Source organism: Anoplolepis gracilipes, chromosome 15 (assembly GCF_047496725.1).
Source record: "Anoplolepis gracilipes chromosome 15, ASM4749672v1, whole genome shotgun sequence".
Classification (NCBI taxonomy): Eukaryota; Metazoa; Arthropoda; class Insecta; order Hymenoptera; family Formicidae; genus Anoplolepis; species Anoplolepis gracilipes.
In genome coordinates, this window is record NC_132984.1 from 5303728 (window position 1) to 5430860 (window position 127133).

Genomic DNA, 127133 nt, shown 5'->3' on the forward strand with positions numbered 1-127133 from the left:
GGTATGCATTGCAAGTAAGTTACATGTATCGACAGTTAGTCGGAACAATGCATATTCTCGAAGAAATTCTCGACATTTGATGCTAAATGATAGATATCTTATTAAATTCTGAAATCGTTCGTATGAAATTGAATGATTTTTAGAAAAGAGACATTTCGTGATTCAATCAAATGACTAACAATAAGTAATTGCAATTAAATATTTTATTTAATTTTAATATTTAAATTAATATTTATTAGATTATATTAACTTAAATTAAATATTTAATTAATTTCAAATAAATAAAAATAAAACATAAATAAATAATTGAAATAAATAATAAATTAAAATAGTTAAATCAATAAAGAAAAAAAAATGACAGGATGTTTAGGAGAAAAAGAAATACGTCACGGAGCTTATAAGATTCTAAAATTAAAATCTGTGTAGAGTGAAATCTCAATTATCAAAACACGTTTCATTTGTTTTTTTTTTTTTTTTGGATCTGTGCGTGGGTATCCTTTAGTATCCTGAGGCTTTCAAGAGTGTCCTCTCGCGAGTCCTTTAATCGCACGCGAACAGGAGTAAAAAAACTTCGCCCGAGGGCGCGATAAATCGTCCTTTATCACAATTCTCGGAATGCTATAGTGCTCTTGTACGAGTGGTTTCTAGCAGGATAATTTATTCGTGCTTAATTTATCGCGAAGTTCCTGATTAGTATCCTCATGACACCAACATGTGAATTATTACGAATCGATACTCAATTTAAAGATCAGATTCTCTTTCCCGATGATAAAAATGATCCAAGATAATCATCTATCTAATTTTTTGTGTTTACTTTTGTTCTGGAAATATCAAACGGATATTATTTTTTTTTTTACACGAAAAAATAATAATACAGAGATATAATCGTAATTTTAATTTAATCTGCAAAAGGTCGTATTAATTTCAGATATATATTCTGTCAGGAATATAACCGATTTATATGTGAAAATAATAAGCAAGCTCGGAGGATTTAAACCGACAAAATTCATGAATTGAAAATCGGAGAATAATATCGGGGACATAACGTCAATGTAAATTCGATACTTGAACAGAGCCATATTAATTTCAGGAACACGGATATCAGTATGCAAAACGAGTCGTCCGAGATACGAGAGTGTGAATAGGATCTTTTTTTTTTTTTTATACAATTGTCTCTTTAATATTCAACCTTCTTTGCATCTTTAAATCCCCCGACTATGCTCATACGAAATGAGGCAATAAAAGTAGCATTTGTTCGCAGGTATGTACATACACGTGGAAAAAATGTACATACATTAGAATTATTACAATTATATATGTAATTTGATACTTCTATCTGTGTGACAAAGCATATATTTCAATAAGCGCTATTTAATTTTCGCGATTAAAAGAGATTTATTTCATTATATAAATGTAATTAAATCCAATTTAATACATTTAATAATCTTTATAAAAGCAATTTTACTTTTAATTAGCTTTATTATATATATACTATTAGGTTTCTTAAACACTTATTATATATTTCAATTTAATAAAAAAATGTGTATATATATATATATATATATATATATATATATATATACAGTTGAAAGCAATAGTTCCTAACTAAATATAAAGATAATTATCTTATTATTTTGTAAATTTCATTATTAAAAACTATTTTTATCTCTAAATAAAATTAGTTAAATTTAATCAAGAAGTGACAGCAATTTAAAGAGTTTTTACTTATTCATAAAAACCAAAATAATATATATTTTATACAAGGTTCCCATAACTCTTGATTAATATTTTAGATGGTGAGAGAAGCTGGAATTTTGAACAAAAAGTTCCTTTACCGATTTTGGCTCAGACTATATTTACGGAGTTATTAACAATTAAATCGTACATTTCCGGTTATAATTCTATATTTTATTTTAAATATATATATTTAACTTTTAAATAAAACTAGTTAAATTTAATCAGAAAGTTCACGAGGCAACGATTTCAAAAATCGACAAATATAAATTTATTTATAAAAATAAGAATATAATCTATATGATACAGACGTTTCTTGTATATTTTTCTCGTTGAAATAAATAATTGTTTGACTTTTAAATAACATTAGATAAATTTAACCAAAACCTGCACGAAACAACAATTGAAAAAGTCGACAGATTTAAATCATTTATTAAAATAAAAATATAACCTATATGTTACAAACGTTTCTTGTATTTTTTTCGTTGAAATAAATAATTGTTTGACTTTTAAATAACATTAGATAAATTTAATCAAAAACTGCATGAGGTAACAATTGAAAAAAGTCGACAGATTTAAATTATTCATAGAAATAAGAATATAACCTATATGTTACAGAGACGTTTCTTGTATTTTTCTCGTTGAAATAAATAATTGTCTGATTTTTAAATAACATTAGATAAATCTAATCGAAAAGTTCACGAAGTAACAATTTAAAACAATGGATAGATTTTTTATTTATAGAAATAAGAATAAAACTTATATCCTACGTTTCTTTGTATTTTTGTATATTTCTCATTTAAATAAATAACTGTTTTTTAAATAAAATTAGCTAAATTTCATCAAAAAGTTCACGAGGCAACGATTTTAAAAATTGACAGATCCAAATTTATTTACCGAAATAAGAATATAATCTATGTCAGGTTTCTCTATATTTCTCCTTTAAATAAATAACTGTTTGACCTTTAAATAACATTATCTAAATTTAATCGAAAAATTTGAGAGAAGGATTTAAAAAATTGACAGATTTTTAAAGTTATTCACAAAAAAATAACCTTTATCTCATATCACGTTTCCTTTTATTGTCATTTAAATACATAATTGTTTAACGTCTAAATAAGTTATTTTAATAATTGTTTAATAACTTTCTTTTTAACAAACGTGCCCTACACAATGCCATTTTCCAGCAAATCTCCTCTTTTCATGGCAAAAACACGTCTTAATGAAAGCTGTCACCTGTGTCCGCGTCGCTAGAATTTACTAGGTTCTCGCAAGTTCTCGCGTCGAGAAAATGTCCATTTGGATGTGCGGGAAATATACTTTTAACGACGCGTATCACGCTCAGCGCGACGAATGAGCGCGAGAAGAACGTCTCAGCATTTCAGTAACACAATATCTCTAATGGTTTTCCAGAAATTGGTTTCCTTGGGAAAGGAAGGGAACTGGAGCGCGAGAGGAATATATACTCGCTAAAAATCACCGTCGCCGTCGAAAGGGCAAGTGTTTGCCGTCCTTTTTATTTATTGATAAGACGTTGCATTTCGCGCATGAGTGCAAACGGGCATCCCTAATAATACAAGTCCAGGGGGGGGGGGGTTGACAAGCGAAGGACGAACAGGTGTCTCCCGATGTGGGCAGGCCGTACGGGGTGGGCGACGCATGCTCGTGGCGTCCCCGTCGTTCTCGTCCGGGGGTGGGGGAACGGGGATGAGAAGGCAACCCCCGTGGTTAGGGGTGGTTGGTGTGAGCAGCAAGATATAAAAGCCAGTGGGCCAGTAGTCCGCGGCAAAGCAACCCTCGTGGATCGCGTCGCTCGCTTTTCCGGTGGTGACGGATTCCCGCGAATTGTCATTCCCATTCCTCCCCTCCCCGTAACCCCGTCCCCCCTTCCTCTTTCGGTCATCTGGTGCGGACTTGAAAAAAGGAAAAAAAGAAATCACCGCGTGGAAAAAAAATCATCCTTCCCGGAAAGTGTCTCCTTCCCTTCGAGGCGATGGGGAGGAAGAGTTCGCCGAGAAATGTGCGTGTCAAATCACCACCACCGCGGTGGTTCAACCAAGTATTTTCGATAAATTATCCGCACCTCAAGTTTTCCACATCAGCTTCCATTGCTTTGCTCGATTTGAATTCCCGAAACAGCGGAGAGACGGCCACGAAACCTCCCGCTCCGTCTCCTTCGGAGACTCCGAATTCTCCAGCTTCCTCTCTTCGTCGATTTATTAAATTATGTCCTTGGAGTTTTTCAGATGAAGGATTCTCCCCGAAAAGTTTTGACTTTCTCATTAAACTCACGAATCGGATTCTTAAAATTTTAGGATTTCCCACTGTGTTCTCGAAAATTATTTTGCAGTTTTTTATTAATATATTTTAATATATTTTTCGTAATATTTTTTATAGATTTCTTCGAAATTTATTTCTTTTGTTATTTCCAATGAAATCGGGATTCTCGATTTCTTAAAATTTATTTATTTTTTTTGTTGATTCATTGAATTTATTGAATTAATGTAATTCATACTCTTGAATGTTTGAAAAAATTATCTAAAAAGTTTAGTTCTCGAGAATATTTTTTAAAATTAATTTAAATAATTCTTAAAATTTTTCTTCAGTCCTATTAAAATAGGATAGAACAGGATAGAATAAAATAAATTTCATTTTCTACATATTTTAATCTACTTTAGATTATTTTTTTATTCATTGAGTTTAAAAGAAATGGATATTATAAAAGGACCGTCGAATTTCTTTTAATTCCCTAAAGAACACTCGTTAAAATTAAGAACTCCAATTCTCGAGACCATGTTGTAACTTGACGACTCTTTGCACAATTTTTACATCCTTAGACTATTTTAAAACTTTTCTCCTTTCAGAATTTTACCCTACCTGGAGCACCTTACAAGCTCTTTAAAGAGGTTCCGCCGCAAATCAATTCAAGACACGTAAAATATCTTCACAAATCCGAGATTTTCCGAGATTTTATCCAACCAATTGAATTTGCGACAGATTAATTGCCACAAAAGTAACGTATCTACCGCGATGATATTCGCGATCATCGATGTAACCTGTTGAGCGTGTAATCCTTAACCATCGATACATCACCCGATATATCGGATCAGTCGCATCGATGCAATTGAATCGCTATCAATATCCACGCAAGATGAGAATGGCCTCTTCCGTCTTCAGGAGAAGAGAAACCTTCTTCCAGAAAATACCTTTGCAATTTCATAAAGGGATGATCGACGCAAATATTCGAGATTAAACAACTAATTTATTTATTTTAAATTAATGTAAATTTGTATAAATTATATATATATATTATTTATATATATATATATATATATATATATATATATATATATTAATTAATTTAATTATTATATAATTATTTTATTTATTTATTTTAAAAGCCTTGGAAATTTTCTTGGCCCGTCAAATTATTATTCTGGAATTTCTTCGGAGATCTCTCTTTGACTCTCTTTCAGTCTCTCTTATGTTCGCATTTTTAGATCCTCTCGTAGCTTTTTGTCTTTATTAAATCCTCTGCTTCCAAATTCTTAGGGTCCTCGAAATTTTAATTTATTAGATTCTTGACTTCGTAAACTCCTGGCTCTCGAATTCTTGTTGCGACAACGAATTCTTAAATTCCGAAATTCCATGGCGTTTTAGAATTTTCCGGCTATTCCTCTCTCTCTCTCTCTCTCTCTCTCTGTCTCTCAATATTCTCTTTCGTTCCTGAAATTTCTCGTTTCCCCTGAAATATTTCATTTTGAAATACACATATCGCGTTGGTCAGCTTTGATCCTCTTTCGGCTCTCTTTCTCTCTCTCTCTCCCCCGGTTGCATGACGTCTCTTAATTAGGTTACTTAATTACATCTCTCGTGTATCCCTTGTGAATCCTCGAGCCTTCCGTCTCATAAATCTTCAAAACCCTCCGATATATTTCCAACGCAATTAATCTCCCGAAATATATATATACATATATATATATATATATATATATATATATATATGTGTGTATGAAACGCTGTTATATATCATTTCCCATTGATTTCCGATTACCATGGATCTCGACGACCCCTTCGACGATTCTGAATAGTGCGCTTTCAGATGCAACGTCCCCGGGTGCCGTGAAAGAAGTGCGCGTTTTTGTGAAGGGTGAAGTTTTGACTGAGCGATGACGGGGTCAACGACCACCGTCTTGGCGGATACCTACGACCCGCTGGTCCTGTGGGATGCCGATGTTTCCACCGCGAACGACAGCGAGCTCCTCGACCTGGAGACGACGAGCGCGAGTCCCGCCGGAAGCAACGAGGACGGACTTAATAATTGGTGGGCGATGCTGGCCCTGGTCCTTGTGCTGGGGACGGCGGCGGGAAATATCCTGGTGTGCCTGGCCATCGTCTGGGAACGTCGGCTACAAAACGTCACTAATTACTTCCTGATGAGCCTGGCCATCACGGATCTCATGGTCGCCATCCTGGTGATGCCGCTGGGTATCCTTACCCTCGTCCGGGGTGAGTTTTTGAATTAATATAAAATCCGCGAAAAAGACGATCTGAAATCAAGATTGTAATTTCCCACGCTTTTGGGAACGAGAATATTTAATTGTATTTGATGTATTTCACATACATATATTTAATCTGGCGATATTTATTCTTGATATATAAATATGAATATCGCCAGATTAAATACATATATCTGAAATTATTAAATATATATATATGATATTAATTAATATTTTATATTTTATAGTATAGTAGAAATTAATATAATAATATTAATTTCTACTATAATTAATATTAATTAAATTCATATAATTTAATCTTGATACATTTTATATATTACGAATAAATATCACCAGATTAAATATATATGTGAAATTATTAAATATATATGAATTTAATTAATATTTAATATTTAATAATACAGTAAAATTAATAATACTAATATAAATAAATAAATAAATATCATAATAGAATATTATATATAAATAAATATGTTGCGAATACAATATATCCACACGTCACAAAATTGAATAAAAGAGTCTTTAGAAATATATACCTAGCGTTTCGAATAAAGTGTCGCCTGCTTGTTTCCAGCAATTTAATGGACGACAAGGGGCGCGTAAGGGGTGCTATTTATCACTAGTATCGCACAATATTTGGCGAATCTGGTGTACGGGAGAGGATCCGTGCAATTTCCCGACATCTCGAATAAAATGCGCGGTTTACAAAGAGAGAGAGAGAGAGAGAGAGGGAGAGAAAAAATCGTGGGAAATGAAAAACCCTGTCGAGGGTGATAGGGACACTATTTACCGACCCGTTGCTATTTCGAACAATTTGTGAGAGGAGAGGCATGGAATTCGCGAATAAGAGCGCTATTTACCGGGTACGCGTATTTAGAGTAAAATCGGAATGGAAAGAGTTAAATGTGTTTCCGAAATAAAGCGTCGGCTCTCTCATTTCGAGGGAGAGGACAAAGGGGTTAAATATTTCTCGCGTGCCAAACGCGAATTACTTGTCCGGAAAAGTGTCAACGATAAAAAATTTTTTAAAAATATATGTAAAAAACAGCTGGAAAGAAGAATCGCTACTCGTTATTTTGAGAGGGACAATAAAATATATATATATATATATATATATATGTATATCGCGCGCGAGCTTGCATAAGGGCTCGCTATTTAACGCCGACACTATTTAATGCCGTGCCCATATTTACCGAACTGTGCAATAAAAAAAAAAGAAAAAAGAGGAAAGGTTAAAACGCGCCTGCAAACAAAAACGCCGCTCGCTTATTTCCAACGGATTCCTGAGAAACTCCCCTTCCCCTCCCCCTCTTGACAACAATATTACAATCAAAAAAATCTCTCTCTACAAAATGCTGATTACATTCTTCATCGTAGAAAATAATATGTCGAAAAGTAACTGCAGGCACGAGTGTTTCAAGTTTTTTTTTTACAGACACACTGTCCGAATTTTGCAAACAGAATTTCCAGACATTCTTCTGAACTTTTAGAAAAATAACGAATGATTAAAACAGATCTGATGAAATTACTTTTAGCTATTCAGAGCTGACAGATTGTCTGGTGAAATTACTTTCAAACACTCAGATCTAAAAATTCAAACAAAAATGTGTTTGAACTCTTGAACAATTTTTTACAGTGACAATTAAAAATTTCTGACAGAAAAATAAGATTTAGAATAAAATTAGTGCAAAAATATAGAATATTAATATTAATATTATATTATATCGTTATGATTAATATTAATATTAACATTATATTAATATAATATAAAAATATTAATATTAATATTAAAAATGCCACGAGCTTTCCTCGATATTTTTTAAATCTAAAATGCTTATTATGTTTATAAAAAAAATGTCTAAAAAATATTCTTGCACGTGCGATTATTCTTAATATCAATATAATACTTACACAATCAAAGGATTTTCGATCTATCTTCCTTAAAATGCTAATTATGTTCTTTATCAGTTAAAAGTTTCTGACAGAAAAGTAAAATTCGGAATAAAGTTATTTTTAAAAAATATATAATATTAATATTGTAATAACAGTATGTTATTATATTAATAATAATATATTAATCTTATTAATAATAATATACTAATATTAAAAATACTGCGAGTTTTTCTCGATACTTTTTTAATGCAACTTAAAATGCCCCTATTACATTTAGAAGAAATAAATGTCGAAGAATATTTTTACGGAGACCAAACAAATTATTAAAGTTAAGTGTTCCACGAAGAAATAGAAAGATAAAGCGGTCGAGAAAAGGAAATGTCATTAGGACACACCGTGTTTTCTCTCTCTCTCTCGGGATGTCATTACCCGAGATATTTGCCTGTCTACGTCGAATAAATCAACGGGAACGAGAAGAGATCCTGGAAGAAGAGGATCCATTCGAGGAAGCCGCATCGAGTAAAGGGCCAATGGTTATCGTCCGCAACAAAGGGGTTAAAAAGTTCGCTCCCCGCCGAGTGAAACATTAGCTGTCCGGGGGGGGGGAGGGGAGAGGGGAAGGAAGGAAGACTCGAGGAGGAAGGAACGCCAACGACTATTGTGGCTATTCGTAGACCCATCGTACAGGCTTATTTGGGGAAGATGAGGAGGGGCAGCAGGGAGGGGCGGAATTGGCGTATAAGGGCGCATAAATCGCCCTATTTATCGCCGGGGCGCATTAGCCGGACTCTGCACATCGGTCTTCTCGCGTGATAGGTGGCTCGTACACTTTTACGAGTCAGCTCCGGAGGAGCTCAAGGCTCCTTGTCGGCCGAAACGAGCGCGCTTATGCATAATGGATCACCCACGGTGATGCTTACTCGACGCTCGCGAATGCAAACGCGAACCGGCGCATCCGTGCAAGTGACATGTCGCTTCCACCGCCCGGTGTACATATATGTGTGTATACATATATAAAATACAAACATACAAACGACAAAAACTAATTGCCGGCGAATGGTAAACGACGGAGATAGAATCGAAAAAAGGAATTAATAACAATTCAAGATGATCTCTTGAGATAGGGGACTTATATATATATATATATGCAGGCGATCTCTTTCTTTATTTTTTCCAAATATCGAATAAAATATTAAATATTTTGGTGGAAAGATTGGTTTTGGAGTTTTAAATTATTTGCATAATTTATTGATAATTTTTTAGTAGAAATTTATTTAATAATTCATTTAATAATTTAGATGGAGATAGTCATAGTTCTTTCTTTCCTTTTTTTTTTTTTTTTTTTTTTCAAACACCGAATGAGATATTAAATATTTTAGTTAAAAAATTGTGTTCTAGAGTTTTGAATAATTTATTTATAACTTTATTGATAATTTATTTAGTGGCAATTTAGTTGATAATTTTTTAAATATTAATTTTGCGAATAATTTATATATATTTTATTATATATTTATCTAACAGAGGGGAATGTTAACATATTTTAAAAGATAATTAATAACCTTCTTGGTAATTAATAATAATCTCTCATACATATATATATGTATATAAATATGTAATTTATTATTTTGTAGATAATAATAATTATTTCCATTGTATTATATTATTCATCGCTTTCATTAATTTGTTATTAAAAGCACTATTTATTCCTGTTACTGTCACCAATAACGATGTTAAATAATGAGTTTGCAAAAACGAATCAAACGTCTTTAAGAATGTGTAAAATAAATAGAGTATCTACTCAAATCTTGTAAAAAAATTGCTGAAAATTCGTTAAAAATTTCTTAAAAATATCCTAAAAATTCGCTGAATGTCTCAAGTATTTCTATTTAAAGCTCTAGATAAAGAAAATATTTTAAAGATTTTTTTATGCAATCTTCTAAAATAAGTCTCTTATTATACATTTTTTATTATACACATTTTCTTATGCTTTTCATTCATGCAAAGAAAAAATACAAAATCACATTTTAAATGCTTTTATAAATATGCTAAAGAAAACTAAATAGCTTTTATTAAGATAAAAATTTTTAACTTTAACATTTTCATTTTTCACTAAAAATTAAAATAAAGAAAATGCATTGCATATTCAACATTTTATCAAACCACTGAATATATAATAAACAGAGATAGATACGTATTTATAATCTGTATAATTTATATATAAAAGCAAAATGATCAAAGAGAGAATTTTTTTAAAAAGTCCAAATATACATATAAAATTTTCTGATTTCACCAAATAAAAAAAAAATCACTTCCATGTTTTTCCAGAAAGTATATATATACACCCTAGTAAAACACGGAAAGTTTTCATAAGAGAATTTTATCGAACGTTCGACCTTTATCGAAATAAACTATCTTTAATATCGTGAACGACAATTCTCCTCCCACCCTCCCTCCCCCCCCCTCGCGGTAGGATTTCGCATAGTTGCGTTAAACGACGACTTAATTTAGCCAAGACAGGGTCAAATATAGATCCACGAAAGAAAGACCCGAGCACGGAGGAAATAAACAAAGATCGATTGCGCAGAAATAACCTACACTCGCCCCCGGGAGTTGCCGCTTTAATTTCTCCCCGAGGAGGAGAAAAGGATTCGTGTCCTGGGCTGGTCAATCACGACTGCTATTTCTGCCAAGGATATAACCGATGTCCCCGAGAAGTGTGTATTTGTGTCGGGTTGTTGCGTAAGAAATGCGTTTTTTTTTTTTTTTTTTAATTTACGTCCTCAGGCAATTTCCGAAAAAATAAAAATTTTTTATTCCTTATTTTAAGATTTTTTGAAAAAAAAATTCGAAAATCTAAGAAATTGCAAAGAATTCAAAAGGATCTCGAAAAAAAATAAATATATATATATATGCGAAGCGGATATAAATTCGAAGGGAGGTGAAAAGTATTGCGAGACAAGTCGAGGAGTCGTTAAGCAAGAAAATAGATTTCGGGACGGCGGCTCCAAATGAACAGAACTAAAGAGACGAGGGATCAAATGAAATATTCATCAGGCATAATTATTCAGGCAAAGCCGGGAAACTTTTGGGAAAGATCGGCCAATTAAGCGGGGATAATTTCGAAAGACGGTGTATCATTCGATCCCGAGGGACGCAGGTCGGAATAAGGGAAGGAGGTCCTATGTGAGATCAAAACATCACGAAAGTTGAATATTCGCAAGATTTATAAATATACGAGTATTAAATAAATATATAATAAATAACATTGGTATTTTTTTCAGAGAGATTCGAGAATTATAAATATCCCAAAATAAATGAAATATTAAAATAAAAAAGAAAAATAAATAAATTAAACCCGTAAAAAAGATCGAAATCGAAAAATTCTCTAGGCTTTTCATTAATTATCTCATTTCTGAGATTACGTATAATTGCGTGGTACGTGATATGAATCCAAATAAAACGAGATAAATAATTCGAGAAGCATAAACTCAATTTTAATTAATTGTTTGATTATTTTAACTTAATGAAGAGAATCCCTTCTCTCGAAATTAACGTCCTCTTCAACCAACGTAACAAATCAAAATTTAATCGCCAAAAATTAATAAACGAGGGCAGCATTAATTAACTCTTTAAAATCTATCGAGAAAGGAGGATACTCGGGGAGGGGCAGGGGCCAGGGGGGGGGAGGTAGATGAAGGACAAGATTCGATGGCAGGACTTGACACGTGTGTGTGCTCTAGTTAAACTGGGCCTGGAGGATGGGACACGTCGAGGGAATGCGCTTAATTGTAAGTGTCCTGTCCTGCAGGACACTTCCGTCACTCTCTCTCGTCGGAGGTTCAATCGACGAGAGCTGAACTAACGGACGGGACAGGAGGCAAACGTGTCCTTAACTTTATTATGCACGCGAGAGGGAGAGGCCCTTTTAATGAAGCCACGCAGGCACACGTCACACGACGCGATGTCACCGATATATATCGACGGCGGCGAAAGGGGACCCGCTTTCTCTCCCTCGGAGAAAGAGACGGGACGCGCTTTAATTAACTACTTATGTCGGCGAGTTAATCGAGAATAAACAGACTATCGATTTTCGAGTATCTTGACTTTTTACCAATAAACTTGCGTTAAAGGCCGATATTACGCGATAATTCCCATAATTAATTACACATAATGCCTATAATTAATGTAATAACACGTATCGATCGATCGCGATTAATTGAAAGCCCTCCCTCTCCCTCTCCCTCTCCCTCTCCCTCTCCCTCTCTCTCTCTCTCTCTCTCTCTCTCTATTATTAAAGTCGCAGTTGCATTCTTCTTTCGGCAAAAATGTATTACACGCACGTTACATAATTATAATTTATAACGTTACAGCGGAAATAAATAAAGACGACTACCACAACATTGACGTTCTCGTGAATTTTTGTTTAATTTATGCAACGATCAGGAAAGATTTATTTTTACACAGTAAAGGGTAAACTTTTTATAATATTTTACGAGAGGTAATTAATCCGAATAAAATGATATAAAGAACAAAAAATGGTACTCGATGAATGTCCGGCCATTACACGCCACTTTACTACTTCACCTACATGCCTGATCAAGTAGGATCTTTACTACTCGAAGATTTTTATACGAGCTCGGAACATAAGAGCCGCAGCTCTTAACTACTGCAACGATTATTATAATTTTTTTACTACTCTCCTCTCTTTACTTCTTTACTGCTACTTTAAAATTGTACAGGGTACCCCGGAGCAATTGCTGAAACTAATCAGCTGTCATTTTTTTTCATTTAACAAAAACGACAATCTTAATAATATATATTTGAATTAATAATATACGTTATTAATAATTATATATTTTAATAAAGAATGTCAAAAATATTGGTAATCTTACAATTAATGATATATATCCCAAAATAATAAGAAAATTGCTGTGAGAAAAGCGATGAATGGTATTTCAAAAGAAATGTTACATAAAATTTTTTTATACTTTTCGAAAGAAACTTATTGATTTCTGTTTCAATTTTAATCGCACTTCAAATATATAATTATTAATATATGTATAAATTAAAATATATATTATTAATAATTATATATTTTAATATATTATTCTTTTAAAATGTCACTCATCGCTTTTCTTGAGCTGTTGACAAATATATATCATTAAGATTGCCAATATTTTTAACATCTTTTATAAACGTTTATTAAATAATAATAATATCTCCTAATTTCTTTAATCTATATATTAATAAAACTGAATAAAACTAAATATCCTGTATTAAAGATATTTTATTTTATCCCACTTCCTATGTAGATTGAAAAAATGACAGCTGATTAGTTTCAGCAACTCTCTGTAGGACACCCTGTATATATATAAGATGTTCACAATTTGCGTGCAAACGGTAGCGAAAGTTGATGAACGCGTCGCGTCAGCGAGATATTATTAATCCACATCGATAACGGGCCGTTTAATTAGGGAGCGGTTCTTGCGGACAGCCTATGGTGACAATCCCGCATTCCATCGTCGTGTTGAGATACACGACTGTCAACATGTGGTCCTGATTGTCCACCAAGTGTTCGCAAATAGTGATTTAAGAACATTGTCATTAATCAATGTTTCTGCGGGCGCGATTACTCTTAATAACAAAACACACAATCGAAGAATTTTCCTCTCTGCATAAAACGCTAATTATATTCTCTGTCAATTAAAAATGTCTGAGAAAAAAAAATAAAATTCAGAATAAAAATTATTCAAAATATACGATGACAATATTAACATTAAAATTATTTTTCTCGATATATTTAAATGCAATCTAAAATGTTTAGATATTATGTTTATAAGAAAAGGTCTGGATTATTTCAAAATTGAAGGCAAAATAATATTTAGAATAAAAATATACAACATTAGTGTTAATATAAATTATTGCGAGTTGTTCTCGATATTTTTTAAATACAATAAAATGACGTTTGAAGGAAAACTAAAACAATAAAATAAAAATAAAACAAATTATCAAAGCTAAATGTTAAACGAAGATAGGGAAATAAAGGTCGAATTACGGCGAAACTTTCTATATTTGGCAAATATGTCAAAACCAAACGAGCGATGTGAAAAAAAATGGAGAACATTTTCCCGCAACACAATAAACAGAGAAAACCTTTTTAATAACCACGTGGCAGGTATCACATCGAAATTTCGCTGACCGGAAATTACAATGCATAAAAAATCCGACTACACTAAAAGAAACATAACTGTAAATAACCTCGCCATCAAATACATAAATATGACGCAATAAAACATATATGAACATCGCGCTAAACTCAAATAAATTGTTCAAGCTTCAAGATAACGTGCGCAAAAAATGCCGAAAGGAATTATCGTTACAACTTGAAGATTTATGAAAAACAAAGAGGGAAATTTGGAAGGAGTGTCAAAGTTAAAAAATTTAATTTAATTTCTCAATGTTCAAAATTTTTACTTATTATTTTTACTTTATCATTTTTATCTTTCATTTCGTTTCTTATATACATCCCGGTCTGTGTCTTCACACATTTCTTCGTATCTTCAAAATAAAGTCGCTAATAAACAGAAGAGAAATAAATAGTTTCGCGCCTCGGTAACATAATTTCGCGCTTTTTCCGTGTCGCGATCGCATTGAAAACGGAACAATGCGGCGATCGATCTCTCGAATGAATACGAGACGAAATGTTCGCGCGGACTCTTGAGAAGAGATCTCCGATAGAGGGGCAGAGAGAGCGAGAGAGAGAGAGAGATAGCGAGTTTGAAACGCGCAGGACCTATCGACTATCGTGTTTTGTCACGACAGCTTTTGTCGACGCGAGGCGTGAACGTGATAGGTCAGATCATTGCGAATCACCCGGTGTGTGTACAGACTGCCACTCGAGATATCTTGGCTTATCCACTTGTACTTTGGCGCGCTATGACAGATCGATAGTGCCAATTTACTCTTCCCCCCCCCCCCCGTTCCCGCCCCTCCCACTCTCCTCTTCGCTTCTCTGCCGCTCGCTTCTTGTTTTGCATATCCGAATGCGAAATTTTCGGAGCCGGATTTAACTCTTTGAGGGCCACGAACAATACCTCCGAAGATAAATCGGAAGTGATTTCGGCTGGAATCGAGTACTCGGATCGAATTCAATTTGGCTCTCCCGAAGCTTCTTCTTTTTTTGTGGTCATTAGTTGCGTTTTATGTTAAGGATGTTTAGTACCTATTTTTAAAAATATAGGAATTTAATTAAATCTGCACAGATTGTTCTGATACATGTTCAGAGACTTATAAAAAAACCTAGAGTTGATTCATTGAAGCAATCAAAAGTTATAAGGATTTTAATTTGCAATGAATTTACCCGTCGATATTATTATAAATATAATTATTTTGTGAATCTAATTATAAGTAAAAGTATTAATATAATTGTAAATATAATTATTTATATAAATAAGTATAAATATATTTATTTCTGTCCTTTTTAGCCCTTAAATTGATACGATTACAGATTTTCTATCTTATAAAAAAACCTGTGATTGCGTATTGATTTAAGAGCTGAAATAGATAGAAATAATAATAGGAATTTATTCAAAATTTGCAAAAGTATAGTTTAAATATAGAGGAAATATTTGATCACATAATTTTGGTCAAGTACTGACTAGTTCGAAAGATATTGAATATAATTTTCTCAATTTCGTCCTATTATCCGAGATGATATATTATTTATTGTGAAAACGTGGCAACATAGCATTCAGCTGAGCTTTCTTTTTTGACATTTTAAATAACTTATCTTTTCACCTGAAGAAGCCTCTATATACAAACGTGTAAGGGAGAAGCGACTCGGCCTCATAGGTCAATTTGCAATTTGACCAACTTATAAAAAATTATCATGTTGCCACATTTCTTTCTTCTCGGAAAAATGACAAATTAAGAAATTTATCAAAGAAATAGTTAAAAATCTTCTATATTTTGTCGTTATTCACTATTATAATTTTTATTCTGATATTTTAAATTACTCTGTACGAGTAAATTCTTTTATTTTTATAATTCAAATTTTGTGCTGTAATGTTGAAATCGAGGTACCGTCAATGATAAAAGTTTCTCATTATAATTTAAGAAACACGAAAATTCTCCGAAAAAAGCAACAAAAGTTTGAAAATACATTTCTACACTCTAGCTATGAATAAATAATAAGATTTTATGCAATCTCTATACTAATCATATATTAAGATATGACAAAAGTATATATTCGTCAATTTCGACTACTGTTTGCTCCGATTGTAGGTGCTAAATATCCTTAAAAGCGTGTCTGCGAATTTCTCGAGGTATAATCAAAGAAAATTCTACGAGAAACAAGAGGAAAAATATATATCTTCCTATTTTATGGAGGACAATAAATGTAATTTTTTCTTCCGCATTGCGTTATAATCGTCGGTTGTTTTCTGCAAATACGAGAAACGCTAATGAGGAAGGAGTGAAACAAGGAGGAAGTTTAAACAAAGTAAATAAGTAATCGAGATATTTTTTGCGCAAACTTTACAAACGCAGGAAAACAAACATGCGAAAGAGAGAGAGAGATGTCAAGTGAAGCGTTCTTTACAAAAAATAGCTCTTGTCAAAATTGTAATTTTTTGAGAATTCGAATTATAAGACGAGGCGTATCACATTTTTCAAAATAAGTTATATCAAAAAATGAGAAACCTATTCGCCTTTTGAGGCTGACATATGAAACTTTAGATTATTCGGAGTTTTGTAATAAAAAAGAAGTTTGATTGACAAGGATCGTTTTTGCGAGAAAAAGAGCGCGATGTAAAAAAAATTTATTGGGTAAAAAATATTTATTATATAAAAAACTTAACTGACAGCTGTATACAGTTATTAGAAACTCTATATTTAAGGGGATTAACTATTCTCACATTCACTGTTGTTATCTTCAGAAGTCAATATCCTATATTATTGACATGATGTACTATTTTTGACGGAAACACTCTTGAATGGGCTATTTTTGCAAACTCAATCAATCTTACTTCACTTTATAAAGACCGTTTTTGCAGGATATTTTGCATCCAAATATGCGACCAATGACACCACCTTTCTTGATAAAATTTCCAAATTTTTCACAAGGGCTGTTTTTGTAAAAACACTTATCTCGATTCTGGAACCCATCCACTCTCGCATCACGGATTTTAATTAACTGTTTCAGAGCCTCGCGTTTCTCGGTAAACTTTGACTTCCAGCATCCTGGTAAAAAAAAAAAAAAAAAAAGGATTCAAGGATGCTCTTTTGCTCTCTGGTGCAACGCATAGTTAGTTCGGGAAGCTTATCGCCTCGAATACCAAACGCCTGCAATCTCCTCCTCATCCTCATCCTCGAATCCCGGATTCCGCAGCCGATGACGAAAACTCGCTTCTCGACGAATCCTTGATAAGCTATCGCGGACTCATTATCTCGGCTGCTAAAACGCGTCCCTCTCTCTCTCTCTCTCTCGCGCGCGCGCGCGCGTTTTGATTCCGCGTGAACGCGATTGATTCGTAATCGAGCCAATGTAAACCCGCGACTGTTCGACCGTGTTACATCAATACTCGAGTTTAATCCAGCGTGTATTTATCGAAAAATCCCGTGTTTAATCCCGGTAAACTAAATTCCCGATAAATAACGGAAAACCGAATCTTTGCAGTTATATAGGACTTTTTTTCAAGATGTCAATGCAATAAATCTGTTCCTTGGTTTTTTTTTTTTTTTTTGTGTATAAATTTTAATCAATTTAATATCTACATTTGTTTTTTATAACGAAACTTTCGAAAAAATTTTGAATTTCATAAAATTATGTAACACAAACATAAAATATTAATTACATAATTGTCACGTAAATATGACATAATTATTGTTAATTTTAGTCTACATAATTAATTACATAGAACAAATAAATATATTAATAAATAAAATTATATTATATCGAAATGTGCCACTTTTGATAAAAAATGAACACAAAGAGGTTTTTGCCCTATTTATTAAATTCTCTTTATTAAATATCTCTTTACTAAATTATTCAATATCACTCATAAAATATTTAATAAAGAGAAAGTGAAAAATCATTTTTCACAATATCACTAATTAATTCTTCGAAACAGCAATGACATGAAAAATAAATGCATTTCTGCAAAATTTGCTCTAAAGAAAAAAATGCTTATTGTAACAAGAAATGTACAGTAATAGCAGTTTATATTCTATCTACATATATTTCTCATATCGCAAATAATAGCGTGCAATGCAAGTTTGATATTTTGGCTTTTGAATAAAATTTAATCCAAAATTAATTTAAAACCGTACGATTAAAACGTTCAATTAAATATTTACTTTGCTCTTTCTTTCCCCTATTTTTCTTTGAGTTTTTTGTGGTTCTTTTTTCTTATCTTGATCCATCACTCGCACTTATCTTGATTATCATAATTAATTGCAGGCAAGAAGTATGATGATGATGCGAGTTATTTTTATTTCCATTTGCGTAATTCAGCGAGAGAGTTTTCAAAGAAGGATGTTAAATGTTCCTGTACATATTTGTTAATTCAATTATTTTTATATATATAAAAATTTGAATTTTTTGCCCTATTTTTTCTGTCTTTATCAGCCCTTTTTACTCGTATTTTAATTACACATCAGAGCGAGTCTTACTTTCATAATTTTATTTATAGAGGCCTTCTACATGTTATGTATATAAACCGAGGAGACAGAGAGAGGGATTTTCATCGAACAACTCTTTTTAAAAATTAAAAGTATACATTTTACGGTCGCGCTCTTTCACGATTATTCATCAAACATACTGCAATTTCGTTTCCCGTCGAGCGACGGAAATGTCGAGATGGAACTTTTGCATTAACCGCCCCCGGATTTTACGGAGCAAACGTCACGTGGCAGTCTCCAGGGCACATAGTTTTTATCATAAGTCGCACTTAGCGGAAGCAGACGTTTCGATGATTGAATCGAGCGAAAAACTGGGTAAGATCCCGGTGGCCGATGAAAATCGCATTCTCCTCAGGAGAGAAAGAGGGTAAATATATATATCGTTCGATATACAGGGTGTTTCACTTCAATTGCCATAAGATGGTGCCATTTGACCTTGAATAACCGTTTGCGGAGGGTCACCTTCAATTTTTTTAATCGAATTATCTATATATTATTGCACATTCTTACAGCTCACCCCTCTCGAGCTCTCCAAAACACTATAATAAAATATATTTAAAAAATTTTTTGACATATAAATTTTCAAAGTTACTGTGGCGCGCCGGCACTTTGTCTAAATTGTTTTCTAAAATTAAAAATAAAAAAGTTTTCCGCGGTGGTTAATTAAAACGGGATACCCTGTATACATGTGTATAATCACATGCACACAGAGGAAGAGAGAGAGAGAGAGGGAGAGCCTCTGAATTCCGCGGTCTCCGCGGCATTCGAAGACCGAGATTATATACGAGCCCTCGCTTCAATCCCTCTCCGGTAAGTATTTATCGACGAGAGGGTGGGTGGGGGAGGGGGAGGGAGAAACTCTCGCGTGAATAATGCCACGGCGACGGCACCACCCCCGTCGACAAATGACATGCAACCCCCATTTACTGCTTCGCTACTTCTGGCCGACTTATAGCATGCCGCCAATTGCGAGCTATACGTCATGCAGACAATTATGCATATATGTATTTGTGTGTGTGTGTGTGTGTTTGTGTGTATATATATATATATACATATACAATTCGCGCAGCCGATCGTTAATCCCTGCCCGTTTCTCCTTTATCGTCGCACATAATGTACCCCCGTCGTACGGGGTATGTATTTCCGCGTACGCGGAATTACGTCGCATTAACCACCCCGCGTGCTTGTTTCGCCCGCGGTTGTACACAATACGGGATATATAACTACCGGGGACACCCCCCCTCCCCGGAGGGGAAGGGACGGGCGAGGGGCGGGGCGGGGAGGGTGAATTTCCACGATAAACGCGGCCAGTTCCTGCGACGACACAATCGCGAGCCCGTTTCGGACGAATGTGTGCATTCGCGTGCCGGAAGTTATCCGGCTAAATACGGAACGTTTCCCAAAATAAACACACCCCCGGGATAATCTCACAATCAAACGTCACACACATATATATATATATATATATATATATATATATCGTTAAAAAGAGACGTGACTCTGTTTTCTCGAGAGTGAAAAAGTTAGAAAATTCAGTGCAAAATTCAGATCACGTCATTTGGAAATTTAATTGAAATATATATTATATATATATATATATATATATATATATATATATATATATATATATATTCATTAAGTCACATTAACAATTATATTAATTATAGTATTAAATTATACATATGTATATAATTATTAAATTTGACAGATCCAATTATCGAGTAAAAATAAAATATATATCGCATAAATCCCGACAAGTTTATATTAGTATGTGTTAGTTTATATTAGTATTAGATTATATTATTTTATATTAGTTTTAAATTGTATATATATATATATATAAATTTTAATAAAATTATATCGAATAAAAATAAAATATGTATTTTACGTTGATCGCGTATAAATCTGACAAGTTTGTATTAGTTTGTATTAGTTCGTATTAGTAAACATTAAATTATTTACTCTGGTTGACGTCTTTCTCTCTCTCTCTCTCTCTCTCTCTCTCTCTCTCTCTCTCTCTCTCTCTCTCTCTCTCTCTCTCTCTTATTTATTGTATTTCTGCCGATGATGTTTGTTTATTATAATTTAATGAAAACGCATTACATTATATATAATGATAAAAATGCATTTTAATTCCCGTAAATTTTCCGGTTGCCCAATATATCATTCGTTCTCACTATCAAGTTAAAGTACGCAATTAAAGTCTCAAAATGTTTAGGAAAATCCGTTTTATAAAGCGAATGTGAAATTTTGGCATTATAACGATAGAAAATTGAATTGAATTTTGAAATTGAATTAAATTGAGATTAATCTCTTCCGGAGAGATTCGTGCGAAAAAAATCGTCAATTTTGTTGCCGGGAATTGCGAGAGAAATTGAGAGAGAGAGAGAGAGAGAGAGAGAAAGAAAAAGAGAGAGAGAGAGCGAGATCTATAAATTATGTCACGCCGGCGCGCGAAAAAGTTCATTATGGGCTCGTTCTTTTGTGCGAGTGAGATTGTCGAAGGATACCATTAAAGGAAAGGGATTATTAATGACTGGATATCTCGACGGCGTCGTGTCACTGACCGTCGGCGTCGTGAGAGAGCGTCGCTTTTCTTCACATCAGTGATTAATCTGACCGAGTGACTTGCAGGCTCTCCTCGAAAATCTTTCGAGGGTAGTAATTTACTTCGAAAGAATATCCTTCCAATGATTCGACGCCTTTTTCCCCAAAATATGTTCATTTTTATATTTTATTTTTCTAGACAAAATTCTCAAAATATATGTTTATATGATTTTATTTCAATATCTTCGAATTTTATGTATATCTCAAAAATCAGTTTAGTATTCGGTTTCCCGATTTTTTCTTCCTTCGAAAATTCCAAATTTAAGTTTAAATTTTTCAAAATTTTTTATCCTCACACTTCAGAAAAAGAATACAAAATATGAGAATCCTTAGATTTGATCCTTTTAGATTTTTAAATCATTTTTCGACTACTTTTTTTTTAAACTCATATTTTTGAAAAACATAAATAAAAATCTTAAAATTATAAATCTTTGAAATGCTATCTTTTATTTCTCTTGTTTCTTAATTAAAAAAAAAAAAAAACAAAATTATAAATATAAAATATATTAATTAAATTATAAAATATTAATATAAATTATAAAACATATTAATTTTTATCGCTGAATATATATATATATATATATATATTTTCACAAATTTAAAAAATATTCTTTTCTTAAATTTATATTATCAATTTATTTATTTTTTTAAATTCTTTGTGCTCCGATAAGCTTTTATCGAAAAATATCAATATAATCAAAAGGTAAATAAAATTTAGCGCCATGTGAGAAATCCGAGGATTCACTTTCCGCAAGTCTGCGGTAGATTAATCATTGCAAACGCGAAATCCCATTGCCAATATCGCAATATAAGCCGTCCCGCGTGAATGGTAAATCGTTTGTTATTATGCATCAGTGAGTCCATCCGTTAATCAAAATTTGCAGCGACGCAAAGGCCGCATCGGCATGCTTAATGACGCGATGGTGGCCATATTAAGCACTCAAAAGTGATGGAACGCGAGGCAAAAGCACCGCGAGATCGCTTCAGAAGCTTTAGCGCTCGCTCTACGCGAGTCTGTAAAATCCAATTTTTGCCTACAAATTTTCAAACGTTCGTTGTACTTGCGCCTGGATAAAGAAAAATATTCTCCTCTCGAATATCGTACGATTTTTATCCCCCCATTCAATCTTTTTGCAAACCAATTTTTTCGCCATAATTCCTAGAGAACGTTTAGTCTCCCGTTTCTTTAACAAAATCTACTCCGTAGATTAAAATTTATTTATTAAAGAGGGATCGTTTAAATAAAAAAAAAGAAAAGGTTTAATTAAAAGCAAACTTCTAATATAGTCGGAATTTTAGCTTGCAAACTCAAAAAGTTTCGCCCCGATTCTGCTGGGATCGTTCAAATGTACGATGCTGACGAAATTTTTCTTCTGCGAATATTTGACCGATGGCTCTTTTATCTCTTCTGAAATATTTAGGCCTGTAAGAGTCTCGATTCTGCAAATTCTTTTAAGAGAAGATTTACAGAGACGCGGCGATCGCGAGTTTGTTGAATTTTTTTACGAGCGACGCTCTTGACTCCTCGCGAAGGTTTATCGTTCCTTCGTATTTCTTAAGTTCAGGTTTTTCTCCGCAACCGGAGAGGAGAATGGAAAAGATGGGAAATAAAGGAGATACCGAATATAGGTATTTTCGTGCTCGCGGCGAGCCATTTCCATTTTGCGAGACCTACCCTGCTCCACGGAATCCATCCAGGCGGAAGAGAAAAAGGAAGAGAGAACCGACGACGACGGTCTCCAGGATGTGTCAATACGTCGCGCCCGAATTCGAGCCTGCACACACAATTCTCGGCACAATTCCGCGAGATTTCAATATGCCGAATGAAATTCCCATCCTTCGAGAAATGTCGATCTCTCTCTTTGCATTTTGACAAATTTGAAAGATCATATATGTTTCTCGAGAAGCTGACAATTTGTTCGGCGTGTTTATTCGGTGTTTTATTGATTTCAAGTCAATTTTCGTTAACGAAAATTGATAGAAGTGACAGTTTATCAGGGTGTCTACTCAAACCTGGTAAAAAAAAAAATCTCTGATATTTTTGGACACTTGATATATGTACAATAAACATAAATAGATGTATATTTATAATAAATTTTAAACGCACAATTTGCTTGGTTTGCTGATTGTTTACAATATAAGAACAAACTTATTCATAAACAGGGTGTATACTCAAATTCTGTAAAAAAATTCCCTCAGAATTCCAGGATCTTCTAGGTATTTTTGTTCAAAATTCCAGGTAAAATTAAAATATTTTTAGATGCAATTTTAAAATAAGCTTACTTATTTTAGCGTATCATTTTTCGACATAAACAAAAAACATATATTTTAAACAATTTTATACATATAGACACAAACAAAAAATATATATTTTAAGAAGTTTTAAACTTAAAATATTTTAAATTTTTATTAAAAAATTTTAAAATAAATACTTTTTTGACATTTTTTAAATTCCCTAAATCCTAACAAAATTCCATGAGAATTCCATGATTTTTCAACATATAATAAAATTCCCTGAGAATATCAGGTTTTCCAGGTTTTTCCCGAAACTATACACCTTAATAAAAGAGAGAATTTTTTTTTAATTCTCTGAATTTCCTGAATTCCATGAGAATTCTAACTAATTTTTACAGATGTAAAAAAATCTCAGGTTTTTCAGGGAATTAAAATCCAAAAATAAGATTAAATATCAACAAAACTTCCAAGTACTTTTGTTCAAAGTTTCAGGTAGAGAAAATATTTTAAAGATTTTTTTCAATACAACTTCCTCTAAAATAATTTTTTCTATTGCATGTGTTTTTTTTAAATATTTTTTTATATAAAGGAAAAAGACAGAGTCTCTCAAGTTTCAAGTACTAGATTTGTAAATGTCCTGAAAAAAACTGAATATTTAAAAGTATTTTCCACTTGCATCAAATTTTTATTTTTTTTTTTTTACTATTAAAAATTACAAAGAATATGTACTGCACATATGTAATATTTTGCTAAGGTATTTAATATACAATAAACAAAATAGATATATATTTACAATAAATTTTAGACGCATAATTTGCTAATAATTTGTTTACAATACAAGAGCAAAATTATCCATAAAAGAGAGAGAATTTTTTGAATTCCCTGAATTCCTGATGCAAAAAAATCTCAGGTTTTCCAAAAAATTAAAATCCAAAAATGAGATTAAATATCAACAATATTTATAATACTTTTAAACATGGACTCTTGATATTGAAAAGGGGTTGATTTAAAGTTGAAGACTTTAAAGTGACGATTACGCATACAATTTTTTCTTATTATAGCTAAAAAAAAATTCAAATCGATAAAATGCCGACAAAGTTTGCCGACTTCTTTTAGAATCACCATATGTACAGGTGTCGCATATTTCATAAGATTTACGTACGAAATCCAGGCACCCTCGACGTGGAAATTTATCTGCTTATTGATCTTTGTCTCGTTTTTTTTATTCATACGCGTAAAAAAAGCTCAGGATATCGCGACCGATCGGAATTTTATCCTCTCTAAGCGATTCAAAAGCGAGAAAAATTAATCTCATGAAACAGAATTCCAACCTGAAAAGCATTCTTCTCGAAAAGTTTATGTGTAATAAGCTTTACAATTATTTCGCAATTAATATCAAATCATTAGTTTAGAATAGCGATTAAGTGTTAATCGTTCTCCTATTTCAAAAGTTTTAATTTTAATTTTATGCAGAACACTTTGCCGAAGTAAACTGGTCTTTTCACACAATCAGACTTTACGCGTGCGTTACGTTATAAAGTGACAAGATTTTTTTTACAAAAGCGTACCTCGGTCCTTGCGAGAAATGTTGGCGAGAGATTTTTCAAGTTAATACTAGTGAAACGTTGGAAGAGGTACAAAACTGGAAACTTGATCGTTGTTACGTTTCACCTGACACAACACGGGACCCCTCTTCTTTTCCATATGGTAATCCGTCGAAATTTAAGGTCGTTGAAGGTCACCTTCGGACATTTAAATGAAAATAGGCAATACCTGAACGAAATGCATAATCTAATATTTCATATCAAACTAAGTAACTTTTTAAACGTTAAATCTTTTTTTTTTTTTTGTTTAAATGATGCAAAAAAAACGGTGTATCATAATCGGTTAAAATGAAAGACAATTGCATCACAAAATAACGAAAAACAAAATAACAATGTTATTGTTAGGAATTGCAGAGAGAACATGTGCGTTTGTAAACACCACACTTGTCCGGAAAAGTTCTGTTTTTATGTGAAAATGTTTAAAAAAAAAATTTTTTTTTATTTACTTCATAAATAATAGTAACACGAGGTATAGCATTAAATATTTTGTAAATTTATACTCAATTAAAAAATATATATAATAATATCTATAAACAGATATATGTAATTCCACAAAATTTTTAAAGTAAACAAACACTTATATAAAATTATACAGACATATTAAATAATGTAATTTTCTCCAATCAAGTTGTTCATATTTTAAATATATTAAAGCCTGCATTTTTTAAATAGAAAAATTGCTTGACATAAAGAATTTTAGAAGTACCTAAAATAAACAGTCATAAAATTCGCAAAAATAAATGAAAATTAAAATCTCGAATTCCCCTGAGATTTTCTCCCTTAAAAAACAAAAAACTTAAAGGGATTAAAAGCGGCAGCAAGATTCGCAGGTTCAAGAATTTCGAAAATTCATAAAGTCACCCAATCTGAAAAGCTAAGTTCGAGGATTTATTTCATAGAGCTTGGGAATTCGAGATCAAAAGCTTTTTTTTGAGAAAGAAAAGGATCTTTTCTTTTCCCGGCCTATCCTTCCGCCCTTTTTCTCACCCCAAGGGATCATTCTAACGTTTCTCATGAAAGTGATGATTGATTTAGGGAGACCGAGAATTTTTGCGCGTTTATATTCCCACAAAAGGGAAGCCTGCGTTTAACCCGAGAGTCGAAACACACGCTTCAATCGCTCGTCACTCTAAAGTTTGATCGCTCCGGGCACTCGCGAACATGCTCGAATGCTCTGAGAGCCTCGTCCCGACGATCAATGCGAGCGCGATTTTGCAAAGCCGCCATTTTCTTTCGCCGAATACCTCTATTTTTTCGTCCAATTATCCAATTTATCCGAGTCGTGAAAAAAAGCAACAACAGATTCTCTCGCCTGTGGATTCTCAAAACTAGCAATCTCTCTTTATTTCTACGAATTAAAAAAATGTATATTTATATATTATACTATTTTCATTATATGCAATTTTATATTATTACATAATTTTTATTTTTCAACGGTATGTACAGTAATTACATTGCCGCCCATGATAATCAATGTAATTAATATTCCTCTCTGTATGAAAGCAAACTCGTTAGAAATTTCAAACTTGTAACAAGACGCGCGAGAAAGGATCTCGCGAACAATCTTAATAATGAAGGCACGAAGAAAGGGTTAATTGCGGTCGCGAGAATGAGGGAAGGGGGTGAAAAAAAGGAGGGAATATCTCGCCCCACGTGGCCGTGCCACCTGGCACGATATTCTCGCGCTCCAACGGAACAAAGTGGTCGGTGATTTATGACGCTGGCAGAACCCACTCGGACCGAGAATAACGCGTCCCGAACCGGTCCCGGACAAATATCCCGCGGGTCAGCAGTCGCGAGTGCGGCTGCCGAATGTAGATATTCGACAGAATGTGAAACCGGGCGCAAAACGCTCTCGCCCATACACGCGTAAAGACATCCAGAAAGAGAGAGAAAGGGCACACAGACACGCATAACCGCACAAAGTTTACCTGTAAAAAAAAAAAAAAAAAAAAAAGAAAAAAAAATAAAGTGCGCCCGGCAATCGATAGCGGACTGTGAGCGACTGTATTTTTTTCCATTTACATTTTATATAGAAAGTGTTGCGAGAAAAAGTTTTCGAATTCGTTTTCAAATCGTCGAATTAGTACCCCTCGACCCCACGTCCTCGAAATCCAACACCTCTCTCGAAGAGAGAGAGAGAAAGGTACCTTCAAATTAATCCCTGCTTTTATTCTACTTCGAGCTTTTAAATCGATTTCTATCACCTGTCGTGTGGATTGGAATGCGGCCTGGAATGTGTACTGGGTGTTCCGTGTTTCTCGCATCTTCAACCAAGCCTTTTTTTTTAGAGAGAGGGTACCTAACTCGCAAAACTTCGGGAAATTTCGTTCCTTATTTTAAAAATTTTATTTTCAAAAAAAACAAAAAAAAAAGAAAAAGAAAATAAAGGAGAAACTATATATCAAGATATGAAGGAAAGAGATTTTTTTTAAATTAAAAGAGAATAGTACTATGTAAAAATAATAATTAAATACTAATTTTAATATATAAAATTAAATATAAATCTTGTTTGAATATAAATATTAATTTTAATACAAATTATTAAACAACAAGTTAAAAAGTAAAAATAAATTTTTATATAAAATTCTGAAGAATCATTTTGGAAAATTTAATTGCAATAAGCAAAATGAAAAATCCAAATCAAGTTTGGCATACCCTGTATATATGTAAGCGAGTATAGATTGGATTTTTCCTTTCAGTTCGAGATCCTATTACTCCTCTGGCTGTTCTTTTATCTCTCTTATCGTAATCCTAGCATTGTTGAATCTGCGGGATCCTCCAAAACTTCATACGTAAAGGATACGATATAAGGCGGGAAAAAATTCTCAAAACGACACACATTAATCTGATGGATGGAAGGAGAGATGAAGTAAATTGGAAGCTTGAAAAGTGTCAAATTGACGCGACAGCCAAAGCGACATTAAGCGGAGATACGACGGCAGAAGAGTGATATCGATTTTCGATCGTCGCTTGTGCAATTATTGGATTTCATCGAAATTTAATTCTCAAATTGGCCTTCCATTAGAAAAACGTCAATATTGCGATTGAGATTATATCTACGAAATATTTAACGTCCATAATATTGCATAATTAATTCGAAAGAATTAAAGTCTGGGATATCGGTATTATAAATCATGTATCATCTTGTTACAAAATTCAAAAAAACATATCAATATTTGAAACAAATCTTTCTCCCAAATTCGAAAAATGATTTTAATTAACCGAACATTTTGAGCGCAGAAAAGACATTAATTTATTTCATCACGATTATTTTTTGGTCAAAAGAAAATGAAATAGAAAGCAATTAATCTCGTTACCTCTTTAAATTTCTTTTCTATTATAATTAAGAAGCCAATCGGAATTAAATTAAAAAATAATCGTAAAAAGAATTTCAACACTTTGTACATTAATTAAGGTCATTATTCTAAAAATCTAGACTTAAAAAAACATCTATACTCCCGATATAACCATAATAATAATAATATAAGTAAATTCCTTCGCTCTTTTCCTACGAAATTGACATATAATTTTTTTTCGAAAAAAAATGGCATAAAAAGATCAAGTGGTTTGATGACACGGCGCGTGAAAAGTTTATCAGATTCTAAAGAGATCGACGGTTAAAGAGAGAAAGTTCCCAGATGAAAGGACAAACAAGGCGCGGAAGCGACGAGTAAATTACGACACGAAAAGCGCGTCGGACTTTCTCGTAATTAGCTTATCGGCGCTGATAACACAGACGGAACTTTCTACGGGGTCGGTTCCGTCTTAATAATACAAAGCTCTAAGCAAGACTAAAACAGAGAGGGGAGGAGGGCGGAGGGGGAGGGGGGAGGAGGGGAAAGGAGGGAGCGCGACATTTCCTCGCCCCCGCCTCTGTTCGCTGTCAAACTCGAACGGCGTGCTTCGCATAACTTTATGAAAGCTCGCTCGAGGTACAGGACGGATTCAAGGCGAACGGATTTTCGCGAAAAGTCATCCGCGGTTCGAATTTCCCTCTCGCGAGATTGCTTTATATTATATAAGAATATATAATACAACGCGATCAAAGATAAATGATTGGTGAAAAGGAAGGAACTATAATAATACTAAAATAATAATTATAAAATGTATATATATATTTAATATAATATTAAATAAATTATTTATTCAATAATATTATATTAAATATATAAATTTACATTCATTTTATATATAGAATTATTTAAATAAACTTTATTGTATTTGTGAAATGTGTTATTAAAAATTTATTATATAAAGTTATATAAAATATTATATAAAATATATAAATTATATTAAATATAAATCAACTTAAATTAACTAAAGTACCTAATAAAAATAGATTCGATTAAATTGACAAATCAAAATTTATATAGAGATCATTGACATTGCATTTAAATTAAACGCCGAAAACCGTGAATTCTCGATGATAAAACACACAATTTTGAATTTAAAGTGATTTGAGCATTCGCTCTAAAAAAAATTTTCACGAATGCTGGAAAAATGTTGTGAAATCGACTATTAAAAAAATAACGTGAAAAAGCAAATTATATATGCGAACATAAATTTTGATTGATTAAAGGTTCGGTTTCATTTTCAATTTCAAACACAAAGCCCAAAACGAAAATCTCTGGTGATATCGGGATCTAATTGTTCCAAATTAATCGATATGACTTTTCTCGCGTTTCGCGATTGACAGTTTTGATTTTACGTAATTGAAAATGAAGAGCTTCTCCCGCGATTTAACCACCTGACGAGTGATAAAAAAAAATTCGCTGATGGATGTGTCATCCACTGAAATGTCGTTAATAAAAGTGGGCGTTTATTTTCGTTTAAACTTTGCCGAGAGAGAAAAAAAAAAAAGAGAGATCCTAATTACAGATACATCTCCTTAGCCATACTGCGGCGAAAATGAGGTGCGCCGTTTAATTTGTTCTGCAATTTTATGCTGCGGAAGCTGTTAGCTTTAACCCTACTTATGCTTAAAAATTTTAAGTTCTCTCTTGGATTTTCTTCGGTAATTTAGATACTTTATAATTCTTTATAATCTTTTATAACTTTCTTTAAAATTTCCTTTCCTTTTTTTTTTTAAAATAGATCTCCTTTCCTTTCAGTTAGCAGATAATGTTAATTACTAATGTGCAATTATGTTAATATATAATAAATAAGACATATATGTATATTATATTGCAGTTTTTCTAATTTTTATCACATTATAAATATTTAATTATTGATTATTATTCGATCATAATTCAACTATTTAAATAAACTTTACAATTTTGTTATAATCTTTTATAACTTCTTTTATATACATTTTTTACGCAATTTTGCAAACAGTCCCCTTCCTTTCAGTTTAATAAATCCTTGAAATTAATAATACGCAACTATGAAATATATAGAACATATATTGGATTATTTCTAATTTTTATCGCGTTATAAATATTTAATTATATTTTCAATTATTATTCAATTATTCAATCATTTAATTAAGTTGTTGGAGTTGTTGCAGTTATTATTCAATTATTATTCGATTATTGTCAATACGCATATAATTATATTTTCAAGTTTTTCACTCGTAGGCGGCCAGCCGTCGCATTATATATATGTATGTACATATATACGAATATACAATAATACATTGTACATAATATTGTTTATCGCAATATGTATACATAATAACGTAATGTTTAGAATAGCGTATATAAATTATAAGCAGATCCTTTCTTTGGTAATAAACGATGCACGTACGCGAATCTCCGGGGGACGGGTGACGGTTTTGCATTAATAAAGCTGCAGAAATATTAGAGATCGCCCGGTATATACATATATATATATAAACCCTATAGTGGATAATCCGGTGGCGTGCATGAATATGCAAGTTTCGGGCGCAGACGATAATTTTGTTCGACACGCAGAGTTGCGTTAATTCCTCCTACTCCTCCGTGCATTAACCGCCAGTCGTTTCGCGTTTCGGGGGATCCCCGATGCACTTTCCTTAGCCCCTCCCCCCTCCTTTCATCTCCCGCGAATGAAATTTGCACGACACTCGTGAAATTTAAATGAACTCATCCCGACAAAGGGAAAGCGCTGGACGATTCAAAGGATAAAACCGTCTGTTTCGTGTACTTTGACCATTTGGCGCGACCAACCTTTTCCCTTTCGAGTATTTAACAAAAAAAAAAAAAAAAAAAAAAATAACTAATCTCTCTTCTAACAAAACTAACTTTGAGGATGAATTAAATCCTAATCTTAATTAAATCTTGGCTTGTTTTCAAAAGATATACATATATCAACGGATGTCTCGTATTAAAAACAAAAAAAAAAAAAAAAGAAGAAAAATGGAAGGTAACTAATTTACTTTGAAATAAACCATAATTTTCCGCCCTCAGTTCTCTTAACCCTTTGAGTCACGAATTTTTCTAATTGTCAGTATTTTATGAAATTTGGTATGTAAGGGTTTCCGGGGTCGCTGATTACGAATCCGTTGTCAGATTTTCAAAATTCAAGATGGCAGACGAAATTTTACTTCCGCCTAATTGGATCCCTATATTAAATTTTGGAAATTAAATTTTTTTTCCTTTAGATTCAGATTCTGCGATCTAAAAAAACTTTCGGAGAAAAAATTTTAAAAAGAATGCAACTGTTACTTTCAATTTAGAACAGAAAATATTGTTTTTTATATATTTTTTATCAAAGAAAGGAGAATTTAACAAAAACAACACGGTGGAAAATTCTAAAAAAATTCTGAAAAATACTTTAGAGCGTACTAAGATTATAAAAAAATTGCCGTATTTATTGTCATAATAGATTAGTAGAAAATGCATTTTTTCGTAAAAAAGTACTAATTTTGACTGTTTGTTTATATATGGTATTTTTGCAATTAACAATTAATGACTGTTCATATTATTTTTGCACTTATTGATGTCCTAGAGACTCTGTAGAAACAAAAAATCCGGTATTTGTTGATAAAAAAGTAGTTAAAACAATAAAAAACTACGAAAAAAAAGATGGGTCTCTGGGTGACCCGCTGTGACTCAAAGGGTTAATATGTTTCCTAATGAGAAATTGTGTATTTACTTCTTTCTCGAGGACAAATAAAAATCACATTGAAATTAAATTCTTCTTGTAAAAATTCTAATAAAAGAGAGAGAAAAAAAAAAAGAATTGTGTACCTCGCAAGAAGGAGAACCGCCGCGCCGCAGAGTAGATTGCAAAAGAGGGGAGAAGTATTTATTACTCATTAATTACTCGCGCGTAAAATGGGGGGTAACCTTTGGCACGCGGGTGGAGTTTTACAACCAAGTTCTGCTCGACAGATTAAAGTTTTCCACGTTCGTCCGTCCATGTTCGTCAGATGTAAAACGATTTATTAACGAAGAGTGGGCGTATCAATTATGGCGTTTGGCAGCTCGCAAAAATAAATAATTAAAAAAAAAAAAAAAAAAAAAAAAAAAGAAGCGTGCATTCGTGTTCAGAGGGACTCGACGCCGAGATTAATTATTAAACGAAGTTTAAAGGTCGGGGACGGCAGGGAGAGGGGGAGGTAGGAGGGGATGATAAAATCGCGCCGGATAACATCGATCTCGAAATAACAGCTTTATATTTGCTATAATATTACGCCACTTCCGCTACGTATCGTCTCGTTCAGAAGAGAGAGAGAGAGAGAGAGAGGGGAAGAGGAACACAGAAAATTTAATATCGAATAGCCCCGAATTGGCCCGAATGCAATCTAGCGAAGATTAAAGGAAAATTGCCACGCCCTTTACGAAGTTTACTTAACAAACTACGCATGCAAATTGGCTTGTCTATCGTTATCGTGCATACCGGCGAACCGACGTATCGATGTCACCTCGATAGTATATGTCATATGCTAAGAAGCCAAGAGACAGTAATGACAGTTTCGAGGCAGCTGATCAATAATTGATTCAATTTTCGCATACGCATATATGAGAGATTATACAGTATAATTTAATATAATTTGGTCAATTTAAAGACGATTTTTCTTCAGGGAAAATATCGAAGGAAGTTAACAATTTTTGATATTATGTATCTTTAATATAATAATATTTAATAATAAAATTATACATCTTTGTGTCAATATTTTATTAAATATTAATTAAAGTCTTAAATCAATATTTATTAAAGTAAACTCCATTCAAAATTAACTGAAAAATGTAACTGTATAAATATTTTAACTCAACAAAGTTTAATTTATGAAAATCCTTCTTTTTCGCTTATAAAAATTATTGACACTCAACTAAAAGTCTACTTCATCATGTAAATGTCAAACTCTAAATCGTGTAAAAAAATTTCTGCTGTGTCACGTATTTTTAGCCAAAATTCCAGGTAAAGAGAATACTTTGGAGATTTATTTTGATGCAATTTTTTCTGAAATAAATTTTTTCATTGTATTTGTTTTCTAAGGCTTTTCACTCATACAAAAGAAAAAAAAAACAAAGCTAAATTTTAAGTATTAGATTTACAAATAACTAAAAATGATTTAAAAAACTGAATAGCGTTCGTTAAAATAAAACTTTTTAATTTTTATAGTATTTTTTCTTTGTTTATCATTAAAATTTAAAGTAAAAAATATTTATTGTACATTCAATATTTTCTTAAGGCATTAAATATATAAACCGAGATATTTATAATTTACAGTGTAAGAGTGTAAAATTATCGAAAAGATTTTTTTTTAAATTCCCTGAATCCTAATAAAATTCCATAAAAATTTCAGGTTTTCCAAGAAATATACACCCTGCTCAACATAAAGAAAAATCATCTTCAAATTAGCCATCTATTTAAAAAAAAAAATTCAGAGCTTTTAGAACACTCTGTATATACATCCCTGACAATTAGCTTTAAAAAAGGAAAGAAATATTTCAAGATTTCGATTAATCTTGCTGTATCATTACATCCCTACAGCGGTGGCATCTCGATATCAAACTCTGTTTAATGCGGGCAACATTCCGCGGTATCCATAAAACATGGCACAAAAACGCACGTCAAGATAATTGAAATTTATGTCTCAGGAAGCCAAGACGCCGCTAATTGAGTCGGGGCTTAATTAGTCGCGCTTCGCACGCGGGCAAGAGAGACTCACCCCCTCCCTGTCGTTTTGCTGCTTCGCAGGATACTTTCCGTTGCCGTCGGTCTATTGCCTCGCCTGGATCTGCCTCGACGTTCTCTTCTGCACCGCGAGCATAATGCACCTGTGCACCATCAGCGTGGACCGTTACCTGAGTCTACGGTACCCCATGAAGTTTGGACGCAACAAGACCAAGAGGCGGGTCACCCTCAAGATCAGTTTCGTCTGGATCCTCAGCATCGCGATCAGTCTGCCTTTGAGCCTCATGTACTCCAAGGTAGGCTCTCTCTGTCAATATTTCTCTTTTTATTTTCCCATTTTTATAGATATATTAATATATAAGATAAAATATAGTCTGATTATATAATAATTATATAATCTAATGACTATTTAATAACTGTCTTCATTAACACTCGTTTAATATATTTACATATCTAAAAATATGATTAGAAAAGATTTAAATAGATGTTTTAATATATTTTAAACAAGTATTAGTTTAATTAATTACAAAGCGAGAAAATCAAGACAGTTATTGATTAAATTATATTACTACTGCTTTCATTTTTTCTATAAAATATTTACAAATTTTCGAATGTCTTTTTAATAGCAGATTCTTCAACCAATTTATAAAGTCAATTTTTTCTTATTGTTAGGGAATCTGTCAAGAATCATCTTTTGCATTGTTTCCACTTTTTTTTCCATCACGTATCTTTGAAATTTAACAAATTAAAATTTTATTAAAATAAACTACACTTGAAATTAATTATAGAATATAGTTTTATTGACTTTTTAAATTTTATTTTAAAATACAATTTATAAAAAACCCTTCTCTTTTATTTTTATTTATCGATGAAAATATTATTTTAACAAAATGCAAGGATATTTCTATAAATTTTAATACTCGTGAAATTGACAGAACCTTTTAGTTTTAGAATCTAAAATTTTTAAATCTTTTAATAGCACAAATTTTTACTCTAAATAAATTTCACTTTTATATCTAAATATTTTATTTTAATTCAAACATTTTTTTTAAAATTAATACAATTAATAAAGACCTTTTATTCTTCAGATATTTTTGACATTTCGAATGTTTAAATTCTCAAAATTCTAAAAGATCTAAAATTTATCCTGAAACTATTTTATCTTCGATTATTTGAATGTCAAAAAAATATGTTAAATACTTTATTCTTTTACTAAACTTCAAATTAAAATTCTATTAAATTAAATTGATTAAAGAATATAGTTTTCATCAATCATTCCACAAAATATAATTTGCAAAAAACCCACCTTTTTCAATCGCCTCTAACTGTCGATGCTTCAATATTTTTGCTAATGAAATTGACCAGGCAATTTATTGTTAAAAAAACAATAGATGATTTTTATATATAATTAATAATTATTAATATTAATAATTAAAAATAAACTATATATCAAATATATATTTTTTTTGTGCCGTGCACAAGTCTCGTTCCACTCGCCACCCCTGTATCTTAAAAAATGAAAACATCTCTAATCCCCGGCGACCCCGAAATGTAATACGGGAATAATTTTTTGCCATTTTCGCACCCCGGGGCGAAAATCTTTCTCAATTTTCCGTAACGATCAAAAGATTGCGGGATTTCTTTGTGTCCGCAAAATCCCGCTCTCGGACACGAAATTCTCGACGGCCGAAAGTTTATCGCCGTTTGCGCGGGAAACGTCGGCCATCGATCATTCGACGGCGAGATAAAAGAAAGAACGGGATGGATTTATGCTGCAACTTGCGAGCACGGTTTTTCATTCGGCGATCTCGTTCCTTAGAAACGCAACATATTTTTCCGATCGCGCGACATTATATGACAATTCATGAGACAAAGCGACGTTAAACATTATAAAACAGCTGATGTGCTTGTTTCGCGTTCCATAAATTCTCCGAACCAGGCTTGTTTGTTATCCAGAGAACTCCGTTTAATTGTTGAAATTTCACTGTCAAATGCAACGAACGTGTGACACGCACATTTCAAAGAATTTCACGCTTTCTCTACTTTTAATATAATTTATTATTTATGTAATAATTTGTTTTTATACAATTTTTTATTATTAAAATATATTTATTTATACATAATTATATTTACATAATTTTCTAATACACTCCATTATTTATTAGTATTATTTTTATTTTTATAATTCAAGTTTTATCCCAAGTAATTATTTGATAGCTCAATTTACTTTTTCTGATGTAAAAGAAATATTTTCCCGTCTTCCCTTTATTGTATGTACATATATACACCCTTTTTCATTATTTTCATTTTAAAAGGTGCGACAGCCACACGTAAAAGTCCGTCGCGTTGGAAAACCAACTAATTACGCGACAATGAAGTAATTATATTCGTCGCCTTTAATTTCTGCGAAACGAAAACGTGACGTGGCGGATTCGGTGGAAAATACGTTTCTCCCGGGAAACGTGACGTGTACACGTCTAACAGGTTATTTTCTTACCCCGAGCGTGTTCATCGTCGTAGAAGCTGGCTGCCTCGGCTTGCGAACTGCTCTTGCAAATGTGCAAACTACTTTCGTTTCTCGCGCGAGCGTGCTAAAGAGAGCGAGGGAGAGGAAGGAGAGTCGAGCATCGCCACAGAACGTTGCATCGACGAGTTTGTCGGACGAGTTTCAGCAACTTTACAGCACCATTTACCAGCGAGTTGCCTTACTTGGGTATTGATCCAAATTTCGCGGCCGCCATATACTCATTCAAAATTCCATCCAACATCCGAAGTGGAAATTTGTCGCCCGACGCGACAAAAATTGTATTCCGTCCTATTGAAACCCACCCTCTCTTGTATCCGCGTCTTACTCCTTTACGCTGACATCATTTACTTCAAGCACTTTAATCCGAGGTTCACACCTGTACTTATGAGAAGGCAATTTGGATAAAAAAATTAATAAATAAATGAATCGCAATTTTTTAATTTGACTAGAGTCTGAATGCTCTTTCAATCTGACGGATTCGTATTTTCAGCGCGAATTTTTTCAAATTGAACGTCAAACTTTGTACGAGCTCTTTTCATAAAATTATAATCACTTTTTCATTGAGAGTCGAAAATTTCTATAAGTCTGTTGATTTTTACCGTAATGTTTGGTTTCGGTCTTTTAAATGAAAACGTTCTTTTAATAAAATGCAAGAATACTTTCTTAATAAAAGTTTTAACATCAACTTTTTAATACTCGTGAAATTGGCAGAAATTAGTTCCAAAATCTAAAATTTTCAAATCTTTTTAGATTTTACAAATAAATTTTAATTTTGTAATTTAAATTTTTATTTAAATTTTTTATAAAAACTCTCAGATTAATGCGATTAATAAAGATTTCTTTGCCTTTCATTCTAGAAATCTTTCTCGAAAATACAATAATTATTATTATTATTATCATTATTATTTCTGGAATTTTTTTATCTTCAATTATAGAGTCTGAAAAATGAATTAAATTCTCCATTTTTTCACATCTTTCTTCTCCACATCTGAGTTTCAATATAAAAAAAAAAAAAAAATTGAACAAGAAAAAGCAAATTTTTAAACCTTTGATTTTTTTTTATTTTTTGAATAAATATTCAGATGAATTTATTTTCAAGATTTGAAAATTTTTATTATTTTAACCGCTCGCAATAAATAACTATTCTTTATTTTTCGACTCCTGAAATCTTTAAATACTCGTTGGCGGGACCTTTTAGCTTCAGAAGCTAATATTTTCTTATATCTTTCAATAGCTCGAACTGTTAAACTCCAAATAAAGGAAGATGGATAAAATAACATGTTTTTGTCTAACAAGTATAATGTAATATTATACGTGTAATCTCGTTTGGGTCGCTGAATACAATATGATAGTTTTATTTGCCCAAGTCCATAAAAAAGATGGTAAAATTTTGTCCTAAAAAGGTCGAAAACATTTTTCTCGGCCCTTTTACGATTGGATGGGAAAACCTTTGCTCTCAAACGATTTATGTTCATTTATTCCACGGATTTAGATAAATAAAACTGATATTTTTTTGTATCTCGCATATCTTATTTAGCAGTTTAGTTTCAGAAACTGAGAAGCTTTTTTACGATTAGATGAATAAATTTCACCTTCGAACAACCTTGAACCATTATTAATTTTTGACCTTAGATTTTCCATGGATAAATAAAAATCTGATATAAAATATTAAAGAACGTACACATCCTGGAACTTCCATTTAAACTCGGAATAGATACCTATTCTTCATTCTTCGGTGTCTGAATTCTTTATATAAGTTCTTCGGGAAAGCTGACATATACAAAAGTGTTTAAATCCCGGAACTTTTTCATCCCCTCGATTTCGTGGGCGAATCCCTGAGAATCCCACGGTCTCTCGATTTCCCGCGGCTTAAATCCTGACGTGGAAAATTAAAGAAAGCCGGTTGACGTCTTTGCCAACCCGTCCTCTACCTACCTACCTCGATTCCCCTCGAGACGTCACGTCACGGGTGTTATTGACGTGACGTCGAGCGGAATTCGCACGTGCGGCGGATGTACACGTGCGTGGGCCATAATCTTGCAACGAGAGAACGTCCATCTCTCCCTTTCATCCCCCTTCATCTCCCATCCAGTATCCTGTACTTGTGGTAGTCACCGAGATGGACGTTATGACCTACGCTCGATCATCACGACCGCCAACAGCGGAAGCGGAATACGAGCTGACCATTAACAGACGACGGAGACTGAAAGCGGAAGCGTATTTCAAGGAAGATTCATGTCTATACTGTTGGGGGTGACCCGCGAGTCCCGCGTCAAAGTTTAACGACGAGCGCGATGACTTATGGAGAGTGTTGTCTGCCGGAAACTTTACACTGACTTTCGAGATAAAGCGCTCAAATGGACGTGTAAGAATGACTCTGCGAGGATTGTCTCCGGGAGTGTAACTTATTAATAAATGATTTGTAGGAAACACAGCAACCGTTGCTACAGGAGAGCGTCGATAATCTCCATTTACGCACTTAAAAGGCGATAAATCTTGCAAGAGAACAAGCTTCCTGAAACATATTTTTAATAAAAATTAATGCAAAAGAAGTATTTTAAATATTAAAATAGAAAGGGCAAAATGTTTCATAAATATTTCTACTTATTATTCTATAAATAATTAAATTCACGAGCTTCATTAATTTTCTTCTCTTTTAATTGAGAGAATATAAAAGGAAAATAATAACACATATTTTTTATGAAATAATTTCATTAGAATTTACAACATATTTTATTATAAGATACGTGTTAATATTAGCCAAAATTTAAATAGAAATATATGAAATTATAAAGAAAGATTACAATTATTTCGATAAAAATCTAATTTATTATTAACACTAATTATAAATTTTTAATTTATAATTCATAAAAAAATAACAAAATTCATGAAAAAGGAGAGCATTAATTTATTTACAATCATTGTGCAATCAGTGTAAAAATTATGTTTTACATCTTTCGTTTTTTCCTTTTAATTCATTCTAACGAAAATTAATCTATCGTAGAACAATAGATTAAAAAGAAGATATTTCTATCTATATAATTCGATATAAAGAACTAAAATCGCAAGCGATCGATTAATTTGTCTTTTTTATTCGTCGCTTAGAGATCTAATTAAAGGATTACAAGGTGAACAACACTGATAACACCAATAAATCTGACGCAACGCTTTTATTGGAGCTCGCAGAATATTTCACTGACCAGGTGGACACGCACAAGAGAGAGAGAGAGAGAGAGAGAGAGGAAGAAAACTGCGACAGTATTGAATAAAAAAAAGCAGACGCGAGGATATTAACGAAAAGTGACGACAAGCGTATCGCGATTTTATCGCGATGACGAATGACAGATGTCAGAGATGACAGAAGGGGCCAATGCGTGTTTTCGACCCTTAATCCTCGGTGTACTCGAAAGGTTCGGGCGGATCGGCCTCTTTCTCCTCCTCCGGCTTCGGTCCAAAAGCTGAAACAAATCGAAAGTGCTCAGACAAACGCCCTTCCCAGCATACTCTCTCGGTTCCTCTTGTTTTTGTAGCAATTTTACTTATAAAGTAATTAAAATATTTACTCTTCAAATAATATTAAGAATACAGTATGAATTATTAATAAAATATTGTAAAAAATACTCTTTACAAGCTTTGAAAAATTAATTGTATATACATTATACGTAAAAAATTATGTGTAAAAAAATGTATAATTAAATTTTTTTTCATCTTTCCAATCTCTTCCTCCTTCCTCTATAAATTTATCATTATTAAATATAAAATAAAATCTTTATAAAATATAATCAAAATAAAATATCAAATATAATCAAATAACAAATATAATTAAAATATTTCAAAAAAATTTTGTCTTATTCCTTTTTCTGTCTATTATAAATATATATACAATATACACTACAAATTAAAAACACCAACCTTCCCTTCCCTTTTCAAAATCAATTTATAAAAAAATAATTTTGACTAATAAATTTAAGATAATATTATTTACCGGCGACGGGCTTAACGAGCTCTTCATCCGTGTCGGGCTGCAGATGCTTGACCATGACGATGCCGCCGATCTGAATATCCTTAACGGGAACGTAAGGGCTGCCCTCGAACAATTGGATGACCTTCAATTGCTGACGCAGAACTCGCGCGGGATTCTGGAGGACTTCCACTAGGTCGAAGTTGGGGTCAGACTCCTTCTTCTCCTTCTCATCGTCCTTACTTCCCTTCTTCTCAATCTTCTCCTTGGACTCTTTAGCCTCCTTCTCGTCCTTCTTCTTGTCATCCTTCTCCTTCGAGGACGATGCGGCTTCTTTCACCTCGTGAAGCTCCTTCGTCTCCGAGGGCGGATCCTGCAATATGTTTTTAGATTTTTCCTTGTCAGCAATCTATTATCCTGTCTTTTTCGTGTATTTGCCATGCAAAACTCCGCGTTTACCATCGAGTCCCGAAAATAGGAAGGAAATGGATTATCGACGTTTGGTTCTTCTTTGACAAGAAGACGGAACTGTTTTTGGGCAAAGGATTTTATTCTTGCTTTATCAAAGTTGGATCTTCTAACTTGAGGCTCGTACTGATGTATATTTAAGAGATGAAAATGTACTCAACATATGTTCGCAGATGCATCACACAACGTAAACAAAAAAGCTCGAGATGTATAAAGACAATACTAGATAAAGATTTAAACGCGATTCGCTCGCAAATATTTACATAAAAATTTCAGAAACATGAAACGTTGAAAGTTGTACAATCGAACATTCGAGAATATATTTTTTTCAAAAGTTCATTATAGAATTGATAGATGAAAACTCTTGCAGGAATTTAAATTATCAAAAAGAATGTAAACATTAAAACTAAAAAAAAAAAAAAAATTCGTAAAAATTTAAAATATCAAAATCCTAAAAGCCAAGGATATGAAAAGTTATGAATCTAAAATTCGTAAAATTTAAAAATATATTTCAATTATTTGTATCAAAATCAGATCTTAAAAATCAAATTTTTAGGACACTCAGCTGGAAATATTCGAGAAAGAAAAATAATCACACATGATAATTTTTATAACAACTATTTTTAATGAATATTAATTTATAATATCGATCAAATATTAATGCTTTTCTCTGAAATATAAAAAAAGCGTATCAATGTTTTATTTGTGACAAAAAAAAATTTACTAAAAAAAACTCTTTTCAAAAAATTCCCAAAATTATCCTCGCTATTTTTTCTCGAGTAAAAATCCGACTGACACTTCGACATGGTTCGTCAACTCACCACTTCCATCTTCTCGTGCGAGTCTCTGGCCTTCCTCTCGGACTCGCGCCTCCTGGCGCGAGCCGCGATGCTGAGGACGGCGGTGGTGACCTTCTCCCGTTCTTCCCTCTTCTTCTCCTCGAGGGGTGCAGGATAAGCGTACATGCTCGGCCTGGCGTCCGATCTGATCTTCAGCTTGGGCATCTTCAACTGAGCATTGAGGGCGATCAAACACGTGGGTGTGAACGCCAGAGCCAGACAATGCGCCAGCGGAAACCAGTACCAATACTGAGTGAACACCAGGGCACCGACTACCGCCAGCATATTCGTGTGTCCTGTCCGCGACTGTAGCGATACCGTCACGTTACGACCGCCTAAGGAAAAAAAAAACAGAAAACCTACTCGTACTTAGAGTCCTAAAAATCAGCGCTCCATCCCCACCACTGTCATCTTGCACTGAAATAGGAAAGCTTCCTACCTTCAACCTCTTCTATCAATAGGAAAAAGATATAGCTGGTACTTATCTTCCTTCTCATTGATTCTCGTTTTTTAATAAAAAAAAAAAAAAAAAACTGAGCATTCCAATATGATATAGAGTTCGGCCAGCTCAAACGTCATTTAACCCAACATCGTTCTATCTTTGTTATTTATTGAAAATTGAACAAAGATAGAGCACGATCAATCAGGAAACAAGTTCTTTCTCCTCTGACATTTGAAATTTTATTCGTATCCCGTTCTTGTGCCATAACCTTCGTTTTATGGACAAATCGGAATTTTATATAAAAACAAAATTGTAAATATAGAAATCCAAAAATTCGAAAATGTATCGAAAATTTCAGTTTCGAGAAATCAAAATTGCTTCGCAAAAATTGACAGATGCAAAAGAGCAAACACTCTGGGAAAATTCCATAGAGCCAGAATTGTTTTCACAGACTCAGAATCTCCTAAATGTACGATTCATTTTAAAATTCATATTCATAAATGCACTTACAATTCATACTGAAGTGTTATTCCTCACCCCATTACAATAATAGAGTAAAATTTAAAGAAGAAAATGCAGGATGACATAATTAGCGATTTTAATTTCAGCGAGAAATCAAGGTGGTCGAAGAATACGTAATTAAAACTAAAAAACCCCACGGATTATCAACGTGCAAGAAATTCTGAAAGGGATTTTACAGGACTTATAAATCGGAATTTTATATAAAAACAAAATTGTAAATATAGAAATCCAAAAATTCGAAAATGTATCGAAAATTTCAGTTTCGAGAAATCAAAATTGCTTCGCAAAAATTGACAGGTGCAAAAGAGCAAACACTCTGGAAAAATTCCATAGAGCCAGAATTGTTTTCACAGACTCAGAATCTCCTAAATGTACGATTCATTTTAAAATTCATATTCATAAATGCACTTACAATTCATACTGAAGTGTTATTCCTCACCCCATTACAATAATAGAGTAAAATTTAAAGAAGAAAATGCAGGATGACATAATTAGCGATTTTAATTTCAGCGAGAAATCAAGGTGGTCGAAGAATACGTAATTAAAACTAAAAAACCCCACGGATTATCAACGTGCAAGAAATTCTGAAAGGGATTTTACAGGACTTATAAATCGGAATTTTATATAAAAACAAAATTGTAAATATAGAAATCCAAAAATTCGAAAATGTATCAAAAATTTCAGTTTCAAGAAATCAAAATTGCTTCGCAAAAATTGACAGATGCAAAAGAGCAAACACTCTGGAAAAATTCCATAGAGCCAGAATTGTTTTCACAGACTCAGAATCTCCTAAATGTACGATTCATTTTAAAATTCATATTCATAAATGCACTTACAATTCATACTGAAGTGTTTATTCCTCACCCCATTACAATAATAGAGTAAAATTTAAAGAAGAAAATGCAGGATGACATAATTAGCGATTTTAATTTCAGCGAGAAATCAAGGTGGTCGAAGAATACGTAACTAAAACTAAAAAACCCCACGGATTATCAACGTGCAAGAAATTCTGAAAGGGATTTTACAGGACTTACCGGCATCAATAATTCCTTGCGCCAAAATGGCTCCGAACTTGGCCATCACGTCTTCGTGTTTGTCTACGATGACCTTAGCATATAAAGCTCTGAAATCCTTGACCCGAGGACACGTCGACTCCGTTTGCTGGATCAGGATCATAGCGGAGGCGATCAATGCGCCCTGTCTGACAAAGTTCACAGGATCGTTGGTCATCGGATCCAGCAAGGCGATTGCTTCCTTTAGACCAGTTCCCGCGCAGGCAATCCCCAATGCCATCGCCGCGCCATATCTTACATGCGGATTGTAACTTTCCGCTAAAAGGGATACCACACTGGGACATTGTTCCGGAGTCCTGAAACAAGTGAAAATCGTTTAATGTTTGCATTTCTCTTAGTTTGTGCATTTGTATTTGATGTGTCGCTATTAAAAAACGACAAACGACATTACAATTTAAATCAATTAATTAATTATTTAAATACTTAAGTATTAAACAATTTTTTTGTATTTGTTTATACAATAATATTGATAATAATTACATAAATATTAAAATTATAAATATAAATTCACTATAAGTTTCGATCTTTCGACTTTGGGGTTCTTCTTAGTACAACATAAAATAATATAAATGTTTATTATGATAAATTACATAACTGACAGATTACGTAAACAAAAAAATAATCCCACTATAATGATAAATAATAAATGATTAACGGAATTAACACCTTAATAATAAGATCAAAGAAATAAAAAGTAAAAAATAATTCTTTAAAATACTGTTTAATTGAAAAATACTGTGTAATTGAAACTTTAAAAATAAAAGAAATGCGCGAAAGGATGTGGGGAAAAAAAAGAGATCAAAAAAGTCTTATTTTCGTCGCACTTTCGGATGTTCTTGTGGAACAAATGCACTAAAAGGCGAGAAAAATAAAAGATTAAAAGCGTCCATTATTTTTCTTGTCTTTTAGTGCTTTTGTTTCACTTTCGGATTATTGCTGTGGATTTTGACTGCTTTGTCTTTCTCTCTTCCTTTTAGTTTTTTACGTTTTATTTGAATCATTCAGCTCGTGCTTTTTACACATTTATTTTATTTTTAGATGTACCATATAAAATACGAAAATACGTATGTACTGAATAATTTTTTTTCAATGTTGTTAAAGAGAAGAATAAAAATTTATATTTAATTGATTAATATCGTCAATCAGCTTATATATATATATATTTGATAAATAGAATTATTTTATAATTTGGAATCACATAAATTTTATAAAATCCTCAGCATCTCATTTGTTTTTGGATTGTCCATAGAAAAGAAAAACATTTGTCATTTAAAAAAAAGAACTTGATTAATTATTAAATTTGACGGACCTCTCTATGAATATTTTATAAATATAATATGCTACGTTTAGGACGGTTTAGAAATTAATTAATAGAATAATTGATTATTATAATTAATTTAATAACGTCCAAGAGAGAAAGCACACGTTTAGCAAATTCATATGCAAATTAATATATGTATAAACATTAATTACATCAGATATTATACATTCTCCGGTCCTGTTACAGGAGGACGATTCGGTATTGGTTGACGGTGCCTGCCAGATTCCCGATCCCCTCTATAAATTAATCGGTAGCATAATCTGCTTCTACATCCCACTGGGCGTGATGCTATTAACGTACGCACTGACGGTGAGATTACTAGCGGAGCAACAACAGAACATCGGTGGAAAAGGAGCAGGTTGGTCATCTGGATGGTTGGGTGCACCTCAGGGTGCACCTCAGGGTGCATCTCCCGCGGCAGGTTCGTGTATTGTCACGTACACTAGCCTGTTCCCCCATCTCCCCCCCCCCAAACTCCCAAAATCGATCCTGAATCGCTTCCATATATTTAATTTCCTTTATGCATTCATGCAATTTTGTTGCATTTTGAAAATACATTTATAATTTAATCTTTTTTATTTATTTATTTTTTAATTTAATTCGTTTTTCTTAAATTATTGAAAAATCGAAATTTAAATTCCTGGGTCAAGATTTTACTTTTACGTTGAAGTATGTTGTCATTGATTGTCTGAGAATACATTAAAGCTTGAAAATTTCGCGATCAAAATATTTAAAGAATTTTCAATCTTTCAAACTTTTTTTTACCGAAATTCTCGATGCTTCGGCAGAAAAAAAAATCGCTACCTTTTTGGAATTTTAATTAAATAACAAATGGTCGAAAAATATTTGTTTCCTTTCATCTCCACTCTTAATCATGCCACAAAATCACTTTCATCCGCTTTTTTTCTCGCCCATTTAATAGCGATAAAAAATTAAAAAATTGTTACGCCTCTAAAAATGTTTATACCAATTTATCAATTTTTCGCCCATTTTTCTCTCGCACATAAAAATGCACACACATAAAATTGTATAACATAGAAAAAAATTTAAATATAAAACTAGAGAGGAAATAAAACAAATCTTAATAGAACATGCCAATACACAGCGATATATCCTTCTCGTCATCAATTTTTTCTATTTTACTCCTCATTCAATTTTCTACTTTATTCCTCGTTTTGTCCAACAAATTCTTCCGCGCGACAATATTTCCCAGTTTTCCCCGGGGACACACGACAGTTTATGCGAAAATGAGCGGCGCAGAAAGTGAGAGAGAGAGACAGCTACATGCGATTCTCTCTCTCTCTCTCTTTTTTTTTTTTGGAGTCCAATAAAAATTATTTATTCCGATTTATCGAAAGCCCGCAGCTTCAAAGGGAAACTCGTGTTGCGGTCTCTCATAAACGTTTCCCCGGGAATATCGGGGACAAAAGGGGAGAGAGGGGGAAACGCAAATTCGTCCTCCTTAACAAAGCGCTCTCGTGGGAGAATGCGCTTCCTTCTCTCGTTCTCTTCTCTCCGTTCCACCTTCAGCGGAGGTTTTGCCGGAAGCCATCGCGCGTCTGTACTGTCGCTTTGATTTTACCCCGGCAAATCTCCGATTACCGCGCAACAAACGGAATTTGCATACCAACTTCATGCCAGAATGCGCCCCGTCATTTTATCCGGCGCATCGCGCAATTATTGCGCTTTAAAGGGCGCTTCTCGATTAGGAGTGAATTTCAAAATGGAAAAGTCGCGCAAGGTTTATCTTACACAGGGTGTCTGTGCAAATCTTGTAAAAAAAAAAAAAAAATTCTGATCTTCCAGATATTTTCGTTTAAAATCCCCTCCCCCCTCACCCCCAAATTAGATAAAGAGAATATTTGAAAAATAAAAATTTGTCATTAAAACAACAATTTTTAACTTTCATAATATTTTGAATTTTCTGTCGCTAAAAATTAAAATAATATATACCGCCTATTCAATATTTATTATATTAATTATTGTATGTTATTATTAATATTATTGTTACAATATTAATTATTACATAACATTATATATTATTATTAATACTATTATTAATTCATATCATTATTAATTGATTTTATTAAGATATTAAATATATATAAACAAAGATATATATATATATATATATATATAATTATAATACATTTTGTAAACATTTAAAATTCACAACTTGGCCTATCGAAGAGTAAAAATTGTCAGAAAATTTTTGGTTTAATTCTCAAAAAATTCCCTGAGAATTCCAGATTCTTCAGGGAGTAGACGTCCTATTACAGTTATCGTGAAAAATTAAAAAAGTCACGAATAAGAACAGCTTGAAATCTTTTTTCTTAAAATTTTACTTTAACAAACTCTCGAAGCTATTCGGGAATTTATACCGGAATATCAAGCAAATACACTTGCTAATTGCGATAAATTATTTTTCCCATCTATTTTCGCGAATCCCGGTCGTGTTGCAACTAGCTAGCCATTATCGTATAAATAATTCGGGCGCGCAACGTCGGGGATGCATGGGTCGCTCGCATGATTAATGGCGTCGACGTCGGTTGGTCCTTTTTTTTTTTCTTTTTTTCGTCCTTTTTCCACGACAGGATCGATGGGCCTCTGTTCTGGAAGCACTCCCCGACAAGAAATTTCGCCGGCACGTCAGCGGAAGCTCGCCGACGTCCAAGGTATGCAAATGCCGGATATTATGCAAAGAGCTCGGATGCGACACAGTATGCTAAGAAAGTCGTGTCCGGTCAATATGAAAATTAATCGATAGCTCGACGGCGCGAGATTTTTACACCGAGCACATTAATATTCCGGGCAGGATTGAAAGATTTTCAGAACACGACGTAGGGTCGCGTCCCTCGAGCGTCTCGTTACAAGCCGAGAATTTATATATCGACGAACACTTGAGTATTCCGATAATTTAAAAGGAGGAAGAAAAAAAGAAAAATTTTTTAATTGGATTATTTCCGAGCTATGTAAAATAAGGAATAAATCGTTTGCATTCCTAAAGACTCAATCTCAATATTTGCCTCCAACATTGTTAATCCCCCCGATTCGAAGATTGCGTGACGCGAGAAGCTCCTTTGAACTTTTTAAAATTATAAAGGAAGACTAAAATATATATACATTCGATCTCTCTCCTTCAATAAAAAATAAATTCGAGCGTTTTTCCTCGATATTTATTTAATTCATTTAATTCATTTATCTATTTAATTTTTATCTCCAATCACTAAAACATAATAAAATATTATCTCCAATCAAATAAAATCCCACACATTCTCCAATAAAAAAAAAAAAACACCAAAATCCTCTTTTCTCTTTCCAAAAAAAAAATCGAATAAATCATTAATAGCAGTGACAATTTTGACAGGACTCGATCGGCGAGGCACCTGGAAGAAGTACCTTCTGAACAAGAGCTCGGGCGGTAGCGGCGGGACACCACAACAGACTTCCGGCACGTCGACCGATACCGAGCTGACCACCCTTGACACCCACGAGCTCTGGCTACCGGAAAGCGAGCCGCCACCCTCGGCCATGTCCGCCCTTCACGCCTTCGGCGCGGAGATGCTCAAGCTGTCGAGAGGCCTCGAGGGTATGGCTGGCAGTCCCGGTAGTCAGACCTCCCAGAGATCGACGCCTCAGCATCAACAACAGCAGCAGCAACAGCTGCTGCAGTTGCAGCAACACGGTCCGTCGCCCCGCAGATGCAGCTTCCGCAACGGGTATGCCGAGTCAGATATGTGTTTGCGAATCGCAAATCATTCTGTAAACTCATTTCGTAGCCTATCATATTGGATGTTTTGTCATTTGTCATCATGTGTCATTTATAAATTTAAATATAAGAGAGAAGAAGAGTCTACAATATGTATATAATTTGAATAAATGAAGGTCAGTCAGTATTAATTGAAAAATGTATCAACTAAAGATATAGAACATAAAAATTAGGAAAAAAAATATAAAAAACAGATTAATATAAAAGAAATAAAAATGTAATATAGTCTAGTATATTTTATAATTTTCATTTCTAATTCACATCTAAAAAAGTACTTCATAAAGTATCTTTTTCTTTAAAAAAAGTAATTTCTTTGGAAAATTTATTAAACATTAAAGATTTTTTTTTTATTTTCTGCAAGCTCGTCTCGTAGCCTATCATATTGAATGTTTTATCATTTGTCATAATGTATCATTTATAGATTTAAATATAATATAGGAGAGTCGGAATGCTAATTAAAAAATGTATAAATTAATAATCTTCTATATAATTTTTTTTTTATATTTCTACATAATTTTTATTTCTAATTCATTTATGAAATATTTCATAAAATATCTTTCTTTTTTCAAAAAGATAATTTTTTAGAAACAAATAATTTATTAAAAAGTTTTGTAAACTTGTTTCGTATTTTGTCATTTGTTATAATGTGTCATTTATTTTATATATAATATAAGGGAGAAAGAAGAGATTTCCATGCATACGTAATTTAAATAAATTAAGGATAAACAGGCAGAGAGTACTAATTGAAAAGTGTATAAATTAAAAATATAAAATATAAGAATTAGCAAAAGAAATATAAAAACCGGATTTTATAATAATAAGAAATAAAAATGTAATATTCCATATTATATTTCTATGATTATCATTTTTAATTCATCTGTGAAAAAATATAAAGTATCCTTTTCTTTAAAAAAAAAATGATTCTTTTAGATAATTTATTATAAAATAAAAATTTTTAGAGAATAATTTGAAAAAAAAATGTATTAAAAAATATTTTCATGTTTAATTCATCTATGAAAAAATATAAAGTACCCTTTTTTTCTTAAGAAAGATAATTTTTAGAGGATTTATTGAAAAATAATTTTTTAAAAATTAATTAAAAAACATTTTTTCTGTTTCTTTGTGTGAACCTTGTGTTATCCTTTATGTTAAAGAAATCGTAATTTTCTTTCTGATATTGTAATACTACTATATTATTTTATGCAAAATACGTATGCACGACAATCCGTCCCGGTGTAATTTTGCAAAGAGGGAATTTCTAAGCTCGTCTGGATTTCGCAGCGAATGCTTTCGCAATTATTAACGACATATCCATCGCGTCGGGACCCGCGGGCTCTCAAAACACGCCATTGTGTCTGACGTCGGCGTGTTTCCGCAACGGCAATACGACAGCACGAATTTACGTCATTTTGTCACCCCGGTGTTCGCTAACTATCACAAGACGCGGTTACTCTCGCGTCGAGACAACCCACGTGGCAGCCGAGGAGTTTCCCCGAGAATTTGTGTCACCTTATGTAACTCGGGATTCGCGGGAGAATTTTAGCGGAAAAACTGTCCCGTTAAATTCCATATTCGTTCTCGTAATCTAAATAATTACAGCGTTAAATCAGTGTTCGTCCCTCGATCTTTCAATCCAAGTCTCCCTCCTCTGTTGAAAAAATATCTTCTCAAAGTTTCCCTTCTAAAAATCTAACCCTGCATCTCCGCCTGGCCATTTCCTCCCGATATCTCTATTAACAACATTCCGAGAGATAGTATTTTTAAAAAGATTTTCCAGGAACACGCCAGACGGCTTTCGGAGATTCTTGAAACCCAATATTTGCCACTCGTTTTTCCGCCGCGATCTTCATTTTGTTAAAATATTTCTCTCGATATTATTATATTAAAAAGTATTTTAAATGAAAAAGAAAATTTTTATTTCCACATTATTAATTCACAATTAATTATGCGTAAAGAATTTAATTAACATTTATATATTTTGATCCTTTAATATTCTCCCGCCAACAATTCTTTGAAAAGTAGAATCAGAATTTTATAAAAGTTACATATCAACCGAACGAAATCAATTTGATATTCATCCGAGGGATCTGAAATATATTCCTTCGAATATTCTCATACACAGGATCCATCAGAATCGAAAGTAAGTTGCGAAAGAGGGGAGGGGGGTGGAGGATGAGAGGGGAGGGGGGATCATATTTGACGTCGTTTAAAGCTTCCAGTTGATCCAGAGTCGATCGACGGGGGCTGAAAGTGAAACGAGGGCGTATACGGTGGGAATATTAAAGGACCCTACTTCTTCTGCAATAGTATGTAAAATACATTTCAATCACAAGATCTACCGATCTTGCATCTTCGATTTTTCGCGTCCTTTTTCTCTGAAAAATCCCGCGAATATCCTTTAAGAGGCGCACATTTAAAAAAATCCGAAGGATCCGGAAACTGACAGTCGGAGAAATCTCGCGGAGATAAAATTCGAGAATAACAATCCCGTATATACGTAACGTCCCGGAATCCTAGAAATATTTTCGGGGAGAGATCCTAGAATCTCTCTGGAGAGATGGGAGAATTTTAAAGAATGTAGGTTTAGGCGACGAAAATTCTCGGACGAGAAACGCGTGTCCCGGAAACGTGTTATAAGATGCCGGAAGAACCCGGTCGGCTGGAAAAATTTCGCAACAAGCGAAAAACGCGTATCGGATACTGTCAAGAGAGAGAGAGAGAGAGAGAAAACGAAAATGTCTCTCAAAGTAAATTGGCGCGATCATTAAATCGCAATCTTTGAGAAAGCGCAGCTTCCTTCCTTCCTTCGTTTCTCTCGGTCCTTTAATGGACCGTATTAGTAATAATATCTGGAAAAAGAAACCTCTTTTTGCCTTTATTAATACAAATTCAAGCCTTATCCGACAGAGATTGAAACAAATCTTGGATCGTGAAAAATCTTCAAACAGTGAAAACCTGAGAAATTATATATTATATATAATTATATATAACAAATATAATTATATATTTATTATATATATAATATATATACATATATATAATTTTTATATTTAATTAATATATATATATATATATATATATATATATATATATATATATATATATACACAAAATAATATATAATTAATAATACAGATAATTTTAAATCAAATCAAGTAATTTCAATACGCAACAGAATTTAATTTCCTTGATGATTTTTTTTTTCATAAACACTGACGTTATCAATTTGTTCAATGAAACGACGAAACTAAAAATTGTTTTTTCACATTGCGAGTAAAAATTACGCGCAATTTTCCGTCTCTTGCGCCATTTATTTATTTATTTTTTTTTCCCCCAAACTTTCGACGACGATCAAATCTCTCTCGAAAATTTTTCTTTGTCCCTAGTAGGAACTCACTAGCGAAAACACAAAAAGCGAATACGTTAGAAAGGTCAGCATGACGAGACGACGAGAAAACCCATTTATACACGGTGGCCTCAAAGTGGATTGCACTTAGCTGCTGACATTCAAAGCGCAAAACCAGGACCAGCCCCTCGGTGGAGGAGGAACGAAAAGGGCGAGCGAAAAGGGGGTAGGGGGGTAGTAGGGAGATGGGGGTGAGTTTCGCTCGCTCAGTCGCGGTCGTGTACTTAAGTAAACTGCTCTTGCCATCCGTCCCCACCCCTCATCCCATGTGACCTCTAATAAAGGAATGCACTTAGAATCGTGCGCCTCTGAACGCATCAAACGAAGATTACCTCTCTCCATCGCGAGAGGATCTCGCCTTTTGCGGCGTCAAGTCGCTTCCTGTCGATTTGGTCGAATCGAATAAACGAAAAGTGTTCTAAGATTTCTCACAATGTCTCTTCCCCTCCTATCCCCTCCCTTACAATTGTGAACAATTATTTACGGGCTCCCTCCTTTCTTTTTCTTTCTCGCGAATTTTATTCCAACACATCAATTTTTTGCTTAGTAACACAACAGCGATAAATCAAAATCCTTGTCACATTTTTATTCTTCTTTCTAATTCTTTGTAATAAAACTGAAAATTTTCATAATTAAATTAAAATTAATTTTAAAAAAATATAAATAATAATTCAGATAATAGAAAAAAAAAAAAAAAATAAATTTTAATCTAAATTAATACATCAATAATTGAAATAAATTAATATAAATTTTTTAATAAATTTTTTAAAGAATTTATGATAAAATAAAATATATAAGCATAAAATATCGTGACAGCAAAAAAATTTTTTCCAATTCTTTCTAATTTTTACCCTTTTCTTTGTAATGAGACTACAAATTTTCTCTCAAAATTAAATCAATTTAAAAAAAAAAAAGATAAATAATAGCAAATTTTTTAATCTGAATTAATATATCAATTGAAATAAATATATATTTTTTAATGAATATTTATCGTAAAATAATAAAAAAATGTAAGAATTTAATAATAAATAATTTACAATATCGTGATAGCAGAAATAAATAAAACTAAATTCTTTGTTTGAGATACACTTTACCGAGATGCATCTGTTTCCTCTTTTCACCACCAGACCGTCGTCCTTTCTTTCGAGAAAAAGAGAAAAAGGGAGAGACTCAGTTTATCTCGGCCAATATTTTTCTCAATTTGCTGTCAAGACCACAGTCGTAATCCACTCCGAGGACAATCGGGCCGTTTCTCTTCCTTCCGAAAGAGCATCCTCAATTATCCCCGAAAACTCCGTCGACGTGTCTCCGAAACACTGATAAAATTGTCAATCCACAACGACCGATAAAGCTACGAAGAGCCAAAAGAATAGAAGAACTGAACTACTTGATTATTTCAATTTTCGAAGATCGATCGATCGTGCAAATCTCTCGAAAGCCGTAGCTTCAATTTTCTCTGAAAAGAGTACGAAATTTTACACCATTGTACTAATTTTTTTTTCACTTAAAAAAACTGCCTCTTTATTGCATTCCGCTTTAATTTCTTTTCATTGTTATTTTAACCTGTTTATAAAATCTCCACATTTTTATTTCATTACGTTGATTTTTTTATTACTCTAATTTTTGTTGTAAAAATCTGAATGTATCAATTAAAATAAATATAAATTTTTTTTATTGTAAAATAAATAAATATAAGGATTAATATAATTCTTTATATATATATATATATATATATATATATATATATTATTCCTCTATATGCGTTTTTATTGCATTACGCTTTAATTTCTTTTCATTGTTATTTTAACCTGCTTATAAAATCTCCACATTTTTATTTTAGCATTTCGATCTTTCATTACTCTAATTTTTATTGCAAAAATTTGAATATATCAATTAAAATAAATATAAATTAATATAAATTATTTTATTGTAAACTAAATAAATATAAGAATTTAATACAATTCTTTATATATATATATATATATATATATATATTTCAATTTGTACTTTTCAATTTGAAATCTCTTTTTATCGTGACATATGTTCGCATCGCAATTCAAGTCGCGGGGTTTATTCGCGAATTGAGCGTCCGACGCGAGAAAATAGCAGCTATGTGGCCCGGATAAGACCGATAGCAGTCCGATAATGGGTGACGCGACCACGTCAAAAATGTCGCCGGATGCAGGACACACATCTCGCAACTTGTCTGTAATTCGTAGCGACAGCAGCGACTTTTTTTTCACGGGCCTCGCACACAACTAACTCATCCAATCTCGCGATCAATTACTCACCCCGCTGAAAAATGGGACACAATCGCGTTTTCCTTCTATTTTTCTCTTTTCCTTCCCGTCTTTCCCCCCCCCCCTCTCTCTCTCTCTCTCTCTCTCTCTCTCTCTCTCTCTCTCTCTCTCTCTCTCTCTCTCTCTCTCTCTCCCTTTTCAATTGCACGCGTCGGTCAAATATTGAATGATAAAGGCAGACCTGCATTCTCGTATCGAACAATACAAGTATGGATCCAAGTATGTTTTGTGATGGCGATATTTGTAGATTCTCTTTGAAGTCGCTTCGCAAGAGAGAGAGAGAGAGAGAAATATCCAAATATTTTCAGCCCTCGATGGGCTTTAAACGACAAGCTCGTGCAATAAGAGGATTATCCCGCGCCAAGTAATAAAGGGCTCGTAGAATTAATCTCTCGTTGAAACGTTCTGGTTGTTTCAATTTACCGTATGTAGGGGGATTATTTTCGACTCGATTGCGATTGATAAGGAAAAGCTTTTTGTCGCGCGTCAAGCTTTTCAGATATTCTTTCTTTCTATTTGATTTGATTTATAACGGTAGAAAAATTATTCGAAGCGAGAGAACACGATTCGAGCATTAATCTCTCAATTCGTACTTTTTTATGTATTACTGTGTATTTAAATTATTTCAATTATTACAATCGATATCTATTGAAGTTTTGTATCACGCGTCAAATTTCCCAAATATTTTTCTCTTCCATTCGTCAATCTCGTAGCGAATAATAGAAAATTTTTATTGTGAAAAATAATAGTTTAAAAGTGTAAAATAATAATAGTTTGCAAATAAATAGCTTTTCGGGAAAAAAGGGGAAATTCAGTTCTTAATTAAACTCTTGAATTTCTACATTTCAATAAATCTAATATAACGAATATGAAATATGTATTTTTCATACATTTTATAAAATATCGTATTGTATATTATTAATTGTATATTATTCAAGATGACCATATCGTTATTGTAATCTTGCGCTGTTTATTATTCCTACAGCCGATATTATTCTATTTACCCTCCAATAAATAACCTATTATTACTGCATTATTATTTAACGTTATAAATAAAATGAAAAATATTATGATATAATATTATTATATAACTAATTTAACATTTAACATTATTATATTAATAATTTTGATACCAACATTTTAACGATATTTTTATATTATATTATTAAACTATAAAATATAATTTATAAATATAACTATATTAATATATATATATATATAAAATATTATATTATAAAGTAATACATGAAAAATTGATTTCAGAAGCATGGAAAGCACAGAGAGCAGCATGTCCTGTTCGAGGACGAGCCTGTCGGCGCAGGAGGACCTTGCGAGTCCTTGGAAGCACCGGAGACGAGCGTCGACCTACAACGAGGCCCATCTACAGAGGACAATCCAAGCCCTGAGCTCGCCCAAGCCCACCAGAAAGAGATCCTTCAGCTTCCACGAGGAGTCGTCCTGTCGCAAGAACGAAATCGACTCCTCGACGATGCACAGGAAGTGTCAAACTGACAAAACGTCGGACGGACCGATAACCCTACCGCCACCCTGCACGTGTCCCTATTTCGGGGAATCATCCAAGAAACCGCCGCCCCCGAGCAGAGAGATCGTCATCATCTCCACGATGAAGCCTAAAAACAAGAGCCTGATGGAGATGGGTCTAACCGGGCCCGACAATCCAACCCAACCTAATCTGACCTCCCCGGTCAGGGCCGTCACCAACAAGAGGGGTCCAGAAACTGGTCTACTGACAGGGGAGACCGCGAGGTCTATCGGCAGGGATAAGAGTCCGGAGATGGGTCTGGGTAGAAACAACAGCGCCAGATCTCAGGAGGGTGTCAAGAATTACGAGCAAATGACTCTCGCGAATTCCGTGGTCACGTGGCAAGGTGGAAGGCGAGGCTCCAGCCTGGGTAGGTGTAGATAAAGCGATGACGTAAACAACAACGAGCGAGCTTTCGATTAGTTCCTCGATAATTGGCCTCCGAGAAATTCCACTCCTAGCCATCGCGTGCTGCTAACGTTCCGCTAAAAATTGCGGTAAACGAGAAAGAAAAAGAGAGAGAGAGAGAGAAAGAGGATGACCGAGAAAACGGTTAGGTCGAGAGGGAAAAGTGCAAACGCGAGGGTTGCTCGATCTCTCGTTTCGATCACCCTCTTTTTACGACCCGGAGAAAATGGAGAGATCCGTTTCGCGGAGAACGTAATTCATGGTCATTCGAGAAAAGCTTCCGATCGTTGCCTTTCGACGATCGCTCAGGATTTCGAACAAGTGATGGTAGAAGATTTAAGAATCTAAAAATTGATATATTTGCGGATCTTAAAGATTTTTAACGCAAGTTAGAAATAACCTTTGACATTTTTCGTTATTAGATTCTTTAAATTTTTTGTATCTGACATTAAAAGATTAAAATTTTTTAATTATTTGTTCAGCTGTCAAATTTACAAGTTTTTAACGAAATGCTTATTTTATTTCTTATAATTAAAATTTCTGGTTGAATTAAAATTGCATAAATTTGTTTAAAAATAATATTTGTGATATTTATGTCTAAATGTTTTTATTTAGTTATTATATTATGTTGTTATATTAAGTCTTATAATTAAACTTTCTTATTAAATTTTTATACCTGTTTTATATTAAAATTTTTGTTTTTATTAAATATTTAAAAAATTTATGAAAGTCTTTCTCTCTCTTTTAAACTAAAATTTAATAGTCAAAAATTTGACAAAACAGTTTAAAATCATAATAAATTTCAAAATTTCTCAATTGGTTAAATCTCTAACTAAATTCCTCAGAAACTTAAATCTCGAAATTATTCAATTTAAATCCAAGAGTTAGCAAACATATGCTTTCTCGCATTAAATTTTTAGATCGTAAAACCTTTCGATTTCAGAACCTTTCGTCTGTGAATTTATAGTTTTCAGTACTAATCCGCAAACGTTCAATACCTCACTTAAATCTTTAATATTTCACGTCCTTCGCCTAAATCTTTAAATTTCAACTTCTCGCACGTCCGTCGTGAAATCTCCAACTTGCACCGATTCTTTCTTTCCTCAAACAGTTCCACAAATCACGAAACATTTTTTCAATTCTTTAAAACCAAAATTAAATTTCTTAGAGGCTTGGTAAATTTTAAATTATTTAATTTAAATTCAAGAATTACCAACCATTCTCGTATTAAATTTCTAAAGCCTAAAACCCTTTGGATCTCAGAATTTTCGTCTGTGTTTATAGTTCCCAGCACTAATTCCCTAATGTTCAATGGCTAAACATTTAAATCTCTTTTGCCTTTAAGATCTTTAACTTTCAACTTTTTGCATATCTAAACGTTCCAGCTCGCAGTAGGCCTTTCTTTCCTCAGACTTATCATTTCCTTAACCAGTTCACTGATAGGCCCGAAATCAAGGTTTTGTGCCAAAAACCATAGGTACATAATAAAATCCATTGAAAATTGGCATAGCTATTCATGGGCTCATATATGACAGTAAACTGGTTAAATCGAGCTTCTGGAATCCTTGCAGGCAACACCAAGACCCTCCTGTCCACCACCACCGCGAGAGCGACGCCGCTGAGACGCGCGGCGACGATGAGGGCGCATAATGGGGCGATGGGGGCGAGTCTCACCCTAAAGCAGAACAATCCGTCATCGCCGAATCTGTTGAGGTACGCGGGTGGTGGTCAGGTGCGTAGCCACCACTCGCGCAACAGCAGCGTCGTGTCACGCAACAGCTCTCGCCACGGCAGGATCATCCGGCTGGAGCAGAAGGCGACCAAGGTGTTAGGCGTGGTGTTCTTCACCTTCGTGATCCTGTGGGCGCCGTTCTTTGTTCTTAATCTGGTGCCGGCCATCTGTCCCGACTGCGAGCGCCAGATCGACCGCAAGATCTTCGACCTGGTCACCTGGCTCGGCTACGCCAGCTCCATGGTCAATCCCATCTTCTACACCATCTTCAACAAGGTTTTTCGCCAGGCCTTCAAGAAGGTGCTGCTCTGCAGGTATCGTAATCAGGCGTGGCGGCCGGCCAGGTAGGCCTTAAACCCCGGGAGACCGGGGATCGCCGTCAGCAGGGTATAAAAAGGCTATGCCAGCTTTATGGTCAATCCCATCTACACCATCTTCAACAAGGCCTTCTGCCAGGCCTTCAAGAAGGTGCTGCTCTGCAGGTGTCGCAATCAGACGTGGCGGTCGGCCAGGTAGGCCCTGGGTCAGCAGGTTATAAAAAGGATGTCCGGAAATCGATGAGATTGATTTCCGCGAATAGTCTGAAGGACACCAGAGGAGGAAATGAAGCTGAACTCGATTGGTGCTATTCTACTCGCGCGATTGGCCCCTTTCTCGAACGAGCGTTAGCGAATAGCTCGAAGCATCGGATTGACACCGATATTGTTGAGGAATTAAAAGGTCTCTATCGCGAATCTTCCTGTTTCGTATTCGATAACAATAATTTTTCGAGCTAAGAATATTTTTTTAAATCTTTCTAGCGGCTCCTACTCATATCTCATATCGATTACATATCAATATGCAATAATAATGTATATTATAAAGATGCCTATTTTAATAATTATATGTATTTAAAAATAATTCGTATCTCGAAACATATCTTATATTATGACAAAATTCAATTTTTTTTATTAAATTTATATTTTTAGCGTGAATTAAGTAATATTTCTATCAATATACTTCGCACACGCATAATTTCGTATTTCATAAGCTCCTATTTTAATAATTTAATATCAAGTTCTGCCTTTCTTTCCCCTGTGTTCGATAAAGATCTTTAAATATATTTTATTTCAAAATCTCCGTTCTTCTTTTTGCTTTGACTCTTTTCAGTAATCGATTTTATCAGATTTTCTCTATAAGTACGTACTAATATTTTTCATTTAAAAGGAATCTGATTATCTGACAGCCTAATCGCGCGAGAACTTGAAACGCGAGCGAACAATCTGACTAGTAGCCTAATAAGGAAACTGTAACCTAGTACCTCCAAGCACGCTTCGTGTAACCACAAAATCACTCGATAAACTATCGCCGATTAATTAAATTCTCGATTGAGTTTCCCTAATTAAATCCCGCACGGAATATCGAGGAGTTTGTATATAAAAAAACGGAACAGCGTGCATTTAATTATAATTATATACGATTAAAAGTGTAGAATGTATATATGTGTATGTATGTGTGTGCGTATGTGCGTGTGCCTGTGTGTGTGTGGGATGTGTGAAAAAAAAAAAATAAGCTGTTATCACAGATTAAAAAAATGGTGCTCATGTGCAATGTGTCAAGAGAGCGAGAAATATTTCCGGTGAAATTATTGATAAAAAAAAAAAAAAAAAAAAAAAAAAGTTGAACCAAAAAAAAAAAAAAAAAAAAAAAAGTGATGAGAAAGAACTCGTTAATGATTCGTTATAAAATGTTTATCGATGTATACGAAGATAAAAAGTATCTCGAGAAGGAGAAAGACTTCTCTTCTTCTCTTCTCCCTTTTAATTCTTTGTTTCGTTGTTTCCGACATGTAAACTTGCCGCCCAATCAATAATTAAAAAGATACGACAAGCTTCTTCTCAAGACCCTTCAGTTATTTCCACAGAAACGTGACTATTTTTTTTTTTTATTAACCCTTCCTATTTCATTCAGGAAAACGAAAGGTTAAAATTCCAGATCGGAATTACATTTTAGAATGCAATTTTATTGTGTTCCTTGGTATATGGAATTTTATATGGGACTGCACAGAACTTTACCACAACCCACATACAATTCCAAGCTTCTTTCAATGATTTCAGAGACGTGATGACTACTGTCTTGACTGCTTCTTAGCGGTCCTCCCCTACTTTATCGAGCAAAATAAAAAGGTTAAAATTTTCCAGAAATTCCACATGGAAAATATATTTCGAGGTACAATTTTATTAGATTCCCTCATGTACGGAATTTTATATCGCAATTGCAAGATTTCAATTGTACATAACGTATACGCACGACAATGCGGTTGCACGCAACTTTATCGCGATTTTAACAATAAGTGCAGCTACGCGATCGAATACGATATGGCGATACGTTTTTCGCGGGCAATCTTAATAACTTACGTCGTATTGGCAAAAATAAAAATTTTCCCAAACTATCGAATTGTCGCGCAAGCGCGAGACAACCCCCTCGGTTCGCATCGTTCGTATCGAACCGACACAGCTGTTGAACCAGTGAATACCTGACATACAGATGACGGATACAACACTAACACACACCAACCGAACTGACGGTAGTGACGGAGCCCCCCTCGTTGGACCCCCTTCCACTTTCCTGACCGGCTGCCCAATCAGAAAATCAATTGTGTCCGTCGCCACCGCGTTAATCGTCCGATCGACCGACCATCGTTCACCGTCGTCGCGCTAATTATTTAGTTTCCCATTGTTGTTCTCGACGTTGACCCCGACATGGAACCCGTTTAAACTCGCGGGCCAACGATATGGCTGAATTTCACCGGGTCAATTGACCCCGAAAGAGTTATTATAACCGACAGGCGACACGGGTTCAACGATCGTTTTTCAATCAAATTCGCGATTTAACTTTATATTGTTGAATAATTTCACATTACAAAAAACTTTTCATATAAATATCAGGGAATTTCGAGCGTACGCAAATATTGAAATATTTTTTTACATTCTTCTCTTCTTTAACTGATTTATTTTCATCTGAATCGATAATTTTTTGAATTTAAAAAATATCTTATAACTAGCAAAATATCCTGGCACTAAAGTAATTTAAAAAATATTAAAATATTTGTAATGCAAAAAAAAATAATAATAATCCTCACGAGATGACAAAGAGTGACATATTTTGTCAGATGAGCTGAATCTCTGGGTAGAAAGAGTCTTTGAGAGTCTCTTAACCGTTATTTATGTTAAATTGGGATATAAAATATCGTTATCTCCGGGGGAGTCTGGGAGAAGCCCAGCTGAAATCGATCGAGATTAATTGACCTCGCCTCGAGTCGCGATATCTGGAGTTCGGAAACTCGACGGGATCCGGATCCTCCTATCTACTACCTGATGTTGTCTGCAGCCGGAACGACATTAATTATGCTTACTCATTAACGTGAGACGCAAGTTACGCCCTTCGAGCGAGATTTGCGATTGGATCTTCGCGTGCATGCATTCGTCCTGAAGATGGAACTCCAGAAAACTTAATTATCAAGATCGTTAATGTCAAAAATTCTAATTGAGATGGCGCATACATAAAATTGAAAGAAAATCGAGTAAGATGTGAGATGGGAATCCACTGCTTCGGAGTCAACTTGTGAAATAAAAATCAGAATGCAAAAGTCCAGCCCTTATCGTTAGCAACGTCGCGGATAAATTAAAAAGAAAAAAAATAAATAAATAAAATTGAAGAATAAATAAATGAATAAGTCCTTGAATTTTTTCGAAGAAAAAGATATTTAAGATTCACACCCTGTTACCTTTAGATAGGCGCGAAGTGAGAACCTTCCGACATTATTCACGTATTACATTATACTTTGTTCCATCGCGGCCATTTCTAGAGCGAGCACTTACTTCGAGCAAGATCTACAGCGAAATTGGCAATCTGCACAATTAGTCTGCGTCTCCGGACGAAGGGAAAGACTAATCGTCGCAAGCCCCTGTGGGCTGAATTCCCTATTAACCCTTAAACGGCACTCGAGTTTCCGAAGCTCCCACTTACTTCCGGTAAGGATCGATAATGAAGAAATAGTGGATCGACAGCCAGAGAAATTAAATTAATTGCTATAAGATTACATAATAGAGTGTTCTCTATAACGTTGATGAATAAATAATAAGGATGTCTACTCGAATCTTGTATAAAAAATTCCCTGATCTTTCAAGTATTTTTGTTCAAAATTCCAGGTGAAAAGAATATTTTAATGATTTTTTTCTTATACAACTTTTTCTTTGAAATGAATTTTTTATTGCATGCGTTCTCTACCGTTGTTCACTCACACAAAAGACAAACATAAAGCCTTTTAAGTGCTGAATAACTTTTATGAGATAAGAACTTTTTTCACATGTATACATTTTTTTTAATCATTATAAAAATTACAAAAAATACATACTGCATATTTAATATTTTAAGATATTGAAAATACATATAAATAAAAATAGATATATATTTCTGATATATTTGAAACGCATAAGTTGCCTCATAATTGGCTGAATGTTACGAGAGCGAAATTATCAGAGTTTTGAAAAAATTCCAATAAAATTCCATAAAAACCCCCAAATTTTTTTTTCAAATACAAAAAATCCTTGAGATATCTACGTTTTTCTACGGAGTAGACAAAATATAATATATCCTAAAAGATTCAAGAAAAAAATATATAACTGGTAAAGAAAAATTTATCAAAATTTCCCACAGACCGAGGGAGAAAATTGATAGCACGCCGATAAAAATCCAACTCGCGCGGTCCATTTCGGTCGAATAACAGCGAGAAACGCGTCGAGTGTTTCGCAAACAGCGAAGAAGACAAGTCGAGTACATGGAAGCCAGCACAAAGAACAAGAGGCGAGCGAGGAGCTCGAACGCGTTCGATTTGACGTTAATTAAATTCTCGACAGACACTAGATGCTCTCCGGCCACGAGAGTCGGAGCAACAATCTCTCGAAAAGAATATCCAAAGCTGATTTTCATCCTGGAATTTCGATACCCGCGCGCGTGCGAGATATATATATATATATATATATATATATACACAAGTGTGACGTTTTGCGTTTTGTGGTTGCACGCATCCCGATGCACCTGGGCTGCGAAACACATTTCGCAGACCGCGACGCATCGGACATATGTATATATATATACAGTGTGACATATACAGAGTATCCGATGCATACAGGGCAATTATAATCTCTATTGTAATTTAAAACAGTATTAGATTGGATTAAATCGATTTGGTCTGTCGTCAAATCGACGAACAATTTTGTTAAAGGTGTTTCGTTTCCCTTAAAAAATCGACAGAGTACCTATTCAAATCTTGTGAAAAAAATTCCCTGATTTTCCAGGCATTTTTGTTCAACATTCCAGATAAGAGGAATATTTTTTGTGCAATTTTTTTTTCTACGCAGAATAAAATCACAAAGCTTTCGTTCAGATAAAAATTTTTAACTTTCATTTTCATTATCGCTGAAAATTAACATAAAAAAATATGTACATTCAGACATTGAATGTATAAACACAGATAAATATACAATATTTATTATATAACATTTTTTTTAAATTAATTTCTTAAGTCTCAATAAAATTCCATGATTTGTCCAGATTTAAAAAAATTCCCTTTTCGGTTTTCATGTTTGTCCAGAAAGTACGCACCTGACAGAGTCAAAGGTCTCGAGGGATAAATCGAAGCTTTCCTCTCAAGGTAATTTCGAAATTGGGTCAATATCAAATTAAATAATTAACGAAAAGCCTCATAAAGCACAAAGATCCTTTCCCCTTCACAAAATCAAACATATTACACCAGGTAATTACACGTGGAAGACGCAAACTGATGCTCGGCAGCTGCAGCTGCAGGGTGAAACTGCAATAACTTAGTATCAGCGGACAGTGACATAACTGTCTCGGTGACTCCGTTAATCTATCGCAAGAAAATGAGGCGGCAAACTTAGAAGGGGGGAGAGGGGAAGAGAGATGAGGGAAGAAGGAAAGAAGTGTTTTTCCGACGTTCCCGTACGATAAACTCATTTTAATTAACGAGCGGATCCGCGTTAAAATACGACGTATTAAAGCGCATTATTTATGGTAGACGAGGTGCAGCGACGGCGAAATAAATATAACAAACTCTCCGGCGCCCGGAAGTCCCTCCCCGGGGAAAGTTACTAAATCCTACTTTGCAGATTTTTCAACCCCCCTCCCCCCTCGTCATTCTCAAAACGCAGTAAAATCCACCAAGTTTAGCGAACGTTAAACTCTCGAGAACGAGGCCCCTCTTCCCTTCTTTTAAAGGGAAATATGAATCGAAAAAAAAAAAAAAAAAACAAAAAAACAAAAAAACTTGAACGTACATATATTTTAAAGGTGAATTTTATAGCGATTTACATTAAAATTAAATTAACCGCTGTAATATAATTTACAGATAAAAACAATAACAAATTAGTAATTTATTTAAGACTAAAAATAATAGAAAGTCTTGCGTGGAAAATATTGCGTTTAATTAAATCCTTAATTATTTCTATGTTAATTTATTTCGCGATGTGGACGTCACAATTTTAATAAAATTTTAAAATATTATTGATAAAACGTTAATGAGGAACGCGACGTTCATTACTGCGCCCTGAATGCGCGTCTTCTCTCGATGATATTCTCTCGATTACATTTGCTGGCCTGATTTTCGAAAACATCATACAATTATGGGACGCGCATTTATATGTATATTTTATTTATGCATATATTTTCACGTAATGTTTGCCGAAAGCCATTAATTTTTCGCAAGATGTCACGCGATTTTCTCGGGGCAATTTTTATCAGCCACCCCGCGGCTGATAAAACGCTCGCGTGCATTCCATAAAAAGGTCATTACCGCTGCACTTGCATCGACATGAATAAACTTCGCGACGTAACAGGATAAGAAATACTATTATTATTCGAGCGACATTAGCATCGATTCTCCTCCTCTCTCAACAGACTTGGTTATATCATCTACTTTATTATTTATTAATTATCCATTCTGATCAATATAAATTTCTGTTGAATTTCGCGATTTGATATCTCTATTAACTCTCGACGTAAAAAATTATAAACAAATTTGCGATTGCAATAATAATAAAAATTGTCAGAATTTGTGTTTGAAGAAGGGAAATTTGAAAGGTTTTATGTGAATAAATTATGAATAAATTAAAAAAGTAAGTAAATTAGAGTCGGTTAATATAAAATATGCCTAAATTCAAGAAATTGGTTATATCATCTACTTTATTATTTATTAATTATCCATTCCGATCAATATAAATTTCTGTTGAATTTCGCGATTTGATATCTCTATTAACTCTCGACGTAAAAAATTATAAACAAATTTGCGATTGCAATAATAATAAAAATTGTCAGAATTTGTGTTTGAAGAAGGGAAATTTGAAAGGTTTTATGTGAATAAATTATGAATAAATTAAAAAAGTAAGTAAATTAGAGTCGGTTAATATAAAATATGCCTAAATTCAAGAAATTGGTTATATCATCTACTTTATTATTTATTAATTATCCATTCCGATCAACATAAATTTCTGTTGAATTTTGCGATCTGATATCTCTATTAACTCTCGACGTAAAAAATTATAAACAAATTTGCGATTGCAATAATAATAAAAATTGTCAGAATTTGTGTTTGAAGAAGGGAAATTTGAAATGTTTTATGTGAATAAATTATGAATAAATTAAGAAAGTAAGTAAATTAGAGTCGGTTAATATAAAATATGCCTAAATTCAAGAAATTGGTTATATCATCTACTTTATTATTTATTAATTATCCATTCCGATCAAACAATAATTTCTGTTGAATTTTGCGATCTGATATGTCTATAATTCTTGACGTAAAAAATTATAAATAAATTTGCGATTGCAATAATAATAAAAATTGTCAGAATTTGTGTTTGAAGAAGGGAAATTTGAAATGTTTTATGTGAATAAATTATGAATAAATTAAGAAAGTAAGTAAATTAGAGTCGGTTAATATAAAATATGCCTAAATTCAAGAAATTGGTTATATCATCTACTTTGCTATTTATTAATTATCCATTCCGATCAAACATTAATTTCTGTTGAATTTTGCGATCTGATATGTCTATAATTCTTGACGTAAAAAATTATAAATAAATTTGCGATTGCAATAATAATAAATATTGTCAGAATTCATGTTTTAAGGAAGGAAATTCGAAACATTTTATGTAAATAAATTATGAATAAATTAAAAAGGTAAATCAATTAGAGTTGGTTAATGTGAAATGTACATATGTATAAATGCAAGAAATTAGATACATTAATAATGACGCAAGAGAGTGATTATCGATTCGTAATTAAACGCGAAACTAACATTCCGTTAATTAGTCGATTATTACTGGTGAACTAATTCAAAGGGAAGAAGCACACGCGAATTAATTCCGATTGGGAAATATTAAAATCGGACGTTGGGTCTTCGGTGATGACTCTAAGCAAGGATTATCTGGGATTGCATTCCTCTCTCCTCCCCTTCGTAGGATTTAAATGTCGCACGAAGATATTAATTCCCGCAACGATTACCCCTATTTCTTTCCTTTATTTTCCTAGATAACATCCCCTTTCTTCTCTGAAAGTCTTCTAATGTCTACAGTAATCATCAAACTTAATTCCTAAGAATAATCATCCCCCTTTTGAATAATTCATTTCTCCTCCATTTTTTCCGTATGAAAATTTTTCCTAAACTTTCTTACATTTCTTTGTTTCTTATTTCTTGTTCCTTCTATATATTTTACATGTTTAGATTGTTTAGATCAAGAGCAATTAAAGAGACTCCACTTTCGAGAATCCACTCACGTATTCCTAGATCTCCTCTTCGCATTCCCCGGGAAAGCCCTAGTTTTCCCCGAAATTAATTTACATACAGTCGCGATTAGGACGATGATTAAAATCGAGATTAATGGATCATAGGTAGCGCACTTTCCTTCAGGTTCTCGTCGCTGCTTATTACCCTAATTCCCGGTGAATCCTGCCCACTCGACCTCACGTCCTCTCGTAATCCTCACGAGAAAACGACCCGGTCCTTGCAAGGAAAATCTCATCATTTCATAAAGTTGACCTAAATTTTCGCATTATTTATTTATTCTCACTTTCGCGATAAAATATATTATTTAATATATTTCTGTAGATTTTTTTATTTTTCACTACAATTTATTATTATTATCATCCTATTTTCCTATAATCCTTCCTTATAATTTATTAATATATTTTTAATAATCTTTTTTTTTTGTACAATTTTTGTAATTTTCCAAGTTTTACATTAAAATCATATTTTTGAATCCGCTTTATAATTACATATATATTAAGATTTAATGGAACACTGTTTATAGTAAAATCTTTATTGACGATTGATTTCTAGTCCATTTGTTTGAATGCTGGAATTTAATCGTTCCGCGAGTCCCGGAAAATTGAAGGAAAATATTTTCCAGGCTTTCCCAGCTTTATTAGAGATGACCGAGACGACGCTCGACAGCTTAGAACTCAATGCAACCAATAATTTTCCGTAGTAATAAAAGACATCAATCGTCGTAAAATTAAATTTCTTCGCCTGGGATTCACTATCGAAAAATTATTTAGACGAGAAATATATATGAAATCTAATATTTATTTTCACCTCGCTTTAAATTTCAAAATTCTACTCTATTAATTTTTATTATACATCTCAATTTTCGATTAAAAACTTGAAAGCAAATTACTTCAACTTAGATTCCAACCAAAAAATAGTTACACAATATTTTATAGTATATCGTTTGTTATATTTCTTACATTAATTATTAATATATTAATTTATTATATATTTATATATTCATTACCTTATATTTTTTATATTAATTATCATATATTATCGTTTGCCCAATCAAATTCTGTAAATACGTAATAAGAATATTTAATCGATCATAGCTAATCTGGCCCTTCCTGACTTTTACGTAAGAAAAGTATCAATTAAACTGTCATAAATATATGATAATAACACAAACACGTGACATGTGTATTTGGCGGGAGGAAAAGGGGGGGGGAGGACGACGTGCGTAAGGTCGGGACGAATGTGCGGGCAACGACAACACGCAACTTGTCGCGATCAATAATAGCGTACGCACTCGGACGGATAAATAGCGATCAATTGCAGACATCGGCCATTGCCATAACCGCGTTAACGATTACATCGCGAATTCCGGGAATCGCGCGTTAATTGGCCACGATTGCATGTTCAATTACGGGCGCGCTTTGTCCAAAACGGGCGCGTGTTGTGCATCGTGCATCCCGCATCGGTTGCTCCCGCAGTAAACTGCTATATAATCCCCCCATACTTGTGAAATAATGCATTCAGGAAACGAAGATGCATTAATAATTTGCAATTATGCCCCCGTTACTCTTTGCTCATCGGACCTAATTAATATGTTACCGATAACGCGACGCGTTTGTAAAAAAAAAAAAAAAAAGAAAAAAATTCTGAAACGCCCGTGGTTTATATAATGGAGAATTCCATTATAATTAATAATCACGATATTGTTAATTTAACGATTGTAATTATTAAATTGAACGTATATATATATATACATATATACGCGACACGACTAACAGATTACTTGATAATTAATATAATTTCAACGTCCGTGCTCTATCAATTTAGCAATTATGATTAATGTGTTTCGCGTTAAAATAAATGCATATAATATAAATGCTACGAAATACACGAGCAAAAGAGAGAGAGAGAGATGGAGAGAGCATCTTGACAATTATTTACCAGCAGTTAATAATTTTGTGTAATGTCGGAAGCTCTCCATCGTTAATCTGGTAATTGTAAAATTACATAGGCGTGCAATCGCGTTATTATTTACATTTATTTTGTTTACAAGACGTCGCGATAACAATCATTTGATTGATATGTCTCGTCATATTTTATTAGTCTGTCGAAGAAAAACGCCGGTCGACGCGATGATTAATCGGCCATTATTCAGCGGCGATGATTATGATTGTGTAAAGGGGAGGGGGAAAAGGGATTACGGTAATCCAGTAATTGCGAAATGCACGGGGCAAATTCAGTCTCTCCCGATTATTAATCGCGGAAACTCGAAGCGAATTGTGCGAATCACTCGAGCATCTTTTGCGTGAAACGCATAAAACACGTCATAAATTCAAACTAAAGGTAATTCCTAAACGCGCTCTTTTAATCTAGTCTTGTTAAATTGTTGAGTGGTATAAAAACGCGTTGGCGTAAGAAGATTCACGCGGAAAATAGCGTTTCCTGAAAATTAATCTCCCGTTTCCATTATATATCTAATTATAATAATGTAAACTCTGACGAATATGCGAGAATGTTTTTTTTCTTTTGTTTTCGCGTAAATATTAATTTAATTTCGAACAATAAATACAATGAATAAGGAGACTAATTTAATTTAATTATCTTTCTCTCGTGCTTTTTTTTCTTTTATGAAATAAAAAATGCGCAAAATAAATCAAACTTAACTGGCAAAAAAAAAAAAAAAAAAAAAAAAAAAAATAGAAGATAATCACAGTCGGTAGTCAGTTTGCGAGATCAAAGGTGACTGCATTTTAAAGGTCAACGAAACATGCAGGACGAGTTGCAGACGAGGATGCAGCGGAAAATGGGAACAGGGTGTTCAAAGGGCTGGAGATTGAAACATGGAAAAAAAAGAGACAGGCAAAAAAAACATGTGACCCGAAATTTGAATAATGAAAACCGCCGGTCCGCGTATTCTCTGGACATTAATTAGAGAGGATGGACCGCGAAAGAATAAAATGAGGATCTCGCGAAGAAGCAGAGTCACAGGGACGGAATTTTCTCTTCTTGCCATCATTCTCGACGGGACGAGCGGTCGTATTTTTAAATTCGCGAAATATAGAAAAATATGAAATGTAGAATAAGAGACATTGAATTTAATAAGAAATTTAAATATAATTTAATAATGCAATTTAATAAGAAATAATTATTAAATATTAAATATAAAAAAGTATTGAAAATAAAATATTAATCTTTCTTTATAAACTTTCCTTGAGCCACTTAAACAGAGAGCTTAAGTTAATGTTTATAAATAACTAAACCATCGCTTATATCGAAGTATCCGACCCTGGAGGGAGAATGGAACTCATCAAAGAGTTGCAACATGAAATAAAGTCGAGCTTTCAGTTCGTTGATCTGGGAAGATGAAAACTATCGATTCTTCCTTTGTCTTGTACTTATTTTCTTTGTGCTAAAATCTTACGGGCAAAAGTTCGTGTGTTGATTAAAATCCTAAATTAAATCTACGTTTATTTGAAATTAATTGTACAATTAAGTCGGTTTGTAAATCAAAGATTTTCAAGCTAATTATTAAATAAACGGTAAATAAATATTGATTAGTGTTATTAAATATTATCTCTGATTTGAGAAACAATCGCGGGCGAAATTATGTGATTGTACGATCAAGAATAACGATTTATTTCGAGCAAAAGAATGTGCTTCTTCCTTACTGCAAAATCATGATTCATTCGGAGCAGAAGCGACCTGGTATTCCAATTAAGGATCTGCCGCATTCTTATCGATTATCACCAAGTCGATCGAGCCATGGCCGAATAGATAAGAGATTAAGCCGACCCAATTCGCGGGCAGATATCTATCGAAATGTCGGTCATCGAGCTTGAAATCGAAAGAGCTCCCGCTCTTCGAATTAACTTGTCACATTGTAATTTGAAACAAACTCTCAAATATCCGTAAAAATGTTCTCCTATTGGTTTGAAAAGAAATCTCATTTCCTTCTTGTCGGGCAAAAAAAAAAATATAAGATTTCGCTTCTGCAACAAAAGATTGTTTCGTTCTCTTTTCTCTTGCCTAGGATAAAATAAGATTTCGCGTTTAATATTTCAAAGCTTAACTCTCCGATCAGACGTTACAATATACGTATCTCGTAGTACGTTTCTTCCGGCATTAAAAATTACAAAATACCCGGACGATTTTTCCCGAGAGAATCCGCGAGATGAGAGTAAAGTGACCGAGGATTCGTTCAGAAGCAGATACACCCTTCACGGTAAGGTAGAAATACAATATCCTGCATCCAGGAATACTTATCGCGGGACAACAGGAAAAAAGCAAACGTACACGTGCGACATACGCGCGAGGAATATCCACGTGAGCGAGAAAATGCGGAGGACAGATTCCGTTTTCCTCGACAATATATATATATATATATATATATATATATATATATATATATATATATATATATATATATACTGAATAGCCCAATAAAAAGAGTGAACTATTGCAGAAAATTGAAAAAGAATTGAGTCAAATTATTCTTCCACACACAAAAAAATATTAATCTTGTTTTGGGAATATTTTTATTAATATGTGAATCTTGAAGTAAAATTATACAGCGTTAGAAGAATATAAATTGCTTGTTCGAAGACATTTAATATAGTCTACCAAGAAAAATATATTCTTATTAAAAAAAAGGTTCATGAATAAAAAAAAAAAATGTTGAAGATAGAAAAATAAAATATTAAATCAAACTGAAAAATAAAATTAAGTAATTAAAAAAATTATTATAATAAAGTTAAGAAAATAATATTTACATTTTTAAGATAATTATTATAATATTAGAATAAAATAAAATTTAAGATTAAAGCAAATATTTCTAAGAATTTTATATATTGTTGCTTATATACATATATACAAAACAACAACAATCGTGTTGACCGAAATATATAAGTTTTAATTTGAAAATTTTTTCTGTATAGTAGTTTCTATCAGTCGGCAAGAAACATTTTGCAATGATAGAAATACGTATAGTGTATAGACTTATTCACGAAAGTCACGATTTTTCACACACACGAAAACTCTTTCTCAATTCGGCCACTCGATTGTATTTCACGACCTGTCGCATCCCGAGAAACTTCTTCGATTTTCATCGACTATTGCCAACGGGATATCGCAACTCCCCTCCCCCTGGGACAGTGGATATTTTCATCCCGAGTCTCGTTTTATAAAACTGCAAGTCTTGTAATGCGAGATGGCGTGGCGCCTCGGGATATATGAGGTGAGTGTGAGGATTATTCCTGATGGATTTTAAAAAAATAGAGCGACTAAAAAGTTGACGTTGAGTCTTTTCAATCCTCGATAAAAGCCGGAAAAAATTAATTCTTCGAAGCTTAAATTAACTTTAAAATTGAGAAAAAAATAATGTAACGTAATAATATTGTAAAAGTCATGAAAAATCGTAAAAACAGAATTAAGAAACTTGAGAACTATAATTTCTGAATTAATTTAACACTAATTAGAAATATAATTTCTAGATTAATTAATGAGATGTTCGACAACTTTTAAACAGATTTTAATCTCAGCTAAAATTCGTTACCGCTAAATTATAAATAATATTTCTTAATTATTACGAGCTTTAAAATTTGAGAGAAAAAAAAATTTTGAGGATATAAATTCAATTTCAAAAGTTAAATTAAATTAAAATTTAATTTAATAAGAATTCAAACAATAATTACATAATAATGGTTATAAATATATTATACTCTAATCCAATTTGCAAAATTATATTATATTTCATTTTACCGTCCGAAATCATCAATTTTCCGTAAAACTATAATATTTTTATAATAATAAAATATTAGTAACGCGAAATTATATTTCGCAACATCGGATTTCATATTCATGGTGAGATTATAAACATTTCAAGTTCGCCAGAGAATAAGCTACAATCTCGCAAGTTGTGTCCACTTATGAGTACCCGGCCTTTCTGAAATTGCAATTTGAATAGAGAAATGGAGCGTAGTGCAGTTTGCAGTATTGCATATAATTTATTCAATAGGTCGACTCTATTCATCGGTATACCAGCGACAGTAAGGGTAATGGGGAGAATCTTGAAAAAAAAAGAGGAGAAATAAAAACAAAATACGCGTAAAACAAAGACAGAAAGACAGGGAGGAAAAAAGAGAGAGAGAGAGAGAGAGAGAGAAAAACGCATCGCGTCATTCAAAATTAATATGGAAAGCTGCACGTGAATAAAAAGCAAACAGAGCCGAACAAGCATGATCTATATACACGGCGTCCTACATTTCCGCACACTTCGCGCGACCCTTCATCCATGGATTCTCTCGCTCATTTCCTGACTCGACTTTACGTCAGGACGGAAATAGCGAAACATCTCTTTTATGTCTGTCCTTTGACCCGCGAAATCTGGAAGACTACAAATTTGTAAATACGGACAACATTGTTCCCGGAACTCGTTTATACTAGATAACTAAATCCAGTTTGTGAGACTCTTAAAATGAATTTTCGATTCTGCCAAAACTTTGCAGAGAGAGTGAGAGAGAGAGAGAGAGAGAGACTTCGACATTTCGAAAAGTAAATATTTTCTTGCGGAAGAAAAACAAAAGCAGAGCGGAAAGTAATGAAGCGAAATTCGTTCCGAGTCACAGAATAAACGAGTTTAAACAGTTGCAAGTGGAATGTGGTTGTGGTTGGGAAATGGCTATGCAAAAGGCAAATTTACGTTCGTATCGCGATATCCTCGTATTTGTTGTCTCATGTTAACAATTGCAAATCAGTCGTCGACCGCCGACAACTGTTCAAACTTGTTCGTTTATCCGCGCCGTTTTCGCCCATTGACAAGTGGCACATGTCCCCGCATAGGTTCTTGAAAGATAGTTGACAAATGATACTCGAGAAAAGCACAAATGATGTTGCATTGAGTAAATATTTTTTTCGTACAAAATTTTCAGATCAATTAATTTTGGACAAAAAAGTGTTAAATTATCTAACCTATTTTTTCAAATGTAATTAAAATAAAGTTATATCAAATAAAGTCAAATATGTATTTAAAAAATTGTACACATATATGTATATTATATAAAATTGTCTTTTTCTAATAAATAAATATAAAAATAAAATAAAATGAATTAAGTTAAAAATAGAATGCTTCCGAAAAAAGATAAAATAACCAAATTTTCTCCTGTAAAAATATATATATAAAATATAAATAGAAAAAAATTTGCTATCAAATTGCCTATAATTAAAAGCACGTCTAATAATACACGTTTTAGATAACGAAATAATTTACTAACAGGCTCGTTATCAAAAGTTGTGTGTGTAAACAGAAATATCTTCGCATGATCTCTCCCTAAACAAAATAAGACGACATTTTCTCGTCCCAGCCTTATCATACGAAATATTTCATGATAAGTGCAATCAATCGCGATAAACCGGCGAGACCAGATTACTAATTATACATTAGCCCAAATTGCACTCGCACCGAAAACTTTTCCGACAGCCCACTTGACACGCGCGCTTTTCGATAGCGCGCTCGAGAGTTTGATTGTTACTTGTTTTAACATGATAACGCGCTGATGAATTACTATTCGATCGACTGGTTCTTTTGTTCCGATTAATGTTCGATCGATGTTATTAAAAAGAAGAATTAAGAGCCAATAGTTTTAATTTCTCGCGCCCATTAAATTAATTATTCAATCGTTTGTAAAATTCCTTTTTCACTTTGTATCTATTCAATTTTATTTCAAGAAGAATTAATGTCTTCTTCTTCTCTTTCCCCTTTTAAAAAGCATAACAAAAAGAACAAGAGGCAACTCTGCCTTCATATTATTTTAAGATAATGAATTAGTACGCATAGAGTATGATGAATTAAATCGATGTTATTACAGCAGGGTAAATATTTTGAATTCTTCGCGTGTTGAACGCGCACTGTAATAAATTACTAATCCAATAAATTCTTCTCCCGTTCAATATTCAATCAATGTTGCAAAAAATTTCTAATTCCTTGCATGCAAAACGCGCTTATGAATTCGATATTCCCCGGTTGATTCTTTCTCTATATAATATACTCGATATCGGTGTTATTTAAAGAAATATTAACCTTTCTTTCTCTCTTTTCCTTTCAACCGAAAAACATAACAAAAGGTTCGAAACAATCTCGCGGATTACCTTTGAGCTTTGGACAAGTTAGTATGATTGGAGTTACGCTTAAATATGATTTCCAGTCAGAAGCACCGGCTCTGAAAGGAACCAAAGCTACGAGTCTACAAACGTGCAGAAATTCTGCATTCTTCGGTTTCGTTGGATCCACTTTGTGGAATTGGGTAACTTTGTAAAGGTACTCACCGGAATAGTAGGAAGCCCAAACCGGTAACCGCGGCTCGTCGAACGTCATCGTTAACATCAGAGACCTGTTGTGACAAAATAAAAATTATATAATAATCAGCGAGAAAATTAATCTGTTCTTTTTTCTTTTTTTCTTTTTCGAAACAGATATAAAATCATCTCTCGAGCGAACTTGATCGAAATTTTGATTTTTTACTAATTTATCTTTTAAAAATAATAATATACGTATAAAAGATAAATTAATAAAACGTTTTTACACCTACTTCTAAATTTTAAAAAGTGTTTGAATATTATAAAGCGTTTATGCATAAAATAATAAAAAAAAAAATCAAACGTAGGATACTAAAATCGCAATAAAATAAAACTACAACATAATAAAAAAAAGATAAAAAGAATGAAAGGGAATGAAATAAAATAAATAATTACCAATAAACAATAGTAAAAATAAAATAAAATAAAAAGAGATAATAAAAGGGAAATCGAAAAAAAATAAAAAACACCAACATGAAAGTAACATCGATAAGAATATCGTATCTAGGAGATTTGTACGTCTCACGAATCAACACTCACGGCAACGTGCAGGAGCTTGCGAATCGCCTGGTTATTTCCGGTACCGCAGTAGGCCATCGCCAGGGTGTACATCCCGCTCCTGCGCAGGATAGGATCCTTGTCGGCACACAGGGACGTCACCAGGGGATCGGCCTCCTCGAGGCGGCCGTACATCGTGAAGGCAATGCCGACAGCGAGGCCGCGCAGGATCTTCTCGTGCTGCGTCTCTTGGGCGTACTGTAAAAGCGGAAAGCTTCGTAAAAGGATATAAAATCGATGTGCGAAACGGAATCCGTCCTTTTACACGAAAGCAAGAAGGAAAGGATGTGACATAATAGTACATCTTAGTTTCAGAGTCTGGAACATGAGAGCGGTAACATGCATAAACATTGCAAATTATGCAGAGCGTTCTACATATTAAATACGCAATTAAATTTTCTAATTAACAGAGAGACGCGCTATAATAATTCTTAAGCAAAAGGATGCTCCGCGTCTGTCTACTTGTTCAAATTGCGATCTTGTAATGTCGTATGTTTTGTAAAGATGTCCGGATGAAAAATGATATATATGTAGTATATACTGTAAAAAATAATTGCAGACAAAGTGAAGTTTTTTCTTACAGATACGCTGTCTGAATTTTTAAACATTTTTTCTGAACATTCAGAAAAATGACTCTGATCATTAGGATAGATTAATGATAATCATAGACTCTAGTGAATAAGACAGATTGTCTGAAATTACTTCAGATACTTAAATCTAAACATTCATACAAAAGTATGTGTAAATTTTTATGAAATTTCTTATAGTGTACTCGTTGTAAAAAATAACTGCAAAGTATTTGAAATTTTATTGCAGATACACTGTTCAAATTTTCAGAAGAGCGTCTGAACTTTCAGACATTTTTCTGACATTCAGAAAAATGACTCTGATGATTAAAACATACTGTCTAAAATTACTTTCAGACACCCAGAACTGAAAATTCAAACAAAAATATGTATAAATTCTTAAAAAAGAATTTTCAGATTTAAAGGTCTGAAAATTCAGACAAAAATGTGTCTAAATTCTTAGGCAATTTCTCACAGTATATTCACTGTGAAAAATAATTGCAGACAAAATATCTGAAATTTTATTACACAGCTACACTGTTCAAATTTTCAGAAGAGCGTCTGAACTTTCAGACATTTTTCTGACATTCAGAAAATGACTCTCATGCTTAAGACATACTGTCTAAAATTACTTTCAGACACCCAGATCTAAAAATATTAGTTATGTCGATAATCCATCCCTAATATTACGTAATAGTCTAATAAAAAATTCTCTGCTTTTATCTAATCAGATTATAAAAGTTAAAAATTTTGGCTTTCCAGGTTTTTTATTATAGTATATATATATATATATATATATATATAAATAAATATCAGTCTAGTTCGAAAGGGATTAATCGTGAATAATTGATCGTGACATTTTGACACGTTGACTCATTTTATCAAATTATTATTTATTTCAAACAAAAAATACGTGTAAATTCTTAGGCAACTTTTTACAGTGTAAATATAAATATAAATTAATGTATTTTTTTTTTTCGCGAGAGAAAAAATTCTTTTTCATCCCCGGCTAAATCAGTCTTTCTCCGTAATTTTCAGAAAATTCGCTTTCGTCGAATTATGCACGTCGAGCGGTCCCCTCTTTACTATCTCTCTCGCGCGGATTTACAATTTAATGCACGCCGGCCGCTTTTTGCAGAAGGAGATCGAGATGTGCCTGTGCGTTACTTAATCGCAGCCGCCGGCACACATTATGGAGAACCTGTAATGGGTAATTGGATTAAGCCGACCGACTAGTGGCAAGTTATGATTCGTTTAGCATCGACCTGCTGCTGTTGCTGCTTGCTTGCTTGCAACGGTGGCCGACAACGATGAAAGTTTGTTCCAACCTGCCTGTGAAATTGCTTTCCTCGAGGAAACATCGGACACTAAAAAACACGACGTCGTTGTTTCCCCGGATATCCGACCAGAAAAAAATTCGCGAATTAATGCGCGAATAGCGTGCGAAAAAGGGTAACTTTGTTTTTTTTTTTTCTTTTTTTTTTCAGACATAATTGTAGCTAAAAAGACATAATTTCTAAAAATACCTTTTTTTTTCTCTCCCCCCCCCCCTCTCTCTCTCTCTCTCTTTGTTTCATTATATAAAAAATTTTAATTATAATAAACTATAACGAAATTATAGAGAAAAATATTTTTAGTATACCTATCGAAATTAATATATACATTATAATAAAAAACCTTAAGTCAGGATTTTAAAACACTTGAAAAATTATTTATAATATTTATAATAGATACCTATATTAGATAAACGCAGAGATTTATTTTTTATTATATTATTACGTAATGCTAAGGATTTATTTGCATTATCGACATAAATTAACATTTAATAAAATAAATAATGATTTGATAAAATGAGTCCTAACGTGTCAAAATGTCACGATCAATTATTCACGATTAATCCCTTTTGAACTAGACTGATATTTATATATATATATATATATATATATATATATATATATATATATATATATATATATACTATAATAAAAAACCTGGAAAGCCAAAATTTTTAACTTTTATAATCTGATTAGATAAAAGCAGAGAATTTTTTATTAGACTATTACGTAATATTAGGGATGGATTATCGACATAACTAATATTCAGTAAATTGAATAATAATTTGATAAAATAAGTTCTATCACGATAAAATGTTACGATCAATTATTCACAATTAATCCCTCCCGAACTGGACTGATTAATTACGCCTATTAATTCATATCATTAGCGGTTTATCGATCGCACTATGTTATCAATCACGCTGACGTCTACCCCCCCTCCCTTGACATACTATAAAAGAAACGTCGAGGAAGTCCGAACTTGATATCTTCAAGAAAAGTCGTGCAAAATTATCAGAGGATATGGTTTCTCCGGCGATCGCGTTACGTGCGTGAAATAAACAATGTTTCTTGTGATTCCGCAATTGTATATCAGTAGAGAAGGGGAGAAAAAAAATATCATTTTTCAACTCGTATAAGTGGAAAAAAATCTTATACATTGACAAAATTATAATTTAAAAAAATAATATAATAATTAAATAAATAATAAAATAATAAAATAAAATAATATAAAATAATACAATAAAATAAAATAATAATTAACCTTAAATTTACAGTTGTATTTATAAAAAAAAATGCATACATGCAACTTTATATGAATCTGTATTAAATTCTATCTTGGAAAAAACTATTTGAACTAATCAACTTTTGCGACTTTTGCTTGCAGTGTATCCCACTCATTTTCTATTATTAGCGACCCTCACGACGCGTGAAAATTACGTGTTTTTCGCTGACGATCATGGAACGTCATACATGATCGATGTCAGCAAACCTGTACCTACGTCATTGGAACTCTTCAAGATCCAGGAAGACGTTCTTGAAACTTATTTCTTGTTGTACACCCGGTAAATATAAATTCATAAATATAATACGTTCGAAACATGTACGTGCAACAAAAATTATTATCTTCATATACAGAGTGTCGTAAAACTCCCGACTTTCCTTTTAAGGACAAATTCTGCCAATTTGGAGACGATTTTTCCTCAGCAAAATGTCAAGGGAAGTTAATATTTTTCATAAACTTCAATTTTTACTTCATCATGTACCTCGTTATTAACCTAATCTGGCCCTACAACTGTCTTAAATTAATATTTTATCAAACTTCATGTAAAATTAATTGAGAAATGTAGTGTTAATCTTTTAATTACACAAAATTTAATTTATAAAAAGCCATTTTCAATCGGTTATAACTTGAAAATTATTGATGCTTCAATATTTCCACTGAAAATAAAAATCGTCTCCAAATTGACCAGAACACCCGCCCTCAAGGAGAAATTCGAAAGTTTTAGGACACTCTGTGTTATGTCAAATACTTCTCTTTAGAAACAATTCGCAAGAGGGACAACAGTTAATTATCAACGACAAGAATAGCGTGGAGAATAGTTTTTGGAATCCTGAACGTCCCACTTGCGTCTTCGCTCATGGATGGCAAACAGATATAGATCCTGGATCCGCTGCCGCCTTAATTCGAGATGGTAGGGTCGCAATTAATCTTAATTGCTCGAGTGCTTGAATCTTTGCCTCTCTGATTCTTTAATATAATCCCTATCTCTCTCCCCCTTTACTTTATCTTTAAATATTCCTGAATTCCTAAACTCCTTAAATTTAATTTCTCTTAACTCTCTGAATCTTTAATATATACTTCTTACTCTCTTCCTTCTCGTTTTTTATCCTCAATTTCCAGAATCTTTGAATTCTTCCCTAATATCCCCAAATTTAATTTAAATTTCTAAATTCTAGAAATTCTTTCCCGAATCTCGGCGATTAATTCCTACTTTATTGCCATCCTCTGTTTAATATTCCAGCTTTTCTCAGCGTAGGCGATTACAACGTCATCCTGGTTGATTGGCGAAAAGCTGCCGGAAGTCTTTGGTACTGGAAAGTCGTGAAAGGCGTGCCGCTCGTGGCGGGACTTGTGACTAAGTTGATAAATTTCTTAGAGAAGGATGCAGGTCTGAATACTTCCAGAATCGGACTGATAGGGCATTCCTTGGGCGCACACGTTGTCGGCCTTGCCGCTCGTAACGCCAATGGCAACATTGCTGAAGTGATGGGTAAATAATAAAAATCAACCATGAAGAGTTTTCCCATATTCCTTTGATGAAAAAATATGTCGAAGATACGTCGATTTTCTCGGAAAATTTTTCTTCAAAATTCAAATTTTGAAAAAGAGAAACTTGAGATCCTCTCTTTCTATCTGTCTTAAAATATTAGAAAAAAAAATTTCTAAATTGATTCGAAAAGAGATAAAATCCCCTTGGGTTCTGCAGCTCTGGATCCCGCGAGATTCGAGTTTGAATCTAAAAGACCAGGCGAAAGGGTGGATAAAACGGATGCAGATTCAGTACAGGTGATACACACGAGTTCTCTCGGTATTTCGGAACCGATAGGCGATGCCGACTTTTATCCGAATGGCGGTAACCTGCAGCCAGGATGCAGTAGGATCGGTAAATACGACTCGGATAGTCGAAGTCAATATCGCTCTTGTTGGCTCATTAGTTAACGCGCTAAATTGATTTGCAGTACCCGCGTGCGCGCACTCGAGGTCTTTCGAGTACTACGCCGAATCCGTCACGAACCCAACAGGTTTCCGCGCCGGCGACGTGTTTATGGGCGGGCCATCGTTCGATCGAAAGTAAGTACAATTCCAATTATCCATTCAAATCTTGTAAAAATATTTCCAAGTACTTTTGTCTAAAATTGCAGATAAACAAAATTTAAAAAAAATTTTTGGGACAATTAAATTCCTAAAATAATTATATATTGTACGAGTTTGCTTTTCACTCATATACAGGTAAACACTTAAATTTATAGTCACTTAAATTTCAAGTGATAGATTTACAAGTGTACTGAAACAAAATTGAATTGAAAAATGAAAATTTTTAACTTGCACTTTATCACTAAAAATGGAAATAAAGAAAATATACTACAAATTTAATATTTTGATGGTGAAACAGAGATAAATATGTATTTTAAACACACACAATTCAACTTGGCTTACAATATAAGAACAACATTATCAAAGAGATTAAACGATTGACTCTTGAAGATAAATTTATCTTTTCAGCTCATTGACCGTATTATTATCAAAGAGAATTTTCTTTTAATTCCGCGAGTCTCAATAAAATTTTATGGCAATTCCCTGATTTCTCTAAGCACAAAACAATGTCCTGAGAATTCTAGGTTTTCCATGTTTATCCATTCAAATCTTGTAAAAACATTTCTAGGTATTTTTGTTTAAAATTGCAGATAAACAAAATTTAAAAAAATTTTTGGGACAATTAAATTCCTAAAATAATTATTTATTGTACGAGTTTGCTTTTCACTCATATACAGGTAAACACTTAAATTTATAGTCACTTAAATTTCAAGTGATAGATTTACAAGTGTACTGAAACAAAATTGAATAAGATGAAAATTTTTAACTTGCACTTTATCACTAAAAATGGAAATAAAGAAAATATACTACAAATTTAATATTTTGATGGTGAAACAGAGATAAATATGTATTTTAAACACACACAATTCAACTTGGCTTACAATATAAGAACAACATTATCAAAGAGATTAAACGATTGACTCTTGAAGATAAATTTATCTTTTCAGCTCATTGACCGTATTATTATCAAAGAGAATTTTCTTTTAATTCCGCGAGTCTCAATAAAATTTTATGGCAATTCCCTGATTTCTCTAAGCACAAAACAATGTCCTGAGAATTCTAGGTTTTCCATGTTTATCCATTCAAATCTTGTAAAAACATTTCTAGGTATTTTTGTTTAAAATTGCAGATAAACAAAATTTAAAAAAATTTTTGGGACAATTAAATTCCTAAAATAATTATTTATTGTACGAGTTTGCTTTTCACTCATATACAGGTAAACACTTAAATTTATAGTCACTTAAATTTCAAGTGATAGATTTACAAGTGTACTGAAACAAAATTGAATAAGATGAAAATTTTTAACTTGCACTTTATCACTAAAAATGGAAATAAAGAAAATATACTACAAATTTAATATTTTGATAGTGAAACAGAGATAAATATGTATTTTAAACACACACAATTCAACTTGGCTTACAATATAAGAACAACATTATCAAAGAGATTAAACGATTGACTCTTGAAGATAAATTTATCTTTTCAGCTCATTGACCGTATTATTATCAAAAAGAATTTTCTTTTAATTCCGCGAGTCTCAATAAAATTTTATGGCAATTCCCTGATTTCTCTAAGCACAAAACAATGTCCTGAGAATTCTAGGTTTTCCATGTTTATCCATTCAAATCTTGTAAAAACATTTCTAGGTATTTTTGTTTAAAATTGCAGATAAACAAAATTTAAAAAAATTTTTGGGACAATTAAATTCCTAAAATAATTATTTATTGTACGAGTTTGCTTTTCACTCATATACAGGTAAACACTTAAATTTATAGTCACTTAAATTTCAAGTGATAGATTTACAAGTGTACTGAAACAAAATTGAATAAGATGAAAATTTTTAACTTGCACTTTATCACTAAAAATGGAAATAAAGAAAATATACTACAAATTTAATATTTTGATGGTGAAACAGAGATAAATATGTATTTTAAACACACACAATTCAACTTGGCTTACAATATAAGAACAACATTATCAAAGAGATTAAACGATTGACTCTTGAAGATAAATTTATCTTTTCAGCTCATTGACCGTATTATTATCAAAGAGAATTTTCTTTTAATTCCGCGAGTCTCAATAAAATTTTATGGCAATTCCCTGATTTCTCCAGTTATAAAAAAATTTCCTAAGAATTCCAGGTTTTCCAGGGAATAGACGCGTCTTGAAATTACGATAATCAAAAAACTCGTAAAATAAAAAAGCTACTATTCAAATATGTAAGCTCTATTCAAATTTCTTCCTATTTTTATTTTATAAAGAAGAAATCGTGTTTTCTCCTTCTTATCTTCTTTTTTCCTTCAATATATACATTTGTTCCTTATTGAATTTCCATTACACGGTTTTTTCCCTCTTATTTTCTTTTTCAATCGTTGTACTCAGAAATATCGAATGCCGCGGTATTTTCCTCCACGTAAATTGACCGAGACGTTAATTTCACATTATCGTTTATTATTATTTTCAGCGCGCAAGGAAAGTACACTCTACAGACCCGCAGATCATCACCGTTCGCACTTGGATGATAATTGGGTTTATCGTTTTTTTTTTGTAGCTGTATAACTCTTGTAAATATTTCTGCGATAAAAAATAAATTTTTTTTCATAAACACTCTCAAGTCTCTTCATATTATTGGAATGATTCATCTAATATTTTTTTTTATTTATACCACTAGATTATCATTATTTCATCATCATTATCTCCGGCAGCAATCATGAAAATGTTTGAAATCTTTTTTTGTCATTAACTTCGTTTTTCATGCTATTATATATATTATCAGAATTATCTGAATTCTTCTAAAAAAAATGTTCAATTATAATCATATCATTTTCCTTAATCTTTCTTTTTATACCCTTTTTTGATCACACAAGAATGATTATGTCTATCGATATCATAAACTTATCGATCAGATCGCCAAATAAATGTCTATCAATGGGCTAAAAAAAAACTCAAATAATTAAAAGCAGAATTTTCAATTATTCTATTGCTAAAATAGTGTCGTTGTCGATAATCGCGTTATATACGTAAAAAACAGTCATTTTCTGATTTCGCGCTGCATATTCATAAACAAATTATTTTTTGGCTTGCAATTGCATATTCATGAAAAAAGAATATTATTTTTCGATTACGCACTTTCGTGAAAAAAAAATACATATGTATATATATTTGAATTTTTTCGCACAGTCTCGTAATTTCAATAAAAAAATTAATTCCTCCAAATTCCACGTACATATGTCACTATAACGTATTTAATTCCATCTCGAAGAGACATTCTTGTGATCGATGCGACTTTTTTTCTCGTGCAGCGTATCCTTATCTATTGACATCCCTCGCGGCGAATCACAAGATTTCTCGAGTCGACGATGATGTCACAGATCGAGTCGACAGGAGCAAGTCTGAATTTATACGGGTAGATTCTATGAGATCTATCAATCCAATACTATACCTTCTATTTATACACTCGGCAGAAATTATATTCAGGGTGTCGACTCAAATCTTGTAAAAAAATTCCCTGATTTTCCAGATATTTTTGTTCAAAATTCCAGCAAGTAAAAAGAATATTTTCAAAACTTTTTAACACAACTTTCTCTAAAATAAATTTTTATTACAAGCATTTTCTAATATTTTTTCATTCATACGAAGGAAAAACACGAAACTTCTTAAGTTTCAATGTTAGATGAAAAAATGTACTAAAAAAAATTGAATAACTTTCATAAGGTAATTTTTCATTTATATAAAATTTTCATTTCTTTATCATTAAAAGTTACGAAGAGTATGTATTTCATATTCAATGTTATGTTAAAATAGTAAATATATAAACAAAAAAAATATATATATATATTTATATAATATTTATATAGATTTACGGGACAAACTGAGACGTCAAGTTCACGTTGTCCCACTATATCTGCCGACGATTTTTTAAGCATTTCTTGCCAGACTTTAAGCGCTTAGGAGTTTCACAATAGTTATACAAAAAGTTCTATATATATGCGTAAAAACTATTAGAATATTAATTAAACAAATTAAATTATCAAATTAAACACTAATATTTATCAAACAAATATTACAAAATAAATCGCCCAAAACGTATAAATGTCGATTGATCGTATTTCGATAATTCTATCAATTTTAATGAGATTTCATGTCAATCTATAATCACTTTTAATTTTACATAGAAAAAGTTCTATATAAAAATTATTACTATATTTATTAAACAAATTAGATTGGCCGAAATGATAAATATACTACCTATAAGATAATTAAATGAGATTTTGTATTATGTTTTTTGTGTCGTTCTGCAATCACTTATACTTTTTGAACAAAGTTCTAGATACGCGTAAAAATTCTTAGAATATTTATTAAACAAATTAAATATCGAAACGCCAGTATAACATGAATCTCATTTACGTCCAATGTCTCGGGCGATCTAATTTATATAATTATTATATATTTAATATAATATTCTAATAATTTTTACACATAGAACTTTTTGTAAAACTGTCGTAGAATTTTCAAGCGCTTAAGATCTGATAAGAAATAAAAAAAATCGTCAATAAACAAAGCAAGACGCAATAAACTTGATATCTCAGTTTGTCTCCAGCATTTTTTTTTGTTTTGTTTAATAGTGAGAATTTAATTTTATCAAAACCTTTAGAAAAGTAAAGCCAAAACTTTCAACAATTAATAAGTTTCCGAAGTGAGACGCTAGTTTCACACACATAGCTGACTATTTACAAGATGAAAAACAAAATTATCAAAAAATGAATTTTCGAAAAAATTCCCTGAATTCCAATAAAGTTCCATGAGACTTCCCTGATTTTTCCAGATACAAAAGAAAATTTCCGGTTTTCTATGAAGTAGACACCCTGTATATATCCGAGCAACAGGAATATTGTGTATGTGATTATTTTAAAAAGATAATTAAATTAAATATTTTCTTTAAAAATAAACCGAGAGATGGGCAGCAGTTATTTATCGGCAATTTATTTTGACAGTGTAAAGAACAGTTCTTGGAATTCTGATAATCCTATTCGATTTATCACTCACAGATGGTGAAGAGATTGCGAGATTTTTGTTTACAAATCTGAGACGATAGAATATTTGTTAGCAGTAATAATCGAGTCTTGGATTTGTGGCTTTTTGAATCTTGAATCGATTATATAATTTTTATACTTTTTTTTCAAGTTTTCGAACCTTTAAAAAATTTAATTTAAAAATTCGTAAAGAATTATATATTAAGGATCTAGAAAATTAAAAAAATTAATTTAAAAACTTTTTAAATTAAATTTTTTTTTCTAAACACATTTTAGATCTTGCAATATATAATTCTTATATAACTTTTTCTGCTTTTAAATTCTCCAATTTAATTTAAATTTTCACATTTCCGTGGATTATTTTAAGACCTTGAACCTCGGCGATTAACTTTCTACTCATTCATTAATGTTTATTAATATCCTTAGCTTATCTCAGCGATTATAATGTCATCCTAGTCGACTGGCGGGCCGGATCTCTCTTGTATTGGAAAGCCGCGATAGCGTGCCATTCGTGTCGCAACACATGGCCTTCTTGATAGATTTTCTCGAAAATAGGGCGGACCTGGATCCTGACAAGACCACGATAGTCGGATTGTCTTTAGGACCACAGGTCTTAATGCTCGTTCAGAATAAGTACGATGTAATCTCCTCATTATTTGATACGTATATTTGTCGCTTTACGAGACGTGATATCATATACTTTTTCCTTCCTCCTATCTCTATTTTCTTCATAATATATTTAGAAATATTGGGGGTCTATAGACTTTCAAATTTTTTTTCTGTGTAAATTGACTGAGACGATAATTAATAATGCATTATCGCTTCTATCATTTCAGTTGTACGTAGAATATACTCCTATATAATCTAGAAACTGCGCACAAGTCATAAATGACAATGTTACGCTACATACATATTCCTACACTTTTTTTTGTATGTACATATTTCTATTGTATATATTATAGTTTTTTTTTTAAATATTTTCCGAACCTGTATACTCTTCATTTTATATGATTGACTTCTTTTGTATTTTTTTAGATTACTTAATTAACTACTATTAAAACAATAAAAACGGTTTCTGGATTTTAAAATCTTTCTTTATAAAATAAAACCAGCAACTCTCTATTTTCAATCTTTAAACGTCAAAATTTTTTTATAAAAAATAGATTAAATAAAATGATAGATGTTAAATATGTATTAAACTTACCGCGACCATGTCTTCAATAGCTTGCGTAGATTTGGATCCTAACATGACCATGCCCATAGCAATTCCGGCTGCTTCGCCAGTTACAGCATCATCTTGATATAAATTGAATTTCAGTTGTTCATAAACGTCCTGTCTATGCGAGCCCATCGCGGCTAAGCCAAGGCCGAGGCAACCACCGTGGCGGACCATCTAGCGAATAAATTTTACAAATTTAAGTCATATCGAATAATTGTATGTATTCAATTTTATAAAGATTTTATTTTTTAAATTAATTTAATAAATAATCATAAAAATATTTAAATTTAACATGTAATGAAAAAATTATTTCAAAATAAAATTATTAAGCATGCAAGATTAGAGAGAAATATTTTTGTACCAATACTACTTCTAACGTACTTCATTTTGAGCATCTTTTAATTGACCCAAAAGATAGTCCGTGATTGCGGCCCCGTGATTAGCGTGTATAAGTCCCAAAGCATATAAACCGCCGCCTTCGGAGTATCCAGCTCCGGCAGCACCGGAATCTCTCGGTAAGTAAGATTGCATAAGAGCTAAAGCTTCTTGCTCGTGTCCTCGGTGAATGACTCCCAGAGAAGCTGTTGCAGTCAGTTTCGCCCAATTAGTGGCTCGCGCTAGCCACTCTAAGTTATCCCTGAAAGTATGAAGATTTTCGAAAATTGAAACTTCTTCAAAAGTCTATTTTTCTTACATTTTACTTGTTCAAAATTGACAAATCTTGATAAATAAAATTTTCAGAAAATTATTAAGAACTTTAATATTTTAACTTCAACATATCTTAATATTTTTTTTCTATTTTAAAATTTTAAAAATTCTAGTAACACAAAAAATTAAAATAAAGCAAAAATAGTTTCTAAGTTTACGACTTAAATCTTCAAAATAAATACGTACCTCAAAAATTGATCGCTAGTCGTCCCAGAATGCATAAAAGCGTTTGCAATTACGGTAGCAGTATGACAAATCGAAACTCGTATCGCATCCTTGGTATTCTTCAGAATTAGCATATCAGTATGATTGCTGCGAATCAGGAATTGCAGATGCAGGTCGATGGACACCTCGCCGCCTAAAATGCTAGATAAAGCGTCCACGCGCTCCTGTTGCTCCCTCTCCTCTGCATTCTAGAAAAAAAATACCAAGATATAAATCATTATTAATAATAAATATTATATTATATATCAGTACATATGCTATAATTTTAAAATAAAAATAAAATAAAAATTATATGTAATTATAAAATAAAATAAAAATTATATATAATTATAAATAAAAAATATTAATTAATATATTAAAGAAAATAATCTATAATTATTTCACTATAATTTAAAAAAATTCTATAATTTATCTAAAATCTATAACATAATTTTTTTACTTAATAATAATTTTATTAAAATAAATAATATTCACCAAACTCTCGACGCTGCGCTGGGTCTTCTCTTCCCCATTGGAAGCTGCAGCTTGTTCATCAGTCTCCATATTCGTTGTTTCCGTACTGTCTTCGGTGGTCTTAGCGGCAGTGGTGGAGACAGCTGGTTTAACCACAGGTTTAACCAACAGCGCGCCCGGAATGGGCGCGGTAGCTCGCAAAGCTTGCAGAACACGACCGAGAAACTGTTGGGTCGCAGATTCGTACAGATCAAAGGCGATCTGATAAGCCATCAGCACGCAGTCCTGCGAACCTTTGCTCAGTCGATCCAGAAGTTCGGCTACGGCCAATGGATCATCCAGAAAGATGAGGCACTGGCACATATTGACGTAGTCGGGGGTGCCGAGATTCCGATAGAGACTGACCAAACAACGGAGAACAGTATTGCGAAAACCGCGGTTCTGAATCAGGCTCATGGCTACTTGGAAAGCGTAAGATAACATCCCGCTGACGTCGTCCTAAAAAGAAAAAGAATCTTGTATTCTTGTATTAATAAATTTATAATTTTTATCTCTTTTTTATTTTATAATTTATTCTTTATCTCCAGTTCCTCTAAAAATATAAAATACCGCCAAATTTTTTATTTTTAATGATTAACATTTATTATTTAAATTGTTTTTTTCTCATTTAAATAATAGGGTATCTAATCCTAATTTCCTTTTAATGTAATAAATTATAAAATTCATTGATTTATAAAATTCATATATATTTCATCATAAAAAAAATTAAATTAAATTAATTAAAATAACCTTTATTCTATTTTTTTATTAAAATTAAATAAATTTATTCTTATTTAAAGTTTAATCGCAATTGCTGGCACTTTTACTTATTAATAATTTTATAATTTTCTAGTAATTTCTAGTAAATTTTCATTTAATTAAAAATTAAGGTTATTTGAAAGAATTTATTTATATGAGATCAATATAAATCAATAATCAATGTTGAATTATATGACAATTATAAAGCATCCAGTGGTAAAAATTAATACTTACAGACTGCATGATAGCTGCTTCAAATATGTCCATCCTACGTGTCTCCAGGGCAAGGCCCAAGGCCTGACGATATTGATTGTCATCAAGACAGCGTTGAAACATTCGATTTACTATTCCCTCCAGTCTAGGATCAATACCCTTGCTTCCTGGTGGAAGCTTTCCTTCCGCCTCCAAGACACGTTGCTGGGTGTAATAATCAATACACTTGGCTGAAAGATTAAATATTTAAAGGCAACTATTTTAGAGATTTTTTTTAATGCATCGATAATAATAATATTTCTGGCATACCAATAGTAGTATCAACATATTCGTTTCGAGCATTGACATCAAACAGCTCTCCAGCTCCAAGAGCATAAGTCAGCGAATCTTCAAAACTACCCAAATGATAATATACCTTGCTAGCAACCAGAGCTGCCAATTCATGTTGTTGAAATAATTTATCTTCGTGCAGAATTTCACTGGAAAAGCAATATTGTGTTCAGAAAATGAAATTAACAAGCAATAATAGAATCAATAAATATATATTGTGTATTATAAGTAGCAAAAAGTAAATTTGCTTGTTTCCTTTACATACATCTTCTCGATAGCCTCAGAAATCTCGGGCCAGAATTCATCGACTATCATGTCCAGTTTCTTCAAAGCAAACACTTTCAACTCGGGCATTGGCTCCTCCAATAAGGAAATTATGCCAGCTGCAAAAATTAGAATTGCAATTGTTAAAATTGTAATCGTTATATCACTGTTACAAAATTATATATAATGACATAAAAATGATAAAGCAATAATAAAGTAATAAATAATAAAAAAATAATAAAGTAATAAATAAATAATAAAGCAATAAACTAATTTATTATTATAATTGCATATACGTTAAAATTATCGTTACATCACTGCGACAAGTTATAAGAAAATTATATATAATAATGTCAAAAATGACAAAAAAATGATATATAATAAAATAATAAATAAGTAATAAAACAATAAGCTTATTTATTATTATTATTATTATTACATTTATGTTAAAATTATAATCGTTATGTCGCTGTAGCAAAATTATAAGAAAAATTATATATAATAAATAACAAAAATAACAAAAAATTATAAATAATAAAGTAATAAATAAATAATAAAGCAATAAATTTATTTATTACACTTGCATTTACGTTAAAATTATAATCGTTACATCGATGTAACAAAATTATAAGAAAAATTATACACAATGACAAATAAAAATAATAAATAAAAAACCAATAAATTTATTTATTATTTAATAAAATCCAATGTGAAATTCGTCTCTTCATTTTTCTCTGACACTTTTAAAAATGGAGATGTTGCAAAGTTATCAAAGTGCTTTCAAGGTTAAGTCACCCGTGATATGCAAATCATCGTACTTCAATTGGCGGAAACGTAATAAAATCCTCGCGCGATTAATAGAAAACCGATGCACTTGAAGTAATAGAAGATTATTTGACAATCTACCTGCTGAGGTGATATTCATTTTGCTGAATTTCATCGAACGCCTTACGATTGACAGCGAATTTCCCGGAGAACGGAACACACAAGAAACGAGATGCGTTAGTCACGAATCAACTGTTTATATGAAGGCAGACAGTCTGGAAAACTAGAGCTCAATGCATACAGTAACGCGACTTTCTGTCACTTTTGACGTTTAGCGTGGGACAAAAGAACTGCGCATGCGCGGACTTGGTGACCAATCATGACAGTGTCTTCTGTCTCATTTACTCTAAACCTCATTAATTATCTTTCACTTTCCAACTTATAGAGGCGCCATGAAGTCGTTTTTGAGGGAACCCATTTTCACCGCGATACAGTGGCGCTAACTGGATCGCTTTTAGAGCCGGTGGAACTACGTAGCTGGATCGACTTTCCAGCGGTTCGCGTCCGTGCTAGATCCACAAATTATGGTTCGTGTCCGTGCTAGATCCATAACTGTGGATCTCAAAAGTACGAAACATATACATTCATTAATATTTTATTACATATTATTAATTGCAACTGTGCGTGATCTTTTTTCACTTTAACATATATTATAAAGTAATATATATTATGTATATATATATATATATATATATATATTGTACATATATATGTATATACATATATATGTATATACATATATATGTACAATATATGTATAAAAAATGCTCATTTTATTTCACATAAAATTTAATGTTTTAATGATTTCAATGAAAGTATATGGTAAATATTCACGTAACATTCAAGATCACCCCTTTCAGAAGTCAATGACCTTGACATATGTTGTCAAGATCATTACCCTCAGTAACGCTTAAAAGGTTTTAGCCGTCGCTCGTTGTTTACTAAAAAGTTACATACAAAAATTGTTGAAAATTGACGTTTTTTCCAATTATTTTATCAAATACTGGAAATTTAAAAAAATGTTTCAAATAAAAGTTGTAAGTCTCTTCAAAATACACGTTTTATACCCTATCCATTTTTATTATACGAGTGATAGTTTTCGAGAAAAACAAAAATAAGACTACAAACCTCATACAATATTAATAATAAACTTTATAATATCATATATAATATAGTCCCAATGTATCCGCATATATATATAGATATGTATGTATGTATATATATATATAGTATAAATTTTAAGTTTAACGATCGATAAGCATAAGTACAGAGCTGATGTTTTGCATCATATAAATTAATTGTATTATGATGATATTATTGATTAAATTTCCTATTATTGAAATTGCTAATAAACGATAAGTAATCGTCAACTAATTTTTCAAACACAAAATGTTTTCATTATTGTCTCATATATTTACAATCTCTTTCATCTTCATTTTCCAACATTGCAAATAAAATGACGTACAAAGTAGCAAGGATAAATTATATAGAACATAAGGTATGGCAAGCGAATAAAGTAATAATTGATGTAAAGTGAAGGTTAAATATTTGTTCTTAATAATTTTTCGTAGATGTTTCATATTACCTATGTTACATACAATATGAAGAGCATTGCATGAAATATACAAAGCGCACTTTATTTATGATTATTATGATTGATTGATTTATGTATGATATGTGTAAGGATTTTACACGACGCTCATTTATTAATGTTCCTATAGCCAATCAGCTATACAGTTTTGAGATGCAAATATTGCTTAGGACGTTAGAAAACTCCTTAAGAATGTTACATGTATCGAGAGGTATCGTAACACGTATCGTCACGAATATATTTTATTAGAATAAAGAAAATATATATTTTAATAGAGTTTCAAAGTTCAAAGAGTTTCAAAGTTTTTTTATCTTACATCGAAAATTTAAGTAACATTTGCTGCATTTTAATTGCTTTTATACTTGTATAACAATAAATGTTGTTAGTGAATGTAAAAATTATAAAGATGCAATGAAAACATAATGGTTGAACTATTTCGTTGCTATTAATTATTCAATTGAATCAGTTAAACAATATTAGTTTTGCATGTGCTTCTTAATTTTATGTTCATTTCAATTGTAATATTACTTTTTTTGTTTTGAAAATTTTTTAAAATATCTCATTTTTCAAAACATTAATGTTTCGATATGTGTAAGATATCTTTTTTTCATTAAAATAATCAGCCTTGCAACGCTTAATGATTATCTTTAGCTATAGAACTTTCCTTTTGTGTTAATATAATTATGTTTTTATTTATGAACTAAAATTTATTATACATATTAAGATTCCATTGGAAAATCTGATTATCGATTATTAAGTATCATAATTAGATCGAGCATTTAGCCTAAAAAAATGTATCAGTTATTTTAGCATTATTAATAATTTTATTTACTCTATAACCGTAAAGAAATGGCTGTTAAGCGAACAAACAATCAAACTGTCCGTTTATAGTTGAATTCTATGTACAAATTTGTACGTGTGCGTGTGCGTATGTATTATATATTAAATTTATAAGCATATTTTAATTGCTAGACAAAGAATAAAAAATTGCTGTGTAATAAACAGAGCTATTTAATTAAAATATCGTACACTTTATCATAAACTAGGAATTAATTTGAAAAATCTGTCTCACGCATAAACATCTTATTTTTATAATAATTTGGTTCTATATAGTCTGAATATTTATTACAATGTCATTTTATTATAATGACATCTGTATATTATTTTATTTTATTTTATTGTATTTTTTTCGTTGTGGAGATTCTATCTATCTGCTCTCCAAATTTTTGACGCGTCATCGATAAATTAATTTTACTTCGATATATTGCAATAATGTACTCTACCTTACTAAAGCACGTAAAATTATATTTTATTATTTTCTGCACTATTGCTTTTAATAAATAGTGTAAAATTAATGTAAAAAGTAGTAAAATTAATTATATATTTTACGATATATTTACAAATATATTTTACAAAATAGGATATACAATTTATTACAACATATAATTTGAAATTTAATAGTGTACAAAATAATTTATTACACGAAAATGTTCAATATACCTACGTCCAATATAAAATTTATTAGAAGCTTTTAGATCAAACGTAGCTGATAGTCTATCACGACCAAAAGAATTATTAATAAATTTCGATTACGTCTCTCTCAATTAAGAGAATCTGGAATTTTAATGAAATTTTGTGTTATTGTACGTAATCTTTCAATTTCGTGTAATTTACAATTTTGAATTTTTTTACAATAGATGTACATACATATAATACAAACGTAATTTTATACAATAATATCTTATACAATCTTAATAAATATATAATGTGTACATAATTAAATTAAATTTTATTATAAATATAAATTTAATTTTTATCCAATAATCTTTTTTATAATTGTTTTCTTTTTCCTTTTTTATATATTATATTTTATGATTTATATATAATTTATATTTAATGATTTCTTTTTATTTCTCTGAAAAAATATTACATTATTTTTATATTTTTTTCCCTTAAATTTAAATTTAATTCTAGAGCTTTAATTTTATAGCTTTAGATTTAATTTTATTAAGTTTTATTTTCTTTTCCAATATCCTAATAGCCATAGCAGACCAAGTAGACCTCACTCTACTTGCTGGTTACACTAGCAAAAATACATGATAAAGCAATTTGGGGATCCTAATTGGGAATTCGCAGTAAGATTTAGGAAATCACGATCATATATATTTTTTACGTCTTTTCGCCAGTTTACTATTTTGACCACGTATTATATTTTTCCAGCCAGTTGGACCTACCTTTGTTGCTCCTGGCTATAGTTATTTTAACTCGATTTCTACGAGCCAAGAATTGAGGAAGAAAAATAACTTCTTCTACTGCCGGTAATAATTATCACCGGCAAATAAGACGACTTATATTCATTTAGGATCGTATGATATTATAATACAATCGTTTTGTAAATGCGTATCATTAGTCGTCGAAAGTTGCAAAAGATATATAACAAATATAATCATGTATATACCGAAAAAATTGTACTCTAAATGTAGACTTTATAAGCCTTCTTAATAAATATTCTTAATAAATAAGAATAATCTTTTACCGTGATATATTTTAAAACACCTTATTTATAATGAAATTAAAACTATTGTATATATTAATATATTATATATATTTAACTTGTCAAAATTTTAATAAATAGCAAATGTCCCTTTGTAAAATTGCTTTTTTTTTGTTATTGGGATTCATAATCTCAAATATTAAATAATATAATGATAAGAAAATATTCTATTCAGTATATATATTCTTATCTGCTAAGAATATCTGAAAATACTCTTTAGAAGATTTCTCTCTTAAACTTATTGTAAGAAGATCTTCTTAATGTTTATTTTAAAGAAATATATTATAAAGTTAAATGAAATGTTCTTAAGCTGAGAATATAATTTTTTCGGTGTATGTAAAATATATTAGCATGCATTTCAATCCCTCTGTCGGCGGGTCATTAAACATTTGTATCTTTAAAATTGTTTTATAAAAATCTAATATATATAATTAAAATAAATATTTCATGTATGTCTTGCATAAAACTGAAATAAATCATATATTTTTATTTTTTTTAATATTTTTTTTTCTCTCAATTTTAATATACAAATGGTATATCTATTTTAACAAAAGTTAAAAAAAAAGTAAATGAAAAATGTAATATAAAATTTTCTCTTGGAATACGTACAAAAAGAAATTTTTTTATAATTTAAAATTGACCCAGAGTACGGCATGCATGCATTCCGTCGTCCGAGGGTTAAAGCAACGAATTTATCTACAATCTACATCTTTATCTACAAGTCTATTAATCTACATCTACAAATCTCTACACAAATCCGTTGCTTTAAAATATAATAAAAGCTTTTTATCACTCACCGACACTGATGTGCAACAGCGGAGTTGTTGATATTGAATCTATACGTTGTTTGTAACATACAAGTATAAAATATAAATTATAACAGCGCTTAAAATAATTAATATTTAAGAATTTATTATTATATATACTCATCAAATTATTATTATGTACTCATCAAATTTTATATTCAATGCGTACAATAATAAGCAGATATGTAAATATATCCGAATAATTATATAATTAAAAAAAAGAATTATTTTTTAAATAAATAGACTTTTATAAGATTTATGTAAAAGTCTTTATCTCTGAGTTTCTCTTGTTGAAATCAATCAACTAAATAAACTGAATTAAATCATATACGTGATTTATAATAATTAATCTACAAATAATAATATATAAATTATATTTACCCTGGGGTTGCTCCGCCGATGCAGGATGCCTCTCCTAGACCTCCTCCTCCTCTCAGATTGTAAGGGACGTCAGGAACTATTGTTTTATATGCGCGCTATATACTTTTTTTAATTTGTTGAAACGGCACAAAAATAAAATCGCGCAATATTTTAAACCGTACGAAAGTAAAAACGCGCGATACTTTGACGGCACTCCCGAATTTCGAAACGATCGAAAATCCCATTTCATCACGCACGAGAATCATACTTGAAGTCGACAAGTCGGGTGCGATCAAACTCCGAGCAAGAGTTAAGTCCGAATTGGAAGAGGACGGAAGATCGAGGGAATCGATCGCGAATGGGGTACGCTCGATTCTCGTTCGTGCAGTTTTGCATCTCAAACCGACTCAAACTTATTAGGCACGATTTCGGATGAGCATATGTGTCTATCATACAGACAGTCCACATGATACGTCATAGGGCTGGTAGACGGATCAAGAGGAACACCCATTTCATGAATGTTCAACAATCTGAACATTTATCAACTGGATCGGACCTCTTTACTGAGCGTAAATCATGACCTAAATCCTCTAGTCGACGTCCTCAATGTGATACGTCGTATTGCTGGTAAACGGTACAAGAAAAGAGGCCCATCAACGATTTATTCCAACAATCGACCGACCTCTAATCGACTAGGACCGAAACCCGTTGCCGAAGCACAGACCGTACTTTCAACAACCGATTATCGAGCGTTAGCTCAATATTAACCGCACGTTCAGGTATCTCTCTATACTGAACAAACGTCTTACGCGGCCGGCATTCGCCTCAGCCGCGATACTAAGGCGTGTAAACGTTGTTGCCCAGTAAGAAATGACGATTGAAAAAATGCAAATTAAATGCCGATAATCGACATCCATTTGACAACATCTTCCTCAATCAATCATTTTTCACTGGAAAGCAACGCTGAGAGAATCCCAGTTAGTCGGCATTAAATACGATCCCCGACAACATAATTTCGTGATTGAAATCAGGAAATATAAGAACGAAAACACGACCGCGATCGTGATGAAGCCGAGAACCGAGAGCCGAGAGCCGAGAGCCAAGAGCCAAGAGCCGAGAGCCGAGAGCCGAGAGCCGAGAGCCCAGAGCCGAGACGAATGTCAAAAACAATAGCGCGCTATGTCACCAAGGTCGAATGTTATTATTTTATTTCGAAATCATTTTAGACGTATTTTAACACGTTAAGATTTATCGTAATATTATTGCATATTATTCGTATTATTATTACGTATATTATCGTCGCGAGAAACGTGTACGGCGCGCTCGACCTCGAGGTAACCGAACGCGAGGCGCACGTGCCGGCGCCGGCATCGGAGTAAAAACACGTGCGCACACTACGACGGCCGGAGTAAGAATGAATGACTCATGGCTGATGGCTGTCACTAGTCACGTACGCCGTACGCGCCGTACGCGCCGGGCTCCCCTCTCTTACTATGAAATGCGTGACGTCAAAGAAAAGGTCGAGTATGCTCATTCCCCCGCGGGAAGAGCGATACCTTCTTTGCGAAATATGTTCTCCTAATAACTCAGAAGCGAATTTTCGAGCATTTTAAAATACATTACTGCTCCTAAAGTACATTGCCGATATCTATGTAAAATATTTTAATAATAAAAACTGAACTTTCGAGGATATTAGAAGACACATATCTAATCGCGTACGAGTATATGTCAATTGCATTAATTAAGAGTAATTAATAAAGTTTCTTTTCTCGAAATTAGTGTATAAAACATATTCCGTTGTTAAAATTGTTACTAACCAAATAGGTGCATTAAACGTGTTAAACTAATGAATAATATTATAATAACTAAATAAAATAAAATTAAATTAAATTATTAATATGTATTTATATATATAGGTATATATATATATATAGTTACTATAGAAGAATATAATATGTTGGATTATATGTTTGATATTTAAACAAATGTAGAGATATGTTTCTTATATACATATTTAGCATTAACAATTATATATAACATTAAAAATTTAGAAAACACAACGATGAATTATATTCTCTTTTAATCTCTCTCTCTCTCTCTTTCTTTTTTCAAAAACAAACAATTTATTTTATGATATTTAATTTTATAAATACTTGTATTATTAATAAAAAAGTTGATGCGAGACGCTTTCTGTAACAACTAATCGTGATTCGAAAAGAATAGGAAAATTACTTATCAAAATTAATTAACCGAAATCATTGTTGCAAGAGACTTTTATATAATATATGAATACATAATTATAATATAATTTTATTTTATTTAATTACTGTAATTCTATTCATTAGTTGACTCATTTAATTCATCTATTTATCGCTTTGAATTTACAATTTTAATAGTAGGACGTTTGATATATTAATTTTAGGAAATAAAACTTTATTAATTACTGTTAATTAACGCCGATTATGCAATTGACATACTCATACGCGATTAATAATATGTGTCTTTTAATATCCTCGAAAGTTCAATTTTTACTAATAAAATATTTTACATAAATATCGGCAACATACTTCACGAGCAGTAATGTATTTTAAAACGCTCGAAAATTCGCTACTGAATGAATAGGAAAAACATATTTCGCAAAAAAAGTATCGTTCTTCCCGCGGATTTTAGCGATACCTTCTTTGCGAATCATGTTTTCTTAATCATTCAGAAGCGAATTTTCGAGTGTTTTAAGATACATTATTACTCGTGAAGTATATTGCCGATATTTATGTAAAATATTTTATTAATAAAAATTCATATTTTAATCGAATAAATTAAATAGTATAAGCTATAATAAAAACAGGCACATCTAATAAAAAACTTTTTTATAATAAACAAATATTAAAATATTAATAAATTGTATTTAATACATTAATTTTTAGTGATAGAATATCTGTTCTTTTCTCTCTTTCTTTTTCTTTTTCTGATAGAAAAAAAACAAACATACGTAATATATATATAAATGAATAATTATATAGTTACGATGAAAGAGAGAACATTTATTTAATATAATATGACAAATTCCTATAATTACAGAGAGTTATACATATTTAGTAAATGTAATAAGTACAGGCAGTAAATTTGCATATTTTTTAGTATTAATTTATATTTAATTATTATACGTCTATAAATATATGTGTGTCTCTATAATATAAATTTCTATCGCTTTTACAAATAATTGTTCACACACACACACACGCACGCACGCACGCACGCACGCACGCACGCCCATACACACACACACACACACACACACACACACATCATTGATATAATTTTTTACGAATATAATAAATAAATTGTGCAATTATAATAGTCATACAGAAAATCATAAGATTGCTTTCGTTGAAGTATTTTACAAATTTCGTAATCGCGTTTCATGTATTTTAAATATATCGCATTAAATCGAATAATAATATTATTTTAGTTAAAGAATTTTATATGTATTTTAGAATCATTTGATTGTACATATTTCAACGCGTTAAATTATATCACGTAGTATAGTGCGTATTTGTTATTGTCTGGCGCGAGGAGAAAGAGAGAGAGAGAATGAGCATACTCGACCTTGTCTTTGACGTCACGCATTCCATAGTAAGAAAGGGGAGCCCGGCGCGTACGGCGCGTACGGCGTACGTGACTAGTGACAGCCATCAGCCATGAGTCATTCTCTCTTACTCCGGCCGTCGTAGTGTGCGCACGTGTTTTTACTCCGATGCCGGCGCCGGCACGTGCGCCTCGCGTTCGGTCACCTCGAGGTCGAGCGCGCCGTACACGTTTCTCGCGACGATAATATACGTAATAATAATACGAATAATATGCAATAATATTACGATAAATCTTAACGTGTTAAAATACGTCTAAAATGATTTCGAAATAAAATAATAACATTCGACCTTGGTGACATAGCGCGCTATTGTTTTTGACATTCGTCTCGGCTCTGGGCTCTCGGCTCTTGGCTCTCGGCTCTCGGCTCTCGGCTCTCGGCTCTCGGCTCTCGGCTCTCGACTCTCGGCTCTCGGCTCTCGGCTCTCGGCTCTCGGTCCTCGGCTTCATCACGATCGCGGTCGTGTTTTCGTTCATATTTTCTGATTTCGATCACGAAATTATGTTGTCGGGGATCGTATTTAATGCCGACTAACTGGGATTCTCTCAGCGTTGCTTTCCAGTGAAAAATGATTGATTGAGGAAGATGTTGTCAAATGGATGTCGATTATCGGCATTTAATTTGCATTTTTTCAATCGTCATTTCTTACTGGGCAACAACGTTTACACGCCTTAGTATCGCGGCTGAGGCGAATGCCGGCCGCGTAAGACGTTTGTTCAGTATAGAGAGATACCTGAACGTGCGGTTAATATTGAGCTAACGCTCGATAATCGGTTGTTGAAAGTACGGTCTGTGCTTCGGCAACGGGTTTCGGTCCTAGTCAATTAGAGGTCGGTCGATTGTTGGAATAAATCGTTGATGGGCCTCTTTTCTTCCGTTTACCAGCAATACGACGTATCGCATTGAGGACGTCAACTGGAAGATTTAGGTCATGATTTACGCTCAGTAAAGAGGTCCGATCCAGTTGATAAATGTTCAGATTGTTGAACATTCATGAAATGGGTGTTCCTCTTGATCCGTCTACCAGCCCTATGACGTATCATGTGGACTGTCTGTATGATAGACACACATGCTCATCCGAAATCGTGCCTAATGAGTTTGAGTCGGTCTGAGATGCAAAACTGCACGAACGAGAATCGAGCGTACCCCATTCGCGATCGATTCCCTCGATCTTCCGTCCTCTTCCAATTCGGACTTAACTCTTGCTCGGAGTTTGATCGCACCCGACTTGTCGACTTCAAGTATGATTCTCGTGCGTGATGAAATGGGATTTTCGATCGTTTCGAAATTCGGGAGTGCCGTCAAAGTATCGCGCGTAAAAGTGAGGAAGTGCCGTCCAAACTATCGCGCGTTTTTACTTTCGTACGGTTTAAAATATTGCGCGATTTTATTTTTGTGCCGTTTCAACAAATTAAAAAAAGTATATCGCGCGCATATAAAACAATAGTTCCTGACGTCCCTTACAATCTGAAAGGAGGAGGAGGCCTAGGAGAGGCATCCTGCATTGGCGGAGCAATCCCAGGGTAAATATAATTTATATATTATTATTTGTAGATTAATTATTATAAATCACGTATATGATTTAATTCAGTTTATTTAGTTGATTGATTTCAACAAGAGAAACTCAGAGATAAAGACTTTTACATAAATCTTATAAAAGTCTATTTATTTAAAAAATAGTTCTTTTTTTTAATTATATAATTATTCGGATATATTTACATATCTGCTTATTATTGTACGCATTGAATATAAAATTTGATGAGTACATAATAATAATTTGATGAGTATATATAATAATAAATTCTTGAATATTAATTATTTTAAGCGCTCCTATAATTTATATTTTATATTTGTATGTTACAGACAACGTATAGATTCAATATCAACAACTCCGCTGTTGCACATCAGTGTCGGTGAGTGATAAAAAGCTTTTATTATATTTTAAAGCAACGGATTTGTGTAGAGATTTGTAGATGTAGATTAATAGACTTGTAGATAAAGATGTAAATTGTAGATAAATTCGTTGCTTTAACCCTCGGACGACGGAATGCATGCATGCCGTACTCTGGGTCAATTTTAAATTATAAAAAAATTTCTTTTTGTACGTATTCCAAGAGAAAATTTTATATTACATTTTTCATTTACTTTTTTTTAACTTTTGTTAAAATAGATATACCATTTGTATATTAAAATTGAGAGAAAAAAAAAAATTAAAAAAAATAAAAATACATGATTTATTTCAGTTTTATGCAAGACATACATGAAATATTTATTTTAATTATATATATTAGATTTTTATAAAACAATTTTAAAGATACAAATGTTTAATGATCCGTCGACAGAGGGATTGATATGCATGCTAATATATTTTACATACACCGAAAAAATTATATTCTCAGCTTAAGAACATTTCATTTAACTTTATAATATATTTCTTTAAAATAAACATTAAGAAGATCTTCTTACAATAAGTTTAAGAGAGAAATCTTCTAAAGAGTATTTTCAGATATTCTTAGCAGATAAGAATATATATACTGAATAGAATATTTTCTTATCATTATATTATTTAATATTTGAGATTATGAATCCCAATAACAAAAAAAAAAGCAATTTTACAAAGGGACATTTGCTATTTATTAAAATTTTGACAAGTTAAATATATATAATATATTAATATATACAATAGTTTTAATTTCATTATAAATAAGGTGTTTTAAAATATATCACGGTAAAAGATTATTCTTATTTATTAAGAATATTTATTAAGAAGGCTTATAAAGTCTACATTTAGAGTACAATTTTTTCGGTATATACATGATTATATTTGTTATATATCTTTTGCAACTTTCGACGACTAATGATACGCATTTACAAAACGATTGTATTATAATATCATACGATCTTAAATAAATATAAGTCGTCTTATTTGCCGGTGATAATTATTACCGGCAGTAGAAGAAGTTATTTTTCTTCCTCAATTCTTGGCTCGTAGAAATCGAGTTAAAATAACTATAGCCAGGAGCAACAAAGGTAGGTCCAACTGGCTGGAAAAATATAATACGTGGTCAAAATAGTAAACTGGCGAAAAGACGTAAAAAATATATATGATCGTGATTTCCTAAATCTTACTGCGAATTCCCAATTAGGATCCCCAAATCGCTTTATCATGTATTTTTGCTAATGTAACCAGCAAGTAGAGTGAGGTCTACTTGGTCTGCTATGGCTATTAGGATATTGGAAAAGAAAATAAAACTTAATAAAATTAAATCTAAAGCTATAAAATTAAAGCTCTAGAATTAAATTTAAATTTAAGGGAAAAAAATATAAAAATAATGTAATATTTTTTCAGAGAAATAAAAAGAAATCATTAAATATAAATTATATATAAATCATAAAATATAATATATAAAAAAGGAAAAAGAAAACAATTATAAAAAAGATTATTGGATAAAAATTAAATTTATATTTATAATAAAATTTAATTTAATTATGTACACATTATATATTTATTAAGATTGTATAAGATATTATTGTATAAAATTACGTTTGTATTATATGTATGTACATCTATTGTGAAAAAATTCAATTGTAAATTACACGAAATTGAAAGACCACGTACAATAACACAAAATTTCATTAAAATTCCAGATTCTCTTAATTGAGAGAGACGTAATCGAAATTTGTTAATAATTCTTTTGGTCGTGATAGACTATCAGCTACGTTTGATCTAAACGCTTCTAATAAATTTTATATTGGACGTAGGTATATTGAACATTTTCGTGTAATAAATTATTTTGTACACTATTAAATTTCAAATTATATGTTATAATAAATTGTATATCCTATTTTGTAAAATATATTTGTAAATATATTGTAAAATATATAATTAATTTTATGTGTAGTATAAAATTACTTATATAATATGTATTTTGTAACACATTTTATAATATACTCTCTTGTTAAATGTTTTATATTAAATTTTATATCATACTTTGTAATATATATTTATGACATAATTAATTCTATGTGTAACACACATATAATACATATTTGTGTATATAAATGTATTACAAAATATAAGGTTTCTCTTCAGAAAATGCACTTTGAGAAACATAAGGGTTTTTAGTGGGTATTCCACTTTTTATAGACGGGAGGGGGGGGGGAAGTCTCACACTTTCTCGCTAGACCGATCGACGAGGAGTGCGTAATGCATTTTCCTCTTAAAAAGAAACTAAACTGCAATAAAATATAAATAATAATTTAATAATAATTTTATAATAATCTGAGAACTCAAAGAAAAATGTGTTGAACATATAAACGTCTAAATACATTTAATATGCTGCTATGAAAACTGTAGTAAAAAATTTATGACTAGAATGGAACATAAATTTTTCTTATTTTATAATGCTAATTATATATTATTTATAGATATAAAGAAAATTATCTACCTTAATAAAATCTTTTTCTATGATTTTTTCTGCTGTGAAAAATTAATTTCGCGATGAGAATTGTCCTCTCTGTGATAAATTCGATTTTCTCCTTTCTCTGACTTATTTTTTTTTTTTTTAGGATATATTATTGTCTTTGTGTTATTTAAGCTTAAGTATCATTCATGGTACTTAAGCTTAAATAACACAAAGACCGTTTAAAAACGTTATTACATCATTACATTCACAATTTTTATTTGGTCGCTTCTTTTCATAAAACTATTATGACGCTAAGTATCTAATATCTACTTTTATAAAAATGGATTATTCATTCGACTTAAGGTTTTTGACACTGATGAGAGTCCAAACAAAGACGTTTGTTATTTGCCCTTTTTCAAAATTTTTGTAAAATCTAATGTCTCTTACTACTTTTATATAATAATTAAAGTTGATGCTTAATAATCGATTATAATATATTACCTATAAAATTTCATTATAATTAAGAAACAAAGATGAGTCTCGATAGCATCAACAAAGCAGAATATGATTCTGAAGAATTTATACGCCTAACCAGCATTTAGTTCAGAATATTTTTGATTATTAAATATTAATATCTTTAGAACTGATTAGATTTATTTATAATAGATTTAATTAATACGTACATTTAATCGATAGCTCGAATAAATATAGATACATAAAAATATTTTTCCGATTGTAATTAGAAAAAAAAACGTATAAATATTACACAAATTTATTCTTCTATTAGCATGTTCCAAGGTATTGACAATATTAAGTATATATGGAATATATGGAGGTTATATTAAATAAATGAATGGGTGTACTTATATATTCTATGTTAATATATATTTTACTTTTAATTAATTTCTTATTAATTTTTGATATTTTTCTTCTTTCTATTTCCCTGATATCTTCGTATCTTAAAATATCTTTATATTTTCAGCATTATAAAATTTTTCATATTTCAGAAACATGTTAAAATTGTATAGTGCTCGTGTCGTCTCTTTATTTTTAATGAACGTAATTTTCAAAAGTTATAACATTATTTTTGCAGAGAGGAAAGCAGGTTTAAATAATATTATATACATTTTAGCAACATGCGAGTATATCTTTGCACAATATTGGAGGACATTTGAATTTGCTATTAAATGTACATTTAAACGTAATTAGCGTGTCTTAAATAAGTAAAACACAAAATAAATTTCAAGTGTAAAATCGACATAATTATAGGTTTATGCGATTAACGAAAATAAACACAGAATAAATTTAGAAATTTAGAAAATAAGATAAAATAATTTACAGATATCATAAAATAAAATGACATTGTAATAAATATTCAAAGACTAAATAGAACAATACTAGAATAAAACAAATTAGCATTATTTTATTTATTTTTTTTATTCCTCTCTTTCTTTCCCCTAATACTCCACTGTCACCTCTCAAAATAAGTATGTACACAAAGGAGGGTTAAAGGAAGAAAAAAGAGGAATAGGAAAAATTAATTCATTATTTATTAAAAGCAATAGTGCAGAAAATAATAAATATAATTTTACGTGCTTTAGTAAGGCAGAGTACATTATTGCAATATATCGAAGTAAAATTGATTTATCGATGACGCGTTAAAAATTTGGAGAAAAGATAAATAGTCTTCACAATGAAAAATATTAAATTTTTAAATAAAATATTACAAAAAATAATAAAATATAATTCTAAATGCTTTAGTAAGACAGAGTACATTATTACAATATATCGAAGTAAAATTGATTTATCCATGACGCGTCAAAAATTTGGAGAGCAGATAGATAGAATCTCCACAACAAAAAAGTACAATAAAATAAAATAAAATAATATACAGACGTCATTATAATAAAATGACATTGTAATAAATATTCAAAGACTATATAGAACCAAACTAGAATAAAAATAAGATGTTTATGCGTGAGACAGATTTTTCAAATTAATTCCTAGTTTATGAAAAAGTGTGTGTACTTTAAATATTACATGACATAATTTATATTTATATTTATAGTATTAAACCCATAATATTTTTTATATTTTTGTGGCATCATGGGAAAAACGTTCTGCCAGGTCCCTGTTTGGTACATAATGCTTGCCATCGAATTTGTCAAAATAATGACCTACTTCATCATTTTCGATCAATTTCGGCTTTGTCAAAGCTATAGAATCTGTAATAAAAATACAAAACTCAAATTAAAAATTAATTAATGACAAATAAAAGAAATATAACAACAAATACAATAACACTAAAAATAAATAGCCAAATTAAGAAAAAAGAGAATAAGATAAATTAAAATAAAATAAAATATTATCTTATACTATATATAAAAAAGATGGGATAAATGAAGAAAAAAATGTAATTTTAAATAAGGTCGCGTTTCTATAATAATACCTTCTCCTACGTAACACATTTCATTTTTTTCAGTAAGAATTAAGTAATGTGTTTGTTTCTTTCTAGTATTACTACAGAACTTCAATGGAATATGATTAGGATTAGTTCGTCTATCTACTGTGTAAAATGTAACTAAATGTCTCTCTTTATATCGGTGCCATCCAATTATCACGCCTGCAGAACAGTCTGTAGATTGATTACCATGCGTTACAATCGTTCCAACCGCAAATTTTACTTTTTTTGATTTTGTATTTGTCATTTCAAAATTTTCTATCTTTACCATGAACTGAAAAGTATAAGTTCAAGCTTTTATTAATATTTCTTGTCAAATAATTTTTAAATAAACATTTATAGAAAGTTAAAATTTAACTAATTAAATTAGAGTTTATTATAATTCTTATATAATTGTGTGTGTTATCAGAGAGAAGCTTTATTATTGTGTTAACAAAGAAATTGCTTATTATTATTATTATTATTAATATACGGCATATGTAGTCGAGTGTTTACGTACACAATAGTATGGTGCAACCTTTTTTAAATACTTATAAAAATTATCTGAATGGTTATTAGTGTAGACATTATCTATGCCGCACTCGTTCATCTTTATGTGACTAGGATTATTATACCCCACATATCCGATAGGCCATTGGTTCAAACTTAAGAGTATTTTTCTCATCTATAATAAAAATGGTTTAAACGTAAATTAGGTTTCAATTATAAACGTGAAAGTTATACATTGTGCAAGTTTTCCTGCTTTATTTTAATATTGTCAATTTGTTAATTAATATTAAAATAAATAAAAATTAAGTATAAGTTATTACCAACCTCTTCAACATGTAATACTTCAAATCTTTTAACACGCTTTTGCTTGATCAAACAATCTGGGAATTGGTTAGAATTTATTTCAAAACATCTTACATTTTTTAAACTGTTTGTAGCGCTGTAAACAATAAAACATAATATATGTGTTTACGATAGGAATAAAAATACCGAAAGATCCAATAATTTCAAATCTGGTATTATACTTACTAACTCGGTTTCCAAAATAGATAGATAGTCTGATTGAATCCAACTATATCGCAGCGTAAACCGAGTCTTCTAGCAACGCTGTGATATATTATATAAATTACAGTTTCCCGACCATATTTATGTTCTAAAACCTAATGTCAGAAATTACAATGCAGAAATTAATTAAAAAGAAAGAATTTCTAAGATTACAACAAACATTCCAGGTAGCACAAAATATATACAAATTCATAATATTTATAAAATATTTTAAATAATTATTTAAATATTTCATAAATATTTTCCAAAACACTTTATAAACCTTTTTAAGATTTTAGATTGAATAGATGATAAATATTTACCATAAATATTCTGTCAAATATTTAAAAAATAATTATTATAAATATTTATTTTGTACTTATCATAAATATTACATAAAATATTTCATTTTTATTTTAAAAATATGTCCAATAAAAATTTTTACAAAATATAATGTATTTATATAATATTTCCAAAAAAATATATTTTCATAAATATTTATCATAAATATTATGTGCCGTTTAGAATATGACTATGTTTACGACATAATTGATCATATATTTATAATATATTACAATCTTTAGTACTTACATGATCTATACATTTATATTTTAATTTTATATTCCACTCTATATTTTCTGGGTTGTATGGTCGAAAGTTTAATTTGTCAAATATGTATTCGTCGAGTGCATCCATAATCTGTGTTCCCTCTACTTTATTCCAATAATTGTCGTCGATATTGTTGTTTCTCCAATTAAAAAAAAGATCAGCAGACGTCAACAATATTGAGTGGCCGGGATGTTTCTCTCTAAGGCTATTCAATACTTCTAGTGCCATACTATCTAGTACTGCTGTTACGGACGAGTATAATATCTCCTTTTGAGGCTGTAACTGTTGTGCCACAAAAGTAGCACAATTTTCCAAAAGTCTCGCTGTGCTAGGTTGCTCCATAAATTTGTTGAATTTTATTTTCAGTTTACATTGCCTCAAGGAGATATAGAGTTTCAGGCTGTGATATTTGTCTGTTAAGTATTCGCAAACAGATTTTCTGAAAAATTTACATATTTATTAACTATGCGATATGTACATTAGTTCATAAAGTTAATAGTACCTTAATTTATATAATCTTACCGTGATAATAGAGTAAGCAAATTTTTAATCTCATCCATTTTGAAAGAAATTGTTATATCTATTTCATTTTTATACTTCTTACAATCTAACGACATATTACCTACCTCTAACCCACATAGGTGCCCCATTTGCATTACTTTATTGATTGATTGATAGTAACAATAATTATGTTTAAATTGTGTTTCGTTTTGTAATAGTCTCATATAATAAATGCCCATTTTTATAAAGTTTAAACTTTTTTTATCTATTTGTTCATTTTCTTTAAACTCTTTTTGTTCATTTTGCTTAAAGTGCTTGTTATAATGTTTTCTCGCTGTAGGCCATCTGAAATTGAAATAAGTAATATCATAAAATATTATCATGAATTTTTAAAAAACACTAAACTAATTGCATTGGTATAAGGTTTCAAAGAATTAAACTGTTTAAATTGTGTAATATATATAATTGCTCAAAATATCAATCTTCTTGTTTTAATATAAAATAAAGTATGCAGTATATAATTTTCAATTTAGATTGTAATTCTTACACACTAACAATATACAATAATATAAACAATGGACAGTATTATAGCCATAGTCTGTAAATATGACAAATTATGACAAAAACTTTATTTATATTCTGGGTATTAATAAAACATCAAATTAATAAATTATTTCATAACATTATTAAATAAAATAATTTTACTAATAATACTTGCTATTAAAAACCAAGAACCAGGAAAATATTGTAGATGGGAGTTATCTCCAAAAATTTTTTTGCTTGTTACAAAGGAAATACAAAATTTACCTATACTACTAATTAATTGAAGATTAAATTTAATTGATGAAAAAATTTATTGAAAATCATTGCTCGCGCTCTTCATGTGATTTAACTTTCTTAAACTTTTCATATTTTTTATTATTTTTTTCACATTTTTTATATATTTTTGTTTTTATAAAATATATTTTTTGCAGAATTGATTGTGCAATAGGTTAATAAAATCAAATTGCGAAAAATTAACTAATTACCTCTGAAGAAACTTGTTTTCCATAAACTTCTTGTGTTTGGCTACATGTCGAAATTTCTTGCACACACATCTAAAGTTAATGATATCCTCAATGCTGATATCACTGCAGCCAAGTATAATATTTATCACTTCTTCCGGTAAACGCATTATCATAGCCATTATTTAAAAATTTAGTAAAACACAAAAAAGTAATTTAATTTAAAAAGATGGGACCAAGTTATTCGTATATCACTAATTCCCTATTTGTAGTCAAACGAAATATACTGCAAAACTTATATTCTTATGTATTTTCCAAGAGCACGTGTCGTATACACTACAGCAGTGCTCGGAGGTAGTTGCCCTTTTTGAGCCGATTTCCGAGGCGTCACCTTCTATTCCCCCACTAGCGCTCGAGGCTCGACGGCCGAGCCGCCGAACGCTATACTTCAGGTGTGTAACTATAAGAAATATATTGAGGTCCGTATGTTACGCCACAAATCATTAAAATTTTTCTTGCTAAATAATTTTTATTTTTATAAATAATTATAAATAATAAATAAAAGTATATTAACAAATAATAAATATAATAATAACAAATAATATAATAATATATAATAAAAAAAATATAATAATAAATAAAATAAATTATTAATAAAGATATTAAAAATTCTATTATTAATATGCATGCGAATATGTATATGTATATGTATATGTATATGTGTACGTATATATATATATATATATATATATAATAGCTTTACATAACATTAATAATATTTTTAATATTTTTAATATTTTTACTTATAATTTATTATTATATATTTTTTATTGTATATATTATTTATTATTATATTTATTATTTATTAACATAATTTTATTTATAATTATTTATAAAAATAAAAATTATTTAGCAAAAAAAACTAACGATTTGTGTGCGTAACATACGGATCCCAACACATTTCTTATAGGGACGCGCCTGAAGCGATTCGGCAGCCGTCGAGCCTCGAGCGCTAATGGGGGAATAGGAGGATTTCCGTCGCCTCGGAAATCGGCCCGAAAAGGGCAACTAACTCCGAGTACTGCACTATAGAAACTCTTTACAATATCTGACCATCCCTATTCTGGAAAAATCAATAAAGCTAAAGGTTCTCCCACTATACAGTTGCTACGTGATTATAGGCACAATAGAAGAATTTTTCCGGGGTCTCTCAGGTAATATTTGAGAAATTCTTCGGGTTTTGAACGTCAGAAAAATTACCTGCTTTTCTTTAAACATTTCTCTGGCATAGTGAAATACATATTTAGAAGAAAGCTACATTTAGGAAAATCCGTAAAATTAGCTTTCAATTTTTACTTAAAGCAATTTTTTTTATATATTTCGAGAATATTCTTTAAAAATTTTAAGTCAAATTTGTTAAAAACAGTGAGATATAATGACGTCTGTAAACTAAGCGCGCACGCAATAAGTCACGCAGTTTGTCTCGTGTGTCTATTCATCTTCGTTTTCTACCGTTAAATTGTGTTCTCTATAGGGAACATATTTAATTTATATTTTGTTCTATTGTAAATTTGTAGAAAAAATGATTCTTATTATTTTACAGTAAAATAAATCTGTTTTCATTTCTTTCTTTTTTTATTCTTTTTTTATTTATATTTTTCTCCTTTATTTATATTTATCTTTCGTTAATAATTAATAGAAATTCTATATAAATATCCAATCGACGAATTAATTGGCATTGATTTATCGAGTACATAATTACAATATTTAGCGTAAAAACTATTATTTTTCAATATATTAGTGTGATATAAATTTATACTTTGATGTGAATTCGATGTTCGTTTCTTGAGTTACAAGAATCCGTTAGATTTGATACTTAAAGTTCGTATTTTTTTTCGAAATCTTTAAAAATTGGCTATACTTCCACAAATGTTTTCGAGTTTAAGAGGTATTTTAGTAAGATTCATTTGTGACTTTTATAGTATAAATTTAAATGTACATAAATGTCAGAATTTTTTAGACTTATTTTTTATAATATATTTTCATCATTAATTATTAAGTAATACTATTAATTTTAAGTATAAATAATAATCCAACAATTTTTAACTTTATTTGTTTTAAATGTTGGAAAAGTATATAAATCATTGTTTATTAAGATTGTTATGTATTAAATATAGTTTTTTTATAGACATGTTACTAAACACAAAAGTAGTTTGTGTAAATCTTGTCCTCTGCAATCTTTCTCTTCCGATTTCTATTATATGACATTTTATTTATGTTATTTTAAATCTAAAAATAAATTTCGATCAAAAATTTATTGACCGGTAAAATAATTCGTGAAAAATTTTTAACAGTTTACCAAGGAAGAATTCGACGAACTTTGTAAGATCCTATACAATATATATATATAGTTTTTGCCACTCAACAAAATGTTATATTTATGTTATATCTGTCTAAGAAAAAAAATGAAATTTCTAATCGATCAGTTATTGGAAGTTTTAGGCGTAGTGTGCAATTTGTATAAGTGCAATTTTAAATTTTTCTCAAAATTATTATCACGGTCATATAGAACTTATTACGAATCTCTAACTAATGTATATAGTTTAATACGTAGCATAATAATATATATGTATATACTCTATACATAGAATGAATTGTTTTGTTCTTTAATGCAACCGTCATTGTTTGTAAAAATTTCAGCTGTGTCCAGACTCTCAGTTGAGGGTCTCCAAGTTCAGTGATGTACCTAGATACACGAACGTCACAATGACAGCTACTTAATATAGTGACAGACTATGAGAAAATCAGACGACTTTGTGTGATTCGCAATACGCGTTTACTGCTGCGTTATTGTATAAATAAAGATAAAATACGACAAGACATACGTTGATAAGTAAAAAAACTTTTTTTTTACAGAAACACATTTATTGGCATTGATTTATCAAATATTATAATAAAAATATTTAGCATAAATATTATTACTTTTTAATATCTTATTCTTAGGTTTTATATTCGATGTGAATTCGATAGCCATTTCTTTCTAGTGCGTTATAAAATCCAATAAATTTAATATTCTAAGAATGCGTATTTTTTCTCGAAATTTATTGAAATTGCCTGTATTTTTACCAATCTTTTTCAATATAAAATTATTTTTTTTTTAAATTTGTTTTATCTAAAAATTAAATTTATTTTAAATATATTTATAGTATTATGTCCTGAATATTTTTTATTTTTGTGGCATCATGGGAAAAACGTTCTGCCAGGTCCCTGTTTGGTACGTAATGCTTGCCATCGAATTTGTCAAAATAACGACCTACTTCATCATTTTCGATCAATTTCGGCTTTGTCAAAGCTATAGAATCTATAATCAAAAATATAAATCTCAAATTAAAAATAAATTAATGACAAATAAAAAAAATATAACAACAAATACAATAACACTAAAAATAAATAGCCAAATTAAGAAAAAAGAGAATAAGATAAATTAAAATAAAATAAAATATTATCTTATACTATATATAAAAAAGATGGGATAAATGAAGAAAAAAATGTAATTTTAAATAAGGTCGCGTTTCTATAATAATACCTTCTCCTACGTAACACATTTCATTTTTTTCAGTAAGAATTAAGTAATGTGTTTGTTTCTTTCTATTATCACTACAGATCTTCAATGGAATAATATCAAGTGAATTAAATGAATATCGTCTATCTACTATTGAAAATTTAACTAAACGTCTCTCTTCATATCGGTGCCATCCAATTATCACGCCTGCAGAACAGTCTGTAGATTCATCTTTATGCCTTACAATCATTCCAACCGCAAATTTTATACCTTTTGATTTTGTATTTATCATCCATTTCTCAAATTTTCTCATTTCTAGACTCAACTGGAAAGTGTAAGTTCAAGCTTTAATCGATATTTCTTGTCAAATAATTTTTAAATAAACATTTATAGAAAATTAAATTATAACTAATTAAATTAGAGTTTATTATGATTCTTATATAATTGTGTGTGTTATCAGAGAGAAGCTTTATTATTGTGTTAACAAAGAAATTGCTTATTATTATTATTAATAATATACGGCATATGTAGTCAAGTGTTTACGTACACAATAGTATGGTCTGCTTTTTAAATCCTTACTAAAATCTCTTAAATTTAGATTAGTGTAGAAACTATGTATGCTGTACTCGTTCAGCTTGTAAATATAAATATTTCCCCACGAATATCCGGGACTAAATTAGAACAAACTCAAGAGTAATTATCTCATCTATCATGAAAAATAGTTTGAACATAAATTAGGTTTCAATTATAAACGTGAAAGTTATACATTGTGCAAGTCTTCTTGCTTAATTTTAATATTGCCAATTTGTTAATTAATATTAAAATAAATAAAAATTAAGTATAAGTTATTACCAACCTCTCCAACTGTTATTACTTTAAATCTTTTAAGACGCTTTCGCTTGATCAAACAAACTGGGAATTGGTTAGAATTTATTTCAAAACATCTTACATTTTTTAAACTGTTTGTAGCGCTGTAAACAATAAAACATAATATATGTGTTTATGATGAGAATAAAAATACCGAAAGATTCAAATAATTTCAAATCTGGTATTATACTTACTAACTCGGTTTCCAAAATAGATGGATACGCTTATCGAAATATTCCATTACTATATCGCAGCGTAAACCGAGTCTTCTAGCAACGCTGTGATATATTATATAAATTATAATTTCCTGACCATATTTATGTTCTAAAACCTAATGTCAGAAATTACAATGCAAAAATTAATTAAAGGGAAAGAATTTCTAAGATTACAACAAACATTCCAGGTAGCACAAAATATTTACAAATTCATAATATTTATAAAATATTTTAAATAATTATTTAAATATTTCATAAATATTTTCCAAAACATTTTATAAACCTTTTTAAAATTTTAGATTGAATAGATGATAAATATTTACCATAAATATTCTATCAAATATTTAAAAATATTTAAAAAATAATTACTATAAATATTTATTATGTACTTATCATAAATATTACATAAAATATTTCATTTTTATTTTAAAAATATGTCAAATAAAGATTTTTACAAAATGTAATGCATTTATATAATATTTCCAAAAAAATATATTTTCATAAATATTATGTGCCGTTTGGGATATGACTATGTTTACGGAATAATTGATCATATTTTTATAATATATTACAATCTTTAGTACTTACATAATCTATACATTTATATTTTAATTGTATATTCCACTCTATATTTCCTGGGTTGTTTGGTCGAAAGTTTAATTTGTCAAATATGTATTCGTCGAGTGCATCCATAAACTGTGTTCCCTCTACTTCATTCCAATAATTGTCGTCGTTATTGTTGTTTCTCCAATAAAAAAAAAAGATCAGCAGACGTCGACAATATTGAGTGGTCGGGATGTTTCTCTCTCAGATTATTTAATACGTCTGTTGCCATACTATCTAGTGACGCTGGTACGGTCGAATAAAATACTTCCTTTTGAGGCTGTAACTGTTGTGCCACAAAAGTAGCACTTTGTTCCATAAGTTGCATTATGTAAGGTTGATTGTGAAATTTATCCAATTTTCCCCAATATTTCCATTGCCTCAGGGAGATATAGAGTTTCAGGCTGTGATATTTGTCTGTTAAGTATTCGCAAACAGATTTTCTGAAAAATTTACATATTTATTAACTATGCGATATGTACATTAGTTCATAAAGTTAATAGTACCTTAATTTATATAATCTTACCGTGATAATAGAGTAAGCAAATTTTTAATCTCATCCATTTTGAAAGAAATTGTTATATCTCTTTCATTTTCATACTCCTTATAATCTAACGACATATTACCTACATCTAACCCACATAGGTGGCCCCATTTGCATTACTTTATTGATTGATTGATAGTAAGAATAATTATGTTTAAGTTGTGTTTCGTTTTGTAATAATCTCATATAATAAATGCCCATTTTTATAAAGTTTAAACTTTTTTTATCTTTTTGTTCATTTTCTTTAAACTCTTTTTGTTCATTTTGCTTAAAGTGCTTGTTATAATGTTTTCTCGCTGTAGGCCATCTGAAATTGAAATAAGTAATATCATAAAATATTATCATGAATTTTTAAAAAACACTAAACTAATTGCATTGGTATAAGGTTTCAAAGAATTAAACTGTTTAAATTGTGTAATATATATAATTGCTCAAAATATCAATCTTCTTGTTTTAATATAAAATAAAGTATGCAGTATATAATTTTCAATTTAGATTGTAATTCTTACACACTAACAATATACAATAATATAAACAATGGACAGTATTATAGCCATAGTCTGTAAATATGACAAATTATGACAAAAACTTTATTTATATTCTGGGTATTAATAAAACATCAAATTAATAAATTATTTCATAACATTATTAAATAAAATAATTTTACTAATAATACTTGCTATTAAAAACCAAGAACCAGGAAAATATTGTAGATGGGAGTTATCTCCAAAAATTTTTTTGCTTGTTACAAAGGAAATACAAAATTTACCTATACTACTAATTAATTGAAGATTAAATTTAATTGATGAAAAAATTTATTGAAAATCATTGCTCGCGCTCTTCATGTGATTTAACTTTCTTAAACTTTTCATATTTTTTATTATTTTTTTCACATTTTTTATATATTTTTGTTTTTATAAAATATATTTTTTGCAGAATTGATTGTGCAATAGGTTAATAAAATCAAATTGCGAAAAATTAACTAATTACCTCTGAAGAAACTTGTTTTCCATAAACTTCTTGTGTTTGGCTACATGTCGAAATTTCTTGCACACACATCTAAAGTTAATGATATCCTCAATGCTGATATCACTGCAGCCAAGTATAATATTTATCACTTCTTCCGGTAAACGCATTATCATAGCCATTATTTAAAAATTTAGTTACAAAATTTAGTAAAACACAAAAAAGTAATTTAATTTAAAAAGATGGGATCAAGTTATTCGTATATCACTAATTCCCTATTTGTAGTCAAACGAAATATACTGCAAAACTTATTATATTTTTATGTATTTTCCAAGAGCACGTGTCGTATACACTACAGAAACTCTTTACAATATCTACCATCCCTATTCTGGAAAAATCTATAAACCTAAAGGTTCTTCCACTATACAGTTGCTACGTGATTATAGGCACAATAGAAGAATTTTTCCGGGGTCTCTCAGGTAATATTTGAGAAATTCTTCGGGTTTTGAACGTCAGAAAAATTACCTGCTTTTCCTTAAACATTTCCTTGGCATAGTGAAATATATATTTAGAAGAAAGCTACATTTAGAAGAATTCGTAATTAGCTTTCAATTTTTACTTAAAACAATTTTTATATATATTTTAAGAATATTCTTTAAAAATTTTAAGTTAAATTTATTAAAAAACAGTGAGATATAATGACGTCTGTAAACTAAGCGCGCACGCAAGTCACGCAGTTTTTCTCGTGTATCTATTCATCTTCGTTTTTTACCGTTGTGTTCTCTATAAGGAACATATTTCTTATATTTAGTTCTATTGTAAATTTCTATAAAAATGTTTCTTATTATTTTGCAGTAAAATAAATCTATTTCTTTCTCTTTTTATTTTTTTATTTATATATTTTTTTTTATTTATAATTTTCTGTTATTAATAATTAATAAAAATTTTTAATAAAAATGCAATCGACTGAATAATTGCCACTGATTTATCGAATACATAATTACAATATTAGGCGTAAGTACTATTATTTTTCAATATATTAGTGTGATATAAATTTATACTTTGTTGTGAATTCGATGGCCGTTTCTTGAGTTACAAGAATCCGTTAAATTTGATACTGAAAGTTCGTATTTCTTTTCAATTCTTCTTAAATTTTTAAAAATTAGCTATACTTTCACAAATCACAAAGTTTAAGATGTATTTTAATAAGATTCTATTGTGACTTTTATGGTATAAATTTTAGTGTACATAAATATCAGAATTTTTTAGACTCATTTCCGAATATATTTTCATCATTAATTATTAAGCAATACTATTAATTATAAATATAAATAATAATCCATTAATTTCGAAATTTTAGTTGTTGTACGTGTTGGAATAGTATGTAAATCATTGTTTATTAAGCTTGTTATGTATTGAACAAAGTTTTATTTATATATATGTTAGTAAACACAAAAAATAGTTTATGTAAATCTGGTTTTCTGCAATCTTTCTGTTCCGATTTCTATTATATGACACTGATTAACCTACTTTACATCTAAAAATAAATTTTCATAAAAAATTTATTGACAGCTCAGACAGCACATATCTCTAAAAGATGACTTAAAAACGCCTCATTATCTTTTAGATATCTTTAGGCTTTTCTGTACTGTATTGAAGGCAAAGTAATTCGTGAAAAATTTTTAACTGTTTACGAAGGAAGAAATTGACGAACTTTGCAAGATCCTATATGTATATATCATAGGCAAATGGTTGTTTTAGGAAAATAGCTTTTGACTAGGCAAATACCATCTGGCAGAGTAAGTGGCTTTCATTCGTTTATTTTATTTCAAATGCTATTTCCCTAGGCAAACAGCATTTGCCTGAACACTATATATATAAAAATAGAAATAAAGGTTATTTTGCAGCAAAAATAGTCGAAGGATTCGAGTATTTGGGTTTAATAGCATTAATAAGATAATTAATTGAAATATACTGAAAACCATTCAAAAATTCGCAAGTTTATAGAAATATGCTATAGTTATTATTATCAATGTAAGCTTATGGGGAGAAAATGATATATATGAGCCTAATCAATCCAGTGGCTAGTAAAGTATTTATTGTTGTGTAACGTTCTTAAACGTAAATATTTTAAGAAATGTCAAAATTCTGTATTTTTCAAAGGCAATATTGTTTCTAATCAATTAACTGATGAAACAAAAAATCTTAATTTAAAAAAATATAAAAAAAATTTTTACAATAGAACATATTTATCATGAACTGTCACTCGCTTTTTAAATTTGTTATTAATTATATTGTAAAGTTTTTATGTTTTATATAATATATATTATGTATTATAAAACAAGACTATGTATTAGTGTATTGTTTGCATCGGAGTAAAAAATATCAAAGTAGTATATTTGTAAACATACTAAAATTTTTATTTCTAAATATCTATCATTTTTCCTTTACAAAATAATTTTTATTTTTATTATATAATATTATTCTCTTTCTTTTTCGATTATCTTGATATGGCACTATGATTTTACCATATTTTAAATTTAAAATTAAATTCAAATTTCAGATAAAAATGTATTGGCAAACGGAATAATTGAAATTAAATTTTAACACATTGTCTTTCGCATTTAACATATTCTTGATTACATATTAATTACTATTAATTTTTTTGTATTAATGTATAATTATTTACAGCTTTTATTTGTAATAACTCTTTATTTTTGTCAATTATGCTTTTTTTTATTCGTCTTTCCTACTCTTTCGTTAAAGAAAATATTGACGGAAGCGCGTTCTCTATTCGGGCTCAGATGTCTGCAAAAACTTATGCTAATCAAACCGATGGAAAATATTCTTTTTAATCCGCACAGTATATATGAGTCACTTTTTCTAATTTACATCGAATCGAGAAATGTCACTTAAAAACATTTGAAACATATCCTTCATTTGTCAGATATATCTTGTCAGTATAATATTAAAAATACCAAGCGGTCATTTCTGACGGTTTCTATTTTTTAAATTAATTACCCTATTTTTTGTATAAAAGATAAAATTCTAAAATTTTATACCTTTTTATCAATCATTTAATAAAGAAAGTAATTGAGATCAGAATCTTATCTTTTACATAAGAAATAAGTTACTAATCTAAAAGACAGAAATGGTCAGAAAAATGGTTTGGTACTTCTAGCGATAACTTAATAAAATATTATTTATCAAAAAGAGAGTTTCAACATCAGAGGTAAATAATATATAAAATATCAATGCAATGATATATCCGTAAGCAGCAAATGTATTCTCATGATAAATTGTTAAACATACAAAATTCGATAATTGCTAATTGAAATACAATAGTTTAACCTATATACTTAAATACTTAAATGACGTTATTTATCTTAGGATATAATACATATATCAACATATATAATACATATATAATACATATTTTAACAACATATATATTACATATATTAACTTTTAAGATAAATAATATCAATGTGATGATATCTACATATCCAGGGGGTTCGGTTGCTCTTGGGGCAGTTACAATGGCATTATGCGGGTAACGTTCTGCCACCTTCCTGTTTGGTACGTAATGCTTGCCATCGAAATTGTCAAAATAACGACCTACTTCATCATTTTCGATCAATTTCGGCTTTGTCAAAGCTATAGAATCTATAATCAAAAATATAAATCTCAAATTAAAAATAAATTAATGACAAATAAAAGAAATATAACAACAAATACAATAACACTAAAAATAAATAGCCAAATTAAGAAAAAAGAGAATAAGATAAATTAAAATAAAATAAAATATTATCTTATACTATATATAAAAAAGATGGGATAAATGAAGAAAAAAATGTAATTTTAAATAAGGTCGCGTTTCTATAATAATACCTTCTCCTACGTAACACATTTCATTTTTTTCAGTAAGAATTAAGTAATGTGTTTGTTTCTTTCTAGTATTACTACAGAACTTCAATGGAATATGATTAGGATTAGTTCGTCTATCTACTGTGTAAAATGTAACTAAATGTCTCTCTTTATATCGGTGCCATCCAATTATCACGCCTGCAGAACAGTCTGTAGATTGATTACCATGCGTTACAATCGTTCCAACCGCAAATTTTACTTTTTTTGATTTTGTATTTGTCATTTCAAAATTTTCTATCTTTACCATGAACTGAAAAGTATAAGTTCAAGCTTTTATTAATATTTCTTGTCAAATAATTTTTAAATAAACATTTATAGAAAGTTAAAATTTAACTAATTAAATTAGAGTTTATTATAATTCTTATATAATTGTGTGTGTTATCAGAGAGAAGCTTTATTATTGTGTTAACAAAGAAATTGCTTATTATTATTATTATTAATATACGGCATATGTAGTCGAGTGTTTACGTACACAATAGTGTGGTGCAACCATTTTTAAATACTTAAACAAATCTCTTGATTGTTTATAATTGTAGACTTTATCTATGTCGTACTCGTTCACCCTTAAGGGACTACGATTATTACTCCACGGATATCCGAGAAACAATTGGTTCAAATCTAAGAGTATTTCTTTCATCTATAATAAAAATGGTTTGAACGTAAATTAGGTTTCAATTATAAACGTGAAAGTTATACATTGTGCAAGTTTTCCTGCTTTATTTTAATATTGTCAATTTGTTAATTAATATTAAAAAAAATAAAAATTAAATATAAGTTATTACCAACCTCTTGAACTGTTAATACTTCAAATCTTTCAACACGCTCTTGCTTGATCAAACAATCTGGGAATTGGTTAGAATTTATTTCAAAACATCTTACATTTTTTAAACTGTTTGTAGCGCTGTAAACAATAAAACATAATATATGTGTTTACGATAGGAATAAAAATACCGAAAGATTCAAATAATTTCAAATCTGGTATTATACTTACTAACTCGGTTTCCAAAATAGATAGATAGTCTGATTGAATCTAACTATATCGCAGCGTAAACCGAGTCTTCTAGCAACGCTGTGATATATTATATAAATTACAATTTCCCGACCATATTTATGTTCTAAAACCTAATGTCAGAAATTACAATGCAGAAATTAATTAAAAAGAAAGAATTTCTAAGATTACAACAAACATTCCAGGTAGCACAAAATATATACAAATTCATAATATTTATAAAATATTTTAAATAATTATTTAAATATTTCATAAATATTTTCCAAAACACTTTATAAACCTTTTTAAGATTTTAGATTGAATAGATGATAAATATTTACCATAAATATTCTGTCAAATATTTAAAAAATAATTATTATAAATACTTATTTTGTACTTATCATAAATATTACATAAAATATTTCATTTTTATTTTAAAAATATGTCCAATAAAAATTTTTACAAAATATAATGTATTTATATAATATTTCCAAAAAAATATATTTTCATAAATATTTATCATAAATATTATGTGCCGTTTAGAATATGACTATGTTTACGACATAATTGATCATATATTTATAATATATTACAATCTTTAGTACTTACATGATCTATACATTTATATTTTAATTGTATATTCCACTCTATATTTTCTGGGTTGTATGGTCGAAAGTTTAATTTGTCAAATATGTATTCGTCGAGTGCATCCATAATCTGTGTTCCCTCTACTTCAGTCCAATAATTGTCGTCGCTATTGTTGTTTCTCCAATTAAAAAAAAGATCAGCAGACGTCGACAATATTGAGTGGCCGGGATGTTTCTCTCTCAGATTATTTAATACGTCTGTTGCCATACTATCTAGTGACGCTGTTACGGTCGAATAAAATACTTCCTTTTGAGGCTGTAACAGTTGTGCCACAAAAGTAGCACAATTTTCCAAAAGTCTCGCTGTGCTAGTTTGCTTCATAAATTTGTTGAATTTTATTTTCAGCTTAAGTTGCCTCAGGTAGATAAGGAGTTGCAGACTGTGATATTTGTCCGTTAAGCGTTCATAAACAGATGTTCTGAAAAATTTACATATTTATTAACTATGCGATATGTACATTAGTTCATAAAGTTAATAGTACTTTAATTTTTATAATCTTACCGTGATAATAGAGTAAGCAAACTTTTAATCTCATCCATTTTGAAAGAAATTGTTATATTTCTTATCTTTCTTTCATTTTTATACTCCTTATAATCTAACGACATATTACCTACATCTAACCCACATAGGTGCCCCATTTGCATTACTTTATTGATTGATTGATAATAAGAATAATTATGTTTAAGTTGTGTTTCGTTTTGTAATAGTCTCATATAATAAATGCCCATTTTTATAAAGTTTAAACTTTTTTTATCTTTTTGTTCATTTTGCTTAAAGTGCTTGTTATAATGTTTTCTCGCTGTAGGCCATCTGAAATTGAAATAAGTAATATCATAAAATATTATCATGAATTTTTAAAAAACACTAAACTAATTGCATTGGTATAAGGTTTCAAAGAATTAAACTGTTTAAATTGTGTAATATATATAATTGCTCAAAATATCAATCTTCTTGTTTTAATATAAAATAAAGTATGCAGTATATAATTTTCAATTTAGATTGTAATTCTTACACACTAACAATATACAATAATATAAACAATGGACAGTATTATAGCCATAGTCTGTAAATATGACAAATTATGACAAAAACTTTATTTATATTCTGGGTATTAATAAAACATAAAATTAATAAATTATTTCATAACATTATTAAATAAAATAATTTTACTAATAATACTTGCTATTAAAAACCAAGAACCAGGAAAATATTGTAGATGGGAGTTATCTCCAAAAATTTTTTTGCTTGTTACAAAGGAAATACAAAATTTACCTATACTACTAATTAATTGAAGATTAAATTTAATTGATGAAAAAATTTATTGAAAATCATTGCTCGCGCTCTTCATGTGATTTAACTTTCTTAAACTTTTCATATTTTTTATTATTTTTTTCACATTTTTTATATATTTTTGTTTTTATAAAATATATTTTTTGCAGAATTGATTGTGCAATAGGTTAATAAAATCAAATTGCGAAAAATTAACTAATTACCTCTGAAGAAACTTGTTTTCCATAAACTTCTTGTGTTTGGCTACATGTCGAAATTTCTTGCACACACATCTAAAGTTAATGATATCCTCAATGCTGATATCACTGCAGCCAAGTATAATATTTATCACTTCTTCCGGTAAACGCATTATCATAGCCATTATTTAAAAATTTAGTTACAAAATTTAGTAAAACACAAAAAAGTAATTTAATTTAAAAAGATGGGATCAAGTTATTCGTATATCACTAATTCCCTATTTGTAGTCAAACGAAATATACTGCAAAACTTATTATATTTTTATGTATTTTCCAAGAGCACGTGTCGTATACACTACAGAAACTCTTTACAATATCTACCATCCCTATTCTGGAAAAATCTATAAACCTAAAGGTTCTTCCACTATACAGTTGCTACGTGATTATAGGCACAATAGAAGAATTTTTCCGGGGTCTCTCAGGTAATATTTGAGAAATTCTTCGGGTTTTGAACGTCAGAAAAATTACCTGCTTTTCCTTAAACATTTCCTTGGCATAGTGAAATATATATTTAGAAGAAAGCTACATTTAGAAGAATTCGTAATTAGCTTTCAATTTTTACTTAAAACAATTTTTATATATATTTTAAGAATATTCTTTAAAAATTTTAAGTTAAATTTATTAAAAAACAGTGAGATATAATGACGTCTGTAAACTAAGCGCGCACGCAAGTCACGCAGTTTTTCTCGTGTATCTATTCATCTTCGTTTTTTACCGTTGTGTTCTCTATAAGGAACATATTTCTTATATTTAGTTCTATTGTAAATTTCTATAAAAATGTTTCTTATTATTTTGCAGTAAAATAAATCTATTTCTTTCTCTTTTTATTTTTTTATTTATATATTTTTTTTTTATTTATAATTTTCTGTTATTAATAATTAATAAAAATTCTTAATAAAAATGCAATCGACTGAATAATTGCCACTGATTTATCGAATACATAATTACAATATTAGGCGTAAGTACTATTATTTTTCAATATATTAGTGTGATATAAATTTATACTTTGTTGTGAATTCGATGGCCGTTTCTTGAGTTATAAGAATCCGTTAAATTTGATACTGAAAGTTCGTATTTCTTTTCAATTCTTCTAAATTTTTAAAAATTAGCTATACTTTCACAAATCACAAAGTTTAAGATGTATTTTAATAAGATTCTATTGTGACTTTTATAGTATAAATTTTAGTGTACATAAATATCAGAATTTTTTAGACTCATTTCCGAATATATTTTCATCATTAATTATTAAGCAATACTATTAATTATAAATATAAATAATAATCCATTAATTTCGAAATTTTAGTTGTTGTACGTGTTGGAATAGTATGTAAATCATTGTTTATTAAGCTTGTTATGTATTGAACAAAGTTTTATTTATATATATGTTAGTAAACACAAAAAATAGTTTATGTAAATCTGGTTTTCTGCAATCTTTCTGTTCCGATTTCTATTATATGACACTGATTAACCTACTTTACATCTAAAAATAAATTTTCATAAAAAATTTATTGACAGCTCAGACAGCACATATCTCTAAAAGATGACTTAAAAACGCCTCATTATCTTTTAGATATCTTTAGGCTTTTCTGTACTGTATTGAAGGCAAAGTAATTCGTGAAAAATTTTTAACTGTTTACGAAGGAAGAAATTGACAAACTTTGCAAGATCCTATATGTATATATCATAGGCAAATGGTTGTTTTAGGAAAATAGCTTTTGACTAGGCATATACCATCTGGCAGAGTAAGTGGCTTTCATTTGTTTATTTTATTTCAAATGCTATTTCCCTAGGCAAACAGCATTTGTCTGAACACTATATATAAAAATAGAAATAAAGGTTATTTTGCAGCAAAAATAGTCGAAGGATTCGAGTATTTGGGTTTAATAGCATTAATAAGATAATTAATTGAAATATACTGAAATTTTTATTTCTAAATATCTATCATTTTTCCTTTACAAAATAATTTTTATTTTTATTATATAATATTATTCTCTTTCTTTTTCGATTATCTTGATATGGCACTATGATTTTACCATATTTTAAATTTAAAATTAAATTCAAATTTCAGATAAAAATGTATTGGCAAACGGAATAATTGAAATTAAATTTTAACACATTGTCTTTCGCATTTAACATATTCTTGATTACATATTAATTACTATTAATTTTTTTGTATTAATGTATAATTATTTATAGCTTTTATTTGTAATAACTCTTTATTTTTCTCAATTATGCTTTTTTTTTATTCGTCTTTCCTACTCTTTCGTTAAAGAAAATATTGACGGAAGCGCGTTCTCTATTCGGGCTCAGATGTCTGCAAAAACTTATGCTAATCAAACCGATGGAAAATATTTTTTTTAATCCGCACAGTATATATGAGTCATTTTTTCTAATTTACATTGAATCGAGAATTGTCACTTAAAAACACTTGAAACATATCCTTCATTTGTCAGATATATCTTGTCAGTATAATATTAAAAATACCAAGCGGTCATTTCTGACGGTTTCTATTTTTTAAATTAATTACTCTATTTTTTGTATAAAAGATAAAATTCTAAAATTTTATACCTTTTT

The 127133-nt window shown here is 31.0% G+C and overlaps 5 protein-coding genes and 1 long non-coding RNA gene across 12 annotated transcripts; 2 read left to right on the plus strand and 4 right to left on the minus strand.

The window, feature by feature from the left end:
• The first annotated feature begins 3432 nt into the window (after positions 1-3432).
• On the plus strand, positions 3433-60262 carry 5-ht2b (5-hydroxytryptamine receptor 2B). 6 transcript variants are annotated; one of them, XM_072907682.1, is made up of 7 exons: positions 3433-3793; positions 5837-6243; positions 34403-34635; positions 45679-45913; positions 48860-49211; positions 56231-56880; positions 58490-60262. In XM_072907682.1, exons 2-7 carry the CDS (start codon positions 5904-5906, stop codon positions 58996-58998), a joined length of 2319 nt encoding a protein of 772 aa, XP_072763783.1. In that variant the 5' UTR covers positions 3433-3793; positions 5837-5903; the 3' UTR covers positions 58999-60262. The 6 variants fall into 6 exon arrangements, with proteins under 6 accessions (XP_072763783.1, XP_072763784.1, XP_072763782.1 ...); XM_072907683.1 differs by having other exon boundaries at positions 3433-3754; positions 5826-6243; XM_072907681.1 differs by having other exon boundaries at positions 3433-3754.
• On the minus strand, positions 40000-91984 carry Rpn2 (Regulatory particle non-ATPase 2). The gene is made up of 14 exons (XM_072907680.1): positions 91825-91984; positions 90920-91037; positions 90634-90803; positions 90346-90554; positions 89335-89811; positions 88822-89048; positions 88309-88564; positions 87913-88101; positions 76379-76594; positions 75809-75873; positions 44133-44467; positions 42117-42469; positions 40852-41200; positions 40000-40324 (listed from the first exon to the last, which is right to left on the minus strand). The coding sequence occupies exons 1-14, from the start codon at positions 91856-91858 to the stop codon at positions 40254-40256; spliced, it is 3069 nt and encodes a 1022-aa protein (XP_072763781.1). The 5' UTR covers positions 91859-91984; the 3' UTR covers positions 40000-40253.
• LOC140674020 (pancreatic triacylglycerol lipase) lies at positions 79309-84244 on the plus strand. The gene is made up of 7 exons (XM_072907329.1): positions 79309-79344; positions 79684-79861; positions 80340-80491; positions 80822-81070; positions 81287-81463; positions 81540-81651; positions 84140-84244. The coding sequence occupies exons 1-7, from the start codon at positions 79320-79322 to the stop codon at positions 84195-84197; spliced, it is 951 nt and encodes a 316-aa protein (XP_072763430.1). The 5' UTR covers positions 79309-79319; the 3' UTR covers positions 84198-84244.
• Positions 91985-106625: 14641 nt separating the features above from the next.
• LOC140674027 (F-box only protein 21-like) lies at positions 106626-111300 on the minus strand. Of its 2 annotated transcripts, XM_072907339.1 has the most exons (8): positions 110738-111299; positions 109731-110054; positions 109191-109647; positions 108585-108715; positions 108381-108495; positions 108067-108231; positions 107556-107841; positions 106626-107331 (listed from the first exon to the last, which is right to left on the minus strand). In XM_072907339.1, exons 1-8 carry the CDS (start codon positions 110893-110895, stop codon positions 107195-107197), a joined length of 1773 nt encoding a protein of 590 aa, XP_072763440.1. In that variant the 5' UTR covers positions 110896-111299; the 3' UTR covers positions 106626-107194. The 2 variants fall into 2 exon arrangements, with proteins under 2 accessions (XP_072763440.1, XP_072763441.1); XM_072907340.1 differs by lacking the exon at positions 107556-107841 and having other exon boundaries at positions 107200-107331; positions 110738-111300.
• A 3211-nt stretch (positions 111301-114511) lies between these two features.
• Positions 114512-117840, minus strand: LOC140674007 (uncharacterized). The gene is made up of 7 exons (XR_012048148.1): positions 117495-117840; positions 116487-116811; positions 115946-116403; positions 115337-115473; positions 115132-115246; positions 114823-114981; positions 114512-114600 (listed from the first exon to the last, which is right to left on the minus strand). It is a non-coding gene; the product is annotated as an uncharacterized lncRNA (long non-coding RNA).
• A 2997-nt stretch (positions 117841-120837) lies between these two features.
• Positions 120838-124872, minus strand: LOC140674165 (F-box only protein 21-like). Its single transcript, XM_072907545.1, has 9 exons — positions 124527-124872; positions 123535-123843; positions 122995-123451; positions 122389-122519; positions 122184-122298; positions 121870-122034; positions 121362-121647; positions 120937-121136; positions 120838-120855 (listed from the first exon to the last, which is right to left on the minus strand). Exons 1-9 carry the CDS (start codon positions 124682-124684, stop codon positions 120838-120840), a joined length of 1839 nt encoding a protein of 612 aa, XP_072763646.1. The 5' UTR covers positions 124685-124872.
• Positions 124873-127133: the final 2261 nt, after the last annotated feature.

Excerpts from the sequence above, each read along its gene's own strand:
- 5-ht2b (XM_072907682.1), top strand. The coding sequence starts at position 5,904 with ATGACGGGGTCAACGACCACCGTCTTGGCGGATACCTACGACCCGCTG. Across the intron at positions 34,636-45,678 it reads TGAGCCTCATGTACTCCAAG|GAGGACGATTCGGTATTGGT; the intron begins GTAGGCTCTCTC and ends GTCCTGTTACAG. Across the intron at positions 56,881-58,489 it reads AAGGCGAGGCTCCAGCCTGG|GCAACACCAAGACCCTCCTG; the intron begins GTAGGTGTAGAT and ends GAATCCTTGCAG.
- LOC140674020 (XM_072907329.1), top strand. The coding sequence starts at position 79,320 with ATGGTTTCTCCGGCGATCGCGTTAC. Across the intron at positions 81,071-81,286 it reads CAACATTGCTGAAGTGATGG|CTCTGGATCCCGCGAGATTC; the intron begins GTAAATAATAAA and ends TGGGTTCTGCAG. Across the intron at positions 81,464-81,539 it reads GCCAGGATGCAGTAGGATCG|TACCCGCGTGCGCGCACTCG; the intron begins GTAAATACGACT and ends ATTGATTTGCAG.
- Rpn2 (XM_072907680.1), bottom strand. The coding sequence starts at position 91,858 with ATGAAATTCAGCAAAATGAATATCACCTCAGCAG. Across the intron at positions 90,804-90,919 it reads TCTGAGGCTATCGAGAAGAT|TGAAATTCTGCACGAAGATA; the intron begins GTATGTAAAGGA and ends TTGCTTTTCCAG. Across the intron at positions 42,470-44,132 it reads GCAAGGAATTATTGATGCCG|GCGGTCGTAACGTGACGGTA; the intron begins GTAAGTCCTGTA and ends TTTTTTCCTTAG.
- LOC140674027 (XM_072907339.1), bottom strand. The coding sequence starts at position 110,895 with ATGGCTATGATAATGCGTTTACCGGAAGAAGTGATAAATATTATACTT. Across the intron at positions 110,055-110,737 it reads GAAAACAAGTTTCTTCAGAG|ATGGCCTACAGCGAGAAAAC; the intron begins GTAATTAGTTAA and ends TTTCAATTTCAG. Across the intron at positions 108,716-109,190 it reads AATATAAATGTATAGATCAT|GTTTTAGAACATAAATATGG; the intron begins GTAAGTACTAAA and ends TTCTGACATTAG.
- LOC140674165 (XM_072907545.1), bottom strand. The coding sequence starts at position 124,684 with ATGGCTATGATAATGCGTTTACCGGAAGAAGTGATAAATATTATACTT. Across the intron at positions 123,844-124,526 it reads GAAAACAAGTTTCTTCAGAG|ATGGCCTACAGCGAGAAAAC; the intron begins GTAATTAGTTAA and ends TTTCAATTTCAG. Across the intron at positions 122,299-122,388 it reads CTATTTTGGAAACCGAGTTA|CGCTACAAACAGTTTAAAAA; the intron begins GTAAGTATAATA and ends TATTGTTTACAG.